This window comes from Perca fluviatilis, chromosome 15 (assembly GCF_010015445.1).
Source record: "Perca fluviatilis chromosome 15, GENO_Pfluv_1.0, whole genome shotgun sequence".
NCBI classification, from domain to species: domain Eukaryota; kingdom Metazoa; phylum Chordata; class Actinopteri; order Perciformes; family Percidae; genus Perca; species Perca fluviatilis.
This window is the reverse complement of record NC_053126.1, coordinates 7202892-7305036: the sequence shown is the minus strand read 5'-3', so window position 1 is coordinate 7305036 and position 102145 is coordinate 7202892. Positions and strand designations below refer to the sequence as shown.

The following is a 102145-nucleotide window of genomic DNA, read 5'->3' as shown; positions in this document are numbered from 1 at the left end:
AGCACCACAAAGTTCTCAATGCTTCGGTTGACATGTAGGGACCCTCATTATGCTACCGTGGAAGTGTGGTGCTATTTTGAGCCTTGTTAGCGGTATAGAAATAGCGATTTCTTTTTACTTTACCCTCTGCCCCGACGACTAGCGTTATAAGCTAATTAGCAGTTTGCGCTAACACTGGTCACATTCGATTAGCATGAAAACATATCCCAGAGAACGGTCGACTCGGTACACGTTTTATTAACCCCTAGGTTAATTTTGCACCGGATTTGACATTTTAATATTAAAACAATATAATAAAGAGTATTTTGCCAACATATTTCACTGCTAATGGTATTGGCTATATGTTCACAGTGTTAGTATAAGTTTTGTAAACGCAGTTTTAGTACTGCCATGCTTGCCACCATGTTTTATTTATGTCTATGAGTGTCCTCATGTGTACTTTGCTATACATGGCTGTAGTTCCTCCAGGGTTCACTAGAAAACACATGTGAAACTGCATCTGCATCCTGCTAACAGACACAACGACAGCAGCCACACGCAGCAGTCAATATGTTTCTCACGTCTAGGCTCTACTTTTCTTTTATGATTGCGTCGGTTGCAGTCTGCTGAACTGTGACTTCGAGCAATGAAATGTATCCTTCCGTGTTTGGCAATTCAGTCAACGTAGAAAAATACAATAATTGCAAAACATACAGTCAGTTCTTTCCCCTAGAATACAAGCACAACAATTTCAAGGAATTAAAGACCAAAAAGTATCATTTTAATAACTAATAGATTATGATGCCTAAAGGATTCAATACACAGGAAACCCTATACAGAGGGTACAAAATAGGTTTCTCACTAAATAAAATAAATCGTGTTTTTAATATGGAAGGTTATGGACAAGATATTTGCGCTGCCTTAAGAATTTAGCAAAGCAGCGGTGTCTTCCATTATTTGAAATCGACTGTTCTTAACACAAAAGAGCACCAACAGCAGTGGGTGTGGCTGGGGGGATTCAAGTAATGAAGCATTGTGTATATTAGGCATGGCTTTTAGGCGTGCATTGTTTGGACAAACCAGTTCCAATCCCTACAATAGATGAAATTCTTATGGTGTGAGTTTTGCACACTTGAGGTCATTTAGGGACTGGAGGAAAGCGCATGCGGTCATATCAATGCTTGGTTATGTGTAAACAGTTGTAGGTCTCTGATTTCAAACCAGTAAGTGTGTGTAAAGCATTAAATTATGAAATGGAATGGGGGAGGAGTATTTTTGCTATTTTTATATTCTTTCACACAAGGAAAATGTCCCTTAATCATTGATAACAATGACTCCCCAAACCTGATTTCTTTCAGAAAATCTTGTGTTCCTGTGCCACTTTTATTGTAGACGCTCAGTAATATGAAGTATTATAAGCAATGGATAAATGATATATTTATAAACAAATATACTATATATGTACTATGTCATGAGTAGAATATAGAAGTGTGTTGTTGACTGTTAAAATGAAATATAGCAAAATAGTAGGCACCATTAGACAAAAGGATTGCTAATTAATTATGCTTAATAAACAACGGGTTATTTTTCAGGGAGATTGATTTAAGCAAATGCTCTCCTTGTGTGCATATTATAACCTCACTTCCTAATAGTATTAACATCTCCAGGCCATTAAAGTCTTGTCATGTACTGTACATTTCCTCACAAAAAGCTTCACACACACTTCCCCCTCAAGCCACACAGACACCTCCCTATTTTAATGAGAACGCCTTCTGAACAAAAGTATTGTGTCCCTTTAAAAAAAAAAAAAAAAAAAAAAACTCAATCATCTCTACTAGCAGCTGTCTTTTTTTAGACATTAATGTCCAGGGAAGAGACGTCGTGGTCGTCGCCGTCGCCATGCCCCAGTTCGAGGAAGTTCTGGACAGAGTGCGGCTGGCTCTGACCTGGGCCTCTCCTGCTGAGATCCGAGCTCTGCTGGAGGGTTTGGTGGAGGAGCAGATCATCTCCGAGGCCTACAGCAAGAGCTTGAGTCGCCACCAGCTTACTGAGGGGACTGCACCCACATCATGTAAACCAGGATCTGATCGGATGAATTCCAGAGGATCTACCACCCACTGGAACCTCAGCCAAGATCATCCCAGCCAGGTGTGGAACTGTAGGTCATCCGAGTCTACAGAATCTGACGACAACCAGATCACATCGGAGTCGGTGTCGCCAGTGGGTGAGCGTGACGGCGCAAGGTCCGGGCCAAAAAACTGTCCACTGTACGAATATCAAGTTATTCACGAGAATAATCTGAAACTAAATCAGGAATTGAGGGGGGGGCCGGCGATGGACAAACACGTTCTCAATCACAGGCTCTCTTTTACACCGAGAGTACGTGACTACCGGTGCGGGCTTGGGTTAGATGATGAAATGACAGAACTGCTGCGGTGTGCAGAATTAATACAGAAGCAAGAAAGCGATAATGAAAGAATAGATGAGGGGAATTTGGAATATAAGAAGGAGTGGTTAGAGAAGGTAGAGGAGGCAGCTCGAAGGATAGCAGTCCCTCTGTGGCAGCACTGGGATAGAGGACGGAGGATGTTGTGGGGGGGGGGGGGGGGGGTTTGGTGGTATGACTGCTCGCTGTGCAACAAGTAAAAACAAAAGTGACAGACAGTGAAGCACAATGCCCTGTTTTAAATATGGAAGAGGAAACGGAGCTTGCAATTGCTTGCAGGACATTAGATTTGTACGCCGACAACTTTAAGTGTACAGAGGCGATTGCAGAACCGAGCTTCATGCTGGAAGGAGCACAAAAAGGCCTCTGTCTATCTACATGCGACAGCGTGCCGACAACTGGATTGAACGCGGATCATTTCAATATTTCTGGAGCAGGAAGAAATGCCTTACCTGTTCAAGCCTGCGTCGCTACGGACACAAATAACAACATCACAGATGGGCTGGAAGGCGATCTGGATGTCTGCTGGGCAGCTGACAGGACAACGGACACAACAGAGGACCTGCTCTGTTTGATGGCAGGTGGACAATGTGGTACACGTGCAGGACTTACAGAAGACCTTGCACATTTTTTTTCTCACTCGTTTCACTCCAGTACAGATCACAGCATGACCTTAAACAACGTAGAAAAAGTTTCCAGGGCTGCTAATAGTACAAACACGTGCAGCACTGATGGCAAAACAGACTTTTATGAGTATAAAGAAGATGAGGAGAGGATGGATTCACACTGGGGTAAGTTTGCACATAATCAGCATATCATGTCTAGTATGTATGTAGTAGTTTATTTGAACATGTAAAAAATTATATATACATACATACATATATTAAATACACTTTTAAGTATGCCTTTTTTGTTTATAAGGCAATACATCATCGAGCACCACCCCCACTGAGTGACTTCTTTCAAAGAATTGAGAGTGGTGGTATTACAAGGGCCTCCACAAAAGGGGACTGTGTAATACTTTTTAGGCACACCACATTTGGACAAACTGTTTTGTCAGTAAAGGTAAAAAAATATTGTCCCCCACAATAAGGGACCGTCCCACATACATCAATTTTAAAACTCATTTCAAAATCTGGCTTTTAGAAAACCAAAGCTGTACTCACTTTTAACTGCCTCACACATTTCATTGTGTGTGTTAGACATTTACTTGTTCTGTGTATTTTGTCTGGACTGTTGTTGTCAGTGTTTGTCTTGCCTCTCAAATTATGAGGGTGTTGCATGTTTGTTACTGTTTTTATGTTTTATCTGCCTGGGGACATATAGATGAAAACTAGCTATGGTGCTAACTCTAGCATATTTACATTGTGTACTTGTACTGATGTCCATTAATATGCACTGTCCCTATCTAAATAAACAATAAAATAAATCAATTAAAATGACATGTACTTCTCAGCACAATCTACCAAAATTATTATAAGTAATTCAAATAAGAAATTCCCATGTTCAAAAAGGAGCCAGGATTTCCAGGTGCTTTCCAATTTCCCTTTCATGCTTTCCACTTAAGAATACTAAATGAAAGTCAGCTCATTCACCGGCATGGCAGTTAGTATTTGTTTATTGCTGTTGGCTACAGGATTTGGTAAAAAAGGCGTGCCTTACTTTCAGTTTCATTTTGAGTTCTTCCCAGGCGGCAAATATTTTGGAAAAGTGTGGCACAACAGGGTGGGGCCTGCCATGGGCAGGCTGTTTGAGGGGCAGGGACGGAAAAAATTAAAAGTCTACCAGCTGCATGCTTTGGGGGATCAGCACACAGAAAGTTTTCTAGCATGTAAGGCAGCCTATATGGCACTGCACTGTTTCCAAAATTTTAAGGCCACACAAGAGAGTGCTTTACTGCATTTTCCTCAGTGGAAGAGTCCCCTAGAGGGCATTTCAATATGTTTTATCTACCATAGAGACATCCAAGAGGGCACTTTTGCTGCCTTTTTTTCCAACACGGGAGCACCAAGGGGGTCGGTCTGCCCCACCGAGTCCACCAGTGGGCTCTGCCCTAAACAGATGCACCAAAAAAGAGCTTTGTTGTTTGTCTGTTAGGAGGACAGATCATATTATTGTTAGAGCTGAGCAACGATTCAAAGTTTTAATCGCGATTAATCACATGATTTCCCTGATTAATCGCGATTAATCGCATTGTTATACGCAAAATCCAATAATGAAGTCAAAAGTAGGGTATAGCGCAATTTTATTTTAAGTGTTCTGCCATTTGAACGGAAGTGCCATAACATTTGTTCTGCAAACACTTAACATCAGCATTTTGTTTATACAGTAGCAGTTAAATAAAAATATTTAGTGTAAATCTCAACTTAAACAATGTAATCAAAGCAAATACAAAATTAAAGCTTATTGCCACTGTAAAAACTGTAATACATTGTAAAGGTGTCGCTTTTGCAGTCCTCTCCTTTTCATACAACTTGTGTATTCTTCTTGTGATGCGTCTTGAGGGAATCTCCTACCTGCCGTCATTCGTTGGGATTCTCAGAATGTTTCTCAGACCGACGTCCTCCACAACACCACTGGGCCCGCAGTCTGCAGCTGTCCACTTCGCTATGGGCCTGCAGTCTGTAGCTGTCCACTTCGCTATGGGCCTGCAGTCTGTAGCTGTCCACTTCGCTATGGGCCCGCAGTCTGTAGCTGTCCACTTCGCTATGGGCCCGCAGTCTGTAGCTGTCCACTTCGCTATGGGCCCGCAGTCTGTAGCTGTCCACTTCGCTATGGGCCCGCAGTCTGTAGCTGTCCACTTCGCTATGGCATTTGTAGCTTCTCTTGCTTTTGTTTATCTATACTTCTCCCACACGCTGCATCTGACGCAGTCTGCCAACGCGCCACTGTTTGTTTCGTTGAATGACGTGCTGGTATCAACTGTTTGTATTGCACTTAGGTGATATTTCAGACTGGAAGTACTCCAGTGATAAGAAAATTCAACTTTGCAGTGGTTACAAATAACTTTGGTTCTGTCGACCGCGCCGTCTGGAAGAACTTTAAAATGAAAATGGCCATGTAAAAGTTCCGTACCCTTCTCCATGTTTGTTGGTTTGTTTATTTGCCAATTATTTTCTTTTCCGGTCCCTGTAAGCGCGGCAGCAGTCAGCAGCAGACTTTTAGAAGATAAAAGAAATAATAAAAACTGCGTTAATACGCAATAAAATAATTGTCGGCGTTAATTAATTAATGAGTTAACGCAATAATAACGCGTTAACTTGCCCAGCCATAATTATTATTATTAAATATTGTATAAATATTAATGCCAATCTCACATCTCTGCTTGCTTCAATATTACACCTAGTTCGAGCTTGGTAAAGATAGAGAAATTAAAGGGGGGGCACATTGTTTCAAGGTTTAAACAGTTGATATTGTTGAGAACTCCTGCTTTTACCCCATTTTATCCAAACTATGAAGCAGACCGTGCTAATCCCAATAGCCTACTGAATACACCAAAACTTATATTGCAAAACATACTGCCAAACCTTTTTCTTCAGAAATAATGGGTGTGCGTGGACAACACACACACACACACACACACACATTCACATCCACACACACACAAAAAGGTTTGGCAGCATTGGATCACTATGTGAGAATACTGGTAAATGTTATGTTGTTAGGTATGTAGCAGCATTGTATCACATTGTGGGCAGACTGGTAATAATGGTATGATGGTATGTGTGTAGCAACAAGGCAAAGCCTGAGTGCACCGATTGGCATTGAGAAACAGGTAGGCCGGGTACTTTCCACTTAAGAGCTAAAACTCCCTGAGTTTCCTTGTACATACCAAAAGGAAGACAGCTAAGGGCACCTTGATGGAGGAAATAGTGCTAAAAAAAATGAAAATGAAGAGGCCCTTAGACATAGAGGGAAATAATGGAAATAAAAGGAAGTGTAATAAGCTGACCTGGGACAGAACACCCAATAACAATAATGTAGTAATGATAATCATACCAATATCCTTAGATAACTGAGACTTGATTTAAAATAAAAGTACATATTAATATTGTATAGTAATAGCTAAACTGTGTCAGGAATATGCATAAAACAGGTGAATTTTGAGCAGCAGTGGAAGAAGTACACAGATCGTTTACTGTCGTGCCTTTGGGTCCAGAACTCTTTTCCTGTCTTAGCATTGTGGTCAACTTTTCTAAAAAAAGTTGCAATACTACAGTGTAGAAATAAGTAGGACGCCCTGGATCCAAAGTTTTACTCAAGTAAACGTGCAGAAGTAGTAGCATCAAAATATCCTTGAAGTACTCATTGTGCAGAATGGCCCATTTCAGAATCCTATATATTACAGTATTACTGGATTATAATCACTGATGCGTAAATGTGCAGTTTAACCTATTTATCATAACGTATTAGTTGATTTATATTTTAGCACTAATCGAAATATGCTAAGTAACCAGAAACTAAAGTTATCATATAAATATAGTGGAGTCAAAAGTAATACCGTGTTTACCTTTGAGATGTAGTGGAGTAGTAGTATAAAGTAGCATAAAATGGAAATATTCAAGTAAAGTTCAAGTACCTCAAACTTGTACTGTACAGTACTTGAGTACCTTTTTTTTATCTGGTCTTAATCAGTAACACATTGGTGGATGTGGTAAATTACAGTTATTTAGGTTTTCGCTTTGACTGTGCTCCATCACATCAAGCCGTCCCACAACCTCTGTGGAGTGATGATGGGCTTTTAAAAAAAAAAACTTTTCATGAAAGCAGTTACATGAAGACCTAAACCGAAACTGCAGTCGGTTCCAGAAACAAAATCCTTCTGCTGTCCTTAGCCGAACCGCCACAGCTTGGCTTGTTTACAGTAGATACGCAGTTAGTCGAAGTGAAAGTAAAAGCAGCACAAGTCTATATTGTTAGAGCAGGCAGGTGCGCGCCCCGACTAGAGATGGTTTAGGTCATCTGAGGATATATGCAGCGTTTGATGTACACACAGCGCCTGGGAGTTCATCGCACTGGGAACACAGAAGCAGGAGTTCAGCAGCGGATCATCTAGTGAGGCTGGCCCGGCAGGTAAATGTTATCCCGTCTCTAACGTGGCGACTTGGGCGCGTTTTTTTCCGAAGTGGACACGCATGGTGACAGACATGTCGGGGGTGGTGGGGGGGCTTCCTTTCTTTGTTGATATGAGCTCCTTTATGCACTTATTGTGAAGTTGTTGTTGTTTTTTTTACTAAATTACGCACGATAAAACGCATTGATAAAAGTTCTAACTATGACTTGTAACCAGCATAAAGAAAAAAAGTTTTTAAAAATGCTTTTTGCTATCTCATATTGTCTGCCTTTAAATAATCTTAATTGTACCCAAACTTGAAAATGAGTTCGATAGGCTTCTCGCTTTCTTTTTACTGTTATGTTTCTGTAAGACTTTACGCTCCAAACTTTCAGCCATAATAAGGCGTGTAAACTTGATTACGCATGTGTATGGTGGCTCTCTACTCCAACATATCCACCATGTGTAAAATAGTGCATGAGTAGATGTAATGAGAGGTCGTTGTCAGGGGAAGTTAGTGAAAACAGGGTATTTGATGGGGACTTCCAGGAAATAAAAAGAAAGTGATTTCTTTTCTTAGAATCTCATGCTTCTTTGGCACCAAACAAATGCATGTGTGTGTTACCAACTTGTAGCAGCAATAATGAATGTCACTCATTCATGAGCAACATTTAGCAAAATTCAAAGCTTCTTTTTTTGCCTTTTATTTTGCTTTCTTGTAGCTTTTCTCACTCTGACCATGTGTTCTGCTGCATGTGGTTGTGTGCTTGTATTATTTATGTAGTTGCTGTGACAGAGCATGCAACACGGTGTTCTAGTTCCTCATAGCTGAAGACTTTTGTTTTCCTGTTATCAGGCAACAAGTCAGCCTGCTGTTTTCAAAATGGGCTAAAATAGGATGTGCAAATGCAGGGCCGTAGCCAGGTTTTAGAAATTAGTGAGGTCCCGATTTTTTTTTTCTTTTAACGGAGCCTATTTATTCCATTTCTGGACGAGCAAAATTCAAATTACACTTACAAACACAACCCACTACACACAAACTCATTATCTATAATGAAATGCATCAGCGATTGCATCATTAGCCCCTGCGCTAAGCTATTCAGCTGATAACGCTGCTACGCTAACTCTCCCAATGCTAGACCCAGCTGAAAAAAGCTTCTGGGGGGTGTTTGGCTCGAGGTCATGGTGCAAAGGACCCTAGGGTGAAATTACTCCGAACCATCACTTTAAGTCGCACAAACAGATGACTTCCGACTTGACTTGCGACTCGACCCAAAAGACTTAAGACTCAAACTCGAGCTTCGAGACTCGTCAACAACCTGTTTTCATGCAATTATTGCTTTTTAAATCTAAATTCATTCATATATTTCTATTTTCTTTTATTTGCGCATACGTCGGGGAAACTTATGACCAGCTGCATGTCCCCTGCCCTTTGCCATAATGTACAATGTAACACATGCGCTGTGCTTATGTGCGGGCACTCATATATATATATATAAAAAAATGCATTGACGATGGCGACACCAAGTCCTCCCTGAGTTGTGCCTTTTGTCATTAGTTTTGCTTTCAATAACTTGGTAAACAGTGGCATTAAAGATGCAGTAGGTAAGTCTTATAAAACTAAATTTCATGGTCAAATTTCTGTTCCAGTAGAACTAAACGAATTATGTAAAAAAAAAAAAAATAAAAGACAGCTCCTCTGGCACCTCCTACAGCTTGTAGTGCCATTGGCAAAATTCCACCGCTCCCGGTCGATTTTCTCCAATCAGGGCCACGGGGGGGGGGGGTCAATCACTGCTCAGGCACACGCATATAAGAGCGTTCTCCCCTCCCCCCTCCCCGCGCACGAGCTGCAGAAAGGTTTTCCAAAACTCAGTGAATAATGGAGCGGCTTTTCAGAGGTGGCGTGAGCTGCGGGATTTTAAAGATCTGAAGAACGATGCAGATGTAGCCGCATTTCTTCTCGACAGGTAACATAATTACCATGAATGATTTATCTTTCACTTGGTTATTAGCAGTCAAAAGTCCACAAAGCTACGTTGGTGAGGATAATAGTAACGTTAGCACAGTGGTCGGTCTGATATGATGCTGAAATGGCTAACGGTAGCCTGCTAGTTAGCATCGTTTTACTGTTGGTGAGTAAAGTTAACGTTGTGTTGGTGTTTAGTTATTGAATATGTTGTCTGACATGCCGTTAGTTCTGTCACACTCCATTGTGTGGGAGGGGCTTAGGAGACGGTTTGAGCTGCAGCAGAAAGGGAGGAGGGACTGAGAAGTTGTCGATGTTCAAATTTGTTGGCAAAGTCCTGGATCTTCACAATCTTACCTACTGCAGCTTTAAGCCAACAGCTACATGCAAGGTGTGTGGCACCAAGATAAATGATGCTGGATCAACAACGTCGGACTTCATCAGGCATCTCAAAACGCACCCAGATAGGTCTGTCACTTGCTAATGTGAAAGAGATGTTACATTTAGCATATATCGTCGCAGTAACAAGCTAACCATCGCAAAGTGTAAACCGAGCCCTGGGTATCCTGCTCTGCCTTTGAGAAAATGAAAGCTCAGATGGGAATCTTGCTCCTTATGAGGTCATAACAAGCAAGGTTACCTCCCCTTTCTCTGCTTTGCCCGCCCAGAGAATTTGGCCCACCCATGAGAGAGAGGCATCATGGCTTTCAAATGAGCAAAGTGGCAGTTGGTCAAGGCCACACCCCCACCGTCCACCTTGCCCCTCCCTCTCTCCTCCTCAATAGCTACAGGCACAGAAATGGCACATCCTAAGGAAAGCTCATTGTGGGACTGGCTCTAGTGGCTGGAATTCTGCACCAAGGCTGAATTTCGGGAAAGAGACTTCAGATATAGTATTAGGGGACCACTAAGGTCTATAGAAAAGCATCCAAAGCGCACCATGTCATGGGACCTTTAAATAACAATAAGGAAAGTATGAGTTCTCACATGTTTGCACCATGGTTGGTGTATTAACTTTCAATACAGATGTTTGAACATTGAAAAATGTAATGCATGATGAGGTTGGGCTTTACAGCCAGTTAGTAACACAGACAAACATGTATTCTTTGGTGCAGATACCAAAATGTTGAAAAATACAGTTATGAAATTGAAGTTTCTTCAGATTGCATTGCAGTAGACCCCATACAGTTACCCTACAACTGATCTTGATACTGTACTGTATGGATGGTAGCTACAGGACATGCTTTGAATTCATAAGATTTAACAATACAGTGTTAGGGACAGATCAGATGGCCAGAGACTTGAGACTTGACTTGAACTTGCCCCTCAAAGACTTGAGACTTGACTTGGACTCGAGCGCAAAGACTTGAGACTTGACTTGGACTTCCAAAAAATGACTTGTGAGCATCTTGGAAATGCATACAGAGGGACCTGTTGCCAAAAACCAGGCCTGTGGTCTGGAGTCTGGCCCACAAAGATAGCTGTCGATAGCTGTCGATAGCTGCCAGTTTAAGACATTTTCATGACACTCAGAAGCAGAGAGGCTGTGGTTTTTTTCACAGAAATAATTACCGGTGACCTCATAGCTGGCTACGGCTATGTGCAACTGGTGTATTATCTTCAGCCTGATCTACAGTATACAGCAGTGCAGCTGGTATGTTCAGTGTAACATGAAACTTTGATGACATTCAGGTTTTATTGATTCTCACACAGGGTTGAAAGTCCAAAGGTGATGCAGTGGGTCTGTGTTTTGGCTGTCAGTCAGAGTTATGATGTTTTATAATTTTTATTATGATGAAATAAAATTGAGAGTGAGAGAGAGAGTGAGTGAGTGTGTGTGTGTGTGTGTGTGTGTTGTGTGTTGTTGTTGTGTTGTGTTTGTGTGTGTGTGTGTGTGTGTGTGTGTGTGTGTGTGTGTGTGTGTGTGTGTGAGGGAGGGAGGGGAGTGAGTGAGTATACATATCAATGTCATGACCTGGCTCAAAGGTATGACAAAATGTGGAGAACATACGTTTGCTCAATTAAATCAAATGTATTTAAATAAACAAAGGTAAACGTGCTATCAGTTTATCAGTAATGTGTGTAGTGTATGGATGTGTGTAGGTGTAGCAATGTTAGAACGCAAAAGTAACTCAACCCAAAGTCCAAACAAGCAACCTTGAGGAGGGAGAGAGGAAGAGTGACTGCCCAGGCACTCCTGTTTATGGACATGTGAGCAATCAGTTCATCATAATCAGTCCTTATTAGCCAGTCCCCAGATCCCAGCAACCAAAGGGACTTAAAAGACCTTTTTCACGGCAGACATGTTGACATGTCATAGTAGGACAAGCACAGGTGTATTCAAAACCATTAATGATGGCTGCATTCCACTTAGGAGAGGTCCTGGTATTGTGCATGCTGACTCACTGAAATAGCTTACTGGGACACTAGATGGAACTGAGCCATCGTTAAGGTTATCAATTCCAGCTGTGCTTTTCCTACTATGACAAGTCAAAAATGTCTGCTGTGAAAAAGGTCCATAGGTCTCTCACAATGGCACTGTGTACAACTAAATAGCCGTGAACTAGCAATATATTAAATATCGCAGAATTGCTGTATCGTGATATTATCGGTATAGTTAGCCATGTACTGTGTATTGTATCGTATTGTGAGATACCCTGTGATTCCCACCCCTAAAAACATGAAGAATTCTAGCTAAATAGAGGCAGATAGGGCAGATCATGCCTTCACCATCCTAGGGAAAGAAAAAGAAAACGAAAATAAAAAATTTGCCAACAACCCAGCTAAATTGGGTCATCCGAAAATGCATCGTTCTGTTGTACGCAAATGAATAACGACAGCTTTTTGGTTCCAGCAGTGATTTAGTCTCACTTCCTGTTCAAGTTTCAAAGGTAAACAGTTTGATATACAAAAAAAAACATACAATAAATATGGGTGTGTCTGAGGAGTCTCACCATCAAAGTCATATCACAGTAGATAACCACAGGACACATTCAAATGTGCTAGCCACTGAGTCACAATGCCACCCTCATGTTTTTTCCCCCCCCAAAAAAAGGCAGGGAAATTCTTTCAATGATACAAAATAAATAATATGTTTTGTCCAAGATGAAACAGAAAGACTGACATCACTGTGTAACGAGTCCAGGCCAGTCTCAACAGTCCTACATCAAGACAAAATAGCAGTCTGCGTTTACCACCCACTATAAAAAGTTGCCCACTGTATTGTGTATTTTGAATATGTCTTAGATCAGTTGGAAGAAGAATTACAGACCACATTGTTACCACTAGAGAGATGACAGGAAATGAGCGAGAGATCAATTCTATGGACCTTTTTCACAGCAGACATTTTGACTTGTCGTAGTAGGAAAAGCACAGCTGAAATTGATAACCTTAACGATGGCTCAGTTCCATCAAGTGTCCCAGTAAGCTATTTCAGTGAGTCAGCATGCACAATACCAGGACCTCTCCTAAGTGGAATGCAGCCATCAGTAATGGTTTTGAATACACCTGTTCGTTTCCTACTATGACATGTCAACATGTCTGCCGTGAAAAAGGTCTATAAAGACTACAATCAAATGAAGGATGTTACAGTTCATGGTAGTAGCCTAACACCTTAAGCCCCTGACACACCAACCCGACGGCTGACCGACGGCAGAAAAGGCAGTTGGACTGATCAGTCGGCTGCCTGAGGTTCAAAAAGTGCCTCGGAACACACCGAAGCGACGCCGTCTTGAGCGTACGTTCTGCGCGTGCGCGAGACGTAATACAAAAAATGAAAACCCGGAAATGACAACGCGTCACGTGGGTCTGGCTTCTCCAGCCGATAGTAGTGGCGGCTTGTTCGAAAAACTATCTCGTATTTTACGAAAATAGTTAAAGAAACGTGTTTCTGAAAACGTTTTAAGCGAGAAATAGGCCGTAGAGTTGCTGAATCGGTCTTCATTTAAGATCGACAAAGGTCAGTTTAAAAGAGGCGTTCGTCACTCATCCCGCTCGTTATATCCGGGTTAGCACTCCACCAATCAGATTGGTCATTGAATCCGACTGCCCGCCCTCCGACCCAGCAAGTGAAATCGGCCAAAATGAAGGCCGACTCGCCAGACTGTCCGGCGGCCGATTATCAGGTTGGTGTGTCAGCGCCATTAGCCACGAGGTCACCCCTCCAGTCTTTACTTTTAAAGTCCTACACCTCTAAGAAACAAACAAACATATCCATATATAACAATCCTAGCTCTTATCAAAATTCTTAAAGGTCCCATGACATGGTGCTCTTTGGATGCTTTTATATAGACCTTAGTGGTCCCCTAATACTGTATCTGAAGTCTCTTTTATATAGACCTTAGTGGTCCCCTAATACTGTATCTGAAGTCTCTTTTATATAGGCCTTAGTGGTCCCCTAATACTGTATCTGAAGTCTCTTTTATATAGACCTTAGTGGTCCCCTAATACTGTATCTGAAGTCTCTTTTATATAGACCTTAGTGGTCCCCTAATACTGTATCTGAAGTCTCTTTCCTGAAATTCAACATTGGTGCAGCCAGTCCCACAATGAGCTTTCCTTATGTGCCATTTCTGTGTCTGTAGTTATTGAGGAGGAGAGGGGGGGCAAGGTGGAGGGTGGGGGTGTGGCCTTGACCAACTGCCATGCTTCGGTTGTTTGTAGGCCATGATGTCTCTCTCTCATGGGCGGGCCAAATTCTCTGGGCGGGCAAAGCAAAGAAAGGGGAGGTAACCTTGCTCCTTATGACCTCATAAGGAGAAGATTCCTGATTGGCCCATCTGAGCTTTCATTTTCTCAAAGGCAGAGCAGGATACCCAGGGCTTGGTTTACACCTATCACCATTTCTAGCCACTGGGGGACCATAGGCAGGCGGGTGGAACTCATATTAATGTTAAAAATGTTCATGCCATGGGACCTTTAAAGTTAACTTTTGACAGTGACAACTGTAAGTAAAGATCCTTCTCTTTTACTCCTAATACAAAAATAACATCTATTTATCTTCTTTCTTTTTTTTTTTACTTGATTGGCACCTGAGACATGTTGTGGGATGACTATACAATATACTCCAGTATACTGCAGCATTGGTCATAATCAATAATACATTATCTGAGTCAATCTGTATGATTCAGAACAGGATAGTTTTAAAGGTCCCATGGCATGAAACTTTCACTTTATGAGGTTTTTTAACATTAATATGCGTTCCCCCAGCCTGTCTATGGTCCCCCAGTGGCTAGAAATGGTGATAGGTGTAAACCGAGCCCTGGGTATCCTGCTCTGCATTTGAGAAAATAAAAGCTCAGATGAGCCGTTTTGGAATCTGCTTGTTATGAGGTCATAACAAGCAAGGTTACCTCCCCTTTCTCTGCTTTGCCCGCCCAGAGAATTTGGCCCACCCATGAGAGAGAGACATCATGGCTTTCAAATGAGAAAAGTGGCAGTTGGTCAAGGCCACACCTCCACCTTGCCACTCCCACTCTCCTCCTCAATAGCTTCAGACACAGAAATGGCACATCCTAAGGAAAGCTCATTGTAGGACTGGCTGTAGTGGCTGTAAGTCTGCACCAAAGCTGAATTTCGGGAAAGAGACTTCAGATACAGTATTAGGGGACCACTAAGGTCTATATAAAAGCATCCAAAGAGCACCATTTCATGGTACCTTTAACAGTTAAAGTTGCTTTCTTGTAAACTTTGATTGGATGTTACAGCACACTATGCATTTGTCAGTAAAGTGGTACTAAATGCCCTTTATTATAAATTATTATATGCAGACTTTCCATTTATTTTGCCTTCATTTGGGCCACTTTTTTAATAAAGTTCCTTTATCCTTAAGTGTCATTTTTTGTCATTCTCTGTGTCTTTCATGTCTTTGTGTAGGGAACAGACTGTACACAGTTGTGGGCCTGTTGTGGTTTTATATTGAGAGCAAAAAGATGCAGCAAGTTCTGCAGTAATGCAAACACTTTTTTTTTTTAAATGGTAGCTGTTTCATTTGCTGCATGTAACAGGCAGCACAATGGTTTGTGATATAGAGGATTATATTTGGCTCATGATTTACTTCTCCTTCTTCATGTACTGTATGTTTAAGAGGACCTTAACCGCAGCATTGTGTTTACATTTCTTTTATTCAGAGCAATGAGGAAATTCTGAAACTTCACATGGCAAGATGTGCAAAGCTTGATAACACAAAAGAACAGTTGTGGTTGCAATGACACTTGCCAAGACATGCCAAAAATCCTTATCTTATGCTGTCTGTGGCACGCATTAGTCAATCAGCTTAAAGTGATGGTTCGGAGTAATTTACCCTAGGGTCCTTTGCACCATGACCTCGAGCCAAACACCCCCCCAGAAGCTTTTTTCACCTGGGTCTAACACTGGGCGAGTTAGCGTAGAGTAGCGTTAGCCGCTGAGTAGCTTAGCGCGGGGCTAATGGACCCACGTTTGTATCTCTTAAATGACCCCACTAATAATGCCCGAAATGATACCAAAGGTCTACACTAGTATATATAGGTTATGCACTCATAAAACGATGGATTGGAAAGTTTGTAAGTACACCAGAAGTTTATGAACACCTTCTCGCTCTTCTGCTCTCTGTTGCTGCTGCTGCGCTACCTGCAGTTAGACGAGTGCGTAGGGCCGTCTTAAATTACTACACCGAAAAGAGATACAACAAAAATATGTATTAATTTAATGATTAAATAAGGTAATGTCTCCAAACTTACCTCAATTATTACTTGTCTCCTGCTAGTTATATTACAGCACTTACTTTAAAAAATAAGTTAAATTAAAAAATATTTTTGTTGCATCTCTTTTCGGTGTTGTAATTTGTAGATATCCCTAAGCACTCGTCTCACAGCAGCAACAACAACAGCAGAGAGCAGAAGAGAGCAGGCAAGTGTTATTTACATAAACTTCTGGTGTACTTACAAACTTTCCAATCCATCGTTTTATGAGAGCATAACCTATATATACTAGTGTAGACCTTTGGTATCATTTCGGGCATTATTAGTGGGGTCATTTAAGAGATACAAACGTGGGTCCATTAGCCCCGCGCTAAGCTATTCAGCGGCTAACGCTACTCTACGCTAACTCGCCCAGTGTTAGACCCAGGTGAAAAAAGCTTCTGGGGGGGTGTTTGGCTCGAGGTCATGGTGCAAAGGACCCTAGGGTGAATTACTCCGAACCATCACTTTAATACAGGACTCAGGCAACTTCAACATAGCCTGATGCTTTTAATTCTCATGCATCAATATCTTCGTATTATGTACTATAGTAGTATATACTTGTATCTAAAAATGTCACTGGTTCCTCCTTTTGTGTGTGTGTCTGTGTGTGTGTCTGTGTCTGTGTGTGTGTGTGTGTGTGTTATATCAGGTGCCAAGATGCAGCACGTGGATCAGGACCCATTTATCTCTCCTGACTTGGGAGTTCTACCAGGTTAGTATTGTTTGAGTTTGAATTTATCATTCATATAGACTATCTTTTCATGTATGCTGTGTAGAATCTGGGCTACGGGTAAGAGATATTTAAACAACACTGGCATTGTATGCACTGGTTTTATTAGTCTACGTTAGCAAAAGAAGAGGAGATGAAGGAGACATTTGTTGTTTAGAAAAGGTTGACAGGTAGTGTTCTCTGCCTCTATAACCACATCTATCCCTCTGATCACCCACCACCAAGTGTGCAACTTTGGCAACTTTTTATTATTACACCCATTGATCCGAACGGTTTCAGCTGCATATCTGAGTCAGGTTCAGGGTAGCAAAGTAGCCCAGATATCGCTCCACATGGGTGCAGTAGCAGCTGGACCTCGAGCTTGTTGTGCCCCTTCTGATCATGAAATGTTTTGTCTTATAATGCTCATTATTTGTGTTTTAGATGATTTATCTGAATACTTGAATAATGATGAAGATAACTTTTTTGTGGGTAAGTTGCAATCAAACGTCTGCACATATATGCATTAATTACAGTGAGCAGCATGTCATAATAACACACTTATTAATGGATCAAATGACTAACATAAACACACATATTCAAGTATGAACGCAAAGGTGATCTGTTGTCTAATTCCCTGTACACTTTTCCTCACGTGGACCCAGATGACCTCTTTGACAGTCCATTGCTGAATTGTGAGGAAATCATCACCTGCAGTAAGGAGCTCTTCTTTTGTTATTTTGCAGCTGCTGACACATAACAGGCAATACAGAAGAGTAAATGAGGAAGAAAAATGTCTAAAACTTTAAAACAAACTGGCTGAATAATTTATCCAGACACACTGTTAACACATAGATGGAAAAATTACTTTAATTAGTTTTAACAATAATATATATATTATTTTATGCATACCCTATATAACATACAAAACATAAAATGTTTCTAGAAAAGAAAAATATATATCTGATGCCAATATTTGGAAACATTTTTGCAGTGGTGTCTGTGAGGCCCCAAACAGCAAGTTTGTAAAGCCAATGCCAAAAAAAACTAAACAACCAAGGGTTAAGAATTCATCTCATTGGTGATATTTCAAGTTACAGTTACCTAGGTTTTACCCTGTCTACCACTTACGTTTTCGAATCTCAAAGATGTTTGGAGAAACATGCTTCGCTGCCCTGAAATGCATGGCAGTCACAACCATTTCTGGTTACCGCGTCAGTTACCTGCTTCACTGACTTTTTTACTTCCTTTTTTATGCACTTCAGCTGATCTTCCCATGGCAACAGAGCTGCTCTGCCTAGACAGCCAGCAGCAGGGACAGAAGAACGAAATAACAGGAGAAACAAATAACAGGAGAAAAAGACCCAGAGGTACATATATAACCAGCTGCTAACTGGAACCTATACTGCAGCTCAGCATCTGTTCTCTCAGTTGTGCGACACTGTCCTGATCACCCCATTGTCATATAAAACTTAATTTTAAGATTAAAGCCACAACATTCTGCAAGCCTGAACTAATGGAAAGTTTACATGTTCTATATTTCTCCTCTCCAGCTCCCCGATCACAACGGTGCACTGATGAGAACACACCATCTAGGCCAAAAAGGCAAAGAGCAGCAGGTGACCTACCCAGACTGGCTGTCTGTCAACTATTTATGACCTGGCTTCAAATGTGGCACACTGTGAAATACATAACCTGCACAGCGTCATGTCCGCCCACTAGCCCACTTGTAGCTAATTTTTTATAATTCTGCACTGATTTGTTTTTGAAGTCTCTACACGTTTGGTGACTGTTTAAGGCAGCCATTGGGTTTCACTCATATCAGTCTTTCAAAGATATGTTATTGCTATGAGATGATACAGTGCAGATTTTTTCAACTCTTGCAGGACGATCAAAAACCAAAGTGGCTGAGCCAACTGTCACTCAAGGTAAGTTTCTAATGTTTCTGCTGTAAAATTATTTCAATTTGTAGAGGAACAATTTTTTTTTTTTTTTACATTTAAAGAGGCAATAAGAAAAATTTGTCTGCCTCGAATGTGAAAATTTGCAGTAATTCAAGTTACTGTCATTAAACGAATGACAAATGTTTGATCAGTATTGCTGCAGATATATCAATCAATGACAATATCAATATCAGCTAACACTGCACGGTAAAATGATAATGTAATAGGTTGCATGCCGCTGTAATGTTTTAAACAGACCAAAACCCCCGAACACTATACACATGAGACTTATATATATAAATGATATTTTACAGACAAGCCATGTGAGGCTAGAGTAGGAACATTAGACTCATGGGTTAAAGAGATGTTGGTTGGCTTTGCATGACTCAGTTCATTCATGGCATTGGAATGCACAACAAATAACAGGAAGTTTAATTCTGAAGTCATCAGATAAGCGGTCCCCCTGATGAAACAAAAGAAGAACTCCCACCTCACCCAAACTTCCTGCAGATCAGTTTGGTGCTTTTTGAATGTCCGATTTTGTTCTCAGTGTCATGAAAATATCTAAATACCTGTTATTCACTTGGAATCTAAACTATCAATTTGTTTTCTTGTCAACCCTTGTTTTTTGATACGCTCAAGGTTAACACAACCTGCTGGCAGGGAAAGCTAAAGGATGTTGTCTCTGCTTCTTTCACAGGCACTGACAATGGGTCAGAGAGGAGTTTAGCAGAGTCGGTGGGCCCCTCCCCCACTCAGCAAATCCTTCATCTCCATCCCTCCATTCAGTTTATCACCATCCCAGACTCTCCAGGGTATCAGGTGGTTCAGACACTGAGGCTCTCTCCTCCAGTTATTGGACTTCCGCTCCCCAACACACCTGCTACACCTAGGTTCATATTAGGTGAGTTAAGCATTTACATACAATGTTGACTGTGTAGAGGAACTAAAGATGACTCAGATGATGCAGTTTTATTTGCCCTGAAAACCGGATCATCAAGCTTCTTTTAAGACGTGTAGCCTAAATAGTAGGGCTGTGCTCGATTGAAGAAATTCTTAGTGAGTTGACACTCATTCAATTGTATCGACTAATCGATTAGTCGATTTAATCGACAGATCTGTAAATCTGAGTTTCTCCGCAAAGAGTCATGCAAAAGTGTCACTTTAATTCTTGTGTTTACCAGAGATGTGCTCGTACGTTTCTTGGAAATAAGTCATTCAGCATGAAAAGAGCATAAAACATGACTAATCGACTTAAGAAATCTAAGTTGACTAAGACCAAAACGACCGATTAGTCGACTAATCGACTAAAAGGGAGCAGCCCTACTAAATAGAGCTGTAATTAGCAACCACAGACCTATACCAAATATTCTGTTTGAATGAAACAAGTTGTCCACCAGCAACTTTTCATATTCGTCTTAGTCTCGCTTTGCCAGACCTTCCTCCCCAGCGCCGCGGAGGAGGGTCTGGCTAGCCCAAACAGCATTCCGGGATGGGAGAAAAACGTGTTCTGGTTTATTGGCATTTCTTTAAACCAATCGCAATCGCCACGGACGGCGCCGCTGCAAAACAGCCTCGGGAAGGAACTTGTTTTGGTGGAACGTGTGTACGTTCAAAAGTTGTTTTAGTGGTGCGAGAGAAAACTCAGATTGGACAGATAGTCTAGCTAGCTGTCTGGATTTAATCTGCAGAGATCTGAGGAGAAATTAACCATAGTCCTCATAATTCAATTGGAGTTTAGAATGCCAACACAAAGAAAGCAGAAGGTAAAGAAAAGAGGTGCATCCGGTGGAATTTCTGGCAGCACCGGAGCAATCCTGGAAGTGGAACGTCGTGGATATAGAATATATTCGTCTAGATCCTTTTTTTGACAAATTTTAGTCTTTGGCTTATTGAATATTATGCTGCATTTGGGTCGATTAACTATGTAACGAGATAGACTGAAACTACTTTGTCTCTGTCAGGAATTATGTATCTGGTGGCATGCAGTCTCCCAGGGCTCATTCATTGGTCACCTTTGGTTTAAATCCCCCAGGCTTTCCCCCGGAAGGAGTGGAAAATTTCTGAATTTGGAGACCGCTTGTGCTTGTACTAAAAAAAAGGACACTAAAAAATATGGACGCCAATCCATTTAACATGCAACAGATTACATAGAATAAACTTCCCCGATGATTTAGCATTTGTTGTAAATCTAATTCCATATCCTGAACTCCCCGTCTATGTCTGTGTTTTCATTTTCAAATGCTCTTTTACAAACTTCTATTTAATTTGGGTTTTATTGTGTTAAATGTGTTAAATTCCTCTTTTAATATTTCATTTATTCTGTGCACTATGTAAAGCACTTTGTTTATGTAACGTGTTAAACATATTACCTTGCCTTGCTTTGCCCCCTCATGCATGTCTGTTTATTGCACATACTGTATCAACAGTACATACTCCCTGTTACCCCTGTTTCTACTATAGTTCCTGCTGCCTCACCACCCTTCCAACGCCAAGTGCCACCACTCTCCCCGAGTGAGTTAAAAATTCTTTAAACTGGGGTGTGTGTGTGTGTGTGTGTGTGTGTGTGTGTGTGTGTGTGTGTGTGTGTGTGTGTGTGTGTGTGTGTGTGTGTGTGTGTGTGCCAGTCTCTACTTCATGTGCACAAATGCAAAGATTTAATTCAGTGGTATGTAGATTATAGTTTCAGATTACAGTTTTAGCACTGCCTTTTAAGCAACAACATGGAAAGCACTCTGCCAACTGTTGCATGTGCGAATGCAGGCTCTTAATTGTTCTTCTCTTGTGTTTGTAGTTGGCGGTGCAGTAGCGCCAGTCCAAATGAGTTCATCCCCACCAGGATCTCTGTCAGACACCGCTAGCAAAGCCATGTCTCACCCTTGTGCCTCACCCCTCTCCCCCAGCAATGGTGAGTGACAGTGTCCGTCTGATTTCTCTGAAATCACCTTGTTACCCCGTTATTGCCACATCACAAATATCTTGGCGTGTTGCATTTCAGAAATGTCTACATGTAAGGAATCCCCTCTTCCTCCATTTGCCACTGTCCTTGATATTCCACGTAAGTTAGCACATGCTTTTATTACACTCTGCTGCTTTGATGTAAAATAAAATGTGAAAGTACAAATCACGTTTTGTGAAATAGCAGGGTTGGAACTCAGTTGTGGGTTGTTGTTTTTTTCCAGTGGTTGTAAAGGACTACATTCAGGAGGCCAAAGCACACATGAGTCAAACCTGCCAGGATATGGGGTCAGACCTTAGCCTGACTTCTCATTATGTGAACGTGCAACTGAGCCAGAGAGAGATTCTTCGCTCTGGAAAAAACACAAACAAAGACCTGGACAAGGAGCTGGTCATCATGGGAGATACAGATCGTCAAAAAAGCATGTTGGGGCACAGTCATGTAAGAGTTGCCCTTAAGTTCGATTTAAACATATATAAACGGTTATCATCGATTGCTTTTTTAACACAGCCAAATCCAATAATATCATGTATGAACATTTTGATTTGTTTATATGACAAGGGAAACAACTCACTGGTAACTATATGTTGGTCTTTTTCCACTCAGATCTTTAAAGACTCAAATGGTGACAAACCCAGACGCTACATAATGCTACTTGGCAATGCTGGCATGGGAAAAACCACCCTCATCAGGAAACTGTGTCTCGACTGGTCCAGAGACTGCATCCCACAGTTTGACTTTGTCTTCTCTTTAGACGGCAAAGCACTCTCTTTAACAGAGCCGAACAATAGCCTTCAGACCCTCCTATTAAACCTTTCCTCCTTTGCCCCTACCTGCATGGACCCCGACGCGGTGTACGCTCAAATCCTTGCAGCCCCTAAGCGTGTGCTCATCATTTTTGATGGCTTTGGCGAGTTACGGGACTATGAAATTCTTCTCCAGACTCAAGAAAAAGACTTGATATCTTCATTGCAGAAAGACAGTAAAGCACAGACCTACACAGTAAAACAATTATACTCTGCCATCCTTCAGAGGGTCCTCCTCCCAGGCTGCACTCTTCTGCTCTCCACACGACCAAGAGGCACTGCCAGCCAGCTACTCCGGCGGACGGACAGCCTTTTGGAGGTTTGTGGCTTCACCCCCGCAGACATAGAGATATATTTGTCCCAGTACTTCACTGACCCTGGCCTCAGAGCATCTGCTTTGGACCGCTTGAAAAACTGCAGCTATCTACATCTCCTCTGCTGGAACCCTGGACTGTGTCGGTTGGTCTGCTTGGTTTTAGAACAGTGCAAAGGTTTAGAGGTCTTGCCGAGAACTTTAACCGGGCTCTGCCATCAAGCGCTTCGTCTGAAAATGGAAAAGGACAGTAGGAGCGCACACTCGCAGGCGGAAGCTCAATCAGAAATATCTGTGCAATCGGCAGAAGAAACCCAGACACAAATCTCAAGTAGTTCTCAAGTTACGAGGGGTAACAAAAACACCCCGACGAAGTCCAGAGCACAGGCTCGCACTCGCAGCCAAAGAGCGAGGGGGTCAAAAAAACAGGAGAAAGAGGAAGATGGCATTGATGGAGAGGGGACGCAGAGTGTTGTCGGGGATGTAGATAGAACAGAGGAGAGAGAGTTGCTGTCCCAGCTGAGTTCTTTGGCCTGGGATGGGGTCAAAGCAAACTCCTCCATCCTCCCCACGAGACGGACTGTATCTGCCAAACTTAAGGCGTTCGGCCACAGGACAGGGCTCTTCTTCTCTTACCATCTGAGGACGAGGCAGGTTGTCTCAAGTGGCGAGAGAGAGGGAGGAGGAAGGGAGGACAGAGAAGAAACGGGAACAGGAGAGGATGGAGAAAAGAGGGGAAACAAGGGGAGGACGGACACTGAAAACGCTGACGCCAGTGATGACCACATCCTGTTGTGGGCCAACCCTTTTCTTCAGAGTTACCTGGCAGGGCTCCATTTGTCTCTGTCAAGGTAAAAGATTCTTGATTCATCAGAAAGAAATAGTCTTCTTCAATGCTTCGATTAGGATTATATAGATAAAAGAAAGATTCAATGAGAAGTGGTTGTTTGATGAATTAGTGAATTGACCGTGTTAAGCTTTTAAACTGGCATTGTATCTTCTTCTTCATCTATCTTCTTGATTGAAAATGAAAGCGCATATCCCTTTCCACTCCCAGCCTTTTTTCTCTTTTGCTTTCAGTTCCCACTCTCTCTGTATTTCCCTGACTCTATATTACTTTCTTTTTCCCCAGGACTGTAACAGACCGTGCTTTCCTCCAGACCCTCCCTTTCCAGTCAGGCCAGAAGGGACGTCGTCGACCACAAAGGGAAGAGCTCGAACTCACTCAGCGATTTGCCGTCGGGCTTCTGTTCCACAACAGGACAGAGCTGCAGAGGCTTCACTCATACACAGAGACAGCCTTCAGAGATATGATGGCCGCCAAGCAGGCTTTAGTAACAAACCACCTTGAGGGTCTTTCCCATGGTGACCTGAACCCCGCCCAGGTCCTGGAGGCATGTCACTATGTTTATGAGGCGAGTTCCACACATGGTAACGGTAGCAGAAACAGTGGCAGCACGCGATTAGTCGCTCACCTGGCAGCAAATCTCCCAGAAGTCCTGACATTTCGCGGAGTTCCACTCAAGCCGTCGGACATGTTCCCTGTGCAGAACGTTCTTGAAAGGGGTGGAACTAAAGGTAGACGGTTCTGTTTGGATCTGGAGGATTCTGGGATACAGATTTCGGGACTCAGATCTCTGGTGGGGCTCAACAACATCAACACATACAGGTAAATGTTACAATGTCTCAAAAAGCTGCTTGGTATCGATTGGGGTTGTTCCCAAAACATCGATTGTCCAATCTTAGCTTAGCGACCCTAATAAGGGCAGGTCTGTCAAGCTTTGGATTTTTCCACAATCCAGTACAGTGGCACATAACTAACTACATTATAATACTTATATAATTCAAATAGAGCTTTGCATTTTTTTTTGGCAATTTATTCCTTCATCACTGTCTGATGATATTCTGTTGATACCAATGTCAACCGTTGGGTGTCTTCTAGGGCATGCATTGCTGATGTCATCACCTTATGGGAGCAGTTAGAGCAGAGTGGCGAAGAAGGGCTCCTACAAGGGATGGTGTCCAAATTCAAGATCCACCCTCTGAAGGCCACACAGGTGTGTCACATAGAGCACTTGGCAAAGCTGGTGAACATACATACGCACAAAAAGCTGTCGGACAGGTAAATCACCACACACACACACACCAAACACACACTCACACACACACTCGGTTACGCTTTGGAATACAAACTATGAGTTTGGCTACTGATGTGTGTGTTGTGTTTACTTGTAGTTCCAGCCAATCAGATTCCATCCTGGCCGAGGGAGTACCAGCTGTCAAAGAGCTACACAAGCTGGAGCTTGAGTGAGTAGCTCGGACATTTGAAATTTGAATTCATGATGACAATGACAATGACAATGACAACAATGACGACATTATCTTTCTCTGCAGACTTGGTCCAGAGAAAGGTCCCCTGGTTCTTCCCAAGCTGTGGGAGCTCCTGCCAGGTCTACATAACCTACAGCACTTAGAGTAAATATACACACCTTGTAGTTCTCTCTCAGTGCAGGTACCCCTCTGTCTTTATGTCTTTGTTTCTAGTGTCTGACAATCTCTCTCAATCTCTCTCTCCTCCTTCAGTCTAGAGAACAGTAAGATAGGGGACGAAGGGGCAGAGAAATTGACTGATGCTTTAGTCTCACTTGGTTCCCTGGAGATACTTAAGTAAGTACAACACGTTCCTTTCTCACGTCTCATCATCGTATGTGCAGTGTGTGCGTCGAACTAAGTGTTTACCCTCTCCTTCGGGTTTCTAGTCTGTCACAGAATTGTATAGGAGACAAGGGGGTGACAAAACTGGCAACCACGTTGAGGGCCCTGCCCAAACTGCACTGTTTAAGGTATACACACACACATACACACACACACACAAACACAGAGAAAGAGACATATAACTACACAACAACACCCACAGTGGCACATACTGTAGCAACCCACATAATATCACTTCCCTCTTTCTTCACTTTTTTTTTTTTAAAGTCTCTACAGTAACGTGATTTCTGACGAAGGGGCGGAGAGTTTAGCAGATGTCCTGCCACACATGGCTTCGCTCACTAACCTGGAGTAAGACCATACATTTCACATTTTCCTCAGACATTCATGATTTCTGTGTGTATGTATACCTCTTCGTTTTATTTCATTAATGAGAAAATGTACTGTGATATCCGTGTTTTGGACTGAATGTAATTTTCATCAAACCTTGAACAGACTGGTTAAAATGAATACACACACACACACACACGCACACACACACACACACACGCACATGAAATGAGGAACCAGTGACATGATTAGATCCAAGTAAATGTTGATCAGCTGATCTGTTAGTCTGTCTGTATATGTTAATACAATGATGTGTTTGACATGGATGTGTCACCATCAGTAGACACAGTAGTACACACTGAAGATACTATATTATATTATATTTAAAGTGTAAGCTGTTTTCTGTTTGACAGTGTCAAGTACAACAAGCTAACAGATGTTGGAGCTCAGAGCCTGGGAGCCAGTCTGAAAAACTGTAAGAAAATGAAGACCTTGAGGTAAGAAGACCTGTGTTTGTGATCGTCGTTGCTTCACAAACGCAACCAAAAACTAAACGTATAGTTTGTTTAATTTCCTTCCAACATAATAATATACCTTTCCATCACATCCTTTCACAGGATGTGGAACCAGTGTATTCCATACGGAGTGTTTGAGAGACTTCAGCAGCAGGACAACCGGATCCTTTTGCAGTAGAACGATATGAAACCTCTACCACAAGGCTATGCACTTTTTTTTTTTTTATCATGCATCTCAGGCATACATGTTTACACTACACAATCCATTTTCTAAAGCATGTTTGTTAAATAGAGAGAGAGAGAGACAGACAGAGAGAGAGAGAGAGAGAGAGAGAGAGAGACGGAGAGACACAGAACTTTAACAGAAAATGCAAAATGATTTGCTGCTTTCTTCAACAGTTCATTTTACCAGATTCTTTCAAAGATTCTACTCAGTGACACAGAGTAATACTTCATCCTTCAGTGTTACACAGTACTGCATGTGTATACTGTATGGGTTTGTGGTAATGCTTGGTACAAATTTAAGAAGCACATTTGCACTATGTTACTTGTCTTTATGCAGTTTTATAGATTTGTTGTATTTCATGTGCGTTTTTTTTTCTTGCTATATGAATAGTGTTTTTGTTTTTTTTCTCTTTCTATGACTGTACATTATACATTGCTTAACAATCTCCTGGCACTTTAAAAAATAAAATGTTTCATTTGTCAGGTACATTATTTTCTTCCCTGTTTGTTTTTCACTATTCATTTGACATGTTGCCCGAGTTCATCGGTTTATTTGCAACTTCTTTTCTCTTCCTTCCCAACAGGTTTCTGTTCTCTATTTTGATGCAAAATGACCTTTAGACTGTTATTGTGTCTGAAGCTCTGCATAGTTGATCACATTACTTTATTTGCATTAAGCCATTTATCTCCACCAAAATGTTAGTCATAGGCAGACTTTTCCCAGTTGTGATATCATGGTAAAATAAGGGAAGAAAGTGAACTTTACTGACAACATGAATACTTGGTTATCACATGTGATGTTCCTTAAGGTGGCCTCGTTGTGACCTTAAGGTGTCTCTTGTGATTTATATTTACCCTTTAAGGCAGATGTGTCCAACTCAAGGCCCGAGGGCCAAATCCGGACCTTTGCCGATTTTGATCCGGCCCGCATTTCAATATAGGTTCACAATACATTTTGACCCATTTTTGGTGCTTTTTTCAATGCTATAGGCACTTTTTCCGTCGTTTTTGCCCCTTTTTCCGTTTTAGGTGCTTTTTTTAGACAATATTGGCACTTTTTTCTATGATGGCTAAGCAACTTTTTTTCTGACTTTTTGGGGGCTTTACGTGGCCCAAGCTCTAAGGGAGAAAGCTATATGAGACATGCAATAATGCAGTCAAAATATTTATACATACATGTCTGGCCCTTAATGTGATTCTCATTTTCCAGTCTGGCCCTTAGTGAAATTGAGTTTGACACCCCTGCTTTAACGGGTTGGAGACTGCAGTTCTAAGAAGAAAGTCTGCGTTACATTCTGGGTGGTGTGGAGTTTGAAAGGCATCTACCTGAGGCTGTTGAGTAGCATTATGGGAAACGAAGGATCCAGTGTTTGGGGGGCTTGACCCATATTTGAGATTAAAATCCAATCCAATCCAGTCCAACTTTATTTACAAAGCACATTTAAAACAACCAGGTTGACCTAAGTGCTGGACATTGACACGATTTAGGACAGATTATAAACCCGCGAGTAACAAAATGAACATTTAAAACAAGTAACAAACTGGAAAATGAAAATGAAGAATACAACTCTCAAGCAGGTTTAAAGGCCACTGAATAAAAGTGAGTTTTAAGTCGTGATGTAAAAATGTGAAGGCTGGGGGCCAGTCTGACATGCAGAGGCAATTCATTCCACAGCCTTGGGGCCCCGGCTGAGAATGCTCGATCTCACCTATTTTTCAGCCGCGTTCTAGGGACAACAAGGAGCAGCTGGTCAGCAGACCTTAATGTCCTCAGAGGAGCATACTGCTTCAGTAGTTCAGCGCTATAAACTGGGGCTTGACCATGAAGAGCTTTAAAAACGAACAACAGAATCTTAAAATGTATTCCAAAGCAAACCGGTAGCCAATAAAGGGAGGCAAGAACAGGTTTAATGTGATCTTGTTTACGAGTTCCGGTAAGGAGTCGAGCGGCAGCATTTTTGAGCTATCTGTAATCTAGAGAGGGAGGCATGGCTAACAGCTACATATAGAGCATTACAGTAATCCAGGTGAGTTGTGATAAAAGCATGTATAACCCTCCCAAAATCAGTGAAAGATAAAAAAAATTGCTTCAGCTTTGTAGGCAGCCTTAGTTGAAAGAAACTAGCTTTTACAACAGAATGTATCTGTTTCTCTAGTTGAAAATCACCGTCCATCTTAACACCAAGGTTAGAAGTCAGGATATCGGAGGTTCATACGCTTCGGCTTGACAATGTTGTTCTTTTTACCAGACTTTCAAACCACCACCCACTACTCAGATTTGTTCATCAGTTCAAATGTATGAAGTGAACCAAAATGGTAAATCAGTCTGATTATGGGGTTTGAACATTTGAAGTTTTGCATTTTGTCACGTAAGTCATAGATGTGAAACACTTCTAATCTAGCTGATTTTGTTTCAATATTGTGACTATATAATTGATATGAGAAGGAAGAATACAAGCAGCAGTTACTGTGTAAATGGACAACGCTATACTTGAATCTCCATAAACAGAAAAAGAAAATAGTTGATTTAGATAAATGAGATACTATGAATACTTGTACATTACTGATAGTTCATGAAGTAGGCCTACTATATGAATGAATTCATGCTTTTTTATGCAGGAACACACACACACACACACTTAGTTTAAATCTTGGTATATTGCACGGCTGCCTCACAACAATCTCAAATATCATTGGTATTACAGATGAACTTTTTAACCCTTTCCTCAGTCAGAAACAGCAGGAGCTGCTACAGTGCATTGCATCAGAAAATGTCAGGTATGTCAGTTGTCAACCACAGGCATTCTATTCCTGGCATGCTCTGCAGATAAATCTGAAGACCTGGGCCCAGTTTTTCAAAAGTAATCCAGTGGAATTTCGAATCCCAGATTGGATCAAATCTTGGAAAAGGGTTTTTCAAAAGCAAAAGAGGGATACCGAACTAAGATCAGAGCACGTAATCCCATTTTACATTTGATCTGAAAACTTTGAACTCGGTTTGGAATCTATTTGATAAAAAAACAAAAAATAACAAAAAAAAAACAGGATTATCCTGATCCCATCAGAAGGGTGGATTCAGTTGTGATTTTTCGAACCAAATAAAATCAGAGAGGTTGTTTTTTTTTTAAGTGAATGATCACAAAAATCAATGTTTACTGATGATATATACATTTATATATATGAAGCATGTCACATCTAATAAGATATGGTAAACATTATAACATAACAAAATAAGGAATGTAAAATGTTTCTGTTTATTAGTGTTTCGGTTTCTTAAAATGAAAACAAACAATGGCTCTTTGTGGCCACCGGTATTTTGCCTACCTGTTGTTCTTTGCTAAGCCAGTAGGCTACGCTGTTGGTTCCATTTAAGGCTCTGGTAAACAGGATTTGGTAATCCTGAAATTTGGTATTTTGGATCACAGTGATCCAATCCAATGTTCATTTTAAAAAACTGGCATGAAAGTAAGATGGATCAGGTGATCCTGGATAGCAAAACATGGGATTTCCAAATCCGGATCAATTTTATCCAGATTCAATTTAAAAAACAAAAACAAAACACTCCTGCTGTTCTCTGGTGCACTAATGCTCTCTTGTGGACAAAATGTAAAGTGAGACCAAAAAAAGCACATGCTAACAAGTGAACAGTCTGAGATCACTTTAAAACAATTGTTCTGTCAACTTCAAGATAATCAATGAACACACGTCTAAAGTGACAGTTGAAGAAAATGGCGAAAAAGCTGGTATTTGCTCAAAGTTTATTAAATACACAGTAGAAAATAAAACTCTGTTACCATCCATTGCTTATCACAGCATGTGCATGTCTCCAAAGAAGCAGATGTGGAGGGTCGACACAAGCACTGGGTAAAGGCTGCATGTTGTTACCCATCTGTTACAGTCCTTGGGAAGTATCATGAGTTTCCACTAAACTAAGATGTGAGCAGAGTGGATCAGAACCTGACCAGCACAGTGTGGTATCAAGCCCGGGAAAATGCCACAACTATAACATCAGTGATTTATAAACAGTTTTCATTCAAATGTAAGATCTACCCCCATTTCACAGCTTCACTCGCAGTTGATTTTCAGAATACGATTCACTGTTCATCAACAGTGAGCCCTTTCCTTGTATTGATTCCATGATCTTTTTGATCAGATGCCATACAAACATGTTTTACAGTATTTTAATCAATATTAGTATCCTGAGCTTTAGTGTCACGTGATCTAAATGCTGTTTCAGATTCACTTTTATGCCGCCAAAAATAGACACTGATTTATACAAACGCATAAACAATCCAAAACATTGACAATGGCACCACAAAATATTGCTTACTGGTAGCCTTAATCCAGAACAAAGAAATCATTTGGTTATAAGTCATAATTAATCAATACTGGTTGAATTCTGGTACGAATGTTTTGAAAATCAGTCTCGCGTGGTAAAAGAAATCAGTTTGAAATGGTAAATATTGTAGTCTGTTCATATTAAACTGCGCTGTCAATGTTTTTGACAATCTTATTTTTAACATCCCTGTCTTTGTTCTTGAGTTGCAGCATGGCTTTTTCTGTTTTCATTCATTTCACAATGTGGCTGTGGGCAATTATCTGGTTATATACAGTGTGCCATTTGAAATGACAAAGTGTTGGTGAAAACCCCACCTTGGTGGAAGGTTGTCTAGCAGAATGTAATGTTCAAAACACTGAGTCAGCTAATGACATCCTGGACTAAAGCTTGTTTAGAGTATGACCAGCGCATGTGCAAATATGTTTAAACATGTTTTGTCTCTACAACTTGAGTTATTTGGTGGACGACTGTCACCACATTGCAATGACTGTTTTATTTTGATATTTGCTTACTCTGGTAGACAGGCGCTGTGAGAAAATACTGGTTCCTCTGCGTTGCCTACAAAAATCAATGTTCATTAATTAGCAGGGCTATAAGTGCTCTTCACGGATCTACAGTATGTACAGTACCTTCAAGGCTTACAAATATTTAGTATTGAATTGCCTCATTGCTTAAATTCAGTTTATTATTGCTGCCAAGAATATACATTTTAACAGAATTCCGAAATTCATAACAAACTGAACAGAAGGTGTGATAAAACCAAACTTTGACAACTAAACCTTTTTAAAACACACAACCAATATCATGCGTCAAGTCTTTTCTGTGTCTAACACACATTTGTAACATTAAAAAACACAAAACACGAATGCAACAATTAAAAGGATGAAAAAGTCAACTATCTGAAGCACTTCTTCTGAGGTTCTTTTTCATGCTTTAATACTTGCTGCATTACCGTAAAGAGTGTGGCAAGTGTGGTGTTTCTGATTCTTAAGAGAGCTTGGAAAGATTAAGGGTCTCCTATGTTTCACAGCCTGTGTCTAGTATCAGTGTCTTGCCAGTGCACCCACAGTTTCTAACGGTGCTCCTGAGAGTGTCTACATCCCTGAAGCAAATATACAGTATGGATGACCTCAAAAGACACATTTTAAATGTACACCTCACGGATCTATGAGCCTGCAAAGTAGCAATGCATTCTGAAAACTTAAAAAAAAAAAAAAAAAAAAAGGACAAATAGTTGTACTGTGAGTGATTAAGTATGCAACAGACCTACAGTGGACATTGTTTTCCAACTCTTTGCCAGTGCTTCTGAGATGTCACACTGTGTAGGACGTCACACTGTGACTGAAGTGGCAAGTTTGAATTCCCTTCTTCAGCAGTCGACTACCAGATCTTGCACAGCCTGGGCAGTTGTTCAGTGGAAATGCCAGCCACATCAGGCTACTGTTTCTGAACTGGCCGCAATTTAGACGATCCGAGTCATGCTCCACATCTCTGGTAATGTTCATTTTATATCCCCAGGGATCAGTCGTCTCCTTCCACTTAGAGCACATTGTGCTTCCTTTTTATCTTTCATTGTGTCTAAAGGTGGAGGACACAGATGCCAGCACTAACTCCATGGGGTCCAATTGGAGTCAACTGCTATTAGAATGGAAACGGACTAGACAGGCAGCTGATCCTGTGAAGAGAGCTCTTCCCATGGGACAGTCGCTGTTCATGTGGCCAGTGGTGCTGAATCGCTTCCTCAGGCTACCTAGAGATGTGGCAAAAAAAATAAAAATAATAATAATAATAATAAAAGAGTTAGAGAATACCAAATTACCAAAATAGCTTCTCTTACAACATAAAATAAAAAGGGTGAGCTTTTGTGTATACACATTTTGTTTAGAATCACAAAACCTCCTGTATCAGTTACTCCATCAAAATACAAAGCTGTTTTTGTAATGTTCAATGTAATAATGTTATACTAGTATCTTATTCTGACCATGAAACAGAACCCCCCCCCCAAAAAAAAACCAAAAAAAAACCAGCATGTCTTGTGTTCTCTGCTTACTTTTTCACTGATATGTCTGTGTGAGAAACCGCATCCGCTTTGAGGCATGTTTTCCTCACATCACTGACCAGAGTGTTGACGCTGGTCCAATCTGCCCCGGAACTCTGCATCATCACCGCCGCCACTAACATTTATTTCCCTCGCTCCAGGACCGCCCTGTCACTCAAGATACCCCTCAAAAACATCCAGCTCGTTGTCCGTGTCATAAGGGACAGAGGCCGGGTCGGACAGCACCCCGAGGTCCACCAGCGCCTGGTCCATATCCTCAGGCAAAAATACTATCCCCACATTTAGGACGATGTACTCCATCAGAAAGGCATAATAGAGGATCAGGACGTTCACAAAGAACAGGCCCAGATAAAACATATATGGAAGTTCGTCCAACAGCGATTCTACCGAATCTAGCTGGGCATAAATTGGATGGGTCATAGAAAAACAAGAGAGCCGCGGTTTGGGTTCTTGCGGGGCCAGGATGTGGCGGACTGGAGTTGCTGGTGTCACCACTAGAAATCTGTCTGCTGGGGTGACGGGGCGTCCATTTCGGCTCGTCCCGATCTGCAAACAGTGATTGAGAGGCAGCTTTTAAGTGCTATATTGTATTTGTAAAAAGGTACAGAAGAAAACAACAGCAACATAGGTCGTAAGTTTCATAGCTAAAAATAACCGGCAGAAAGTATCAAAATACCCCGTTAGCTAGCTCGACGCATTCTTTGGGTTTGCGGAATTCAAGCCATGCCAGCTGGCTAGGGCTAAAAACAGTAGCATGCAATGCTAGTGAAAAGAAATGCGAACATTTCTTGAAGCCAAGTTATTTGGAGTTTTCTTTTATACCGTTAAACATCCGTCCGGGAAATACGAAACATTGAAAAATACACGCTTCTGCAGATGTTTTTACGGCTAACCGTCCCTAACATTTTAGTCAAGTGCATCAAAACAGTCCTGACCACAAAGCGACACCTGAAGCCTCGGCAGTTAATTGGCTCGCCGCTTGACAGGCTCTGCTGTGATTGGCCTTTGAGGACGTGTCGCGTGCGTTAACAGTCACTGCTAAACGGGAAGTGAATGTTGTAGTTTCCCTCCACTCGCTGTTGTATGCTGCAATGTGGGGAGAGAACAGCAACTCCCAGACAAACCACACACCAACCTGTTACGTAATGACCACTCAGCGCTGCTATCGCCGCCTATCACCTTCTGTTTGCTAAGTAGCTATCTGTACGGGAAAGTGGGTGTAATGGATTGATTTGCGGACACTTACGTTAGCGAAATAACGCGCCTGTCAAAACATCACACCCTTTAAAACCACAACCATGTTTGGCCGGTCTAGGAGCTGGGTTGGAGGACAGGGGAAAGCGAAAAACATCCACTCCCTGGATCATTTGAAGTGAGTGGCTAGCATAAGATACGCTAACGTTATCCTCTATGATAACAGTTTGAGAACGACTGTGTCAGCGTTATTATCATTAGCTAAATGTTAGTTGTTAACAGCAAAAATATCAGCACTCAACTAACTTAAATGTAGCTGTCCAGTCAGCTAACGTTAACTCAAATATATGGTTGCTGTATCGTTTATATTCTGTTTGGCAAGGTAGATAGACATGTGAGCTAACGTTAGCTGTTAGCTTAAAGTGAAAATCCACCCTAAAACAGACTTGACACTGTAACGTTACTAACCTTACCCAAATGGTTTTGGACATTAATAAGGCCAGTATCAACCATTAACTATCCATACAAGCTGACAATCGAAGCATCAGTAAAGCATATGTAAAAAGGCCTGCACAGGTGTTTTCAGTTCTTCTTGCTGATTAGCTAGACCTCTGCTCAGGTTAAGTCAAGTAACGTTAGGGGAGCTATGGTGGCAATTACCAATTAGAATGACAGAACTTAAAGTTGTCCCACCACAACAGGTGCAACAAATTAAACGGAGAGTGAGAGAGAACATCCAGCTCAGTTTGCACACGCCCACAGAGGCAGTGTAATCGGGCAAAATAAATGAAAACGTATGGGTGTAACTACAGTGTATATGGGCTTGAATTGGGTGGTTAATACATTACACTACCGGTATTTGGAATATATGGCCCGTTGATTTTAAATTAGAAGCTACCTTTTGTAGGCTCATAGTAATAACACATTTATTTATTTCTTTGACATTCTAGATGGGTTTTATTTGAATATAGGTTGTTTCATTATTCTGGTCTGTGGAGAAACTTCCAGTTATGTCTACATAACACTGCAGCTTTTACCACTGTTTTTCACAGCATCTTTCTTTCATTAATGTCTCTCTATCAGGTATATGTACCATGTCCTGACCAAAAACACCACAGTGACAGACCACAACCGAAATCTTCTAGTGGAGACCATCCGCTCCATTACAGAGATCCTCATCTGGGGGGACCAGAATGACAGCTCTGTATTTGAGTAAGTACCAGTCAATGTCAAATCCCTTGCCTGAAACTACAAATATGTAGCCTGACGCACCAGATGGTTTGTTAACATAGAAATGTATGAGAAGCCGTCGGAGAGAGATAGAAATATGACTCATAATAATTATAGCAGTGGGTATAATGGAATGAACAGTGGCAATTATAGTAACAGTAAAGATAATGGAACTGTGACTAGTAATAATAGTAGTAGCAGTGTAGGGCGTTAAGCTGGACCACAGCAGCAGCAGCTGCAAACCAATCTAGGTGCCACCGAAATCCATGGGCGATATTTGCACAGGCAAACTTCAACTTGAAAACTATTTAGTTTTCACTAACATTATAACTGATAGATGTATAACCATACTCTAGTTTACACTTGTAGGCAATTTAAGACTCCTACCCCCACCTTCTGAATGGCAACATTGCTAATAACTATCATAACCATCATGCTGCTCTGATCTCTGACTGTGAACCATTCAAGACTAAGTAAAACAGTACTTTAACATACTTGTGTGGAAAAATGCATTTAAAAAAAATGTTAAGACGTATAAGGATGTCAAAATGTAGAAGTGATTATTTCATCAAAAAATATTCTGGGTAACTAAAATGTTTGTATTTTGTAAGACCTCGGATTGACTCATTTCCGTCATCCCTGGGAACTGAAGCTCATGAAACCATTGTCTTTTGTTTTTAATCAGAAGCAGCTCTGCAATTAGTGCTGCATGTAATCACTTCTGTTTATCCACTTTGCCACCTCTGGCTGTATTATATGAAACAGGAAAAGCTATGGTGCAAAGTACTGGAGTGCTCTTGTCTTTCTAAATGTAGTATTTACTGTGATGTAGCTAGATTTAGCCAGTCTGAGATCAGGTCCAATTAAAATGAGCTTGACGTGATAAACTGCAAGGTGTTTTAGGGTGAAATTAGCATATATAAAAGTGTAGATGCATGTCACAAAATCCTCACAAAAATGATGGTTGAACAGGTTCCTGTCTTTCTTTTTAAGATTAGTTTTTGGCTCATTGCCTTTATTAGATGGTGTTACTAAGAAAAAAAAAAAGAAGTCAAAACACAATTATTAGCCAAGTAAGCGAGACCTCTCTGAAAGCCTATGAACCGTGGGGTGTAAAAGTAAAACCGCTACCATCCCATGCTGTGTGTTATGATCTCTCAGTGTGCTTTATGTGAGGTCCTGTCATAAAACACTGTCACTAAGATACATTGGGCTTGGAATTACACAGCAGTGCTTTATAAATATTTTTGTTGCCATACTCTTTGGTACAAAACTTTTTTGAAGCCAAACTGAATGTATGTGCTTAATGACTGAGGACTTCTACTGTCCAACTACCATCAGCAAAATGATCAGTGTGTTTCTGTGATTTGGTGGTTATAACAAAGGGATAACTGAAATACTAGGCTAATGGTGCAACAACAGAGGAACACAGGGTGAAAAGAGGAGCTGCAGCAATGTGCAGTACAACAAAAATATGGTGTTTTTTGAAACTTAAACCATGTAAACCTATTCTGGTACAACCTCAAAATACAATTATGAACCTGAAAATAAACATAATATGACTGCTTTAACACCTGGCTTGACTCCTATACCTGCAAAGAGTTGATTAATGAGGCAATTTATATTAAAGTGATGGTTCGGAGTAATTCACCCTAGGGTCCTTTGCACCATGACCTCGAGCCAAACACCCCCCAGAAGCTTTTTTCACCTGGGTTGAACATTGGGAGAGTTAGCTAGAGTAGCGTTATCAGCTGAATAGCTTAGCGCAGGGGCTAATGGACCCATGTTTGTATCTTGTAAGTTACCCCACTAATAATGCCCGAAATGATACCAAACGTCTACAAGTAGTACAAATAGGTTATGCTCTCATAAAACGATGGATTGGAAAGTTTGTAAGTACACCAGAAGTTTATGAACACTTGCCTGCTCTCTTCAGCTCTCTGCTGCTGCTGCTGCTACCTGCAGTTAGACGAGTGCTTAGGGCCGTCTACAAATTACTACACCGAAAAGAGATACAACAAAAATATTAATTTAATGATTAAATAAGGTAATGTCTCCAAACTTACTTCAATTATTACTTGTCTCCTGCTAGTTATACTACAGCACTTACTTTAAAAAAAAGTTAAATTAAAAAATATTTTTGTTGCATAAGACACTATCAAGTTTATACGTTACCATGGCAATGGTTTTGTAGTGTTGACATTTAAAAACAAGTCAATTCCAGTGATTCAATCAGAATCATTCTTCTTCAGCCTGAACACGTACTGTTCATTTGTGCTTGTTGAATTAACTGTGTTTGAGTACTCTCTATTCTCCAGTCTATTGTTAGAAATCGTTGGAAATTTGTCATTGTCACTTTGACACTTCAGCCTGTTCTGCATGTTGATATACAACAACAACAACAACATACCAATGGAGTTTGTTGAAGGAAGCAGAGGCATCTACAGACCCATCAGGGTGTTGTTCGACACGACCATATACGAGCGCGCTTTGCAGCTCTGCTGGCATATGAAGTCTTACAAGACCAATATTGCATTGGTGATTGAACTTTTGAGGCTTCAGCGGGAAAGTAGTATCCCATCTAAGGTGACTGTTGAAGATATGACAGACCTGCTGGTAGAGCAAAGCAAAGCTACAGTGAGAGTGCAGCTCTGGGAGTTTGAATTGGAGGACTTTGATGAGGAAGATGCCAAGCCTCTTCTCATGCTTGTTTGGGAGGTGATCAACAGCATGAAAATGAGAGACATTGAGTTTGAAGCCAGAAGTCTACTTAAGTCGCCAGAAGACATCCCTCCTTGTTTTCAACATCCAAAGCTTGTTAATTTGGCTCAGGAGTACGGCAGGAGCCTGACACAGCAGCTGCAGTCGGCCCCCAGCTCCAAACTGCTTGGCCCAAGAGATGTGGTGATGGAGGTGCTTCCAAAAGTCTTGCAGGGCTTCTGGTTACCTCCTCCAAGCACCTTCCTCAACATGCCCTCCCAGCAGCTCAGTGAAATGGCTGTTGGTATCACAAAGTTTGTTTTGGACCGGGTCTCCACTGCTTTGTCCACTGTGCACCATCGGGTCAACTTCTCCCGGTCCATCAGAGACAGCATGGTCCTGTCTATCCAGGAAACGGTTATGCAGATGTACCCTCGAGACGTCCTGAGGAGAGGGCTTAACCTCTTTGCAGCAGAGGTGCTGAACACTATTGTTGATGCTGCAGTGAAAGAGGTCCTTATGCTGTTTCAGCCTCAGACTGATACTCATTTGCCTACAAATTCAAGGACCAAAAACAATTGCACCCAGCACACCCAGGCTGGAGATTTGAATGAGGAGCCTGGTCTGGAGGATGGTGGCGAACCAATCCAAGATCCAGACTCTTCTGTTTTGTCTTCTCCGCCCACTCCTCTGACTCCCAATACTGAACCTGCTGCCAATATTTTCTTAGATGAAACAGTATCCTCTGCCTCTATGCCCCGCCTAGAAGCTGACTCTGCTGTGGTTCCAGCTCTGCCATTTTCTGTTCCGCCTACTGATGAACCTCTTGCCATCACTGTCATTCAGGATGGTTTGACAATCAGCCAGATTGAACCAGTGGAGCAGTTTACCCCAGAGACAGACGTTGCCGAGGTGTCATCACCACCACTTCCTCTGACCCCTGCTACTGAACATCTAGTCATGACATCAGTCCTGGATAGTAACGATATGAATTAAAAGACTACCAGAAAACCTGACTCTTCTGTCTTGTCTCCTCCACACACTTCTCTGACTCATTCTAAATCTTCTGCAAACATAGACTTGGATGAAATCGAGGATTCTTCCTCTGCGCCCAGCCTAAAAGCTCCTGTGGCTACAGCTCATCCACCCCCTCCGACTCCTCCTGCCGAACCCACAGTGACTACATCAGCCCTGAATAGTGAGGACTTGAGTGAGACGATGACCAGAGAACCGGACTCTGTTGTGGCTACAGCTCCAACACCTACCGTGACCCCTGCTGATGAACCTCCTACCATCACTGTTGTCCAGGATGGTCTGACAATCAGCCAGATTGATCCAGCTGAGCAGCCTGCACCAAAGGCAGACTTTGCTAAGAGGACATCTCCACCACTTCCCATGACTCCCCCTGCTGAAACCCCAGTCATTACTTTAGTCTTGAATGGTGAGGATGTGATCAAGGAGCTCAGCAGAGAACCAGACTCGGCTGTGACTGGGACTCTACAGGCTCTTCCAATCACCCATCATGCAGCGCAGGATGACCTGACAATCAGCCAGGTTAAGGTTGAAAAGAAGAGTGGAGTCCAGCGCTTCTTCAGTTGGTTCAGGAAAACACTATGCTGCTGTTGCCTGCCTGAAGACGCAGACTGAGGGCCAGATGTACTATCGCATGGGGAAAGTGGGAGTTTCCCATAAAGAGATGGGAGGGGAAGCGTAAAGTGCGCCTGTGATGCCCTTCGGTGTCATTTAAGTGTTAACTTGTGCTTCCTGTTTGCAGGTTACTAAGTAGCTCAGCTGGGTCTGGTGTACTTCGCAAGGTTTGTTTTTCTTTGTTGGGAGATGCACTATGTGTTTTGTTGGAAGCCTTTGTTTGTGAGGTGATTTGCCTGTGGTTAATTCAGAGAATGATTGTTACTGTCTGTTGCCCTGTGGACAGAAGTTTCTCCGTTAGGCTGTAGGGTGCTTTTATCCAGGTATGGTGTCCGTTTTTTTTTTTTTTTTTCTTTCTATCAGTGTGGTAGGAAAGTGGTTAGAGCGATTGTCCTTGGGGGCACATCCGCTGCAGCTGGAGAGTCGCCAATTTTTGGTTGCTCTTTCGGGCTGCTGGGCTAATGTCATTGAATGCATATAATGGTTATTATATGCAGTCAATGCCGTTTATAACTACCCACCGCAAGTACCACACGAAGCCTAGGGTTGAGCTTTAGTAAGCTTTTAGCTAGGCAGTTAGGGCGAAATTCTCTGTCGTTAGGCTGACAATTGCTAAAGTGCGACTGTTTTTTTTTTTGAGGCGCCCACAGTAGATTTGTAAATAGTTGTAAAAAGGATCAGTTGTTTGAGATCGATGATCATTATAGCATTGCTATTGCAGGGAAATGTCGTAAGGATAAGATTAAAAGGAGAGTTTTGATGTCTTTATTTGAATGTGGTGTGTTAAATAAAACTGAGACTGAGTCTGTGCCCATGTCCGTATCTGTTGCAACAGGGTGCAGGCAGCAAGTTTAACCTTTCAGCAGCAGAAGGAGCTGTTAGCTTTGCAGTTTGAGCAGGAGACGCATAGCAGGCATTTTGAGAGAGGAAAAGTTGGAGTTGGAGAAACTTCGGCAGGCAGAAAAGCTTGAATTGGAGAAAATGCATCAGGAAACTGAGAGGAGGAAGTTGGACTTGGAGCAGTCTAGGTTGGAGTTAATAAGAGAGGGCAAGCTTGTTCCTGGGGGTTCTGGGGGTCATGATGATGCCTCCATGGACTCTGCACCGGGTGGTTTGAATATTGTTGCCAACTTGCGTTTAGTGCCGCAGTTTAATGAACGGGACCCTGACTCTTTTTTTCACTCGCTTCGAACACGTTGCTGATGCAAAAAAAAAATGGCCAGATTCAGACAGGGTGCTGACGCTTCAGTGTGTCCTCACTGGTCGGGCCCAGGAGGCCTATTCGGCTATATGTTGTGAGGATGGCTTGAATTATACGAAGCTGCAGTATCCTCTTGTCTCTTCTCTCTGCTCTGGCTGTACTCACAGGCACACCAAGGTTTGGTTAGGTTGTCCTAGGTTTGCTTTTTGCTGAGTTTACACTTTACAACACACACACACGCACCTATTTCACTCATGCACACCCTACACCTCTGACGCTACTGATTTCCACATCCCATTCTGTATATAGTTAATTTGGTCTAATTTGGTTCAATTTGGTTTAATAAAGTATTATTTAAACATTTAACATGGTGTTGTCTCCCTCTTTGTTATGACCACCTGAGCCAGGTCACGACAGCACCTAATTATGTATTTTGCGGTATGTACAAAAAACGCCCGTGACAGCGCACCTAAAAGCAGGGTGTAATCAAATCTCCGACTCAGCGTTCACATTCCATTCCAGCAGTTGTTAAACTCCTCGCTACGTTACAAATATTAGCATCAGGATCATTTCAAACATTCATAGTGTCAGCAGTGGGGATATCGCAGTCTGCACTCAGCCGTATCATAGCACCAGTATTTAATGCTTTGCTACAGCGCACTAGTCAATACGTACATTTCCCCACCACTAATGCCGAAATAACACGCATCAAGCTTAAACAGCATAAACAAGCAAATAAACTTTGTTATTGCTAAATCTTTGTTTGACTGACAGTGGCTGATCCATGATAGAAAGAGAGAAGGAGGCCCATTCAATTGTGCTTTTAAATGCGCACAATTTACGGTATAGTGGGCAGAAAAAGGCACTGATTACCCGATTAACTGCAGGTTTGGTAAATCCGACAGCGTATCACAGCGTGTGCTTTCTGCATGTTGGCCATGGCGCAGATAACGCTACTTTTAGCAAATGTACGTACATCTGGTCCTGAGCCTATTCCTCACTTTGATTATTTCTTTTTTCGTATTGTTTATATTCCTGTTGAAAATAAATTAATTGTTGCATATTAATCAGTCCACATCACTCTGTTTCATTTAATGTGTTGTGAATTAATGCAACAAGACAAGACGTTACGAGTCTTTATAAAGGTTTAAGATGTCTTAGCTCAGTGCCAGAAAATGTGAAAAATCATAACATTTATTTTTATATACAAACAGCCAGCAATAATAACAGACGTAAGAAATGAGCACTTTGAAGTGCAGATAAATTATTAAGGTGACAAAGTTTTTACATCCACAAAGAATATTCAAAGGAATGCATCAGAACAATCATAAAGTACAATACTCTTGAGTTACTAAGAAACTTTCTAATTATAAATGTATATTGTAATGATTCCTTGAGGTACTGAAGGTATTTTCTTTTACTGGGGAAATTAGTCCTATTAAATGTGCAAAGTTGACCAAACGTGAGACAAAACTGCACTTCAAATGTTGGCTAATAATAAAAAGGTGAAAGGGGAGAGTATAATTAATGGTTTATAGGATAGTACTGGTGAGGTACTCCAATTTGACACTACTGAATGATAGACATTTACATTTCATTAATGTGATGTTTCCCCCCCAAAACTTTACTCACTCTAAACACTAAATATATTTTAGATAATAGGCTACAATGTATTACTATGAGAATTGTAATAAACTATGATCCGTGAAAAAAATGCCAGTGCATGACCAGCAATTATTAAGTATTAAAAGACTTGACCTTAAGTCACTATAAAATGCTTTTTAATGCGTCATGATTATTGTTATAAAACATTATTGATATTTACAAGTGCTTATAACTATAATTATACAGTGCTTCAAGCGCATTATGCATTATAAGTATGTTTTTATAATGCATTATAGACATGGGCGTCGCAGAAATTGTTACGATATGGTATATATTTTATAAAATCTGGGTCCACCAAGTATTTCTAATTTTTCTGTGATAAATCTGTTGTTCTAAAGCAATGTTGACAGTTAAAAAAAACAGTATGTGTCACGGTTATAAGGACTAATATTTATAATCTGATTGAATCAGATTATAAATATGCGCGTCCGTGCGTGGTTCGCATGACAAGGTTTTTCTGTTCTATGGTCGACAGGTGCTAAATAATAAAAGCACCAAGAACAAGTGAGAGAGAAAAAATACAAGACAGAAAGTACACGAATAGAAGAGAAGAGTGCAGCTTGTTCAACTCTGAAACTAAACATCACTTCCTCTGAATGTCCTTCCTTTGTTTAGGTTCTCTCTCCTTCACTCTTCATACCTCCTCCCTGCTACTGTTGGAGATCAGTGCCAAGCAATAGAGCTCTTCTGATTATGGAAGAGAGCGCAGGTTTGGAAACAGGGAGGGAAAAGCAGCGCTGTAGGGCATGACTGATGGTTTGTTGGTATTGTGTATCAATAAAAACCAAGGCCTGTAAAATATTTCTGTTCAAATCCTGTCTTCATATTTTAGCCCTTGAAATTAATTCAGTTTTACAGCCTGAAAATCACATTATCTGGCAAGCAATATTTGGACATTTATTCATAGGCAGCCCAAACTTTGTAGGGTGGAAGGCAAACATGTCAACATGACTGAACCATTACAAGTTTGTACGGCATGTCCTAGATTTGGAAAAAAAAGACTGAAATTAAGGGTAGCATAAACTTTGAGCAAAATCTAAGAGGGTGCACCAACTGTTTTCCTGGATTTTGACACAGAATGGGCCAACTGCATGTCATTTGGCTCAGATCCTCCCACTCTGTGCTCCTCTCCATAGCTGTCTTGCTGTATGTTATGTATGAACCATGAAAAGAAGGTGATAATTCAGGGTTAGTGAAGTGAACCTGTCTAGTGATTTTGTTTGGGGTAATTGTTTTTACATTGACAAATGCGACAAAAAAACTAAATAATAATTTTGACTATGTATTGGTATATATTTTACGGTGGCGTAAGGTGCTGGAAAAAGCTTTAAAATGGACCTTGAAAGTGCTTGAAAAGTGCTTGAATTTGAACCCTGATTGATAGACAGGAAACATGGGGAGAGAGGAGGGTATAAATGCAACAAAGGTCCATTGTCGTACTCAAATCAGTGACATTGTGGGTATACGGTATGGGTCTTGACCACAAGTCCACCAGGGCGCTGCAAAAGAGAAATATTCTTCTTTTGATAATTCTATATCGATCACCATGAACTGATTCCTGTATGTGTCTGTGTGTACTCTCGTGTGTGTGTTCAGCTTCTTCCTGGAGAAAAACATGTTTGCATTCTTCCTGAACATCCTGCGTCAGAAGTCGGGACGCTACGTGTGTGTCCAACTCCTTCAGACCCTCAACATACTGTTTGAAAACATTAGCCATGAGACTTCCCTATGTAAGTATTTAAATCAACACTGGTTGAAAAAAAAAATAGAAACATATTTATGTTGTGATGCAGTGCATCAACACTGGTTGAAAAAAAAAATAGAAACATATTTATGTTGTGATGCAGTGCATTGCAAATAAATAGCCCTGTAACATGCAAAACACTTTTTAAAATGTATTTTTTTTTAGCCTGCTGCTTTATTTATTTGTGTGGTGACTCATGGTGTGTTTTGAGGCTGTGGGGGGTGTTGAGAACACTTCATTCTGTAATGCACTTACATTGTATTGAATTGTGTTTCTATTTTGTATAAGAATATTAAAAACATCTTACTCTTTGTACAATCTAGGGCTGGTTATTTTTAATTATTTCTTAATTTGTTGAATTGTTTGTAGTTTGTAAAGGTATTAAATTGCATTGGAGGTGATTGTTTTTTAGTTTAAATTAAATATGAGCAGTGAAAGAAACCCATAATAGTTATAACAGGAGTCTTCGGATATCGGATTGCCCTAAAATCAACAGCATGTAGGTGTGTACGTGGTTTGTTATGCATTTTGTAGGCTAAACAATGCAAGGCATGTTGCACTGCCTTTCTTGGTTGAAATATAAAATGCAGAGCAGCCTGCTGCATTTTTTGTTGTTGCTAGTTAACCAATGACTCAGTAGTAGATGATATACTTGCATTTATACGGTGGCTTGTTATCTTATATAAAGCAAGGTTTGCATGTAGGTAAATTGCAGAGGTATTAAAAATTCACAGTTATGGTATCGTCTCAACAGGTATTAATAGTCTTTTCTTATGTTCACTGTGCACAACAGTCACTGCAGTAGTCCAAACCTCACTGTTGATCTGATGACTGTAGAGCAAGAATGAAAGTAGTGCAGTGAAACTGTGCACTCTCAGCTTTAGGCGTTTAGTGTGCTTTTCTACAATCACTGGGCTCCTGGATGGTAAATAGCAAGACTGGCAGGAGTTCACAAAAGGCCATCTTTCTAAAAACAAGTGCTGTGTGAACAAGCTTGATCAAGTCTCTTCTCTTCTCAGATTACCTCCTGTCGAACAACCACGTGAACTCCATCATCGTCCACAAGTTTGACTTCTCGGACGAGGAGATCATGGCCTACTATATCTCCTTCCTCAAGACCCTGTCACTCAAACTCAACAACCACACCGTGCACTTCTTTTATAATGAGGTGAGGCAATAGACGGATGGGGGGTATTGGAGTGAAGAAAGAGGTACTTTTATCGTGCACTCTCTATCACAAAGAGGAAGGAAGAGACGAAAGATTAGAGTCTGAAAATTAAGGGAGGGAGTGATGAAACGGATTAGTAAAACCAGCGAGGCAGACAGAGAGAGAAAAATGGCTGTTGCTTTAATTCAGCAACTTCCCTACTTGAGATGTTTTACAGTGGTGCACAAAACCAATGTTTTGTCAATAGAGCCAGTTATTTTGCTAAAAAATCCAGTAGCTCATTTGTCACTTGCATTTTTGTGCGAGTCGACATGTGTTTGTAATTCTCAGGCTACTTCTATCCACCAGTCTTTGGCAGCACACTTCCCCTGTCAAATCATCAGCTTCCTGTGTAGATGGGTTGATTTAGCCGATATTGTCCACAAGTCATCTCTCTCTTTACCAGCTGAAATAAACACACAAGTGTCAACGTTACCTTCATTTGAGGGAATCTTTCATCTATTATAGTTATTGTAGACCACAGATTTCACAACAAGATCTTGTTTCTCTGAAATGAAGTTTCAAAACTGTTATTCTTGGTTTAAAACTATTCATAGAATATTATCTTTTAGGCCTGTTGCTGTGCGTGTCTGTGTGTTGTAATAGATGGTAACACCAAAGACAACTGACCACCTGATTAATCTCTGATGACGTCATTGTTACCCTTCAGTGTTTCAGCAGTATCTGTAGTCCTTCCATTGGCCTGTGTGTGCTGGGGAAAGTTATTGGTGTACTGTCGATGGTAGCTTCACCCCTGACACCAAAACCAGACCCAAGGTGTAGATCTGAGAATAGTATGTGGTTAAATAACCTAGAACTATTTTTTTTCCCCGATGAATTTTACTTTACTTCATCAATTAACAAGTATAGTAAATCCTGTCTTTTTGGAATGCAAAGGAAGACAATTTCTCATTTCTGGATTTAGAGTTTTAAGTAACTTAGCTGACATTTGGTCAGTCAGAAAGACTATATTTAGAATACTAATACAACCTTCTTTTTTTCACAATTTACAATAGGCATGTGTATAACTCATCTCTTACTTCATTTATTATTATTTTTTATATATATATATATATATATATATATATATATATATATATATATATATATATAATATATATTATTATTATTATTATTATTATTATTATTATTGATTTAAAGGTTATTCTCCTCCAGAGGGTGCTATTGGATAGCTGAATACTTTGGCCACTTCTGTTCTGTCAGATCCACACCGTTACATTTTTAAGATCAGAGGACACACTGTTGGTTTGGGTTTTGGTGTCCGGGTCGAGTTTCTTCATTTGCTGTGACCTCGGTTCGTTTCTGGCCCTCAACTATGGTTGGCTGGAGGTTGCAGTGACTGAGGAATGGTTGGGTAGAGGATCAGGCACTGGCACAGAGAGAGATGACTGGAAGATGCAGAGCAGCCGGTTTGTAATACGCACATTTACTAAGTGTAACATGCTACTATGTTAAAGGAATACGCCACCGTTTGTTGAAATAGGGCTTATCACGGTCTCCCCTGGCTGTAGATAGGTGGGCCAACGCATTTTTTGTCCCAGTGCAAGTAATTAGGTTGTTTTTTTGTCTTTTGTTGGCTCACTTTTACTCACAACATGCTAACCGGCAACATAGGAGTCCATTCACTATGCTAAGCTAACTAGCGGTGGCGGTGCCGGTGTTGCACCGGACCAAAACAGTGCATGCACAAAAAATGCGTTGGCCCACCTATCTACAGCTAAGGGAGACCGTGCTAAGCCCTATTTCAACAAACTGTGGCGTATCCATTTAATACATGTTGCCCATCTAAAGTACTGTTGGATTGTTAGGAGCAAAAGTCCCTTTAATTAAGCTTGGTCTTCTTCTGCGTCGGTCATGTTTCAGGATGAGCCAAAACAATCAAATCAAAAGCTTACAATGGGTTCTTTTGCTTGATGCTAATCTTTTGATATGAAGTGCAACCTCTAAAATTCAGAGACAAAACAGACTCACTTATCCATCCAGTACAGCATCCCTATTGTCATGAGATATTTATTATAAAGTCTGTAGGATTTGAGTTGGTCGATAAGGTAAATTGTGGGCTAGTTGTTTACTGAAGGTGAAGAAACCCTCCTTCTTTGGCTAATTATGTAACACCTCAAAATAACTTTGACTTATGTGTATTTTCCCAGCCTGTATTTCTGTAAAAAAAACAACAATTGTAGAACCTTTTCTCAGTTAAAACCTTTCTTATCAAAATACAATACTGCCCAGAATTTGTGCCTCCACTAGCTGCTTTCTCTCTGGCGCGCGCTCTCTGCGGGATGCTGCAATACTGTGCCTTGCTCACAGACGCCCCCTCTCTGTCTCCCACACACAGCACACTAATGACTTTGCCCTGTACACCGAGGCCATTAAGTTTTTCAACCATCCTGAAAGCATGGTCCGCATCGCAGTCCGGACCATCACGCTCAACGTCTACAAAGGTGAGTGCTGGGAACACACACGTGTACATGCTAACCATACACACGTGTGCTCACACAAAATGCACACACTCTTGAGATGCTGGGACTGCCTACCGCCTTTCTTTGTACTTCTGCCCTCTTCTTGCTGCTGCTTCTGGTGCATGAGCATGACTAACAGGTAACACTGTGTGACACACACACACACAGTCTGCTGAATTTCTGGCCTTAAATGTTTCATTGCGTTCTAATGTATGTGATTTATCTTTATTTTAAAAGAGTCGCTCTCTAAAAGTGTGATGTAGTCCAAATAATACCCCTTTAAGCCGTTATTTAACTGTTCTTATATTTGAGGTTTTTCAAAAGGTCCTTCAACTAAAGTACTACATGGAAATCTGTTCATTATTCACAGCAACCTGTTACTAGTCAAAGAACTTCAAGTATCTATATCAGAATCTATATACAGCTATAACTGGCTGTAACCCTTGAAACTCTTCAGTCAGCCAGCAGCTGTGAGGGTCTCTTTTTATTGTGCAGACATGACACATTGGGGGGGATGATTGGTTACTTTGAGGAAAAAATTAAGGGCTTTATTCCCTTTTTCTTATTCTATAAATTTGTTGTTATCTCACTGCCAAATTCAAACATTTGCCCTTGGTTTAGTTTCTGTTGCACCAAGCCAATTGTGATGCGCAGTATGCCGATATAAGGTTAATCAGCATCAAATATCCATGAATATTATAATAATATATTTGTATAGAACATATAAATCAGCAGCAAACCTCTTTGGTTTTTGAAGCCATGTACTTGAGCCATTGGCTAACATTTAAACTTGCATGTGTGCAACGTTGAAGGTAGAATTACCACAAGGTTCGGTATCGCTTCAGTGTCTGATCTCAGGTGCGCATAGTTCCTGAATTTCAAACGAACAAGCTCTTCCGCTAGTCCACTCTACCCAGCATGCAAAGATGTTGTTGAAATCCCTCCACCCAAAAATAAACCTTCTGGTTTTTCAAAATAAATGCCCTATGAGTGCGGGAGCAGCACAACAGTGATGCTGTGAGTGGCTGGGTTGCTTTCTGCACTGTGCTGCCTCTATTCCTTCTTCCTGCCGTCTCTCTGCGCTGTCACTCCAGGGCAGGCGGGTGGTGCATTTAGTGGGTTTGGCTTTACTCCACACATCATGCTTCTCTTCACTAGAACATAACATTTCCTAAACATACAGTCACTGCAACATGTTAACTGTGGCATACCTGTTTGTTTAGCCCTGCATGTAACACTCTACACTGTAGAACTTTGTGACCTACATTTTTCATAAAGTCTTGTTCATAAAGTCTTGATTCTGTAACTCCCAACAACAGTGACGTCCTAACAGTTAGCACGACTGACTTGAATCATAATATGAATATAAGTCATTTATGAAGTAACCTAGTGTTGTGGGGAATGTATCATTGCCGGTTTGGCCATGCCATATGTGGAATCTGTCAAAGAGGGAAGCATCAACTCAATGCAGCAACTCTTGACTTTTGTTCCAGCATCTGAGAATTGTTAGGGGAGCACACAGGACACCTGTATCCTGATGTACAGGATGAGACACTGCTGTAATGAATAATATGCATTGCGGTGTAAATTTCTGCAGTCAAAGCTGTGTCTTATTGTGGCAAAAGTTCAAAAGGCTTAAAACCCCTGCTAATAATTACTTTCCTAAATCAACCCATAACTTAAATACTTGCAGTGTCACAACACTGAAAATGGTTCAGGGTGTTGCAATGAAATCTGCTTTTTTAACATCATAATGTTGAACATGTCACAGTTTGATGCTTTGATATGTCACATTCTGCCATAAATGACAACCTGGGAAAGGATTTTATCCTGCATCAAGATTAATTAAGCTAGCGTGAAGATATTTTAGTCAAATTATGTTACTGTACTAGCTTTTTTTTCTTTGATATCTTGTTGCTTGTTTCAGTTTTCTCTTGTTGATTTGTTACATAGTGAAAAGCAATGTGATATCCTGAAAATAATTAATAACTTAAAATGTTTAGGTAACCTATAAACTCCTTTGCCAGATGTGCCATTATTTGCAGTTTATTTGTTAAGATGCCTGCGGGGTCCTTCCCAACCTCCACCCCTCCACAGCCGCCCCTTTACACACATTAACCCTGTGTCTGTTTCCCCCTCTCCCTCCTCCTCTTCAACAACCACTCCTACTCTTCCTCTCCTTGTCTCTCTCCTCCTCTCCCTCCTCCCTCTGCGTGCCCCATCTGCCTAACTCCAGTTTCATGTAAGTTGGTTCCATTCATTCAGTCTTTTTTTAGGGATGGGTATCCTAGAAACATGTTTTGTTATTTTCTTTTCTTATACTGTCCAGTTGTTCATACAGTACATTGATGTAGATACAATTGGAAAACAAATGTTATATATGTAAATCAATAAGCCAGTCAGTGTTTTTCTAAGTTGGGTGATTTTTATCAGTATAGTTGCTCTTAATATGAGACTTGTCTTATATTGCTTTAAATACCTCACATTTAAAATGTTTACAAAAATTGGTTTACAATTTGTTATTATTACTTATTACCCAGCCCTATTTGTTCCTAATTATGTATTTGTAAACAACGTACTGGTATGAATATCCTTGTAATTCTTGTTCTTGTAACTCAATCTGTATCACCTGCCCACATACAGAACAGTACATGCAGAAGCACCTGCATGCCTTTTAATTTATTTTTTTAATTTAATTATTCCACAAACTTCATTTCAGCTGAGCCCCACATGGTGGTTGTTGTTTTTTTGGTGATGGGTTTAGTCAGTATCCCCCTCTGCTTTAATTCTCTGTTCAATTACTAAATAGGAAAAAGCTGGAATGACACTGTGACTCTCAGTAGTGGCAGCTTGTGATTTGTCTTTGTTTTCTGCAGTTATGTAATTCATTCATTTGATTTGGCTGCTCATTCATTACTTTTCTCAGTTTGACCCGTGTGGATTGTTATTGTGAATTTACTACCAGCTTCTACTGTATTTGCATTTGGATTACTACATGAAAAAGTATTACTACACCCGGACTGTTCACATTTCAAGTCAGTTAAGCGGTCATTCACAGAACAGAAGTATCCTAAAGTCAATGTCTAAAATGTCAGGTTTTCCCTTAAGTGCTCTGTGAACTGCAGTAGGCTCTTCTTCCAGACACATTAAAACAAATGCATGGAAATATTTGCAAATGCTATGTAACACTGGTGTCAGATTGTTCTGCTCTGTAGTTTCTCTACTGCTGTTCTTGCAGTGTGAATTTGAGACGCATGGATTATTCTGACCTTAACCTACCATTAACTTTTTTATAAAAACAACAAATTCAGTCTGCTGTCCAGTCTATTAGAGTTTAGTTTTATTTTTTATAAGACCTTTGCCCGGTGTTAGGGGTGCTCCACCGATTTAGCATTGCACTCCTATTGTCAGACTCACAACGGACAGTTTCAAAAAAAAAAAAAAGAGAGAGAGAGAGGAAAAATTGGTCCATCAGAAATCTTGTCTTTTATATTCCATACACACAGCTTGGACAGGGATTTGGGTGTGTTATGCTATTAGCATCTAATGTAGCCTTGAACCTCTAGCCTCAAGCAGAGCTGAGGAATGGCCTGCAGAGGTCTGGTAAGCTCGCTTCTTTGTAACTCCACACCCTAAGATTTTTTTTTTTTCCTTCATTTTCAAACTTCTATTCTTCAGCACCAATTGATGTTTACTCACTTGAGGTGATTTATATTCACGATACTTCATGCAGCTCCCTATGAAGCCACAAAAGGCTGTATACAAATTTTTTTTTTTTCACGTGCTGCAGTATTCCCCCTTACACACTCTGATGTGTAAAATCGTTGGAGTTCCCCTTTAACCTTGTTCATGAATAAAATGTATTACATTTTTTAAAAGCTTATACTATGACTAATCTTTTGACTTTCATTACTACAAAGACAAAGTTAGATTTTGTTAATGTCTAAAGAAAACTCCTCTTCAGAAAGCATCAGTGTGACAGCTGATGAGTGCAAGCTCCGATCACTGCGAACACGGCGAGATTAGCCCCAGTCACACTGTTGTTTCAGTGGAAAACTCAACTGGCTTTCCTCTTAATCCCACTCCAGTAGTATTCCCTTGTAGTAACAATGGACCAGGTTATGGACTTAATTTAACTTAACATGGTTGGTTAATTTTCTTAATTTGTCTTTTAATTTTGATGTTTGTTTTTTTTATCATTATTAACGGTCACATTCTAGTGATTATCCGGGGATCACCAAGTGTGTGTACATACAGTATGGGTATGTGCGTGTGCGTGGGTATGTGCATGTGCGTGAGTGGGTGGGTGGGTGCGTGCGTGGGTGGGTGGGTTGGTTGTGGGTATTTGATACCCGTGGGCAACCTTGGTAACAACCCTAACCCAGATCTTGATCTTGACCCTAATCTCTCCAGTGGACAACCAGCACATGCTGCACTACATACGAGATAAGACAGCGGTGCCATATTTCAGCAACTTGGTCTGGTTTATTGGCAGCCATGTCATCGAACTGGACAAGTGTGTGCAGACAGATGAAGAGTAAGTGCTATCTATCTTTCGGTGTTTCTCAGTGTAATTCTCACCGTGGCCTCTAGGGGTCAGGCATATCCTGGTTATCCTGGTGCTGATTAGATGACATTTCTATTCAAGGGTATGATGTGTTGTATACATTACATTATTCTGGAGCCCCCGCAGGGGTCACTGCGAGATTTTTTTGGGGGGACTACTTTTGCATTCCCTCACAATATGTTTTGCGTTGCATGTGCGATGTCAGAGGTGTCGAATCTGCAGCCCCCCTCTGCTTTACAGACCTTTATACAGGTTCCCCTCATTTTTTCGCTCATTTGCTTTTTTTAGCCTATTTTAAGTCTCTCTGACTGTCTGCTTTGGCTTCAGACATCAATATTGATAACTTTGAATGCATTTTAGCAGACCACAGTGAGAGATATACGCTCATGTTGGATAGTACAGTCCATCAACAAATTCTGTCGTAGTAGTGCTACAAAGAGAGAACGTTGGTTTCGGGACAAAAATGTGAAAATAGAGCCTGCACTTGTGGCTACAACCCTTTCAGTCGCCTGTATGTTCATTTTCTACCAGTTATACATCAGTAAGGCCTTTTATTTCTGTACTGTGTGGGACCAATCTGTTTAATCACATCAGATTTCATGTCACATTTTTCTAATTACAGCCTGCTCTCTCATTAGTCTAAGCTATAAATGTCCAGGTTGGTAGCAAAAGCGGTGTCTACAACAGAATTTGGTAGCATGGCGTCTAACTGTAACATATTTTGGATCTACTAGCATTGTATTTGATTTCAAAATAGACCTTATTTGCGAAGAAACTCCCGCACAGTGTCTAACTTGCAAAAATAAATTTAATAGCTGGCAACGTTTCGGTACTAGACCGTCATCAGGCAAAATAGATGGTCTAGTACTGAAATATTTCACATTATTAGGATTAGGATCAGGATTAGGATCTCCTTGGCTTGAAATTATTTGGTATAATAGTGTAAGTATATTTTGGGTCTACTGCATCATATTATTATTAGTTATATGGTGTCTAAATAGGTAAGTTGTTGGTAGCTGTACGTGTTTGTTTACTGTCTGATAAATAACATTAGTTTTTGTCTAATGTGATACAACCATGGAAATAAAATGGATCCAAACTACGACTTGTTAGCAAAAAAAATGAGCGGAACCTGTATAGACCTTTTTCACAGCAGACATGTTGACATGTTGACATGTCATAGTAGGAAAAGCCCAGGTGTATTCAAAACCATTACTGATGGCTGCATTCCACTTAGGAGAGGCCCTGGTATTGGGCATGCTGAGTCACTGAAATAGCTTACTGGGACACTTGATGGAATTGAGCCATCGTTAAGGTTATCAATTTCAGCTGTGCTTTTCCTACTATGACAAGTCAAAAATGTCTGCTGTGAAAAAGGTCCCTAAAGCTCCGTAAAGCATGGGGGAGCGGCAGATTATCTGATAATTCAATGTTGGTTCATTGCCACATGCGACACCTTTGACATCGCACAATTATCTTTTCATAGCCTACATTCAATAAATATTGATTATAGAACAGAGTATGAATGTGCCCATTGAGCAGTATATCAGCAGAATGCCCAGTTCAAAGTCAAATTCAATGAGCTGATCCAGCTGTGGCGTGGCAGCTGAGTGGAAACACACACATGGCTCAGAAGGAATGGAAGAAGAAAAGTGTTGGAGGTAACGCAAAACTTATTGCGAGGGAACATAAAATATTTGCTAGAGAATGCAAAACATATTGCAAGGGAACACAAAAGTAGTCCCCCCAAAACAATCTCGCAGTGACCCTTCGGGGGGCTCTGTACATTTTCTTTTTTTTAATCACTAAATACAGCCTGTACATTTCCTTTTAAGTAGCTTTCAAGTCTGTTTTTTTTCTCTGTACGCCAGTGTCATATTATATATTGTGAATCTGCACATACATCAAGATGCCATTTAAGTTAATAATGTACAATAAAGCATGGAGTTCATAACTTTTTGATTCTTGATTTTGCAGACCTGGGAGTGGAGCAGCTTGACCACTTCCTAAATAATATCTCTCTCTCTCTCTCTCTCTCTCTCTCTCTCTCTCTCTCTCTCTCTCTCTCTGCCTCTTTGTTGTGTCCCAGGCATAGGAACAGAGGGAAGTTAAGTGACCTCGTAGCAGAGCACCTTGACCACCTGCACTACCTGAACGATATCCTCATCATCAACTGTGAATTCCTTAATGACGTTTTGACCGACCACCTCCTCAACCGTCTGTTCCTGCCCCTCTATGTCTACTCTTTGGTTATCCCTGAGACGGTATGTTTTCTTCCCCTGCATGTCTAAATAAATTAGGTTACACTGATGTTAACAGGTTTCATAGTGGAAAACTTGTTGTATAAAAGCTGCTTACTCCGTTCCTTTCTAAGATGTGTTAACGTCAAATTGTTTGCACATGATGTGTTACAACACCTATGCAATGTGTTTTTCCAAGAGCTAATGTGTTAAAGAACATGTCATAGAAACTGTTTGCACAGCTTCATCTTAGTTTCAGCCTTAAATAGGCTAAAAACATTCACAATCCAAAACTCAATTATTTTCATTTATTGATCTATTGATTCCTTTTTTGGTTAATCAGTGAATTGTTTGTTAAATGTCAAAAAATTGTGAAAAAGCCCATCACAGTCCAAGGTGACATCTTTAAATTGGTTATTTTTCAGCAAAACCCCAAGATAATTAATGTGCAATGACATAAAACGGACAAAAGCAGTGAATTACATATGTGGAACCAGTACATTTTTGGCATGATTAATCCTCAAGACCATACCAGTGGTTTTGCACAATCAGCCAAGTAAATCCTATGTGCTTAAACTTTCATTACTGACAACCATTTCCAAATTCATGCAAGTGGTGCTATCATTTTTAAATATGTTTTCCCTAACTTCCAGGGGCCCACTGGTTTAAGTCACTTTCAGTACCAGTGACCCTTTTTAGGGGGCTCATTTTTTATTTTTTTATCAATTTTATAGCTTCAAGTTAGAGTTTGCAAACTTGTCTGTTAGTGACAGAGGGCAAACACTTACAGGTTCAAAGAAACAGGTTCAATATCCTGTGTCGCTGTCGTCAATGCTCTGCACCTGTAACCCAGTCAAGGAAGGTTTTATTATTTATATATTTATTGTTTTCACCTCATTATCATATGATTCTGGTAGTCCATAAAGGAGCTTTCGTCATTTTTTCATTGTTAACGTTTTTGCAAGGCACTGTATCCGTGTCACGTTCCCATTAGGGGCTGAGCCCCCCTAAAGGTCTGATCCTAGAATCCGCACTGGTTTTCGTTAAAGTTACTTCATTTTTATACATTTGACTTTTAATAGAGTTAAAATGGCGGCGTGATCTGTGAATCCATCCTGGTGGTGCATTTACGGGTTTGTCTGATGACAAACCATCACCATCGGCTACCACATAGTATAGCATTCATAAGCTATGATGTTTGGAAACTCAATTGGGATTATGTTGGAATATTTTCATTATCAAATAATAGACAGGACCACTGAAGATATATTAATGTTCATTTTACTTGAGAACCTGACAAGGAGGCCTTCTCTGCACTACAGAATAGTACAGACAATGACCTAACGAAAAGCTCTCTACAGCTGTTTTTATAATACCAAGTGAAATGTCAATCATGAGACTGAGTAGATGTCGTCAATTGTTATCTTGTCCGAGTCGATGACGTCTCCCCTATCTGGTCTGGGTGGGCATGTATGCCCTCAGGAACACACCGTGCTTAGACAAGGACAAAACAGTGGCTCCCATGTCATCTTGTGAGTTTAAGCAGGGTTTTGGTTTCTTAACAGTATCCACATAGTTTAATTTAACAGGCAGAGGAAGAATATAATATACATATATACAAACAGTTTAATAATAATTATTTTCTTATTTTCCATTTCTTGGTTCTAGCTGTGGACCTGCTATTTGTCTGATATTGACTGGCCTTTATTTGTTCTGTTTCTTTAGTCTGAAGAGCGAAAGATTAACCCTCAGGTGTCCCTCTACCTGCTGTCTCAAGTAAGCAACATACACAACAGATGCTACTCCCAGCCATCACCAAAGCACTGGTATATTTTAGTTTTGTGGTTTGACGTTAATCTGCCAAGTCATTCTGCCTATGCATCATATATATTTATCCTTCCGGAAATGTGTTAAACATGGAATATAAATTATCCTCAAAGAGTAAACTCTTTACCACGTTTTATAGAAGTTTGTCCAGTTCTGAAACCCACTCCGGACACTTAATTTAAGGATTTTTAAAAAGACTGAAAAAGAGTTTCATCTACATCGTTTGTTGATTTAATTTTTTTGCTTTTGCTTTACTTTTCCTTGTAAGCTATACCTGTGAACCAATGAACTCATTTAGCATGCTTCAGAGTTGGACTAAAATTAAAAAAATATATTGACATGCAGTACAGTTAAAAGAGCAGTAACAACTAAGTAGAGATGTGAACTTTGCCATACATTGTTTCCACATATACTTCATTCACTTTTCAATTAACGCTTCTCGTTTATAAAAATGTTTTTTTTATTACTTTCTTAATTGTGTATGTCTGTGTATTTTTCAGGTGTTTCTGATCATTCACTATCAGCCAATGGTCAACGCACTGGCCGAAGTTATTCTCAACGGAGATCTGTCTGTCTTCACCCCGCAGACAGATATACACAGCACACACAAGAACACGGTAACGCACACACGTGTACACACACACACACACACACACACACACACACACACACACACACACACACACACACAGAAACATACACAACACAATTACGTTATATACACACACTGTATACAAACCAACATGAAAACCAAACACAAAAATATTTGACCAACAGCACTCCCAGAACCATCATTAAAAACCACTTATTTGCAATACACACACACACACACACACACACACACACACACACACACACACACACACACACACACACACACACACACACACACACACACACAGCAGACTGTACATTGTGATACAGAGTCACACAAGTACATATACACTGGGAGTACAGCGCACAAACAATAAATACACACAAGCACGCCTACGCAGGCAACCACATGGATACACACACACACACACACACACACACACACACACACACACACACACACACACACACACACACACACACACACACACACACACAAAGAGTGGAGTTCCAGAGGTGCGTGTAGGTGGTTATGAGATTGCGGGGTCATGGTTTTCTCCATGATTCACCCACATCAAGGCAGCTATATGCTCATTATCTACATTGTTTTTTCTTCTTTTCATTTTTCTTCTCTATCTTTCCTTGTTTCAATTCTTTCTGCCATCTAAGCATTGGATTGAAACGTTCTGTCTGCTGTCTTTGTATCGTCTTTCTCTGAACGTCTCTTTATATTTTACATCTGTATCTTTATTTCCCTTTTTGTTTTTCTTTCTATCTCCCCCTTACCTTCCCCATCTAATTCCCCTCACCTCTCATTTTCTAATTCTCTCTTCCTTCCATTTTCTACACACACACACACACACACACACACACACACACACACACACACACACACACACACTCCCTCTTCTTATTTTTTTGACCATCTGTTTGTAAAGCCAGGTGGGTGTGCTGAGCTAAGCTAGTGAGCGTTTCTGAGAACCCTTGTGGTTTGTTTGTGTGTGTGTGTGTGTGTGGTGTGTGTGTGTGCGTGTGTGTGTGTGTGTGTCTGTTGTAAGAAGCAGCCTACCTTTTCAGTGAATGTGAGTTGAGGCGTGATGTATGAACAACGTTGGTCTACCACAACAGGAGGCAGCCAGACCCAAACTAGTGCCTGCTAGCTATTTACTCAGCAGTGCTTTTCTGTTTCTGCATTTTGTGTTCTTTAAAAGTGCCACATGTTGCATTTTTAAATTAAACATTAGAGAAGTGTGTGTGTGTGTGTGTGTGTGTGTGTGTGTATGTGGTATATGTATGTATGTATGTATGTATGTATGTATGTATGTATGTATGTATGTATGTATGTATGTATGTGTGTGTGTGTGTGTGTGTGTGTGTGTGTATGTATATATATATATATATATATATATATATATATATATATATATATATATAGGTTTTACTGTCTTGTGGCTTTTTAGAAAGGTAATCCTCCTCATTACTTCCTGTGTTCACTTTATTTGTTGACTACTATTGTGTCACTGATTAACTAGCAACAGGAGCTTTTATTGCTTGCCTTCCTCAGAGGCACAGCAGACTAACAGGGCCCATGACCTTTTCTCCATTCAGGAGTCAAATAAGGTTGTATTATTCTGAATTGAAGACTGGTTACGGTTTCAAATCCTTCACTTTCTTTTAACATGCAGTGATGTGAGTATTTGTGTCCTTGTTTATTGCTTAAATGTGCTTTCAAATGCATGTTTTTGTTCATTCTGCATGTTTGCAGGCACATAGGACACCTGCATTTTGCAGAATGATTTATTGTTGAAAAAGCCCATGATAATTCCTCAAAATCCCTAACAGATAAATACAAAGTTGTACAGAATTACTCTCTTTTAAAAAAAAATGTTGCATGTTGGATTTTGAATAGTAATTGTTTCCGCCACATCAGATAGAACTGCTGTTGTGTTATTGTTTGATTTATTGTAGATGAAACACAGACTGATGAGGCATGGGCTCTGTTTATGCACAGGTGGTCAATCAGTACTTCCTGTTTGTCTGTGATGTGGCAGGAAATTGGGTCACATGATGGAACACTGACAGAGCTGGCTCACCTAACCTAAATCTCTTTCCTGGAAGAATTTTTTTTTCTCTCTCTCTTTTGTACACGTTTTCTTGCAAGTGCACCAGTTAGATACATGATGTCACAACATTTGCATGTCTCTACCTGTATACTGTATCTTTTTACCAAAGCACATGCAGCTGTTTTATTTGTGTGCATTTAAAGGTATATCTTTGACCTGCAAATGGTGCCCTATTTCAATGTGCTGCAAGGTGTGTTTGTGCAGGGCTTTGTCTGAGCGTGTGTGTGTAGGTTTGCCTTACACACTTCCTGACCTCCATTAATTTCTCAGCATAGTCTGAGAGTGTGAGCGGTTTACCAGAATATAGTCAGCTAACAGGTGCAACACATACACACTAATGCTAGTCTGTGGTTTATGTCTGACAGCATACACACTGTGTTTTTAGCAGCAACTACAATACAATCCTAAGCGCTCAGACCTGATACAGATGGTAGATGCATATATCAATGTTTTTGTTGGCTGGCTACAGGAAGGATTACAAAGACTTGAGATGCTAAGGCTTTTTACTCTATTATGCTTCAGGGTTGATTTAAAGGACAATTCCGGCGCAAAATGAACCCAGGTGTGTACCCATGCCCCGACGAATAGCGTTATAAGCTAATCAGTGGTTTGCAGTAGCTTGTTTCAAGCTAGAGACACACTTGATTAGCATGAAAACATATCCCAGAGAATGGTTGACTCAGTAATCGTGTGTTATTAACCCCTTGGTTCATTTTGTGCCGGAATTGTCCTTTTTAATCTGAAACACAAACCATTAAAAACACATTTTAGTCCGTAACAACCATGTTTTAGCTTGTTATTCCCAGTTCAATAAAGAATACTTATGGGAATACATACAGACTGAGCTGAAATTAAGAATGACGTTTTTTACAGTTTATTCCTTATAAGGCCACCTTTCCTCTTGTGAGAACATGGAGAAAAGGTGAAGAGTAAAACAAGAGGGGATGTAGGTGAGATGGACCAGGCAGGAAGGAGTGATAAACAGAGCAATAAAAAATAAAATAAAAACTCTACTACTAATAGCATTCACGATCATCAAGCAATGAATCAGTTTAGCCAAAGAAACGGACCTAAACATAAGGTATAACTTTTGTTTTTGATTCATTTGGCACACAGCTCCTTCCAGTAAGTGTGTATACTCAGAAACTGCAACTGTTCTTGGCACATAAGGAGGATGTGCCCACATCTTCTGACACATTACACCAAGAGTACATTTGTGCATCGATGTACCTACGATTTCACGTGTGTTTGGTGGTTTGTGTTAGCGTAAGAAGTGAAATTAAAAGGGGCCACCTAGTTTCAACGTGAGATACCTGATCCTCTTCCTCCTCTTTGTATTCTTCAACAAAGTTGACTCTTTACATACAATTGAAACCACAGAAGCAGGATTACCGGTACCTTGGCATTCAGTGGCCCTTTATTTTCAGTCGCCCTATAGTATTGATCGGTTTATTTAGATCCTGAATAGCTTATCTTACTGTTGTCCACAGGGGGAAAAACATAATAATAATAATAATGTAAAGGAATAAATCAATCTGGATAAAAGTGAATACAATATTACATGCATATACATATGTATACACAAAGAGAAATGCGTACATGCTCAATCATATTGGCAATTGAATTAAAACCAAGTACAATTACAATCAAACAAATCTACTTATCACAAGTTTGCATGATTTTTCATGACATCACAATATTCAGGCACATTTGTATGTTGCCTGAGCACATCCCACAACAGTTAATCGTGTTAGAAGTGCACTTTTCAGGTTAGCCTGAATAAGTACAGTAGTAAAATTGGTACTGATGATGGCTCATATCTCTCTCAGCACAGCCAAAGCAATCTCTCCAACAGGTCACACTTCTGCCCCCTTTCCACTAGTTTGGTATAGTGTGCTAAAGCCTCCCTGTGTTGAGCCATTTGATCAAATGCATTTCTGCTCTGGCATCACTGTTTGATCGACCCAATGAGTCAAAAATAGAGTGTAATAAAAAAAACATTTTTATAGAGAATTCACCGATTACAACTTTCTAGGCTGATTCCGATTACCACTTTACAGCAAACACAAATATTTATTTTCTATCTTTTCTTTAATAGAACATTTTACATTTTGCATAGAAAATTTTTTGAATAGATAATCGCTATAAAATAGAACTACACTATAACTCCCTCAAAGCACTGGCAGACACAAGTGGTTTTCTTGCTACAGATTTATTTGAAGCTTCTCCAAATCCACCGTGAAATCTCGTTGGCTGCATGCTGTACACAAGGGAATAGAGGTTTCCTTAGATCGCTGACATCCGCTATAACAACCTTAAAACTTTTATCGGAGCATTAAATTGTCCGTGCTTCGCTTGCTGTTAGCTTGCCGACTCTCTCACTCACGAGCGTCCCAAGAGGCCTTGCGCAGAGACTTCAAAATAAAAGCACTTTACTCTTACCAAATAAAATCACTAAATAATACTAAATGCAATTTATATAATTCTAAATTATGACATTGGTTGAAAACAAATTATGCATTATAATAATGTAATTGCAACAATTACATACAGTATATAAATTACTGTGTGGGAAATTCACACACATCTAAAGTGCAATGTTATGGAAGAACCATTTCCTTCTTTTCACATCCAGTATCCAACTAAAAACTAAACGCTGGGGGAAGATTACTACGTTTTTTAATGTTGGTTTTGAGCGGTATGCATCCCCACTAACCTGGAAAGCGTTTTAAACCATAACGTTTTTTTTTTTTAAATACAGCGTCTCCTGCAGCCGGGCGTCAGAGGCAGAGGGACAGTCACCGCAGCGTTCGCTATCGTTAGCTTCTTGTCTCATCTGGGGTCTGATAAACAGTAAATTCATCAAAGTCAGTGTGCCCAACGCTATTTTCCGATAAACTGTAGCTGTCTTATTTCACGGGACCCGCGGTTTCCATGTTCGAGTTTTTCAGCCTCACAGGGGAGAGAGGGAGCGGCTGAGATCAGTAGAGCAGACTGCTCTGCAGAGCCGTGCTTAATTACGACCTTAGAACATTTCATAAACAACCGATTGAGCGGCGGTGCGCTTATCCTGTGCGATGGTAATCATGCGGCCCCCCGAGTGCATTTGACCGGCATAAAATCTGCACACGTCAGACTGTCCTGCCGGTCGCCGGTGATGACCGATCACGTGAAAATCGGCCAATTCTGGTCACGTGTGTGTGTTGGGGGTTGTAATTATCATTATGATTCAGAGGGTGTTGACATCTCTGCTCAGCATCATTATCATTTACCAGCTGTTTCCTGTGTGCATATCTGGGTTTTGGAGTAAGTCTGAGGGCTATATGTGAGAAGTGGGTTACTTCTAGTTCCAGTACGGCCTCACCAACATGGCCTCAAAGCCAGCGATAAACTGTGTATGTTTGCATTTGTTGCATCAAGTGGTAATTTTCTCTGATAAAATATATCTGGGAGGAAGAGGTTTTTGTGTGTTAACAGACTTTGATCAACAAGATGGCGCAAGACGGATTTACTGTAAGGCTCTCTGTTTGTGTGCATGTGTGAGAAGATAAAGGCATATCAGTTATATATGGTTTGCATGTGTTTTTATGCGTGTTCATGTGTGTGCAGGGTTGCAGTATTGTTTCCTGGAAACAGGACAGTTAGTTTCTTTTAAGTATCCCGCCTCTGTGTGCGTTTACTCCAGATTATCATTACTTTACCTTTTCTCACTTGTTTTGAACTATTACCTGCATTTGTATATATGTATACAGCACATTTGGGAGGTATGGTATTGTGTTACCACTGTGTAACACTATGGATGTGAAAAACCGAGAAGCAAAGTCACAGAACGGCTTCTGCTATATTTTAACCAAAAACATCTTTGAAAGCACATAAATACTTTGACGATTTCATAGTAGAAAAAAGAAATTCAAGTAGCTACAAAACATTAGTTCTTGTGGTATACAGCTGGACTGGAGTATGTGACAAGTTAGCTGTTCACTGAATGTGAATGTGTAAAACACCGCCCATTTCTAGCACTTAAAGGTCCCATGACATGGTGCTCTTTGGATGCTTTTATATAGACCTTAGTGGTCCCCTAATACTGTATCTGAAGTCTCTTTTATATAGACCTTAGTGGTCCCCTAATACTGTATCTGAAGTCTCTTTTATATAGACCTTAGTGGTCCCCTAATACTGTATCTGAAGTCTCTTTTATATAGACCTTAGTGGTCCCCTAATACTGTATCTGAAGTCTCTTTTATATAGACCTTAGTGGTCCCCTAATACTGTATCTGAAGTCTCTTTCCCAAAATTCAGCCTTGGTGCAGAATTACAGCCACTAGAGCCAGTCCCACAATGAGCTTTACTTAGTATGTGCCATTTCTGTGTCTGTAGCTATTGAGGAGGAGAGAGGGGGGGCTAGGTGGAGGGTGGGGGTGTGGCCTTGACCAACTGCCACTTTGCTTGTTTGAAAGCCATGATGTCTCTCTCTCATGGGTGGGCCAAATTCTCTGGGCGGGCAAAGCAGAGAAAGGGGAGGTAACCTTGCTCCTTATGACCTCATAGGGAGAAGATTCCAGATCGGCCCATCTGAGCTTTCATTTTCTCAAAATCAGAGCAGGATACCCAGGTCTCGGTTTACACCTATCGCCATTTCTAGCCACTGGGGGACCGTAGGCAGGCTGGGGGAACGCATATTCATGTTAAAAAACCTTATAAAGTGAAATATTCATGCCATGGGACCTTTTAAGGTAATTGGTATGCACTGCTCCCGGGTTGTGACCCAGGTAATCTCTGAATTGTCACGACCAGGGATATACCCGTGTTGACTAGCTTGGTTTGAATTTCCAAAAGGAGGGTTGAACACTGATCAGACAACCTTGGCCCAAAACATGTCAGCGGTGTGAAAGGGTTATAATTGTCACTTCCAAGCATGTGCTGTCTTCCCAGCTCACCCCCTTGCCTCTGTGTCCCTTCTCTAATCCCTCAGGCCAGTGCAGGAGGTGTGCGCTGCTTCACCAAGCCCCTGGAGTCTCTGGAGCGCTCCCTGGAGCTGTCCCGCCACCGTGGCCGCAAGAGAACTCAGAAGAGGCCTAATTACAAGAACCTAGGCGAGGAGGAGGATGACGAAAGAGCTCGGGGAGGGGGAGGAGGCAGCGGAGGAGGAGTAGAGGAGGGCTGGGACGACGAAAGCAGAGGAGGAGAGAGGGAGGGAGGTCGAGAGAGGGAGAAAGGAAAAGGTACAGAGGGAGTAGGAGGAGGGAGTTCTAAGGGAAGCAGAGCGAGTGGGGAGACGGCGGAAGGTGAGTGTGTGTCTCCCAGGACACGGCAGTACAGGACTGTTTGTCAGTGTTTCTTTACTCCCATCAATAAGACACAGTCTCCCGTGATGCACCCTGGTTACCCAACGGCCACCACAGCAGCAGTCCTCGTCTCCAAACAAAAAAGAGAGAAACTAACTTTAAAAGACAAAATAACTAAAAACTTTTACTCTAAATGTGCTCTGCTTTTTTTGCTCTTCATTTTGGCCGCTTAATTCAATGTGCACATGACTGTTAATGTCATCTCCATGGAGTCACTGTTTATTGTCAAATTCAGATTAGCTTCCTTATCAGACGCAAGACAGTTATCAAGTTAAGAACATGCTTGATTCCTGAAAAAGGAAGTGTTAAAAACAACAAATGTCAAAGAATGAAAGAGTGTTAAAATGTAAGCTAAACTAAAATGCAGAAGTAGAAAGAAACTAAATATAACGAAAAAATTCCTTTCTGACAGTTTTGAGATGAGGTCACCTTCTTTCAGCTGCTTCCTTTTGTTTGGCCACGTGTCCAACAAACTGTCCATGGCAGCAGCTGACTGTCCATTTCCACGGTGACACATTCATCCTGTGCTCCTCACCTCTCCGCCTGTCTCTCACTCCTGCTCCGTGTGCATGTTTGTGTTTGTTGGTGTGTGTGTGTGTGTGTGTACGTAAAAATGTCACCATTTCACTCCTCTGAAAGGATTCCTTCTTACTCTTTATTACTGACTGAATAAACTCTTTTTGCAGAGAGTCTTTGTGCAGGGGTACAAAGACTCTTTTTGCAGAGAGTCTTTGTGCAGGGGTACACAGTCTTCATTGCTTCCGAAGGCGCAAAAGCACCTGACAGCATGGGTTTTAACACAAATCACAACGTGGGCTGCAGAGGAACAGATAGTTTCAATATGAAACATGTACCATTTGGGGTGGAAAAACAACACCCACCCTATTTAACTGATTGATAAGAAAAAAGTAAAATAAGACACTTTTTGACGCATAGATGGTACATTAGACATGCTGTATATCATTGATTATATTTTAATTTGATCCTTGCATTTTAATGCTATCAAATAAGATTTATGCATTGAAAATTAATATTGTGTTCCCTAATTAATCGTAAGCAGACGCGGTTGGCATGAACAAATTTCTTTTTTTTTTTTTCTTTTTTTTTTTTTAAACCAGTGAAGGATGAGAAGGAAGCACTTCAGACTTTACATTCATATTCACTGGTGACAATAGCTCATTTCTGTCTTCATATCTATGATGGGAGTTTTTGCTGAGCATGTGTGATGTGAATGTGAAAAGCATGTTATAAAATTTACATTTATGGATATTTATGCAAGTAAATACTTGTGTGTGTGTGTGTGTGTGTGTGTGTGTGTGTGTGTGTGTGTGTGTGTGTGTGTGTGTGTGTGTGTGTGTGTGTGTGTGTGTGTGTGTGTGTGTGTGCGCGTGCGTGCGCACAGAGATAGAGATGGTGGTGATGGACAAGTGTAAGGTGTCAGAGCTGACGGAGCAGAACATCACTGATGAAGAGAAGACCGCTGCAGCCACCCGCACACACACGCAGAGGAGCAGGTACATGTACACACATATCTGAGCACACCAAGCTGTTAAGATTGGTCTAAGACATGGAAAGAATGAATAAAAGGAAAGACAGACATGTTTATTAACTGATGATATCCTCTCTCTGTCTCTACAGACCATTCTTAGACATGGTGTACAGTGCTCTCGACTGCACCAATGATGACTACCATGCCCTATTTGTCCTCTGCCTGCTGTATGCTGTCTCACACAGCAAAGGTTGGCCTTTCTTTTCATTTAGTGGCTCACTGGTGAAATGAAGCTAGCTGGCGTCCATACTGGTGGCCAATTTACATGTAGGCTGTGCACAACTGCTTATATTTCTAAAAACCAGGACTTGACTGACTCAACAGAACTGAAAACATTTGGTTCAATTGTGGGGTGTTTTTGGGGCAGAGAACGGTTTCCTACTTTACATGTGAACAAATGTGTTTGAATATACACTCAGTTAGCTACAACTAATGCAATCTGATGCAACGTTCATGCGTATAAATCCTACCTTCATGAAGGTTGATAATGTTCCAATTTTGATAACCGTTTTAGAGAGGTGTCGATTTAACTGTATGATCCTTTTGGAGGATGTAGTTTGTGGTGCTGTTGAATTGTGTTATGTTATACTGACATTATTATTTTGTCTACCCCATTTATATCAAGGAGAGTAGGTCAAATAGGGTTAAAACCTCCCTGTATAATGCAATACAGAATAATGACAATACAGCACCTCTCTTAAACGGTGACATTCGTTTTTTTTGTGCAAGTCCTCATTTCCCCAAATCTCTAAAATGGAGGTGGTAAGTGTAAAGTTAGCCTGAGCCATAGAGTCACAGTGGCCACTCTTATGGGAAATATAAGGTTGATTGAAATGACGCCACACCTCAGATTATTTTTGAGTAGACACAAGACTGACGGCAAGATAGGGTATTATTATAATCTTTTAACAAATCTTTAGTTTGACGGTATTCATGTTTGATGCCACTGAGTCTGCGTGCATGTCCATTCGTCTGTAGGTATTAACCGAGATCTTCTGGAGCGTCTGCAGTTGCCAGTTCCTGACCAGGAGAAGAGCTCTTACAGCCTGGTGCTGGTAGAGAGACTGATCAGAGTTATGAGCCAGGCATCACAGCCAGGTAACGCGCGAACACACACACACACACACACACACACACACACACACACACACACACACACACACACACGAGATCATAAACATTAAGTTAATATCTTTAGTTATTAGATATTTATTTCATTTGCATGTTTTCAAACTGAACATATGAGCATGGACACATTCTTTTAAGTACAATATGTATTACAAGAATTTCTTCACAAGTGAATGTGAATGTAGTAGAAGATGTTAAACTTGTAGCTGAAAAACCATGAATGAACACATTTTGGTCTGTTAATTACATATCAGACATTAACGTTGAACACATTATTTCATGTAAACTTTGCTTTGTGGAGCCAAGATGGAACTAAAGAATTTTATCCTAAATACTGTATGTGTGTGTGTGTGTGTGTGTGTGTGTGTGTGTTGTGTGTGTGTGTGTGTGTGTGTGTGTGTGTGTGTGTGTGTGTGTGTGTGTGTGTGTGTGTGTGTGTGTGTGTGTGTGTGTGTGTAGATGGTAAAGTGCGTCTAGCTACCCTGGAGCTTAGCTGCCTTTTACTGAAGCAGTCTGTGCTTTCTGGAAACCACTGTATAATCAAAGATGTACATCTGGCCTGCCTGGAGGTACAGCACACACAAACATGTACACGCTACATCAGTACTCATGCATACAGTCCTGTCATAGATCACCCACACACCACACAGAATCAATACTCCCACAAACGGGCATAAAGAATGTCATTGATCAGCAGGTGAGAGGTGGAAAGTTGGATCTTGTGCCATCCATAGCAGTAAAACAACCCCTTTTACATTAAACATTACCACTTCCTCAGAACCTGTAGGTGCAGGGTTTCTCAATAAGTGCTACTTTGTGTTTATGACCTAAGATATTGTTCAGCAGGGAGAAGCCGGACCACCCGTTTCCTCTTTTACTGCACTCTTCTCAACCCTCACATCTTATCTCATTAACTGTCTTCTCCTCCTCATTCACTCTCCTGCTACCCGCCCTGACTTGGACAGCCCTCAATTAGTCTTCCTTGTCCTTCTGAGAATTGTTTTTATTTCCTCTTCTCTCAGTTCAGGGTAATCCTTCACACCCTCTCGTTCTTTGCATTCCTCTTTTCTTTTTTCACTGGAGTTACATGAAGTACTTTTTTTTTCATTTTTCATTTCATTTAAAAAAAAAGAAAAAAAAATCCCCATCTTATCTGACTGAATTTAAAAGAAACCTGACCATGGACATTTTACAATAATTTTTCCAAAGCCAGGTTTTACCCACTAATATTAGTCAGTTTAAAATCATTGGTGGTTTCTGCTTGAAGAATTCCCTACCTCTGATACAGTTTAACATTAATGAAGAACCCATTTCAATTAGGACAGCACTCCTGTGGCTGGAATGGTAATGTTAAGAGGTTTTCCAGCAATTATGGTCATTATTTTTAGTCAAAGTTCATTTTGCTTAATTTTTTTGTTGTAGCTTTTGGCTTCTCTCTTATGTGTGCTATTCAGTGAAGACACAATACCAAAGAACTGACCTTACTGTTATAATGTGAAGTCTGCCCTGACCCTGCTAATTCTCTTTCGCCCTGCTGTGGGGAAATCATGACCAGGACCAGTCATGTTACTAATGTCTGACAGGAAAGCAGGCCGGCATTTCTCAGATTTAGTTTATTCAGTGCTAAACAAACACGGCTTCACATTGTTGAAGGATTACAGTATCTAAACTACTTTCATTCTAGTAGTTACTACAGGAAGAACACTGGCTGCCCATAACTATCCTACCTCTAGCTCTCTGACACATCCTGGAATGGGGCAAACTAGGGATGGATTTATACCAGTAAAAGGAAATGGCCTTGAAAAAACCAGCGCAGGAGTGACATCATTATTTAATAGTTGCCCGTAAATCAGATCTGATTCCTATTAAGTATGCGATTCATTAGCAGTTATTTGAATATGACAGGTGTCACCCTTTCTAAGGACAGCCAGTACAGGGAAGGAGGGAGGGAGAGAAAGAAGGGGAGAGAGAGGGAGGGAGGGAGGGAGAAAGAGAAGGAGAGAGGGCGTACAGTATATATGAATGTTCTGTAAACTGCTTTGGCAACAACATGTTTTCTTTGTTTATGGCAAATCAAAATAGAGAGAGAGAGAGAGGGGAGAATAAGAGAACATATGTTTACAAATACACAGTTTTCAGTTTAAATAAATAATTATGTATTTTCTTTCTGTTAATGTCTGTTCATTTATTTGAAGTGTCACAGTTAGGGGAGGCTGTGTTAAGGCCAGCGCTTAAAAACATTAGCGTCTATCTATTCCTTTTTCATTTTTATAACCAACACTATTTCTGGCAATTCTATTCTTAAGTGTTCATTGTTTGAAAAGACACATTTAATGAAGATAAGGATGTTTAACTTATATCAGATGAATGATGGTTCAGACTGTGTATTTGCAATTATAGTGTATAAAAATGTTTGTGTTTGCAGGGTGGTAGAGAAGAAAGTCTGCATTTACTGCGGCGATTCTACAAGGTGAGTGTACACAGTAACACACACCGACACACACTCTTTAAGATAACCAGACATTTATCTACCCAATGCACACACACACGCACACACCAGTAACCTACATAAATACCTGCTTTTCTCCCATCTACCCACACATATACTGTATTTGACCACAAAGTATACGGAAGGACAAGTGAAGCAGCAACTGACAACTGGAAACTCTGTCAGAAGACAAGCAAATTACATTAATGCAAACACATTTTGCATTCTGCTGACTGCTGTAGCACAATAGGATTTAAGCTGACAGTGATACCATGAAAACGTTGCTGTTCTGGCTGCTAGGACAGAGACAGCTGCTGGGACGAGCAAACGGACTGGAAAAAAAATAGGTTAGGGAGAAAAACGGAGAAAAAGATTATAGAGCCAGACGGGTAAACGGACAATCTGGTGTTACAATCAGGTCTTCTTAAGACAACAAAAGCTGAAACACAATCTACCTGTTGAGTTTCTTTTGTCTGCATGTGTTTAAATGTATCCAATTATTATAACTGAAACCATTTCCCTGAAGGTGTAATAGGTAAAACTGAAAGTGTTTCACATTTATAGAATACAGCATCGTATTTCTACTATTCGGCACAATGTTTGCAGTGCAGTCGATGCTTTCTGTTTCTCTTTGAGTCTCTTTGGATATCAGTTTTGGAATTAGTCACAGAAGTTGAGTTTGGCTGACTTTTTTCACAATTCAACCACATGGATCATTATGGACAAAGGGAGGCAAAAAAAAGTTCTAATTCATCATTCAGGAGAACTTCAACGTGCTCACTCCAAACATAAGCATTGAAAAAAATGAGGCTTCCTGATGAAAGAATATGGTCATTACTTAGAAATAGTAGTTGCTCTCTTGTTAACTAGCTTTTTGTTCAAAACCGGTACTCTCAAGCAGGTTGAGATAAAAGTTTAAAATGATTTTCAAGACCTGCTTTAATTAATAATTCTGGTAACACTTTACTTGAAGTTATCTACATAAGAATGATATGACACTGTCATGAACACATGACCCTGTCATAAACGCGTGACCCTCTCATGACACATGAACTCTAACTCTAACTCTAACTCTAACTCTCTAACCCTAAACCTCAGTTGTCATGACAAAAACCGAATGACACTTAGGGCCCTATTTTAACGATCTGAAACGCAAGTATGAAACGTAAAACGCAAGTAGCTTTGTGGGCGGATCTCGGCCGCTGTTGCTATGATACCGGCGGGATAAATGACTCTTGCGCCCGACGCAAATCTTAAATGGGTTGGTCTGAAGTAGCTAGGTGTGGTTTGGGCGTAACGTGAAAATAACCAATCAGAGCGTCATCTCACATTCCCTTTAAGAGCAGGCGCACTTGTTCCATGACAGCGGATTTGCATGGCGCACGCCAGCGGGAGCAGCAAAGTGCGGCAAAGTAACAAATGCCCGTCTTGTCCGGGTGGCGATGTTGCTGCGGCCTCTCGGGCGCATCTCCTCAAGTCTGGAGAGGATTGCTGCAGCCATGGAGCGCGGGCCTCCAAACGCACCACCTGCACCTGTTGTGCCCCTTCCTCCTCCCCCCCACTCCATCTCCGTCCACCCGCTCCACCAGGAGCGCATCGCGCATTACTCCTGGACCAGATTCCGCCGGCGTCCAATCCCACCGTAGTTCAACATCACGTCTCCTTAATTCCTCTAATATTTCCTCATCTGCTGCGTCCGTTTAGATGAGAGAAGTGTATGCGCGTTGTGCACACGCTACATTACGGCCAAGCATGCGTCTAAAATAGCATCTGAATAACGCGCTACTGACTTTACACTAGCGCCACTGACTTTAGACCAGGTTTTTCCTGGTCAGTGGCGGAATTGTTTTCTGAAACTGCAAAATAGCACCAGGTAACGTTTGCGCCGGAACACGCCTCCTCTTTTGGCTGAACCGCCCCCTGCAGCGCAAATTCATTCCCTAATTTACCGACGTGCATCTGTGGAGGGAAAAGTCCGCTGTGCGTCGGGTGCAAAATAGGAATGATACATGCGTCGGTGTACAAAGGCAATTGCGCTGAGTGCAAGATAGGGCCCTTAGTGACAGAAGCGTTATGACTTGTTTATGACACGTTCATGACAGTGTCATGTCACTCTTATGTAGATACCTTCAAGTAAAGTGTAACCATATTTCCTCTCAAACATCAAGTGGAAACAACTTTGAATGATGAATCTCATAAAATTAAATGTTTATTTGACTTACGTATATTTGGATTAAATAATAAAATGATTAATCCAACATGAAAAAGGATGAAATTGGGTTTGACATGTATGATTGCAGTGAGAAATATGCTGTCTTCACTTAGAGACTATTTTTTCAGAAGACTGTCATTCGGTTTTAATATTGGGAAAAATTTAACATATCTTAAGTGCTTCATATTGTAAATAATGTTTATCTTTACTCATTGAATTATTTATTTTTTTATATCAAACCATATGATTACGTTTCCATTTAGCACGGCATTCACCAATTCAAGAACACTTTTATAATTAAAGTACTGTCCGTTAAGTAGCCTCACGCAAACAATGAAAATGTTCTTGATAGATTGAAGTAGTGGATAATGAAAAAAATATTAAAATGTAAGATGTTATTTTAAAAATGAAGTATCTGGTTGCTGCTTTATTTACTTTTTGGTTTTATTTTAACTTGGTCAACAACACAAGTGGAATATTTTCTCCTAGACGTATCAGTGTGGTTAGAGGAACACAATAAACCTAGCACTTTCCTGTACGCATAGACGCTACACTGTGCATGTCCAAACAACTTGTCTTATCTGTTAAGCATTTCCTGTTAAGGTTCAAAACATCAACATTTTATTGATGCAACGTCATTCAAGAATTCATTTGGCATTTTTACAGTTGAGTTTCACTTTATGTGGAAACGAGGTGAAACTCTGAGCCTGAAAGCTTATCCAAGTTCACTACAGATGTTTTGTCCACACATGCTCTGCCTTATCTTTAACTGGCATCCAAATTGATCATGTCGTCACAGGGCGAGGAGATCTTTCTGGACATGTTTGAAGATGAATACAGGAGCATGACGGTTAGTTGGCCATCATTTAATATCACTTTTTTTTTTTGTCCTTGAAAAATGTAATATGAATTACCTGAGCTTCCAAATATATTCTTGGTGTTGCTAATATTTGTGCAGGTGCTGTATGTCTTGGGCTTATTTGTACTTGTGTATGTTGCAGATGAAACCCCTGAATGTGGAGTATCTAATGATGGATGCCTCCGTGCTGCTGCCACCCACCGGCACCCCTCTGACTGGCATCGACTTTGTCAAGAGACTGCCCTGTGGAGACGTGGAGAAGACACGCAGGGTACGTCCACACACTCAACTTGAGCTCAGTTCACAGTGCATAACGCTTACATCTGAAATCAATAATTCAAAAAACAACAGGTTGTTACATTCCTGGGAAGTTAATACGTAGCAGTGGTGTGACAATTTCATTCTTTTCTTTCTGTGTAACCTTTTCTGATTTTAATGTTTTCTATGTTCATTCTTTCTGTTGTATGAAATGTGTTTCTGATGTTAAGCACTTTGGATACCTGCTGGTTTTTGTAAAGTGCTATATAAATACATTTTGATTGATTGATTGATTGATTGATTGAAGTCGTAGTTGAAATATGAATTATGAGGCCTAAGGCCACATGTAGCAGACTTATTTTTATATTTTTTTTAATACCTGTTTAACTACACTGCAACACAGCAGGTATACCTCATCACATCCTTTTGTTTTTTTTTGTTCTGCCATGCTGCAAACAAATGACAGCAGAATGACGGCACTCCAAAGCACAGATGAAAGATGGATTAGCCTGATTCTGACATTATAAAAACATTGCATGATGTTGTGTTTTTTGTTTGGGACCTCTGCACAGGCAATCCGTGTGTTCTTCATGCTGAGGTCCTTATCGCTTCAGCTTCAGGGAGAACCTGAGACGCAGCTGCCTCTGACCAGACCTGAAGACCTTATCAAGACTGATGACGTCTTAGACCTCAGTAAGACACACACAGAAAAACATATAATACGTGTTTTATAATCATACAACATGAGCATACTGTATAATGCTACAGGACAGCTGAGGTGCTTATTTATTTATTATTTTTACACTTTTGGGAAATTGAGTCAAACTTCAGGGTGGGGCACAATAAAAGACTGAATTAAGTATAATTAGTGCAATAAAAGTATAACCTAAGAATGTCAAGAAAAGAAAATTACAGACACTTGCCTCTTTAACTACATGAGCATGAGAAAACATAACTCTAACCACACCTACAGTTTACAATTCAGTAATTCTCGCTCCCGCTCTCTGTCTAACACACTCACTCACTCTGCAAAAGACAGCATTAGATCTACAGCACAGACGTGTGAGTGCAGTGTTAACAATATCAAGACACATGCATATGCGAACATTCACAACCACAACGACAGAGACGATGTACAGGTGCACAGCTTCCCACACACTGAGATAACCCGAACACTCTTCTCTTACTGTACACAGGTGTGTAGATGATGTTAAGGAAACTTGCAAGTGGTTAGCTCTCTGACTTGCAGGATATCACAAGCACTGCACAGTAATGTGAACAGGAGTTAAGACTGTGTCACACACTTAGTTCACAAAGTTTGCAAATCAACAAACAAACGATACAAATGTAAATATATGACTTTCTGATCATCACAACCCCACAGCACTCCACTTCCCGGTATCTAAAGAAAGGCTCCAACTCACCTACCTACCCTAGAGTGACTTGTTGCTGATGTGTGTGTTGAAATGTAATTAGAATCAGTGTTTCTCTCACATAGGCTGTACTAGGGTGGCTCGCCCCAGTATATTAAAGGATAAGCCTGGTTTCATTTTTATCTCCATATGCCTCTATGCCAAAGACCCAAACGCACAAATAAAAAACAAACCATTTACCATATATATAAATTGGACTACGGGAAGAAAGCGTTCAATTCCAGGAGGGCAACCCCAGAAGCGTGTGCCAAAGTCTAAAATCTAGTGCTGTCAGTTAAACGCGTTATTAACGGTGTTAACGCAAACCCATTTTAACGGCGTACATTTTTTTGATCGCAAGATTAACGTTCTTTTTGGCCTAGCAAACTTTGTAGTTTTTTTCACATGCTGTTGCAACAACTAGTAACGTTAGAAAAACTACAACACCACACCGGTTCTAGCTGGACGCCTCACACACTTGTTTGGGCTTGCGAGCCGTCCACAGAGTAGCAGGCTAACGTTACGTTTTGAGTGAATGGCGAGCGCGAGACGCCTAAATGGATGCCAATAATATTCTGAATGGAAAGTTAACTTTTAAAAAGTTGCCAAATGGTTCCATTGACAAGACCAAAGTGATCTGTGTGTTTTGTCGTTGTGAACTGAGCTATCATCACAGCACGTCCAGTCTGAAATACCACTTGATGGTCAAGCACACAGCTGATGCAAATTCTCCGCCCCCTCCTCAAAGCCAGGCGACAAAAGCACAAAGCAAGCCGATCCACTTTTCCATGTTAAGAGCATTAAAATGAGAAAAAATAATGGGACAAAAAGAAATCAAGGGTAATTTAGAATAGGTTAAAAATGTGCAATTAAAGGAGGTTAAAGGAGACCTATTGTTGCTTTTCCATATTTTTTGTTGTATCCGTCAGGCAAGTTACTAAAATGTTTACATTGCATACAGTGCCACATGTAGCTACATGCTAATGCCAGGGAAAGCTGAAATCTTTCTCAGAACATCTCCGAAAGAAAGTAAGGTTAACCACAAATTCCCCATTATGTCATACAGTATCTATATTAGGTGTATCTTAAGGCATTCTGTTTTCCACTATCTCTTTTATTTTCCTCTTTCACACCTTCTTTGTGACATCTCTTCTTCTGTCTTTGACTTTCTGTAATGATCAGTAGCACGACTGTGACGATGAAAATTACACACTATTTGTGAAAGATATTACTTGCACCACTGTACAAGTAACATGTTCTGTTTTTGCCTTTCTTTTTACCTACATCATATATATATATATATTAAATCCTATTTGTGATTTCAAATGTTTAAAATTGTGGTAGGTATACTCTTAACATCACTTCTTAGAGCTATATATGAAGAGAAGAGTTCATTGTAAATTCCACTGGGTTGTTTACTTAGCAGTGATGACTGTATCATCTGTGGCAAATCTAGGTAGCTGTGGCCTTTTTAAGAGTTATCATACCTGTGATGACTGAGCTTCAGTTTCGGTACATTTTGGAAACACATTTGTAGAACGATTAAACATTTAAACCTGACAAAAGTGGCCTGACACAGCAGTGTGCCTTTAGATACTGACATGATTTCGATAGATGTGTCATGGTTGTTTTATTTGTTTCTGCACCAGAATATTATATACTGTTTTCAATTTTGTCGTCAGAGTGCAGGAAACTACCATAATTGTCTGTTATCAGTAGCTGACCTAGTTTTAATTCTTGAAAGACTTTCCACTTTTGTGATGATATGATGTCTGTGGCAGAAGCTCTACTTTCATGAGTCCTGTTTTATCTTCCCAAACCCTCTAATTCTAATATTTCTTAATTTCCCTCTTTTGGGAGGGGGAGGGGGGTATCTAAAAAAAAAAAAAAATCACTTAACTAATGGATGGAAACATACCTATTGAAACCAAATGTCTCCCTGCAGGTTTACTTTCAGATATAATTCAGTGGTTGAAACTGTGACTGTTTTCATAATTCCACATGTTGAAAGAGTCTGTGGCAGATATAGATGACGTGGCTTCCAGTAATTTTTTGTCACTTGAAAAGATACTGTTAAACAATCTTTTATTTAGTAATTATGAGTATCTGTCTTGCATTTAACTCTATTCATGTATAGTTAGAAAAAAATCCCATAATGGGTTTACCCTTCTGTTAATTCTGTTTTTTTTTTTTTTGTATGCCTCCGTGCAGCGATAGCCGTGGCCAGAGGCCTTATGTTTTCGTGTTGTCCATCTGTGGTTCATGACCGAAAGAACTAGATCCTGGTCAGTTTTAAGTGTTCTCATTGGTACTTATGAGATATTCTAGCATCTTGATAAGCACTGAGCCAGAGTGAATGAGTCAAATTAAACAACGTGATGCTTCATCCACACGCTCTTGTCACAGTGTAGGAAAGTACATTGCTCACATAGCCTCGTTTTCTGTAACCATTGAAGCATGGCGGAATCAGAAGGCTAGCTATTTAAAGGTGCTCTAAGCGATGTTGGATGACGTTACTTCTTGTTGACGTTCAAAGTATTTTCAAACAAAACGAAGAATAGCTCGCTCCTCCCTCCTCATCCCGTTCCCTCCCTTCTGTTCTTCACCGCACTAACCGCCCCCCCACCCCCCCCAAATCCTTCTTGTCCGTTATTGGCTGAACACTGAAACACGGTTTGTTATGTTTTTGTGGTTTGACCACTTTGTTTTTGTTGGCGTGTGTGGACCCTAGGCTGTCTACAGAGACCGTGTTTTGTTTTTTTTACAGTGTGTTCAGGGGACCGGCAGCTCACAGATAGTGAGGAGATGTTTGCTGTATGTGACAAAAAATGTTGTAGCCTAAAAAAACGCGTGACATCGCTTAGAGTACCTTTAGCTAGCTAGCACGGACTAGCTAGCTAGCGCCAGCCATTCGTCTCTGGAGCGGCCATCTTCTCTCCTTCCGGCGACGTAGTCTACAACACACTTTACTGCCCCAGTAACGCGTGTTGTAACTATAACAACCATCAACAATCGCCATTTTCTTTTGTACTAGTCAAATGACCTCAGCAAACAATTCAATGTATGTTCTACTCTTTCTATTTCTGTGGGATAAAATGATGAAGTGAGGGTTTTATATATATATATAAGGTCAACTTCATTGTGCAAAATCCCTTTCTGGCCATCATTCAACACCACAACTCAGGAACAGAAGGGGAGACATTTGTTCGGATACTGAATTGGTGACACTAATCTTGGGCGTCCACATTAAAACTTGTGATTGCATAGAACTTCTGTGCTGCCGGGAAGATGTATGTGAAGCATTCACGTTTTAAAATTTTGTAGCTTCTTTGAAGCGACATCCACATTTGAAGCATTGTCTACAACTTTATGTTCTATCCTTTTCCTCTGGTCGTCCACCACAAGCTCATTGGTTTTGCGGATATTGAGCTTCAAGTGATTGTCGTTGCACCATGTGAGAAAGGTCTTGATCAGTCCTCTGAAAAAATTGTCTCTAAGTGAAGACAGCATATTTCTCACTGCAATCATACATGTCAATATATTAGTATGTATAACTTCCATTTCGCCCCAAAATACACTAAATACCTTTTATTAAATTCCTTCAAACTCGTCACTACATGAGCCTGGACAGACATGGATCTAAACTGCAACTTGTCTGCTGTGCAGAGTTATAATTCTAGTTTACAGTACTAAGTCACAGTCACTTTTAGTTAAGCAAGGCGGTTGACTAAGAACACACTCTTACAGATTAATTATAGAGCGAGGGAGGGGTTTTCCTTGTGGTTTGGGGGATTTAAAGCTACAACCTTCCACCCACAAACTCCTGGTTCTGACTATTTGGCTGCCACCGCCTCCGTTTTAGCACATCCTCGTAGCTGTTGAATCACAGAACATTTACTAATATCTATACCTGTAAATTGTGTCCGTAGAGTAGTATCCTTGTGGTTTCAGAGATGGTCTAGCAAGGAGGGTCATGTTGCATTCCCATCAACAGGAACTTTACCGAAAGTGTGCATGAGGAAGTGTCACTATCCCAGGACCATGCAAAGACACATATTCACGATGATGGGTGACTTAATTGTTAGCCTGGCATCGCCAGACTTATTCGCAAATGTGCATTATTCTGGAACTTTTCGGTTCATCTTCAATTTCCAAGGGGCGTTATCAACGGGCATAGACTGAAATGCATCTTGACACAATTTAATAGACCTACAACCAGTAGGAGCAGTGAAACAACATAGCTCTGAGTGACAATTGGGGTGGTGCTTGGTCTGTTTTGCAGCAGGAAAAAAAGTGGCTGCCTGGTCACAAACTTTCTTAAGTTATGCTATACAGTAACAGAATCTTGATTCACATTCGATCAGAACCACACAGTTTGAGTTTGGCGAGCCGCGTGCGTTGCTCTGGAAACAGTATGCCAGTTACATTTGGTAACTGCGTTCGGTATGCATTACGCTCCTCTTGTTGGTTATCGTCTTAAACCCGCCCCATGTGAGATAAACGGTTGTGATTGGCCCGTACAGGTTCTGGACGGCTCGAAATCAGTTTGAATGGGAGGGGGGCCAGACGTGTCTGCCAGAGCAAATGAAACATGAGCGTGCAGATTTGTCTGGTTTCCAGGCTAACTTATTGTCACAATTGTTAAAAAAAAAAGTCACTTTTGAAGAAGCTGATGACCCTGATTTTACGTGTTATATATTTCTAATAAACCCAAGTGTGACAAGTTATCTCTTGAAGATGAAATGCTCAAGAGATATGAAGCTTGAAACTAAACTAGTGATAAGTTTTTTTTTCCCTCATACCATTTGTATACAGTCACTCCATTGTCTACCTTCAGTAATGTTTGTCCAACCTGGCAGGATGAGTAAGTTGATAGCTCAAGGGACAAGGAGCATTGAAGACATACACAGCTCAAGCTAGCAGCTTCACTCACTGCACTGCTGTCTGCTGCTTTTTACTGAACCGCTTCAATCATTTCTTGCTCGATTGTACTTTGGTTGTAGTTAAAAAAGAAGAACAGAGAGAGTCTTACCTAACCGAATTTTTGAAGAACTCAAAAGAAGGTATGCAGTAAATAGCATTAGCAACTCTTTTGCTGAATGATTTATGATGCAAAACTGCTCTGATAAATGGAACTCATGACACACCTACATAGATGAACTAAACAGGCGCCCCATTCCTTTTATTCTTAACATTCATCTTATGTTGAATCTAAAAAATTCACTTGACTAACAGATGAAAACAAACTTGACACTAAATATTTCAAGGATAGGTGCTGTTTGGGTGAAAGTACTTAAAAAAATAAAATTAAAATAAAAGTAGTTGAAACCATCACTGTGTCAATGAGCCCAAAACAGGTTACTGAGTAGAGTCAACTTGTCTATTAAATTTTCAAACCTTTTTTTTTTTTTTTTTTTACAAAGTTGACCCACTCCTGCTTTCTGTAGTCAGAAGTTAAGTAGAAGTTGGGGGTGGGAGGGTTTTTTCCCAGCTGGTCAGGGGATTCAAGCTATCAAACTTCCCCTGATGTCTCTGACCATTTTGCTGTTAGCATCACTTTGCTGCCATAGAAAATTGGGGACTACCTCTCCAGCTGCGGGTACTTTTCCCTGCTCACTGTTTCAGTGGTTAAAGTCAAGTTCCTGGCAACCCCTGTTGATCTTTTAATATTTGGTAAGAGCAAAATTCATATCACCAGAAGGCCACATGTATGATTTACAGCTGTGAAAATAGAGTTGTCTCTAGGGCAACCTACTGTACTGAAGGGGCTATTTAAATGAACAAAACCCCAAGTGTACTAAAGGATATGGCTCCAACCAGTTTCACACAAATTACATTAGTCACATACAGATGGATTAGTCAGGATTCTTGAGAATAGAAATCAAGGAACCAGAGAGCAAAAATATTATTAAGTGGAAGGGACATGAGTGATACTTTGCAAGAGAAGTTCATCGGGGGCTTTACGTCACTGGGGTGTTACCAGTTTACGTGTAGAGCCAGTGACGGTGTGGGATATTTAAACCAGTGGTGTCAAATCAGGTCATTATCAGTCCACATTTCATGTTTGCCTCTCACTAGTCTTATCAGTTCATTGTCCTGCTGGACATGTAAGTGTGCAGCAGTCTGTTTTGACTGACTGTGTGCTTCTGTCTGCCTGCTATATTAATATGTATGTGCTGTGAAATAGTGTGAACACAACAGTATAGTCAAATAGAGCTCAACAGTAAAACACATGACTACATTTATAAAGAACAGTTTTACCTTTTAGTTGGTAAAAACTGGATAATTAGTGTTTTAGGAGTAGCACTACTGTACACCTTCAGGAAACAAGTTTTTTTTCAAAGTGGCCGTATATTTGTTATTTATTTTGCATCAAGGTTTTTCTAAAGAAGATTAATCATTGTATGGTCTGGTATGGTGTAATTTCATCTGTAGCATAAAACAGAAGCACAGTCACCTACAACAGAAAACTTTTACTTTAGTAGCTGAGAGGGAAGTTTGGCCTATTTGAGTTTTCTTAAGAATTTCACGAGTTGTTAAGATAGATCTTTTGTTATGTCGATTCCCAGGAATTTGATGTCGTTGACACTTTCCACCGCATCCCCATTTATGTGGAGGAGGTATGTTTGGTATTCCTGGATCTCCTAAAGTCAACAATGATCTCATGGTTTTTGTGGTTGTCAGGGCCAGATTATTGTGTCCCAACACCACTCTTTTCTGTAGTGTGTCTCCTCATTATCGTATAGAAGTCCCCCTATAGTGGTGTCCTCAGCAAACGTCACTATAGTGTTTGGTTTATGACCAAATACCTGCAATAATGACATTGCTTGATGTGGAAAATGTGTACTTCTGATCAATCTTTGATTAGGGCTGGGCAATAGCGAGGAAATCAAATATCACGATATTCTTGACCAAATACCTCGATATCGATATTGCGGCGATATTCTAGGGTTGACAATTGGTGCTTTAACAAAATATCTTCACACTTAGATTTTAGATAAATAATCATCAGTAATGTGGACATAATGTCTAAGTGGGGAAAAGGCAAATAACAGAACAGCTAGAACAGTCTGGTAAGTTCAGAAAAGTACATCACTTTACTGTAATGTAGCCTTTAAAACCAGGAGAAGACAACACTTATGTCATATCACGATATCCAAAATCTAAGACGATATCTAGTCTCCTATCACGATATCGATATAAAATCGATCTATTGCCCAGCTCTATCTTTGATTACTAATAGAAAAAAACTTGATGAGCCTCAGTGTATACGTGTATGTATATGTCTATTCCATCTCAAATCCTAAAAAGAGGGCACTCGGCCCAGCCTCGAGACAAATTCAGACAGGCTTCTCAGAGTTTACTGAACATGCTTTATTATGCCTCAATGGGGCAAAAATAACTTCTGTAATAAAATAAAATCTGTAACAAAATAATAGCTCTCTTTTAAAATAAAGAAATAATATGAAATAATGTTCTAAATATGACCTCTTCTGTGTTAGAAAATCCAGCTTCAACAAAATATCTCTTAATACCTTTTCAATGTAATAAATAAATAATAAAGACACTGAAACATATGTGCCAGCTTTGCACACGGTGCACTCCGCCTCCCACTTGTCCGGTCCCGACCGGGACGGTACGTGGGACATTTTCTTTGCTGTTCAACTGTGAAGCTGCACTAGTCTTGTTTTATGGTTGTGCGCAGGCTCTACGCAGAGCTTTCGCCATAGCCTACGTGGTGTTTATACTTGTGCGCTGGTGTGTGCGTCGAGCCGGCGTGTGTGTGTGGGGAGTGGGTGATAGAGCGAGGGAGAAGTGAGAGTGACGGCGAGCGAGTACGACTCCAGAGTCATAGTGAGAGAAACAAAGTGTCTCCCCTGTGTTTTCTGACCACGGTGGGAAATCTTTGGCAGGAAATGCTTCAGCATTTTGTGTGCAATGCTGCTCCGCTGTCTGCTGGCTCTGGTCCCTGTGTATGTGCGCGTCGCAGAGCCGCCCACAAGGCAGCCTCTCGGGAATTACGTCCCACAACAAAGTACCGTAGTATTGTGTGCAAAGTGCCAGTCAATTTAAGTGGTCCCATGGAAAACAGTGAAAACCGGACATTTTCCTGAATTTATAAACCGCCCCGGGCAAAAGAGGACATTTGGTCACCCTACGTATGCATGGACACAGACATACCAAAACTTAAAGTAACGCTACATTTGCCCCCACTTTACACAGCACGTCCCTCATCATACAGAATTGCGTATAATCACGGCACCAGGGAGGAGGCACAACAAGGTTGTGTAACCTTTGGTCCAGACATCATCAAGGTCCCCATCTTATCCTAACCTCGAGATAGCCAGAGCCTCCTCACATAAAGCATGCAGAGTGTGAAGGACTCTGAAGCTTTTCAAAATACCAAACCATGACACTGCACAAACCCTACATTTATCTATCTCTAATACATTTCTACCACTGTGCTAAATAGCAAATGGTAGCATGCTAATGCACTAACTATGATAGTAAACAAGGTAAACATGATACCTGAACCTAAAACTCAGCATGTTAACATTAACATCATACCATTTTTTTTTCTTAGAATTTTTATGTTAGCATTTAGCATCACAGAAGGGCTAACGATGGATAGTCAAAGTGCCTCTGTGGCCCATCCGTAACACTGTAGGATAGGCCTGGCTCTGCAAAAAACTATTTTACATTCCTTACATATCATTCCTAACCGATCATTCCTGTCCTAGCTGTAGACTCTTAGTCTTGTTATCTTGTGCAAACCTCATATTTCATGTTTTGAGTGCAGAACATTGGTCCTAACAGGTGACGTTGTGTACAGATCATAGACAGACCAGAGGCAGCTATTCAGCCATACCTCAACTTGATTTTCATAGCAGTAATTTACCGTCATGTCTATCATCTCTTTCAGATAACAGTGACCTAATTGCCTGTATGGTGGTCAGTAAAGATGGCGGCCAGGCCCAGAGGTTCCTCGCTGTAGATGTGTACCAGATGAGTCTGGTCGAACCAGAAACCAAACGCCTTGGATGGGGTGTAGTCAAGTTTGCCGGCCTTCTGCAAGTAAGAGAAAAGTGGCGTGTCCGTGTCTTTGTACAGTGCTAAAGCGCGAATGAAATGTTCAGTCATTAAAACCACTGATTTGTGTGCGTGTTCCACCCTTTTTTTTATTCCATTTTATTTTTAGACTTTCTCTACTTTCTTCTACCTTTCTACCTTACACAAATGCTTTTTTTGTTTATTTACCGGTCTCTGTTTTTATTGCCAATTCATCCAGTCACCACTGTATTATTTGAATTTTCAGTTTACATTGTTAATTTTTTTATCTTCGCCCATTGTTTTTTTTCTGTCCAAGTTTTCTATATTCCCGCTCTCACTTCCACCAAGTTGTCCCTGTTTCTCTTTTTTTTTTGTTCTCTTTTTTTAGTCATCAGATGTTTATTTGTTGTTGCCTGAGCACTTCGTGTCATTTTTCTCAAGAGAAATGTTAGAGATATGACATGATAAACCGTACAGTGACGTACTTTTCTATCATTTCTGGGTTATTTTGATGAGGTTAAGCATGTTAAGTCAGGTAGCATGTATCAGTAGGGCCTTATCAGTGGAAGTGATATTGCATTTCATTTTTCTAACGCCATTCTGAAATGATTTGCAGTATATATCCAGTGTGATGTTGTGAAACAGATATAGATAAAGTGTTATTACAATGTGTTGGGTGTGTATGTTTTGAATCTATATGATATAGTGTTTCCTTCCTTTTTCTACTAACTACTACTGTTTTTGGGTCTGAACCTATGTTCTGACCTTGTGAATGCAGCTATGGTCAAAGTGTATGTCCCATTTATCTGTCTCTCAACTCACTTTCTATCCATTTTGATCCCATTCTGTTTTCCTCAACTTATTTTTTCAATTTCATTTTTTGCGTTTGTTCTTTCTTGTTTTTGTGCATCTTTTTTGTCTGTCCTTGTCCCACTGTTTTCTTCTTATTGTCCCTCACTTTTTTATTCCCACTTTATCCATTTTCCTCTTTCTTTACCTCTTTCTCGCTCTCTCTCTCTCTCTCTCTCTCTCGCTCTCTTGCGGTATATTCTCTCTAACGCTTTACCCCACTCTTTGTTCCCTCTCTCCTTCTCCTCGCTCCCTCCCTCTCTCAACAGGACATGCAGGTGTCTGGCGTTGAGGATGACAGCAGAGCACTGAACATCGTCATCCATAAGCCCAGCTCCAACCCCCACGCCAAGCCCCTGCCCATCCTGCAGGCCAACTTCATCTTTGCCGACCACATCCGCTGTATCATCGCCAAGCAGAGGTTGGCCAAGGGTCGCATCCAGGCCCGACGAATGAAGATGCAGAGGATTGCAGGTGAGTAAGCCTTCTGCCCTTGCTCAATTGGTCAATATGACCCTTTCCTCTTTGTATAGGACAGCAAATTTTACTCTGCCTCTGATTGGCGTGTATTCATTGCCTTCAGTTGGTTGGGTTGGTTAGGTTTAGGTATGGAAGTGTTTCAGAAGATAATCTGAAAGGACAGAAGCAGCGCTAGCTGTTAAACTGTGGCCGTACATTAATATTGACTTGATTTGATTCTGCCTAATTATATTTTGTACTTTGTACTTGTTTTTAAGAGTTTTATTTTCACTCATTGCTCCCTGGATAACATTACAGTACAGTTGATTTTTACAATGAAGCCCATGAGATGTTATCCAGAGAGCAATGAGTGAAAATAAAACTCTTAAAAACAAGTGCAAAGTACAAAATATAATTGGGCAGAATCAAATCAAGTCAATATTAATGTACGGCCACAGTTTAACAGCTAGCGCTGCTTCTAGCTGTTTGGCAAGGCTTCCACATCCTCAACAAAAGGATAAAGCCCACAAAAAATCAAGTGACAGATAATCTGTCTTCACTAAGAGCTTCATAGTGTCAGTAATTTTTTTCTGAATCTGGCAGTGTCCTTCTACTCTTGTCACTCAATTGTAATGAATGAATTAATAGATTTTTTGAATATTACTTCCTCATTCTCCAATTCTTTTGTACTGTAAAGGCTCATGGATTTAGTCACTTGTACTTCCCCTCCCACTGGTCTGGTTCTTTAGAATTACGCTGAAGAGTACTAACAGAAATCTGAAATCTTGCCAATGCAGCAAAATACAGTAAAGGAGGATGTGAACCCTGCCAAAATAGCCACTGTAGTCACACAGTCTGTCAGATTGCCTCTCAATGACTAAAGAGTAACCATAAAAAACAATTCTAGTGTTATTGAATCTTATCATAGTAACAAATACAGGGGATACCATTTTCTCCCAGGTTAGGCCGGTTACACACTGGACACGTCGCGCGAGCGTGTCAGCTGCGTGGCGTGTCCGTTTATATTTCGGCTCCCATGTTAACAGGTTAGAGCTTACACACTGCCTGCGTGACACGCGCGTCTCAGGCGTGGCTCGAGCCGCGCCGAAAACGCGTGCCTGCTAGAAATAGAACCAACGCCTATTTTCACGCGACGTGCAAGCGTTGGAAGCATTTCCAGGCAAAATAGAATAGGAAAAGAGGTTTATGTGTCGTTTAGACACAAATACATATTAATAAATGACATGTTGATGTTTGAAAGCCTCTAGGTTTTGATATAAATGCAGATATAAATGTAATTTAAAAAAATTAAAATCGATTTTCTAATATTGCACCTGTCAATACAGAACGAAATGTTCTGCAGCCTATTTTGCCGTCAATACTGCAGACGTTGTCTTTGCTGTAATCAAATCAGTATATATTTATGTTTAACATGGTATTTCATTTTATCAGTGGGAAACATACATGTGTCCAGACAAGGCTAGCAGCAGTGCGTCAGACACGTTTCTGGTGTGTAAAGACATAGAAAAATCCACGCAGCTGACACGCAACAGAGACGCCACGCTCACGCCACGTGTCCAGTGTGTAACCGGCCTTAGACGTGCTCTCCCAGTTTGAATTTAGTAAATTAGTAGTAGTAGAAGTAAGTAAGTAAGTAATTTCACATGAAGTCCCAAAGCTTGACATTATAAAGATGCTGTGTTCATGTCCCTCCTACACTCTCCACTTCCAGCTCTGTTGGACCTGCCTGTGCAGCCCAGTGCGACGGAGGTGTTGGGTTTCGGTCAGACAGCAAACGCTTCACCCAGCGGCCTGCCTTTCCGGTTCTACGAGCAGTCAAGACGGGGGCCCAACGACCCCACGGCAAATAGAGCAGTTTTTGCCTCTGTCGATAAAGTACCAGGTGACATACAGATAACCAGGTTCCACCGCCTACACACTGCTTCAGCCTATACACTTCTTCAGAGATCCATATAGCGAAGTATATATCCAATAGCAAAGTGCCGATAATCTCTAGATCTGAATGATCATACAAATGTCATAAAACAATAGCAGTAAACTCAGGCCCCTGATTGGTACAGACTGGATACTTTGTGAGAAATGTTATTATAGTCAATAAAAGAACATCGGGTCATTAAAAATTTATTAGGACCTTTCGATTTGAGTCTTTGAGAAAACTTTTTCAGTTGCCCTAATCTTCAAACTAAATTGTGATAGTATATTTAGTGTAGAAGTCTAACCGTAGGTCAATCTTGTTTCTACTAGGAGACTCCTGATAACACAACTGAAAACTGTCCTGACCTTGCTTTCATTTTTTATAAATTCATGTGTGTTCTTTATTGTTAAATACCATTTGCTATAGTTTTACTTAAGGTATGCTTCTGTGGAATTGCCCCTGCTAAATCCTTTTTCACAGCTTTATAAAAGCTGTTGCAGTTCCTCAAAAGGACTCTTTGTTTGTCTCAGCAAGGAAACCTGCTCCTATTTAAAATGTAAAGGTCCTGAAATCGAAATAATAGCAAGCTTCTTTTTTATTGACACTTTAAAGGTCAACAAAAGTCAACATGATTTCCCCTAGTTTTAATGTGCTGTAGGTTTTCAGTGAATTGCAGTAATATTTTACTGTTCATTTTTTAAGTGTATATCTGTCTCTCAGAATTAAACAAATTTAAGAACACACATAAGCATACACGTGCACTTATGCAAAAAAAAACTGCACCTGACACATAAGTCTCTTACTGTAGGCCCATGTGTGTGTATATATACTGTGTGCCACACAATAGTTCAGACTCTCCACTTGTTTCATTGGGGCTAGATATGGTCAGGTGAAATCATTTCCCAGCCATGGTATCACATGACTGTATTGTCTGTGCGTGTGTGTCTATGTTCAGGTTTTGCAGTGGCTCACTGTGTGTCGCAGCACAGTCCCTCGCCCCTCTCCTCCCCCTCGCCTCCCTCCAGTGGGAGTGGGAGCACAGGAAGATGTGACTCTGTTACTGCGAGCACTATATCAGCTCAGAGCCCCACAGGTAGCTCACACACAGTACATCCGCCTTTCCTACATACAATCACACACGAATAAAGAGGCACATATGGGGCAAGGTGCAGATTCTTGACTATAATGTAATTATGGAGCTGAGGTGTGGTCAACACAGTATATCTGCACTATACAGCGCACACATATCTCCTGTGAGTATTGGGTGTAACCATGGTACATATTTGCACACACCACAAAAAACATGATAGTTTGCACTAGTGTCAGTTGAGCTGATGGTATATACGAAGTAGTACAGGGACACACAGGGCACATAAGGATGCTGCCCCTGTCACTATCAGGGTCGTATACAGCAGGTGTGTTGTTTACTCAAATTCCTGCTATAGAAGTTCTGTTTGGAGCAGTCACTTTGACCTTAACTCAACTGAACATAGCTGAACTGAATAGCAGAGCGGGTAAAAGTTACACCAAGGAAGGTTGGGTACTCTGATTGGAATGATACAATTAACAAAGAGCGTAAGGGTTCCCACTGGTTATGGGATTTATCTCGAAATTGTGAGAGCTTTGTTCTAGGCAAAGGATTTTCTGAAATTTAAATTCTCTGCTGGAAAGTTCACCTTTTACCCCTTTAGATCATCTCGGTGCAGAAAATCAACATTAACAAAGCAGGACAAACATTTTTGGAAGGCTTTGTTAAAGAAAAGCAACATACTTTTACTAAAAATGTCTTTTACTAAAAATCTCAGTTGGTAGAGCGGGCGCCCATATATAAAGGTTTATTTCTCGACGCAGTGGGCCCGGGTTGGACTCCGACCTGCGACCCTTTGCTGCATGTCGTTCCCCCTCTCTTTCCCCTTTCATGTCTTCAGCTGTCCTGTCAAATAAAGGCCTAAAATGCCCCCCAAAAAATGTCTTCCTCTAGGCCTGGGCGATACAGAGAAAATCAAATATCACGATCATTTTGAACAAATACCTCGATATCGATACTGCAGCGATTTACAAAATGAGATTTTAGATAAATAATCATCAGCAATGTGGATATAATGACTGAGTGGGTCAGCTAGAACAGTCTGGTAAATTCAGAAAATGACATAATTTTACTGTAATGCAGCCTTTAAAGCCAGGAAAAGACAACACTTGCCATATTACAATATAGGGCTGTGCAATTAATCGAAATGTAATCGTGATTATGATTTCGGCTCCCAATGATCACAAAAACAGAATAATCGAGAAAAACAATTATTTAGCTCATTACGTTTTGCAAATAAACTGAAAAAATAAAGTTTAAATAGGAAAAGTATTAAGGCAAATTTCACAGTTGTATGTGTTTTTTTTAACAGTTGATTTATTTATATAGTTTTTTTAAGTTCAATAATTGCAACATATTTCCAGAAGTCAACGAGTAATCGTGTTAAATTATCGTGATTTCAATATTGATCGAAATAATCGTGATTATATTTTTTTCCATAATCGAGCAGCCCTATTACAATATCCAAAATCTAAGACGATATCTAGTCTCATATCACGATATCGATATAATATCAATATATTGCCCAGCTCTATCTTCCTCTGAGTTCACCTGCCTCACTCTTTCCTCTGCTCTCCTCTAGATGACGGTACGTTTTTGGACCACACCCCAGCCTCCTCCTCTGGCGGAGAAGGGGAAGGAGTAGGTGGAGAAGTACTGTTTGTCGCCTCTACTCCCCCGCCCCCAGTCACGGCTCCGGCCCTGGCCCCCAGCCTCACCCCGGCGTCCCAGCCCAACATCTCCCTCCTCACAGACAACAACGCAGAGACACTCAGCGTGGAGTCGCTCACGCTGCTGCCCCCAGCAGGCTCACCACACCTGCACCCCTGTGCCAGCCACATTCCCGCTGCGCACTCCCTCCAGAGACCAGACGCCTCCATCGCAGAGGAGGAGGAGGAAGAGGGGGATAGGAAAGAAGAGCAAAGAGATGAGGAGCAGCAAGAGGAAGAGGGCTCGCCGATGGATGACACGGAGACGGATGCGACGGTAAAAGAGGAAACCACGACAACCGAGTTGGTCACCCCCACTGACGAGGAACCAGAGGGAGTAGATAAGCCAGAAGGTGAAGACACACCTCTAGAGGTGAATATAGACCAACTCTCTGCTGCAGAGCTGCAAGAAAGAGACGACTCAGAGTATGTAGAGAACACAGAAGATACAGAGGTGCACGCTGACACACAAGACTCGCCTGAACTGGATTAAGCAACACACACTCAGTCATCTTCATGCATTTAAACTTGTCTCTAAGAGGACAGTGAAGTGTGATAGTGAATCTATCCAGCTTGACTGCAGTATATTTTTGTGTTGAGACCTGTAGATTAGGATAGGATTTTGGAGGCATCTCAAAATTTGTGTTTTTTTCTCCGAGAGAACGGAGGACGAGACACTGGTCGAACTCGAGGAAGGCTTGAAGCACATTTGGGTTTCTGTGCACTTGAGTTTATTATCCGGTTGTGTTTTAAGCAAGCGTGTGTAAAGGCGCGCAACCAGCAACATTTTGTACTCCTTCTGATCGATTGTTTGTTCAGCTCAAAGAAACACACATAACGCCACATGCTGCTGTCGTGAGCTCTTTATCCACTTTAAAAAGACCTGCTCTGTTTTTGTGTCTTATGTTCACCGCTAATGTTTTGTGGTGGCTGTGGTCACTTCTACGCTAACACACACACTCTATACATACAGTCTACACAGAGTCAGCTGCACTTGCCTTTTAACCGCTGCATGTCAGACAAGTTAGCAGTTACTGCCACCTAGAACTGCCTGTGTGTGTGTGTGTGTGTGTGTGTGTGTGTGTGTGTGTGTGTGTGTGTGTGTGTGTGTGTGTGTGTGTGTGTATGTGTGTATATATGTGTGTGTGTGTGTGTGTGTGTGTGTGTGTGTGCGTGTGTGCGTGTGTGTTACATGTTAAGTTGTTATTGTTCCAGGTGTAAAGTAGTGATCCATTCATTTACTAACTGGTGTCTATTATAGAAAATGTATTCCATCATCTGCAGCATCTTGAGCAAGGAGGGAGCAGGTCTCATACTGTAAACAATAATTTGATGTTAACGTGACGTCGTAGCTGTTGTGCCCTGCTAGTAAACATTTTGATTGATACATCTTGGAATGCGAGGTGTGTGAAAGCAGCTCTTTGCTTGTCATCACAGCCAGCAGTTGGTTTCCATCATAGTTCATATTAATCTCTTGGGCTGACAGTTTTGTACGGGTTGCTTGAGTGCAGTGTAACAAAGCGTCCCCGATATGCAACAGTATTTAACAAACCTCGACCTCGTTGGATTTGCTTTTATTTTCAACTTCCATTCTAGATCACTAACTTCCATCCCATATCCATACTGTAGATCCTAGCCTGCAGGGATTAGATAACGTGCGTTCGTTCAGAGAGGCTATTTACCAATCAGCAACCTGACTAACAGAATAATTGATTTGAAAGATCTGAATGGAGCTGAATAAGTGGTACACTAGTGATACATAATGGATAGCAGTTCACTGAGTAATAGTAAATAATTCACTGAGTCCATGCAGGCTTTCATTCATTCTCCACATAAAGAGTTTCAGTCTGTAGCGACACAGGTGAACTGCTATTTTACTCATTGAAAAGCGGAGTATCGTTTGATGTATTTAGGAATATAAAACAAGGTAATTTGCTTGCTTAAATGAAACTCTGACAGCCTCATAGAGGGATACAGTATAATAGATATCAGGGATTTTGGACATGCCGACTTCAAAGAGTCATGGGACAACGTTTGAAATAACCTCTGCATATAAATAACCTTTTTAGTTCCGCACACTGCCACAACAACACTGCGTTGAATGTATCTGCTGGTTGCCCCTCAGGCACTGACCTGAGCTCAGTTTACCTATCCATGTTTCTGGGAATAGGCTTAAATAGATATGTCGCGTTCCATTTACCTCGGAGGTCGGAACTGGGAGTGCCCTCACACCCGAGTTGATTCGTGTTCTGGTAACGACTCGTAAAAACCATTCTATCTAACGGGTTGATAACAATCCATTATGCTGTATTTTGCGCGTACAAATGCCGTAGCAACATGTTCACAGATGGAAGATGGACAGTACTGTGTCCACGACTGATTTAATGAGACACAAATAAGACAGAAGTGCTAACAAACGGTATATTGATACAGCTTTCACTACTGCTGATGCTCGGAGCAGCCATGCTGACTCGTGATGTCGGGGGGGGGGGGTTCACGGGGTTCTCCAGACTCTCCGAGTGGGAAATCCGACTTTCAGGGGGCGTTCCGATTGCCGTATCCGACTGGGAACTCCGAAACTTTGACTTCCCAGTTCAACTGGAACGCACCAAAAACATGCTCTGAAAACTCAGATTACTTTTGGGTTCATCCTGTCTATAATTTGATGAAAACACGATGCTGAGAACAATGTGGGACATTTTTTTTAATAATATTGGTAAACCATATAATACCCGTTCTCCAGGAAAGACGAGTAGGAGTATGATTTGGATGTTACCCCCCAAAAAAACCTAAAGCATAGTGTTGCAAAGTTGCATTGTCCTCTCAAAGTCACTACCCGGTGTGAGTCGAGGGCAGATGTGAGTCGCGCACGCTCAGGTTTACACGGTTTACAAGGGATCCGGCAAAAGGTTGTAGCTACCTATGGTCGTTTGATTGCTAACGTTAGCTCAAAACGCCATTCAAGTGACAGCCTTTGTTGTGTTTGATTGCTAACTTGTAGCCGGCAGAGAACGAACTTCGTCATGTGGGTCCATTTTTATTGCATTGACGTTACAGAAGTCTCCCGTTAGCAGGTTCTTGTAGGCTACTTCCGCCTGTAATCTAGAGCTGACATCAGGGATCATGCCGCGAAAATGTGATGCCTTACGCTAAATAATCAATTACTCCTATGTAATGTACCTATCTCATTCTTCTGTGGCTAACCGCAAAACGGATCTGAGCGAAATCTGTCGTTGTCTGTCGCATGCGCAACTCACATCTGCACTCTACTCACATCGGGTAGTGACAGTCCCCAAGAAACAAAAGCACTCGTGGAAAAACCAACATTCATTTCTTCAGATGTTGTTTTAAAGCAACTGTCCACACTGTAGTTCCAATGAGACAATCTGTAGGGGGGACTGAAGCGGGAAAAGTTACATAGTGTTGCTTTAAAGGTCCCATGGCATGAAAATGTCACTTTATGGAGGTTTTTTAACATTAATATGCGTTCCCCCAGCCTGCCTATGGTCCCCCAGTGGCTAGAAATGGTGATAGGTGTAAACCGAGCCCTGGGTATCCTGCTCTGCCTTTGAGAAAATGAAAGCTCAGATGGGCCGATCTGGAATCTTCTCCTTATGAGGTCATAAGGAGCAAGGTTACCTCCCCTTTCTCTGCTTTGCCCGCCCAGAGAATTTGGCCCACCCATGAGAGAAAGAGAGAGAGAGAGAGAGAGAGACATCATGGCTTGCAAACAAGCAAAGTGGCAGTTGGTCAAGGCCACACCCCCACCCTCCACCTTGCCCCCCCTCTCTCCTCCTCAATAGCTACAGACACAGAAATGGCACATACTAAGTAAAGCTCATTGTGGGACTGGCTCTAGTGGCTGTAATTCTGCACCAAGGCTGAATTTCGGGAAAGAGACTTCAGATACAGTATTAGGGGACCACGAAGGTCTATATAAAAGCATCCAAAAAGCAGCATGTCATGGGACCTTTAAGGTCAGTGTAGAGGGGCTAACCCCTCCTCCTTTAACCAGCTGAATAAAGCTTTACTACTGCAATAATCTAAAGAGCTAACCAGTGAGGGGGAGACATGAATGTAACAAACAACTTATTTCTGGGTGTTAGTTGATCGTTTTGAATGGGATCAGTGTATTTCTCTTTTTTTTTTTTTTTCTCTCCATTAATTAATGACTTGATATGTAAATCTTAGGAACAAAAGCAGCGTCACCAATTCTTTGGAACATATTCTATCGCCTCATCCTTTTATTAACTCCTTCCTCTTTTCTCTTTCGCCTTTGCTTTCCTGCTCTTTTCTATGCCGTTATCTTACAGCTGAAGACTCAATGCGGATCTTCTTTTTTTTTTTCTTTTTCTTTTTAACTCAGTTACAGTCATCAAAATAGTTTATAAAGGTGACATTCAGAGCAATACTTTTCTTTTTGAGTCTGTCTCTTTCCATCTTGCTACTGTAAATAGCAGACGAATGATAGTGGTGATCACTGGTGTGCTGACATGACGTGTGACACTTCCATTATTGTCTCTGATTGTAGTGTGTGTGGATGTAATATTTGTACGCTCTGTAAATGCTTTTTTGCTTTTAAACCTGTAATTATTGTTAATGAACTGAAACAGAGAATAAATAAAGAACTGCAATAAATTATTCTACTTAACAACAGTGAGGCCGCTGCATGAGTGTTGTTGCGTTTGCAGACATTGGGTGTGTTTTTTTTTTTTTCACTGCTCTTTGCTTTTCCCCCTTCCTCCTCCTCCTTCTTCACAGTAGTAACAGCAGAGGAGGTTCTCCTTAGTGTTTGAGCAAGATAACCACAGGAAATATTAAAAGAACTGCCAACCCCAGGAACACACACACACACACCCGTGTATACTGTGTGTGTGTGAGTGTGTGTGTGTGTGTGAGAGAGAGAGAGATGGCATTACCTTTACACTTTCTACCTTTGTGATGTGTTACTGTGGCTGCTGCAGGAGCCCTCAGTCATCTCCTCCGTCATCTTGTGGTCTGTATGTGTTGCTTTTATCGCGGTTCCTCTCTTCAGGGAAGTCTGGTTATGTGTGCGTAAACATTTGAATGGGTTCCTGGTACTGCAACGATACTAAAATACGTGTGTGTGTGTGTGTGTGTGTGTGTGTGTGTGTGTGTGTGTGTGTGTGTGTGTGTGTGTGTGTGTGCGCGTGCGTGCGTGCGTGTGTGTGTGTGTGTTTTTTCTCTGTATTAAACCACGATCACAGCTTTCAATAAAAGTTTTGACTGTAGAGATCTTGGACAGATTTGAAGGTGTGCAGTTGTGCTGTTCAAATCTGCACGCCCCCGAGTTTAAAACTAGATGGCACTTTTACACATGCCAGTTCTGAGTATTAGCTGTTAACCAAAGATCAATAACCTGTACATCCCCTCTCTGTGGTTTCCTAAGAGTTAAGTCCTCCTAGCTTCTGATTGGTTAGTTGTGTGGTCGTGAGCGGGGAGAACAGTGGGATCTTTCTTAGGATGGCAAAGGCATGAGCCGCCCTACTTTGCCTCTGATTTGCTAGTACTAGTTGCCTTCGTTGGTTGGGTGGGTTAGGTTAGGTTAGGTTATGGCATGAGGAGTGAGATTGGTTATGGTTAGGGTAAGAATAACAGGGTAAACCAATCAGAGGCAGAGTAGGGCGGGTCGTGCCTTCACCATGCCTCGAAAAAAGAAATATTGCCAACAGTAAAGTACTGCTTCAGAAAGTTATCCGTCTCATCCTGCAGTTTCTTCTCATTAAAAATGATAAAACCCTCACTTAACATATTTTTAAGGCCTCTATGCCAAAGTTTATACCAGCCGGCAAAAAATGTGCTTAGTTTTGCACAAAGACTGGAGTTGGCGGGGGGTGGGAGGGGACAGCTAACTCTGTGGAAAGGTAGCAAAACCATCCTCGTCACAAGGCAACCAGAAAAGAAAGTTACCGCACCAAGCTACGAAGTATAACCCCTCTTAAAAGTACAGCCTGCCCATTTTACAATTAGTTTTTATATGGATGAAATAAATGAGACCTACTGTGTTAATAAGTAAGCGTTGGAGGTGCTTTTAAGCAGATTTTGTTACCTTTGGGCAGAGCCAGGCTAGCGGTTTCCCTTTGTTTCCAGACGTCATGCTAAGCTAAGCCTAACTGCGTCTGGCCGACTCTCCCAACACCATCGTTGCTGCGAGAACGTTTGATTATAGAAGTTGGGGAATTCTTGGAGCTGTGGTCTAGCTGCTGTTTGAAGAACTACCACATTACACATCCACACTGGATTTAGTTGAAGCTTGTCTGTTGTCTTGTGTTAATACATGTACATTCTTTGGAAGTTCTTTCTTTTGTTGGTGAAGTGTTGAAACTCATTCTTCTAATCAGATGACCAACATTTCCACTAAGCTTCCTGCATATAAGTTGTCGTCATACTGGGAATTCTGACATATCCCACTAACAAGAATTGGTGGGTTAAAAAAAAACATCCAGTAGAAAAGCCGGAAGAAACCACAGAACCTGGTGACTAACTCAGGAATTGGTGTTTGGTCATAAGAAAGCCTTGTCCAAGAAAATCAATCACAAAATCAGTGAGGCTAGGATAACTATATATAAAAAGCTCATAGCCTTTATTTTTTATTCACGTTGAATGTCAAGCTAATCTATTGAAAGAACACCCCTTATTCTTTCTCACTTTGTGTGTGTGTGTGTGTGTGTGTGTGTGTGTGTGTGTGTGTGTGTGTGTGTGTGTGTGTGTGTGTGTGTGTGTGTGTGTGTGTGTGTGTGTGTGTGTGTGTGTGTGTGTGTGTGTGTGTGTGTGTGTGTGTGTGTGTTTTTAAAGGACAGAAAACTCCAAGCAGAGGACTCCACAGAAATCAGCTGATAAGCACGCAATCACAGAACACCTCACTTCACCTTTCACTTCTCAAAATAGTCGGGAATGTCCTGAAAACTGAGAAGCTATGAATGAAACTGCTACGTATGACTCACCCGCCACCCCACAATTTGTGCTTAAACCAATGATCTCATTTTCTAGGAAAAGCTCCAAAAAGTTGAGGATTGAAAACTTGCACACCTATAAAAGAAATTAAGATATTGCAATCACAGTGTGTATATCACTGACTCATGTTGCATGTTGTTGTGTGTGTGTGTGTGTGTGTGTGTGTGTGTGTGTGTGTGTGTGTGTGTGTGTGTGTGTGTGTGTGTGTGTGTGTGTGTGTGTGTGTGTGTGTGTGTGTGTGTGTGTGTGTGTGTGTGTGTGTGTGTGTGTGTGTGTGTGTGTGTGTGTGTGTGTGTGTGTGTGTGTGTGTGTGAGGAGTGAGGAGAGTGTGTGAGTGAGAGAGAGTGAAAGATGTGTGGCTACATTTGTCTAGACCCAAGAGGATCAAACAAAAATCCCCGAAAAAAAGATCACAAAGCCTTAGGGGTAAGGTTTGGTTTTAGCGTTGGAGTTCTGGTTAGGTATGAGGAAGGGTTACAACCTCAAGTTAGAAATGATAACTGTACACTACACTGTCTAACAAAAAAAAAGAAATAAAAGTGACATACTCTCGCAAACGTCATGAAATGGCAAACTTTGAGCAAATGATTCTGCTTTGTAAATATACATGTAGCTTACTGCACCCACACGTTCTGTAAAACATGTTCTATTTTTAACATTGACGTGACTGTCCTTTTAAGGAGTTTTACCTTTTTTTTTTTTTTTTTTTTTTTTTTATGATTTATTTATACTTTTTCAGTTACAAAACAGTGGGAGACATAGATATAACAACAACAAAAAATTAACAGTAATCAGATACACCAAGGTCCCGCAGGAGTTTTACCTTTACTAGTACAAACTTGGCTTACAATATAACTAAGTCAACCCTGCGAGTAGTAAAGCAGCGGGGCAGTAAAGTATGCAAGGTGACAGTTTTAGGACCTTATTTTTTGGGACCAGACTTTCTTCCCGTGTGTGTCAAGGAATGAAGTGTTCCGCAACAATGACTTGAAAACACGATGACATTTGCAAACAGTTGAACTTTTAAACTTGTGGTTCCAGCAAGAAGAAAGTTACATCAATTTGTGCTGCAACTCTACAACAGTTTGGATAAACGGCTCTGTGTAAGACTGTGTGAAAAGGGTGTAGGGTTCCTGTTTAAATACTACCTCTGATTTGTGCCACATGCCGGTCCCACCCCTTTAATCCTAGCTCTGTTTCTAAAGACAATAGTCTCAATGGAAGCATTCAGCCCGGCCTTTGCTCCAATGTGACTGCAAATATAACGTGCGCGCAATATGTTTGTCAAACACGTGAGTCATCCATTTAAAGCAAGTACACCCACCTGGATCAGTGTTGCCTCATCCATTGAAGAAAGGTGATATTTCAGCCAGTGTGTAGTGAACAATGGCATTCCTTGTTTAAAAGTCATCTTTTAAATCTCTTCTTTGTGCACTAGGTCAGAAGGGCTTTCAAGTCAAGTATTTTCACACCCCTTGTATGTCTTTCCTCCTGCTTTCTTGTATTATTTCTAGTATTTGAATATGTGCTACATACGAAACGTTTATCCTAACTCTAAAATGAAATGCTAACTGTAACTTTAACCGTGACCTTGATCTAACATGTCTCTGTCAAACCACTAACACCCCCCCCCAAAATTTCCCACTTCCTCCTGAGAAAATTTTAATCTGCACTGGGCCCTTATTAGGTTAAAAGTACTACACACACACACAAATAGACAAAATCACACGTCACCTCTGCCCCTGTTTCTGGTAAGTGTGTGTGTGTCTAAGCGTAACAGTCCAATTACTACCAATGTGACCCCACCCACCTGTCACTTTCACCTACACAGATGATTCACAGTGGTGACAATACTGTACGCTACCGTGTCACGCTTCCTGTCTGTCTGTCTGTCTGTCTGTCCTATTGTCTGTAACACAGCGAGGACAAAGTATGTATGACTGTGTGTGTGTGTGTGTGTTTGTGTCTCCCTCCTTCTCCACCCCTGCTGACTCCTACCTGTCCCTGCACATGACATGAAGTAACAGTCAAACAGTCAAGAAGTAACAGAAAATCGAGCAAAGGTTGGTTTAAATACGTTTTTATTTCAAATATAATACCAAATAAAAAATATAAAAAAATATTCTTGTATATCTGATTCAGTAAAAGACAAACTGGTTACACTTTACTTGAAGGTTATCTACATAAGAGTGACATGACACGGTCATGAACGTGTCACACACACAAGTCTTAAACGTTTATGACATAACGCTTCTGTCATCACGTGTCACGTGTTTTTTTTGGTCATGACAGGTTAGAGTTAGGGTTCACGCGTCATGACTGCGTCATGTGTTCATGACAGCGTCATGTCGCTCTTATGGAGATACCTTCAAGTAAAGGGTTACCGACAAACTTATTCTCTGCCTGGCAGAGATAGTAGAATAAGAGGCGATGCGCCTCCACGTACAGTACAACTTAGCACCAGACCTCGTGACCCCAACACCCTCTGACATCTTCTACGATATTCCACTGCGTGTGGGCAGCCATGACAGCAGATTTTTTTTTAAAAAGACATCAAGTGGTATTTGAGCCATCGGTGCTGGCAAACATTCGTGTGCGATGTAAACATTTCACAACATTAGAGTATTAAAGTCTGCTACAAAAGTCAATCCGACTGGCACCGCAGCCCGTCCCCTCCCACAAGTCCACTCTGTTGACGCTCTTAAAGTCCTTCCACAATAGTTTTTGGGGATCTCTCAACAGAGAGACCCTACAGTTTGTTGATCCCGCCAGGTCTTTTATCTCTGTAATAGCTCTACTGTGGCTGTAGATTTCTCTTAATGCAGCTTTTTCCAACTTTTCACGCTTCCTCATGACCAGAAGGCGCTCCGTCCGTGTGCAAGTCGAGTCTCTGGAGGTAATGTATGTTGAAATGTCGTGCCCGGGCCCGCTGAACACCGCCTGTGCTCGATTGTGGTCATAATGTCTCTTGCGAAACATTTTGCAGCTTTTAAGCTCAAAACGGGGAGACGCAGGCTTGACCTCCAGCACGTGATGGGCAGGTTTTACCAAACACTCCTCCGGTGTACCGGTACTTGGTAAAAACTGCCTTCTTGAAATGAAAAATAATACTATCAAAAGTTTATACGGCATGCTGCTCATAGTTTGTAAGGGAATTCCAACAGGAAGTCTTGGACGACATGGGTGAGCGGCAGCTCCGCCACGCGGCTCACTCCGCCACACAGCTCCATGATGCGCTTCCTGCACAGCTCCTGCAGCGTCGGCTTCCATTTCCTGTACGGGACGCTCAGGCTCTTCTTGGGAGAATTGATGTAATGCTCCAAGAGGGCGAAGAGCGTCGGAAAGGAGCGCTCGTTGCCCGCCAGTGAGAACTTCTGCCGCTTGTAGTCGATGCGCACGCTGACCGGGCCGCTCTTGCCGTGGTAGGACAGCGTGAAGAAGACGTCTTTCTGCCGGCTGTCGCGGATGAGGAAGCTGCCCAGCGGCGCGTCCCGCAGCATGCGATGGGCGTCCTCCACTCCCAGAGGACCCCAGTAGAAGGCGCTGCGCTCGAGCTTGGCCGCCGTGTCCGTGATGACCTTGCAGTCCTCCTTGCAGGAGAACGTGGGGAAGTGGGTCAGATACACCGAAGGGACGGACGCCGACCTCGGGTTCAGATCTAGAGCGGCCTGACGCTGAAACTGCTGAGAGCTGAGAGCGAGTTCGCGCCTAGCCAGCGGCGAAGACAGGGACGAGGAGGAGGAGGAGGAGGAGGACAGGGATGACGATGAGGACGCCGACGGTGACGACGACGAGCTTGACAACTGGGTCTTGTCATGGCCTTCCACTGTGCTGTCGGCTACCATCCTACAGGGGAGAGAGGCCCCAGACCCTCTCCCATCTCTGACCACCACACTGACATCCTGAGAGAGACAAGACAAGACAGAAAGAGTTATTATCAAACAGTTATGTATTCCTAAGTAAAGCAAATTACATTGGTTTTTTTTTACAACCTGGTTAAACCAAAATCAGTTTAGAGTTACACCTTTCTGACAAAATGGTCAGGACAGCGGCAACGCACAACACCTTAGGCAATGACCATTTAAGACCCTAAAGCTCTAAAAAAGGAGAAAGATTTGTAATATTGAAACGTGTGTGTGTGGGGGGGTGTATACACAATTCAGTGACTGTCTCGGGGGTTTAGGTTAGATATTAATTGGAGTTTCCATGGAACGGTGTTTGGTATGACTGTAATCTGCGGTTAGGCCAAAATACAGTCAGCTGTATACTGCCTGGAGACACACACACACACACACACACACACACACACACACACACACACACACACACACACACACACACACACACACACAGGTTATAGTGCTTACAGCAGAATTTATGCTGTATCATTTCTGCCTCAATGACTGAAATACCTGGTTGAAATCAAACTTTTCCAAGCCAATGACAAATAAATAACTAAATAAATGTATACATTGCGAACTGAAAGTAGTATTTGATTTTTTTTTTTCTCCATAAAGCATGAGGGGATACATATCTTATGATACTCAACAGCTGAGTACAATTGACACATTGTCCGTGCCCCAAGCTCTCATCATCACATACCAACAGGCCTATCCTTGTATCCTTCTTCCTGCGTACTTCAAACGTTCAATGTGAATGACTTTGCGTTTGAGTTAAATGTTAACTCCCCCATCCCCCCAAAAAAAAAAAAATAGGTAGGCTAAAGATTAACAGGCGGTGATGTGTTTTGTAATTTTGGGGACTGTTTAGCTTCAATGTCAGGCACATTACAAACAGCCATGGAGAAGGATCACATTCAAAGAATAATCATTTAGAAGTAATAAAAGAAAAGAAAAAAACAGCTGTGGAGTTAGCCTACGTGTTTCTCTTGGTATTTCATTGTCTGCGTTGCCTCGTAAAGTTTTCCAGTTTCCACTGCATGCTGCATTTAACATCTGGACAGTGGGAATCAAACAAACAATGGGAAAACTCCAGCATGCATTTCCTTAACTAAAAAAGTCAGTGCGCTCAGAGGCACGAGTTTAACATTTAACTCCCTTATGTTTCCAATGCACAAGGCCCCCAAAAAAAAAAAAAAAGAAGCCAGCCACGAATCCAAACCCACCCAACAGCAGCCCAGCCTACAGCATAACTCCAGCTGGAGAAGTCTTACCGTTGTGTTCGAACGACAGCGGCTGTTTAAAGATCCGTTGTGCAAACACCGCGATCAAGTGCCACCAGTTATAATGTCCTGCAGGTAATCCGTTACGCAGCGCGGTGATATTGTGGGGGGAGAGTGGGGGTGGGGGCAACCATCGATTTTT

General features: G+C 41.1%; 4 protein-coding genes across 13 annotated transcripts in view; 2 read left to right on the top strand and 2 right to left on the bottom strand.

Annotated features, from left to right (window-relative positions):
- The first annotated feature begins 2602 nt into the window (after positions 1 to 2602).
- ciita (class II, major histocompatibility complex, transactivator) lies at positions 2603 to 27171 on the top strand. Of its 2 annotated transcripts, none has more exons than XM_039824625.1 (22): positions 2603 to 3216; positions 16819 to 16881; positions 17323 to 17370; positions 17544 to 17594; positions 18144 to 18248; positions 18432 to 18497; positions 18765 to 18806; positions 19522 to 19725; positions 21285 to 21335; positions 21616 to 21729; positions 21820 to 21879; positions 22004 to 22221; positions 22387 to 23750; positions 24032 to 24568; positions 24842 to 25021; positions 25135 to 25206; positions 25294 to 25374; positions 25483 to 25566; positions 25659 to 25742; positions 25882 to 25965; positions 26358 to 26441; positions 26562 to 27171. In XM_039824625.1, exons 1-22 carry the CDS (start codon positions 2670 to 2672, stop codon positions 26635 to 26637), a joined length of 4215 nt encoding a protein of 1404 aa, XP_039680559.1. In that variant the 5' UTR covers positions 2603 to 2669; the 3' UTR covers positions 26638 to 27171. The 2 variants fall into 2 exon arrangements, with proteins under 2 accessions (XP_039680559.1, XP_039680560.1); XM_039824626.1 differs by lacking the exon at positions 2603 to 3216 and adding an exon at positions 7224 to 7498.
- Positions 27172 to 30425: 3254 nt separating this feature from the next.
- dexi (Dexi homolog (mouse)) lies at positions 30426 to 34909 on the bottom strand. 5 transcript variants are annotated; one of them, XM_039824620.1, is made up of 3 exons: positions 34745 to 34909; positions 33074 to 33628; positions 30426 to 32773 (listed from the first exon to the last, which is right to left on the bottom strand). In XM_039824620.1, the coding sequence occupies exons 1-2, from the start codon at positions 34787 to 34789 to the stop codon at positions 33233 to 33235; spliced, it is 441 nt and encodes a 146-aa protein (XP_039680554.1). In that variant the 5' UTR covers positions 34790 to 34909; the 3' UTR covers positions 30426 to 32773; positions 33074 to 33232. The 5 variants fall into 5 exon arrangements, with proteins under 5 accessions (XP_039680554.1, XP_039680555.1, XP_039680558.1 ...); XM_039824621.1 differs by having other exon boundaries at positions 34750 to 34877; XM_039824624.1 differs by lacking the exon at positions 34745 to 34909 and adding an exon at positions 34018 to 34099.
- clec16a (C-type lectin domain containing 16A) lies at positions 34246 to 90689 on the top strand. 5 transcript variants are annotated; one of them, XM_039824616.1, is made up of 24 exons: positions 34246 to 34454; positions 35360 to 35488; positions 44316 to 44449; positions 45483 to 45631; positions 48030 to 48135; positions 50390 to 50395; positions 52567 to 52690; positions 54810 to 54984; positions 56686 to 56736; positions 57288 to 57404; positions 64477 to 64726; positions 66252 to 66363; positions 66488 to 66588; positions 67377 to 67496; positions 67986 to 68095; positions 69952 to 69996; positions 73026 to 73076; positions 73228 to 73356; positions 73916 to 74036; positions 83679 to 83830; positions 84925 to 85129; positions 86847 to 87017; positions 88006 to 88143; positions 89720 to 90689. In XM_039824616.1, exons 1-24 carry the CDS (start codon positions 34381 to 34383, stop codon positions 90337 to 90339), a joined length of 3390 nt encoding a protein of 1129 aa, XP_039680550.1. In that variant the 5' UTR covers positions 34246 to 34380; the 3' UTR covers positions 90340 to 90689. The 5 variants fall into 5 exon arrangements, with proteins under 5 accessions (XP_039680550.1, XP_039680552.1, XP_039680549.1 ...); XM_039824614.1 differs by having other exon boundaries at positions 34381 to 34454; positions 64477 to 64789; XM_039824618.1 differs by lacking the exon at positions 50390 to 50395.
- Positions 90690 to 99826: 9137 nt separating this feature from the next.
- Positions 99827 to 102145, bottom strand: part of socs1a (suppressor of cytokine signaling 1a) — a 2463-nt gene continuing 144 nt past the window's right edge. Inside the window, exons 1-2 of the mRNA XM_039826093.1 lie at positions 101995 to 102145; positions 99827 to 100723 (exon numbers count right to left, since the gene is read on the bottom strand). The exon at positions 101995 to 102145 is cut by the window's right edge and continues 144 nt beyond it. Coding sequence (XP_039682027.1) covers positions 99959 to 100666 — 708 coding nt within the window. The 5' untranslated portion in view covers positions 100667 to 100723; positions 101995 to 102145 and the 3' untranslated portion in view covers positions 99827 to 99958. The remainder of the gene's footprint in view (positions 100724 to 101994) is intronic.

Excerpts from the sequence above, each read along its gene's own strand:
- ciita (XM_039824625.1), top strand. The coding sequence starts at position 2,670 with ATGGAAGAGGAAACGGAGCTTGCAATTGCTTGCAGGACATTAGATTTG. Across the intron at positions 21,880-22,003 it reads CACTGTCCTTGATATTCCAC|TGGTTGTAAAGGACTACATT; the intron begins GTAAGTTAGCAC and ends GTTTTTTTCCAG. Across the intron at positions 25,207-25,293 it reads CTACACAAGCTGGAGCTTGA|ACTTGGTCCAGAGAAAGGTC; the intron begins GTGAGTAGCTCG and ends CTTTCTCTGCAG.
- clec16a (XM_039824614.1), top strand. The coding sequence starts at position 34,381 with ATGTTTGGCCGGTCTAGGAGCTGGGTTGGAGGACAGGGGAAAGCGAAA. Across the intron at positions 57,405-64,476 it reads ACAGCACACACAAGAACACG|GCCAGTGCAGGAGGTGTGCG; the intron begins GTAACGCACACA and ends CTAATCCCTCAG. Across the intron at positions 68,096-69,951 it reads TACATCTGGCCTGCCTGGAG|GGTGGTAGAGAAGAAAGTCT; the intron begins GTACAGCACACA and ends TTGTGTTTGCAG.
- dexi (XM_039824620.1), bottom strand. The coding sequence starts at position 34,789 with ATGGTTGATACTGGCCTTATTAATGTCCAAAACCATTTGGGTAAG. Across the intron at positions 33,629-34,744 it reads TCCAAAACCATTTGGGTAAG|ATCGGGACGAGCCGAAATGG; the intron begins GTTAGTAACGTT and ends CACTGTTTGCAG.